The following is a 144,179-nucleotide window of genomic DNA, read 5'->3' as shown; positions in this document are numbered from 1 at the left end:
TCCTCGTGTTCTTGTACATGTCTTCCTCTGAGCCTTCCGCCTCCAGTGTCAGTGCATGTCCTCGTATTCTTGTACATCTCTGCCTCTGAGCCTCCCTTCCCCCAGTATCAGTGCATGTCCTCATGTTCTTGTACATCTCTTCCTCTGAGCCTCCCGCCCCCAGTGTCAGTGCATGTCCTCACGTTCTTGTACATCTCTTCCTCTGACCCTCCGTCCCCCCCACTGTCAGTGCATGTCCTCATATTCTTGTACATCTCTTCCTGTGAGCCTCCATCCCCCCAGAATAAGTGCACGTCCATGTGTTCTTGAACATCTCTTCCTCTGAACCTCTATCCCCCCAGTGTCAGTGCATGACCTCGTGTTCTTGTACATCTCTTTCTCTGAGCCTCCCGCCCCCAGTGTCAGTGCATGTCCTTGTCTTCTTGTACATCACTACCTCTGAGCCTCCCTCCCCCCAGTGTCAGTGCATGTCCTCGTGTTCTTCTACATCTCTTACTCTGACCCTTCCACCCCCAGTGTCAGTGCATGTCCTCGTGTTCTTGTACATCTCTTCCTCTGAGCCTCCTGCCCCCAGTGTCAGTGCATGTCCTCGTGTTCTTGTACATCTCTTCTTCTGAGCCTCCAGCAACCAGTGTCAGTGCTTGTCCTCGTGTTCTTGTACATCTATTCCTCTGAGCCTGCTCCCTCCAGTGTCAGTGCATGTCCTCGTGTTCTTGTACATCTCTTCCTCTGAGCCTCCCGTTCCCACTGTCAGTGCACTTCCTCGTGTTCTTGTACATCTCTTCCTCTGAGCCTCCCTCCCCCCAGTGTCAGTGAATGAACACGTGTTCTTGTACATCTCTTACTCTGAGCTTCCTTCCCCCTGTTATCAGTGCATATCCATGTGTTCTTGTACATCTTTTCCTCTGAGCCTACCTCCCCCCAGTGTCAGTGCATGTCCTCATGTTCATGCACATCTCTTCTTCTGAGCCTCCCTCCCCCCAGTGTCAGTGCATGTCCTCGTGTTCCTGTTCATCTCTTCCTTTAAGCCTCCCTCCCCCCAGTGTCAGTGCATGTCCTCGTGTTCTTGTACATCTCTTCCTATGAGCCTCCTCCCTCCAGTGTCATTGCATGTCCTCGTGTTCTTGTACATCTCTTCCTCTGAAGCTCCCTCCCCGAGGGTCAGTGCATGTCCTCGTTTTCTTGTTCATCTCTTCCTCTGAGCCTCCTATCTCCAGTGTCATTGCATGTCCTCGTGTTCTTGTACATCTCTTCCTCAGAGCCTCCCTCCCCCCAGTGTCAATGCATGTACTCATGTACTTGTACATCTCTTCCTATGAGCCTCCCTCCCCCAGCATCAGTGCAAGTCCATGTGTTCTTGTACATAACTTCCTCTGAGACTCCCTCCCACCTCTGTCAGTGCATGTCCTTGTGTTCTTGTACATCTCTTCCTCTGAACCTCCCTCCCCCCAGTGTCAGTGCATGTCCTCGTGTTCATGTACATCTCTTCCTCTGAGCCTCCCACCCCCAGTGTCAGTGCATGTCCTTGTGTTCTTGCACATCTCTTACTCTGAGCCTCCCTCCCCTCAGTGTCAGTGCATGTCCTCATGTTCTTGTACATCTCATCCTCTGAGCCTCCTCCCTCCAGTGTCAGTGCATGTCCTCGTGTTCTTGTACATCTCTTCCTCTGAGCCTCCCGCCCCCAGTGTCAGTGCATGTCCTCGTGTTCTTGTACATCTCTTCCTCTGAGCCTCCCTCCCCACGCTGTCAGTGCATGTCCTCATGTTCTTGTACATCTCTTCCTCTGAGCCTCCCACCCCCAGTGTCAGTGCATGTCCTCATGATCTTGTACATCTCTTCCTCTGAGCCCCCTCCCCCCACTGTCAGTGCATGTCCTCGTGTTCTTGTACTTCTCTACCTTTGAGCCTCCCTCCCCTTGCTGTCAATGGATGTCCTCGTGTTCATGTACATGTCTTCCTCTGAGCCTTCTGCCTCCAGTGTCAGGGCATGTCCTCGTGTTCTTGTACAGCTCTGCCTCTGAGCCTCCCTCCCCCAGTGTCAGTGCATGTCCTCATGTTCTTGTACATCTCTTCCTCTGAGCCTCCTGCCCCCAGTGTCAGTGCATGTCCTCATGTTTTTGTACATCTCTTTCTCTGACCCTCCGTCCCCCCCAGTGTCAGAGCATGTCCTCATGTTCTTGTATATCTCTTCCTCTGAGCCTCCCTCCCCCCAGTGTCAGTGCTTGTCCTCGTGTTCTTGTACATCTCTCCCTGTGAGCCTCCATCCCCCCAGATTAAGTGCATGTACATGTGTTCTTCTACATCTCTTACTCTGAGCCTCTATCCGCCAAGTGTCAGTGCATGACCTCATTTTCTTGTACATCTCTTTCTCTGAGCCTCCCGGCCCCAGTGTCAGTGCATGTCCTTGTCTTCTTGTATATCACTTCCTCTGAGCCTCCCTCTCCCCAGTGTCAGTACATGTCCACGTGTTCTTGTACATCTCTTACTCTGACCCTTCCACACCCAGTGTCAGTGCATGTCCTCGTGTTCTTGTACATCTCTTCCTCTGAGCCTCCTGCCCCCAGTGTCAGTGCATGTCCTCGTGTTCTTGTACATCTCTTCTTCTGAGCCTCCAGCCCCCAGTGTCAGTGCTTGTCCTCGTGTTCTTGTACATCTCTTCCTCTGAGCTTCCTTCCCTCCAGTGTCAGTGCATGTCCTCATGTCCTTGTACATCTCTTCCTCTGAGACTGCTCCCTCCAGTTTCAGTGCATGCCCTCGTGTTCTTGTACATCTCTTCCTCTGAGCCTCCCGCCCCCAGTGTCAGTGCATGTCCTCGTGTTCTTGTACATCTCTTCCTCTGAGCCTCCCTCCCTCCAGTGTCAGTGCATATCCTGGTGTTCTTGTACATCTCTTCCTCTGAGACTACCTCCCCCCAGTGTCAGTGCATGTCCTCATCTTCTTGTACATCTCTTACTCTGAGCCTCCCGCCCCCAGTGTCAGTGCATGTCCTCATGTTCATGTACATCTCTTCCTCTGAGCCTCCCTCCCCCCAGTGTCAGTGTATGTCCTCGTGTTCTTGTACATCTCTTACTCTGACCCTTCCACCCCAAGTGTCAGTGCATGTCCTCGTGTTCTTGTACATCTCTTCCTCTGAGCCTCCTGCCCCCAGTGTCAGTGCATGTCCTCGTGTTCTTGTACATCTCTTCTTCTGAGCCTCCAGCCCCCAGTGTCAGTGCTTGTCCTCGTGTTCTTGTACATCTCTTCCTCTGAGCTTCCTTCCATCCAGTGTCAGTGCATGTCCTCATGTCCTTGTACATCTCTTCCTCTGAGACTGCTCCCTCCAGTTTCAGTTCATGTCCTCGTGTTCTTGTACATCTCTTCCTCTGAGCCTCCTGCCCCCAGTGTCAGTGCATGTCCTCGTGTTCTTGTACATCTCTTCCTCTGAGCCTCCCTCCAGTGTCAGTGCATGTCCTCGTTTTCTTGTACATCTCTTCCTCTGAGACTACCTCCCCCCAGTTTCAGTGCATGTCCTCATCTTCTTGTACATCTCTTACTCTGAGCCTCCCGCCCCCAGTGTCAGTGCATGTCCTCATGTTCATGTACATCTCTTCCTCTGAGCCTCCCTCCCCCCAGTGTCAGTGTATGTCCTCGTGTTCTTGTACATCTCTTCTTCTGAGCCTCCTCCCTCCAGTGTCTTTGCATGACCTTGTATTCTTGTACATCTCTTCCTCTGAACCTCCCTCCCCCAAGGTCAGTGCATGTCCTCATGTTTTTGTATATCTCTTCCTCTGAGCCTCCTCCCCCCAGTGTCTGTGCATGTCCTCGTTTTCTTATACATCTCTTCCTCTGAGCCTCCTCACTCCAGTGTCAGTGCAATCCTCGTGTTCTTGTACATCTCTTCCTCTGAGCCTCCTCCCCCCCAGTGTCAGAGCATGTCCTTGTGTTCTTGTACATCTCTTCCTCTGAGCCTCCCTCGCCCAGGGTCAGTGCATGTCCTCGTGTTCTTTTACATCTCTTCCTCTGAGCCTCCCTCCCCCCAGTGTCAATGCATGTCCTTGTGTTCTTGTACATAACTTCCTCTGAGCCTCCCTCCCCCCTGTGTCAGTGGATGTCCTCGTGTTCTTGTACATCTCTTCCTCTGAACCTCCCTCCCTCCAGTGTCAGTGCATGTCCTCGTGTTCTTGTACATCTCTTCCTCTGAGCCTCCCTCCCCTCAGTGTCAGTGCATGTCCTCATGTTCTTGTACATCTCTTCCTCTGAGCCTCCACCCTCCAGTGTCAGTGCATGTCCTTATGGTCTTGTACATCTCTTCCTCTGAGCCTCCCGCCCCCAGTGTCAGTGCATGTCCTTGTGTTCTTGTACATCTCTTCCGCTGAGCCTCCCTCCTCACGCTGTCAGTGCATGTCCTCATGTTCTTGTACTTCTCTTCCTCTGAGCCTCCCTCCCCCAGCGTCAGTGCATGTCCTTGTGTTCTTGTACATAACTTCCTCTGAGCCTCCCTCCCCCAGGTGTCAGTGCATGTCCTCGTGTTCTTGTACATCTCTTCCTCTGAACCTCCCTCCCCCCAGTGTCAGTGCATGTCCTCGTGTTCTTGTACATCTCTTCCTCTGAGCCTCCCGCCCCCAGTGTCAGTGCATGTCCTTGTGTTCTTGTACATCTCTTACTCTGAGCCTCCCTCCCCTCAGTGCATGTCCTCGTGTTCTTGCACATCTCTTCCTTTAAGCCTCCTTCCCCCCAGTGTCAGTGCATGTCCTCGTGTTCTTGTACATCTCTTCTTCTGAGCCTCCTCCCTCCAGTGTCATTGCATGTCCTCGTGTTCTTGTACATCTCTTCCTCTGAACCTCCCTCCCTCCAGTGTCAGTGCATGACCTTGTGTACTTGTTCATCTCTTCATCTGAGCCTCCCGCCCCCAGTGTCAGTGCATGTCCTTGTGTTCTTGTACATCACTTCTTCTGAGCCTCCCTCCCCCCAGTGTCAGAGCATGTCCTCGTGTTCTTGTACATCTCTTCCTCTGAACCATCCGCCCCCAGTGTCAGTGCATGTCCTTGTGTTCTTGTATATCTCTTACTCTGAGACTCCTGCCCCCAGTGTCAGTGCATGTCCTCGTGTTCTTGTACATCTCTTATTCTGCGCCTCCCGACCCAGTGTCTGTGCATGTCCTCGTGTTCTTGTAGATCTCTTCCTCTGAGCCCCCTCCCCCCAGTGTCAGTGCATGTCCTCATGTTCTTGTACTTCTCTTCCTCTGAGCCTCATTCCCCCCGCTGTCAATGCATGTCTTCATGTTCTTGTAAATCTCTTCTTCTGAGCATACCGCCCCCAGTGTCAGTGCATGTCCTCGTGTTCTTGTACATCTCTTCCTCTGAGCCTCCCTCCCTCCAGTGTCAGTGCATGTCCTCGTGTTCTTGTACATCTCTTCCTCTGAGACTACCTCCCCCCAGTGTCAGTGCATGTCCTCATCTTCTTGTACATCTCTTACTCTGAGCCTCCCGCCCCCAGTGTCAGTGCATGTCCTCATGTTCATGTACATCTCTTCCTCTGAGCCTCCCTCCCCCCAGTGTCAGTGTATGTCCTCGTGTTCTTGTACATCTCTTCTTCTGAGCCTCCTCCCTCCAGTGTCTTTGCATGACCTTGTATTCTTGTACATCTCTTCCTCTGAACCTCCCTCCCCCAAGGTCAGTGCATGTCCTCGTGTTTTTGTAAATCTCTTCCTCTGAGCCTCCTCCCCCCAGTGTCTGTGCATGTCCTCGTTTTCTTATACATCTCTTCCTCTGAGCCTCCTCCCTCCAGTGTCAGTGCAAATCCTCGTGTTCTTGTACATCTCTTCCTCTGAACCTCCTCCCCCCCAGTGTCAGAGCATGTCCTTGTGTTCTTGTACATCTCTTCCTCTGAGCCTCCCTCCCCCAGGGTCAGTGCATGTCCTCGTGTTCTTTTACATCTCTTCCTCTGAGCCTCCCTTACCCCCAGTGTCAATGCATGTCCTCATGTACTTGTACATCTCTTCGTATGAGCCTCCCTCCCCCAGCGTCAGTGCATGTCCTTGTGTTCTTGTACATAACTTCCTCTGAGCCTCCCTCCCCCCTGTGTCAGTGCATGTCCTCGTGTTCTTGTACATCTCTTCCTCTGAACCTCCCTCCCCCCAGTGTCAGTGCATGTCCTCGTGTTCTTGTAAATCTCTTCCTCTGAGCCTCCTACCCCCAGTGTCAGTGCATGTCCTTGTGTTTTGTACATCTCTTACTCTGAGCCTCCCTCCCCTCAGTGTCAGTGCATGTCCTCATGTTCTTGTACATCTCTTCCTCTGAGCCTCCACCCTCCAGTGTCAGTGCATGTCCTCGTGGTCTTGTACATCTCTTCCTCTGAGCCTCCCGCCCCCAGTGTCAGTGCATGTCCTTGAGTTCTTGTACATCTCTTCCGCTGAGCCTCCCTCCTCACGCTGTCAGTGCATGTCCTCATGTTCTTGTACTTCTCTTCCTCTGAGCCTCCCTCCCACAGCGTCAGTGCATGTCCTTGTGTTCTTGTACATAACTTCCTCTGAGCCTCCCTCCCCCAGGTGTCAGTGCATGTCCTCGTGTTCTTGTACATCTCTTCCTCTGAGCCTCCCGCCCCCAGTGTCAGTGCATGTCCTTGTGTTCTTGTACATCTCTTACTCTGAGCCTCCCTCCCCTCAGTGCATGTCCTCGTGTTCTTGTACATCTCTTCCTTTAAGCCTCCCTCCCCCCAGTGTCAGTGCATGTCCTCGTGTTCTTGTACATCTCTTCTTCTGAGCCTCCTCCCTCCAGTGTCATTGCATGTCCTCGTGTTCTTGTACATCTCTTCCTCTGAACCTCCCTCCCTCCAGTGTCAGTGCATGACCTTGTGTACTTGTTCATCTCTTCATCTGAGCCTCCCGCCCCCAGTGTCAGTGCATGTCCTTGTGTTCTTGTACATCACTTCCTCTGAGCCTCCCTCCCCCCAGTGTCAGAGCATGTCCTCGTGTTCTTGTACATCTCTTCCTCTGAACCATCCGCCCCCAGTGTCAGTGCATGTCCTCGTGTTCTTGTACATCTCTTACTCTGAGACTCCTGCCCTCAGTGTCAGTGCATGTCCTCGTGTTCTTGTACATCTCTTATTCTGAGCCTCCCGACCCAGTGTCTGTGCATGTCCTCATGTTCTTGTAGATCTCTTCCTCTGAGCCCCCTCCCCCCAGTGTCAGTGCATGTCCTCATGTTCTTGTACTTCTCTTCCTCTGAGCCTCATTCCCCCCGCTGTCAATGCATGTCTTCGTGTTCTTGTAAATCTCTTCTTCTGAGCATACCGCGCCCAGTGTCAGTGCATGTCCTCGTGTTCTTGTACATCTCTACCTCTGAGCCTCCCGCCCCCAGTGTCAGTGCATATCCTCGTGTTCTTGTACATCTCTTCCTCTGAGCCTCCCACCCCCAGTGTCAATGCATGTCCTCATGTTCTTGTACATCTCTTCCTCTGACCCTCCGTCCCCCCAGTGTCAGCGTATGTCCTCGTGTTCTTGTACATCTCTTCCTCTGAGACTACCTCCCCCCAGTGTCAGTGCATGTCCTCATGTACTTGTACATCTCTTCCTATGAGCCTCCCTCCCCCAGGTGTCAGTGCATGTCCTCATGTTCTTGTACATCTCTTCCTCTGAGCCTCCCTCCCCCAGTGTCAGTGCATGTCCTCGTGTTCTTGTTCATCTCTCCCTCTGAGCCCCCCTCCCCCCCTGTCAGTGCATGTCATCATGTTCTTGTACATCTTTTCCTCTGAGCCTCCCTCCCACCCAGTGTCAGTGCATGTCCTCGTGTTCTTGTACATCTCTTCCTCTGAGCTTCCTTCCCCCCAGTGTCAGTGCATGTCCTCGTGTTCTTGTACATCTCTTACTCTGAGACTCCTGCCCCCAGTGTCAGTGCATGTCCTCGTGTTCTTGTACATCTCTTATTCTGAGCCTCCCGACCCAGTGTCAGTGCATGTCCTCGTGTTCTTATAGATCTCTTCCTCTGAGCCCCCTCCCCCCAGTGTCAGTGCATGTCCTCATGTTCTTGTACTTCTCTTCCTCTTAGCCTCATTCCCCCCGCTGTCAATGCATGTCTTCGTGTTCTTGTAAATCTCTTCTTCTGAGCATACCGCCCCAATGTCAGTGCATGTCCTCGTGTTCTTGTACATCTCTACCTCTGAGCCTCCCACCCCCAGTGTCAGTGCATATCCTCATGTTCTTGTACATCTCTTCCTCTGAGCCTCCCACCCCCAGTGTCAATGCATGTCCTCATGTACTTGTACATCTCTTCCTATGAGCCTCCCTCCCCCAGGTGTCAGTGCATGTCCTCATGTTCTTGTACATCTATTCCTCTGAGCCTCCCTCCCCCAGTGTCAGTGCATGTCCTCGTGTTCTTGTTCATCTCTCCCTCTGAGCCCCCCTCCCCCCCTGTCAGTGCATGTCATCATGTTCTTGTACATCTTTTCCTCTGAGCCTCCCTCCCACCCAGTGTCAGTGCATGTCCTCGTGTTCTTGTACATCTCTTCCTCTGAGCTTCCTTCCCCCCAGTGTCAGTGCATGTCCTTGTGTTCTTGTACATCTCTTACTCTGAGCCTCCCTCCCCTCAGTGTCAGTGCATGTCCTCATGTTCTTGTACATCTCTTCCTCTGAGCTTCCACCCTCCAGTGTCAGTGCATGTCCTCGTGGTCTTGTACATCTCTTCCTCTGAGCCTCCCGCCCCCAGTGTCAGTGCATGTCCTTGTGTTCTTGTACATCTCTTCCGCTGAGCCTCCCTCCTCACGCTGTCAGTGCATGTCCTCATGTTCTTGTACTTCTCTTCCTCTGAGCCTCCCTCCCCCAGCATCAGTGCATGTCCTTGTGTTCTTGTACATAACTTCCTCTGAGCCTCCCTCCCCCTTGTGTCAGTGCATGTCCTCATGTTCTTGTACATCTCTTCCTCTGAACCTCCCTCCCCCCAGTGTCAGTGCATGTCCTCATGTTCTTGTACATCTCTTCCTCTGAGCCTCCCGCCCCCAGTGTCAGTGCATGTCCTTCTGTTCTTGTACTTCTCTTACTCTGAGCCTCCCTCCACTCAGTGCATGTCCTCGTGTTCTTGTACATCTCTTACTTTAAGCCTCCCTCCCCCCAGTGTCAGTGCATGTCCTCGTGTTCTTGTACATCTCTTCTTCTGAGCCTCCTCCCTCCAGTGTCATTGCATGTCCTCGTGTTCTTGTACATCTCTTCCTCTGAACCTCCCTCCCTCCAGTGTCAGTGCATGACCTTGTGTACTTGTTCATCTCTTCATCTGAGCCTCCCGCCCCAGTGTCAGTGCATGTCCTTGTGTTCTTGTACATCACTTCCTCTGAGCCTCCCTCCCCCCAGTGTCAGAGCATGTCCTCGTGTTCTTGTACATCTCTTCCTCTGAACCATCCACCCCCAGTGTCAGTGCATGTCCTCGTGTTCTTGTACATCTCTTACTCTGAGACTCCTGCCACCAGTGTCAGTGCATGTCCTCGTGTTCTTGTAGATCTCTTCCTCTGAGCTCCCTCCCCCCAGTGTCAGTGCATGTCCTCATGTTCTTGTACTTCTCTTCCTCTGAGCCTCATTCCCCCCGCTGTCAATGCATGTCCTCGTGTTCTTGTACATCTCTTCCTCTGAGCCTCCCTCCCTCCAGTGTCAGTGCATGTCCTCATGTTCTTGTACATCTCTTCCTCTGAGACTACCTCCCCCCAGTGTCAGTGCATGTCCTCATCTTCTTGTACATCTCTTACTCTGAGCCTCCCTCCCCCAGTGTCAGTGCATGTCCTCATGTTCATGTACATCTCTTCCTCTGAGCCTCCCTCCCCCCAGTGTCTTTGCATGACCTTGTGTTCTTGTACATCTCTTCCTCTGAACCTCCCTCCCCCAAGGTCAGTGCATGTCCTAGTGTTTTTGTATATCTCTTCCTCTGAGCCTCCTCCCCCCAGTGTCTGTGCATGTCCTCGTTTTCTTATACATCTCTTCCTCTGAGCCTCCTCCCTCCAGTGTCAGTGCAAGTCCTCGTGTTCTTGTACATCTCTTCCTCTGAGCCTCCTCCCCCCCAGTGTCAGAGCATGTCCTTGTGTTCTTGTACATCTCTTCCTCTGAGCCTCCCTCCCCCAGGCTCAGTGCATGTCCTCGTGTTCTTTTACATCTCTTCCTCTGAGCCTCCCTCCCCCCAGTGTCAATGCATGTCCTCATGTACTTGTACATCTCTTCGTATGAGCCTCCCTCCCCCAGCGTCAGTGCATATCCTTGTGTTCTTGTACATAACTTCCTCTGAGCCTCCCTCCCCCCTGTGTCAGTGCATGTCCTCGTGTTCTTGTACATCTCTTCCTCTGAACCTCCCTCCCCCCAGTGTCAGTGCATGTCCTCGTGTTCTTGTACATCTCTTCCTCTGAGCCTCCTGCCCCCAGTGTCAGTACATGTCCTTGTGTTCTTGTACATCTCTTACTCTGAGCCTCCCTCCCCTCATTGTCAGTGCATGTCCTCATGTTCTTGTACATCTCTTCCTCTGAGCCTCCACCCTCCAGTGTCAGTGCATGTCCTCGTGGTCTTGTACATCTCTTCCTCTGAGCCTCCCGCCCCCAGTGTCAGTGCATGTCCTTGTGTTCTTGTACATCTCTTCCGCTGAGCCTCCCTCCTCCCGCTGTCAGTGCATGTCCTCATGTTCTTGTACTTCTCTTCCTCTGAGCCTCCCTCCCCCAGCGTCAGTGCATGTCCTTGTGTTCTTGTACATAACTTCCTCTGAGCCTCCCTCCCCCAGGTGTCAGTGCATGTCCTCGTGTTCTTGTACATCTCTTCCTCTGAACCTCCCTCCCCCAGTGTCAGTGCATATCCTCGTGTTCTTGTACATCTCTTCCTCTGAGCCTCCCACCCCCAGTGTCAATGCATGTCCTCATGTTCTTGTACATCTCTTCCTCTGACCCTCTGTCCCCCCAGTGTCAGCGCATGTCCTCGTGTTCTTGTACATCTCTTCCTCTGAGACTACCTCCCCCCAGTGTCAGTGCATGTCCTCATGTACTTGTACATCTCTTCCTATGAGCCTCCCTCCCCCAGGTGTCAGTGCATGTCCTCATGTTCTTGTACATCTCTTCCTCTGAGCCTCCCTCCCCCAGTGTCAGTGCATGTCCTCGTGTTCTTGTTCATCTCTCCCTCTGAGCCCCCCTCCCCCCCTGTCAGTGCATGTCATCATGTTCTTGTACATCTTTTCCTCTGAGCCTCCCTCCCACCCAGTGTCAGTGCATGTCCTCGTGTTCTTGTACATCTCTTCCTCTGAGCTTCCTTCCCCCCAGTGTCAGTAAATGTCCTTGTGTTCTTGTACATCTCTTACTCTGAGCCTCCCTCCCCGCAGTGTCAGTGCATGTCCTCATGTTCTTGTACATCTCTTCCTCTGAGCCTCCACCCTCCAGTGTCAGTGCATGTCCTCGTGGTCTTGTACATCTCTTCCTCTGAGCCTCCTGCCCCCAGTGTCAGTGCATGTCCTTGTGTTCTTGTACATCTCTTCCGCTGAGCCTCTCTACTCACGCTGTCAGTGCATGTCCTCATGTTCTTGTACTTCTCTTCCTCTGAGCCTCCCTCCCCCAGCGTCAGTGCATGTCCTTGTGTTCTTGTACATAACTTCCTCTGAGCCTCCCTCCCCCCTGTGTCAGTGCATGTCCTCGTGTTATTGTACATCTCTTCCTCTGAACCTCCCTCCCCCCAGTGTCAGTGCATGTCCTCGTGTTCTTGTACATCTCTTCCTCTGAGCCTCCCTCCCCCAGGGTCAGTGCATGTCCTCGTGTTCTTTTACATCTCTTCCTCTGAGCCTCCCTCCCCCCAGTGTCAATGCATGTCCTCATGTACTTGTACATCTCTTCGTATGAGCCTCCCTCCCCCAATGTCAGTGCATATCCTTGTGTTCTTGTACATAACTTCCTCTGAGCCTCCCTCCCCCCTGTGTCAGTGCATGTCCTCGTGTTCTTGTACATCTCTTCCTCTGAACCTCCCTCCCCCCAGTGTCAGTGCATGTCCTCGTGTTCTTGTACATCTCTTCCTCTGAGCCTCCTGCCCCCAGTGTCAGTGCATGTCCTCGTGTTCTTGTTCATCTCTCCCTCTGAGCCCCCCTCCCCCCCTGTCAGTGCATGTCATCATGTTCTTGTACATCTTTTCCTCTGAGCCTCCCTCCCACCCAGTGTCAGTGCATGTCCTCGTGGTCTTGTACATCTCTTCCTCTGAGCCTCCCGCCCCCAGTGTCAGTGCATGTCCTTGTGTTCTTGTACATCTCTTCCGCTGAGCCTCCCTCCTCCCGCTGTCAGTGCATGTCCTCATGTTCTTGTACTTCTCTTCCTCTGAGCCTCCACCCTCCAGTGTCAGTGCATGTCCTCGTGGTCTTGTACATCTCTTCCTCTGAGCCTCCCGCCCCCAGTGTCAGTGCATGTCCTTGTGTTCTTGTACATCTCTTCCGCTGAGCCTCCCTCCTCCCGCTGTCAGTGCATGTCCTCATGTTCTTGTACTTCTCTTCCTCTGAGCCTCCCTCCCCCAGCGTCAGTGCATGTCCTTGTGTTCTTGTACATAACTTCCTCTGAGCCTCCCTCCCCCAGGTGTCAGTGCATGTCCTCGTGTTCTTGTACATCTCTTCCTCTGAACCTCCCTCCCCCCAGTGTCAGTGCATGTCCTCGTGTTCTTGTACATCTCTTCCTCTGAGCCTCCCGCCCCCAGTGTCAGTGCATGTCCTTGTGTTCTTGTACATCTCTTACTCTGAGCCTCCCTCCCCTCAGTGCATGTCCTCGTGTTCTTGTACATCTCTTCCTTTAAGCCTCCCTCCCCCCAGTGTCAGTGCATGTCCTCGTGTTCTTGTACATCTCTTCTTCTGAGCCTCCTCCCTCCAGTGTCATTGCATGTCCTCGTGTTCTTGTACATCTCTTCCTCTGAACCTCCCTCCCTCCAGTGTCAGTGCATGACCTTGTGTACTTGTTCATCTCTTCATCTGAGCCTCCCGCCCCCAGTGTCAGTGCATGTCCTTGTGTTCTTGTACATCACTTCCTCTGAGCCTCCCTCCCCCCAGTGTCAGAGCATTTCCTCGTGTTCTTGTACATCTCTTCCTCTGAACCATCCACCCCCAGTGTCAGTGCATGTCCTCGTGTTCTTGTACATCTCTTACTCTGAGACTCCTGCCCCCAGTGTCAGTGCATGTCCTCGTGTTCTTGTACATCTCTTATTCTGAGCCTCCCGACCCAGTGTCAGTGCATGTCCTCGTGTTCTTGTAGATTTCTTCCTCTGAGCCCCCTCCCCCCAGTGTCAGTGCATGTCCTCATGTTCTTGTACTTCTCTTCCTCTGAGCCTCATTCCCCCCGCTGTCAATGCATGTCTTCGTGTTCTTGTAAATCTCTTCTTCTGAGCATACCGCCCCCAGTGTCAGTGCATGTCCTCGTGTTCTTGTACATCTCTACCTCTGAGCCTCCCGACCCCAGTGTCAGTGCATATCCTCGTGTTCTTGTACATCTCTTCCTCTGAGCCTCCCACCCCCAGTGTCAATGCATGTCCTCATGTTCTTGTACATCTCTTCCTCTGACCCTCCGTCCCCCCAGTGTCAGCGCATGTCCTCGTGTTCTTGTACATCTCTTCCTCTGAGACTACCTCCCCCCAGTGTCAGTGCATGTCCTCATGTACTTGTACATCTCTTCCTATGAGGCTCCCTCCCCCAGGTGTCAGTGCATGTCCTCATGTTCTTGTACATCTCTTCCTCTGAGCCTCCGTCCCCCAGTGTCAGTGCATGTCCTCGTGTTCTTGTTCATCTCTCCCTCTGAGCCCCCCTCCCCCCCTGTCAGTGCATGTCATCATGTTCTTGTACATCTTTTCCTCTGAGCCTCCCTCCCACCCAGTGTCAGTGCATGTCCTCGTGTTCTTGTACATCTCTTCCTCTGAGCTTCCTTCCCCCCAGTGTCAGTGCATGTCCTTGTGTTCTTGTACATCTCTTACTCTGAGCCTCCCTCCCCTCAGTGTCAGTGCATGTCCTCATGTTCTTGTACATCTCTTCCTCTGAGCCTCCACCCTCCAGTGTCAGTGCATGTCCTCGTGGTCTTGTACATCTCTTCCTCTGAGCCTCCCGCCCCCAGTGTCAGTGCATGTCCTTGTGTTCTTGTACATCTCTTCCGCTGAGCCTCCCTCCTCACGCTGTCAGTGCATGTCCTCATGTTCTTGTACTTCTCTTCCTCTGAGCCTCCCTCCCCCAGCGTCAGTGCATGTCCTTGTGTTCTTGTACATAACTTCCTCTGAGCCTCCCTCCCCCCTGTGTCAGTGCATGTCCTCGTGTTATTGTACATCTCTTCCTCTGAACCTCCCTCCCCCCAGTGTCAGTGCATGTCCTCGTGTTCTTGTACATCTCTTCCTCTGAGCCTCCCACCCCCAGTGTCAGTGCATGTCCTTCTGTTCTTGTACATCTCTTACTCTGAGCCTCCCTCCCCTCAGTGCATGTCCTCGTGTTCTTGTACATCTCTTCCTTTAAGCCTCCCTCCCCCCAGTGTCAGTGCATGTCCTCGTGTTCTTGTACATCTCTTCTTCTGAGCCTCCTCCCTCCAGTGTCATTGCATGTCCTCGTGTTCTTGTACATCTCTTCCTCTGAACCTCCCTCCCTCCAGCGTCAGTGCATGACCTTGTGTACTTGTTCATCTCTTCATCTGAGCCTCCCTCCCCCCAGTGTCAGTGTATGTCCTCGTGTTCTTGTACATCTCTTCCTCTGAGCCTCCTGCCCCCAGTGTCAGTGCATGTCCTCGTGTTCTTGTTCATCTCTCCCTCTGAGCCCCCCTCCCCCCCTGTCAGTGCATGTCATCATGTTCTTGTACATCTTTTCCTCTGAGCCTCCCTCCCACCCAGTGTCAGTGCATGTCCTCGTGGTCTTGTACATCTCTTCCTCTGAGCCTCCCGCCCCCAGTGTCAGTGCATGTCCTTGTGTTCTTGTACATCTCTTCCGCTGAGCCTCCCTCCTCCCGCTGTCAGTGCATGTCCTCATGTTCTTGTACTTCTCTTCCTCTGAGCCTCCACCCTCCAGTGTCAGTGCATGTCCTCGTGGTCTTGTACATCTCTTCCTCTGAGCCTCCCGCCCCCAGTGTCAGTGCATGTCCTTGTGTTCTTGTACATCTCTTCCGCTGAGCCTCCCTCCTCCCGCTGTCAGTGCATGTCCTCATGTTCTTGTACTTCTCTTCCTCTGAGCCTCCCTCCCCCAGCGTCAGTGCATGTCCTTGTGTTCTTGTACATAACTTCCTCTGAGCCTCCCTCCCCCAGGTGTCAGTGCATGTCCTCGTGTTCTTGTACATCTCTTCCTCTGAACCTCCCTCCCCCCAGTGTCAGTGCATGTCCTCGTGTTCTTGTACATCTCTTCCTCTGAGCCTCCCGCCCCCAGTGTCAGTGCATGTCCTTGTGTTCTTGTACATCTCTTACTCTGAGCCTCCCTCCCCTCAGTGCATGTCCTCGTGTTCTTGTACATCTCTTCCTTTAAGCCTCCCTCCCCCCAGTGTCAGTGCATGTCCTCGTGTTCTTGTACATCTCTTCTTCTGAGCCTCCTCCCTCCAGTGTCATTGCATGTCCTCGTGTTCTTGTACATCTCTTCCTCTGAACCTCCCTCCCTCCAGTGTCAGTGCATGACCTTGTGTACTTGTTCATCTCTTCATCTGAGCCTCCCGCCCCCAGTGTCAGTGCATGTCCTTGTGTTCTTGTACATCACTTCCTCTGAGCCTCCCTCCCCCCAGTGTCAGAGCATTTCCTCGTGTTCTTGTACATCTCTTCCTCTGAACCATCCACCCCCAGTGTCAGTGCATGTCCTCGTGTTCTTGTACATCTCTTACTCTGAGACTCCTGCCCCCAGTGTCAGTGCATGTCCTCGTGTTCTTGTACATCTCTTATTCTGAGCCTCCCGACCCAGTGTCAGTGCATGTCCTCGTGTTCTTGTAGATTTCTTCCTCTGAGCCCCCTCCCCCCAGTGTCAGTGCATGTCCTCATGTTCTTGTACTTCTCTTCCTCTGAGCCTCATTCCCCCCGCTGTCAATGCATGTCTTCGTGTTCTTGTAAATCTCTTCTTCTGAGCATACCGCCCCCAGTGTCAGTGCATGTCCTCGTGTTCTTGTACATCTCTACCTCTGAGCCTCCCGACCCCAGTGTCAGTGCATATCCTCGTGTTCTTGTACATCTCTTCCTCTGAGCCTCCCACCCCCAGTGTCAATGCATGTCCTCATGTTCTTGTACATCTCTTCCTCTGACCCTCCGTCCCCCCAGTGTCAGCGCATGTCCTCATGTTCTTGTACATCTCTTCCTCTGAGACTACCTCCCCCCAGTGTCAGTGCATGTCCTCATGTACTTGTATATCTCTTCCTATGAGCCTCCCTCCCCCAGGTGTCAGTGCATGTCCTCATGTTCTTGTACATCTCTTCCTCTGAGCCTCCCTCCCCCAGTGTCAGTGCATGTCCTCGTGTTCTTGTTCATCTCTCCCTCTGAGCCCCCCTCCCCCCCTGTCAGTGCATGTCATCATGTTCTTGTACATCTTTTCCTCTGAGCCTCCCTCCCACCCAGTGTCAGTGCATGTCCTCGTGTTCTTGTACATCTCTTCCTCTGAGCTTCCTTCCCCCCAGTGTCAGTGCATGTCCTTGTGTTCTTGTACATCTCTTACTCTGAGCCTCCCTCCCCTCAGTGTCAGTGCATGTCCTCATGTTCTTGTACATCTCTTCCTCTGAGCCTCCACCCTCCAGTGTCAGTGCATGTCCTCGTGGTCTTGTACATCTCTTCCTCTGAGCCTCCCACCCCCAGTGTCAGTGCATGTCCTTGTGTTCTTGTACATCTCTTCCGCTGAGCCTCCCTCCTCACGCTGTCAGTGCATGTCCTCATGTTCTTGTACTTCTCTTCCTCTGAGCCTCCCTCCCCCAGCGTCAGTGCATGTCCTTGTGTTCTTGTACATCTCTTACTCTGAGCCTCCCTCCCCTCAGTGCATGTCCTCGTGTTCTTGTACATCTCTTCCTTTAAGCCTCCCTCCCCCCAGTGTCAGTGCATGTCCTCGTGTTCTTGTACATCTCTTCTTCTGAGCCTCCTCCCTCCAGTGTCATTGCATGTCCTCGTGTTCTTGTACATCTCTTCCTCTGAACCTCCCTCCCTCCAGCGTCAGTGCATGACCTTGTGTACTTGTTCATCTCTTCATCTGAGCCTCCCTCCCCCCAGTGTCAGTGTATGTCCTCGTGTTCTTGTACATCTCTTCTTCTGAGCCTCCTCCCTCCAGTGTCTTTGCATGACCTTGTATTCTTGTACATCTCTTTCTCTGAACCTCCCTCCCCCAAGGTCAGTGCATGTCCTCGTTTTTTTCTATATCTCTTCCTCTGAGCCTCCTCCCCCCAGTGTCTGTGCATGTCCTCGTTTTCTTATACATCTCTTCCTCTGAGCCTCCTCCCTCCAGTGTCAGTGCAAGTCCTTGTGTTCTTGTACATCTCTTCCTCTGAGCCTCCTCCCCCCCAGTGTCAGAGCATGTCCTTGTGTTCTTGTACATCTCTTCCTCTGAGCCTCCCTCCCCCATGGTCAGTGCATGTCCTCGTGTTCTTTTACATCTCTTCCTCTGAGCCTCCCTCCCCCCAGTGTCAATGCATGTCCTCATGTACTTGTACATCTCTTCGTATGAGCCTCCCTCCCCCAGCGTCACTGCATGTCCTTGTGTTCTTGTACATATCTTCCTCTGAGCCTCCCTCCCCCCTGTGTCAGTGCATGTCCTCGTGTTCTTGTACATCTCTTCCTCTGAGCCTCCACCCTCCAGTGTCAGTGCATGTCCTCGTGGTCTTGTACATCTCTTCCTCTGAGCCTCCCGCCCCCAGTGTCAGTGCATGTCCTTGTGTTCTTGTACATCTCTTCCGCTGAGCCTCCCTCCTCACGCTGTCAGTGCATGTCCTCATGTTCTTGTACTTCTCTTCCTCTGAGCCTCCCTCCCCCAGCGTCAGTGCATGTCCTTGTGTTCTTGTACATAACTTCCTCTGAGCCTCCCTCCCCCCTGTGTCAGTGCATGTCCTCGTGTTCTTGTACATCTCTTCCTCTGAACCTCCCTCCCCCCAGTGTCAGTGCATGTCCTCGTGTTCTTGTACATCTCTTCCTCTGAGCCTCAAGCCCCCAGTGTCAGTGCATGTCCTTCTGTTCTTGTACATCTCTTACTCTGAGCCTCCCTCCCCTCAGTGCATGTCCTCGTGTTCTTGTACATCTCTTCCTTTAAGCCTCCCTCCCCCAGTGTCAGTGCATGTCCTCGTGTTCTTGTACATCTCTTCTTCTGAGCCTCCTCCCTCCAGTGTCATTGCATGTCCTCGTGTTCTTGTACATCTCTTCCTCTGAACCTCCCTCCCTCCAGTGTCAGTGCATTACCTTGTGTACTTGTTCATCTCTTCATCTGAGCCTCCCGCCCCCAGTGTCAGTGCATGTCCTTGTGTTCTTGTACATCACTTCCTCTGAGCCTCCCTCCCCCCAGTGTCAGAGCATGTCCTCGTGTTCTTGTACATCTCTTCCTCTGAACCATCCGCCCCCAGTGTCAGTGCATGTCCTTGTGTTCTTGTACATCTCTTAATCTGAGACTCCTGCCCCCAGTGTCAGTGCATGTCCTCGTGTTCTTGTACATCTCTTATTCTGAGCCTTCCGACCCAGTGTCAGTGCATGTCCTTGTGTTCTTGTAGATCTCTTCCTCTGAGCCCCTCCCCCCAGTGTCAGTGCATGTCCTCATGTTCTTGTACTTCTCTTCCTCTGAGCCTCATTCCCCCCGCTGTCAATGCATGTCTTCGTGTTCTTGTAAATCTCTTCTTCTGAGCATACCGCCCCCAGTGTCAGTGCATGTCCTCGTGTTCTTGTACATCTCTACCTCTGAGCCTCCCGCCCCCAGTGTCAGTGCATATCCTCGTGTTCTTGTACATCTCTTCCTCTGAGCCTCCCACCCCCAGTGTCAATGCATGTCCTCATGTTCTTGTACATCTCTTCCTCTGACCCTCCGTCCCCCCAGTGTCAGCGCATGTCCTCGTGTTCTTGTACATCTCTTCCTCTGAGACTACCTCCCCCCAGTGTCAGTGCATGTCCTCATGTACTTGTACATCTCTTCCTATGAGCCTCCCTCCCCCAGGTGTCAGTGCATGTCCTCATGTTCTTGTACATCTCTTCCTCTGAGCCTCCCTCCCCCAGTGTCAGTGCATGTCCTCGTGTTCTTGTTCATCTCTCCCTCTGAGCCCACCTCCCCCCCTGTCAGTGCATGTCATCATGTTCTTGTACATGTTTTCCTCTGAGCCTCCCTCCCACCCAGTGTCAGTGCATGTCCTCGTGTTCTTGTACATCTCTTCCTCTGAGCTTCCTTCCCCCCAGTGTCAGTGCATGTCCTCGTGTTCTTGTACATCTCTTCCTATGAGCTTCCTTCCCCCCAGTGTCAGTGCATGTCCTCGTATTCTTGTACATCTCTTCCTCTGAGCCTCCCTCCCCCCAGTCTCAGTGCATGTCCTCATGTTCTTGTACATCTCTTCCTCTGAGTTTCCTTCCCCCCCAGTGTCAGTGCATGTTCTCGTGTTCTTGCACATCTCTTCCTCTGAGCCTCCCTCCCCCAGTGTCAGTGCATGTCCTTGTGTTCTTGTACATCTCTTCCTCTGAGCCTCCCTCCCCCCAGTCTCAGTGCATGTCCTTGTGTTTTTTACATCTCTTCCTCTGAGCCTCCCTCCCCCCAGTGTCATTGAATGTCCTTGTGTTCTTGTACATCTCTTCCTATATGCCTCCCTCCCCCCAGTGTCAGTGCATGTCCTCATGTTCTTGTACATCTCTTCCTCTGAGCTTCCTTCCCCCCAGTGTCAGTGCATGTCCTCGTGTTCTTGTACATCTTTTCCTCTGAGCCTCCCGCCCCCCAGTGTCAGTGCATGTCCTTGTGTTCTTGTACATCTCTTCCTCTGAGCCTCCATCCCCCCAGTCTCAGTGCATGTCCTCGTGTTCTTGTACATCTCTTCCTCTGAGCCTCCCTCCCCCAAGTGTTAGTGCATGTCCTCGTGTTCTTGTACATCTCTTCCTCTGAGCCTCCCTCCCCCCAGTGTCAATGCATGTCCTCGTGTTCTTGTACATCTCTCCCTCTGAGCTTCATTCCCGCCAGTGTCAGTGCATGTCCTCGTGTTCTTGTACATCTCTTCCTCTGAGATTCCTTCCCCACAGTGTCAGTGCATGTCCTCGTATTCTTGTACATCTCTTCCTCTGAGCCTCCCTCCCCCCAGTGTCTGTGCATGTCCTCATGTTCTTGTACATCTCTTCCTCTGAGTTTCCTTCCCCCCCAGTGTCAGTGCATGTTCTCGTGTTCTTGCACATCTCTTCCTCTGAGCCTCCCTCCCCCAGTGTCAGTGCATGTCCTTGTGTTCTTGTACATCTCTTCCTCTGAGCCTCCCTCCCCCCAGTCTCAGTGCATGTCCTTGTGTTTTGTACATCTCTTCCTCTGAGCCTCCCTCCGCCCAGTGTCAGTGAATGTCCTTGTGTTCTTGTACATCTCTTCCTATATGCCTCCCTCCCCCCAGTGTCAGTGCATGTCCTCATGTTCTTGTACATCTCTTCCTCTGAGCTTCCTTCCCCCCAGTGTCAGTGCATGTCCTCGTGTTCTTGTACATCTTTTCCTCTGAGCCTCCCGCCCCCCAGTGTCAGTGCATGTCCTTGTGTTCTTGTACATCTCTTCCTCTGAGCCTCCATCCCCCCAGTCTCAGTGCATGTCCTCGTGTTCTTGTACATCTCTTCCTCTGAGCCTCCCTCCCCCCAGTGTTAGTGCATGTCCTCGTGTTCTTGTACATCTCTTCCTCTGAGCCTCCCTCCCCCCAGTGTCAATGCATGTCCTCGTGTTCTTGTACATCTCTCCCTCTGAGCTTCATTCCCGCCAGTGTCAGTGCATGTCCTCGTGTTCTTGTACATCTCTTCCTCTGAGATTCCTTCCCCACAGTGTCAGTGCATGTCCTCGTATTCTTGTACATCTCTTCCTCTGAGCCTCCCTCCCCCCAGTGTCTGTGCATGTCCTCATGTTCTTGTACATCTCTTCCTCTGAGCTTCCTTCCCCCCCAGTGTCAGTGCATGTTCTCGTGTTCTTGTACACCTCTTCCTCTGAGCCTCCCTCCCCCAGTGTCAGTGCATGTCCTTGTGTTCTTGTACATATCTTCCTCTGAGCCTCCCTCCCCCCAGTCTCAGTGCATGTCCTTGTGTTTTCTACATCTCTTCCTCTGAGCCTCCCTCCCCCCAGTGTCAGTGAATGTCCTCGTGTTCTTGTACATCTCTTCCTCTATGCCTCCCTCCCCCCAGTGTCAGTGCATGTCCTCATGTTCTTGTACATCTCTTCCTCTGAGCTTCCATCCCCCCAGTGTCAGTGCATGCCCTCGTGTTCTTGTACATTTTTTCCTCTGAGCCTCCCGCCCCCCAGTGTCAGTGCATGACCTTGTATTCTTGTACATCTCTTTCTCTGAACCTCCCTCCCCCAAGGTCAGTGCATGTCCTCGTTTTTTTCTATATCTCTTCCTCTGAGCCTCCTCCCCCCAGTGTCTGTGCATGTCCTCGTTTTCTTATACATCTCTTCCTCTGAGCCTCCTCCCTCCAGTGTCAGTGCAAGTCCTTGTGTTCTTGTACATCTCTTCCTCTGAGCCTCCTCCCCCCCAGTGTCAGAGCATGTCCTTGTGTTCTTGTACATCTCTTCCTCTGAGCCTCCCTCCCCCACGGTCAGTGCATGTCCTCGTGTTCTTTTACATCTCTTCCTCTGAGCCTCCCTCCCCCCATTGTCAATGCATGTCCTCATGTACTTGTACATCTCTTCGTATGAGTCTCCCTCCCCCAGCGTCACTGCATGTCCTTGTGTTCTTGTACATATCTTCCTCTGAGCCTCCCTCCCCCCTGTGTCAGTGCATGTCCTCGTGTTCTTGTACATCTCTTCCTCTGAGCCTCCACCCTCCAGTGTCAGTGCATGTCCTCGTGGTCTTGTACATCTCTTCCTCTGAGCCTCCCGCCCCCAGTGTCAGTGCATGTCCTTGTGTTCTTGTACATCTCTTCCGCTGAGCCTCCCTCCTCACGCTGTCAGTGCATGTCCTCATGTTCTTGTACTTCTCTTCCTCTGAGCCTCCCTCCCCCAGCGTCAGTGCATGTCCTTGTGTTCTTGTACATAACTTCCTCTGAGCCTCCCTCCCCCCTGTGTCAGTGCATGTCCTCGTGTTCTTGTACATCTCTTCCTCTGAACCTCCCTCCCCCCAGTGTCAGTGCATGTCCTCGTGTTCTTGTACATCTCTTCCTCTGAGCCTCAAGCCCCCAGTGTCAGTGCATGTCCTTCTGTTCTTGTACATCTCTTACTCTGAGCCTCCCTCCCCTCAGTGCATGTCCTCGTGTTCTTGTACATCTCTTCCTTTAAGCCTCCCTCCCCCAGTGTCAGTGCATGTCCTCGTGTTCTTGTACATCTCTTCTTCTGAGCCTCCTCCCTCCAGTGTCATTGCATGTCCTCGTGTTCTTGTACATCTCTTCCTCTGAACCTCCCTCCCTCCAGTGTCAGTGCATTACCTTGTGTACTTGTTCATCTCTTCATCTGAGCCTCCCGCCCCCAGTGTCAGTGCATGTCCTTGTGTTCTTGTACATCACTTCCTCTGAGCCTCCCTCCCCCCAGTGTCAGAGCATGTCCTCGTGTTCTTGTACATCTCTTCCTCTGAACCATCCGCCCCCAGTGTCAGTGCATGTCCTTGTGTTCTTGTACATCTCTTACTCTGAGACTCCTGCCCCCAGTGTCAGTGCATGTCCTCGTGTTCTTGTACATCTCTTATTCTGAGCCTTCCGACCCAGTGTCAGTGCATGTCCTCGTGTTCTTGTAGATCTCTTCCTCTGAGCCCCCTCCCCCCAGTGTCAGTGCATGTCCTCATGTTCTTGTACTTCTCTTCCTCTGAGCCTCATTCCCCCCGCTGTCAATGCATGTCTTCGTGTTCTTGTAAATCTCTTCTTCTGAGCATACCGACCCCAGTGTCAGTGCATGTCCTCGTGTTCTTGTACATCTCTTCCTCTGAGCCTCCCACCCCCAGTGTCAATGCATGTCCTCATGTTCTTGTACATCTCTTCCTCTGACCCTCCGTCCCCCCAGTGTCAGCGCATGTCCTCGTGTTCTTGTACATCTCTTCCTCTGAGACTACCTCCCCCCAGTGTCAGTGCATGTCCTCATGTACTTGTACATCTCTTCCTATGAGCCTCCCTCCCCCAGGTGTCAGTGCATGTCCTCATGTTCTTGTACATCTCTTCCTCTGAGCCTCCCTCCCCCAGTGTCAGTGCATGTCCTCGTGTTCTTGTTCATCTCTCCCTCTGAGCCCCCCTCCCCCCCTGTCAGTGCATGTCATCATGTTCTTGTACATGTTTTCCTCTGAGCCTCCCTCCCACCCAGTGTCAGTGCATGTCCTCGTGTTCTTGTACATCTCTTCCTCTGAGCTTCCTTCCCCCCAGTGTCAGTGCATGTCCTCGTGTTCTTGTACATCTCTTCCTATGAGCTTCCATCCCCCCAGTGTCAGTGCATGTCCTCGTATTCTTGTACATCTCTTCCTCTGAGCCTCCCTCCCCCCAGTCTCAGTGCATGTCCTCATGTTCTTGTACATCTCTTCCTCTGAGTTTCCTTCCCCCCCAGTGTCAGTGCATGTTCTCGTGTTCTTGCACATCTCTTCCTCTGAGCCTCCCTCCCCCAGTGTCAGTGCATGTCCTTGTGTTCTTGTACATCTCTTCCTCTGAGCCTCCCTCCCCCCAGTCTCAGTGCATGTCCTTGTGTTTTGTATATCTCTTCCTCTGAGCCTCCCTCCCCCCAGTGTCAGTGAATGTCCTTGTGTTCTTGTACATCTCTTCCTATATGCCTCCCTCCCCCCAGTGTCAGTGCATGTCCTCATGTTCTTGTACATCTCTTCCTCTGAGCTTCCTTCCCCCCAGTGTCAGTGCATGTCCTCGTGTTCTTGTACATCTTTTCCTCTGAGCCTCCCACCCCCCAGTGTCAGTGCATGTCCTTGTGTTGTTGTACATCTCTTCCTCTGAGCCTCCATCCCCCCAGTCTCAGTGCATGTCCTCATGTTCTTGTACATCTCTTCCTATGAGCCTCCCTCCCCCCAGTGTCTGTGCATGTCATCGTGTTCTTGTACATCTCTTCCTCTGAGCCTCCCTCCTCCCAGTGTCAATGCATGTCCTCGTGTTCTTGTACATCTCTCCCTCTGAGCTTCATTCCCCCCAGTGTCAGTGCAAGTCCTCGTGTTCTTGTACATCTCTTCCTCTGAGCCTTCTTCCCCCAGTGTCAGTGCATGTCCTCGTGTTCTTTTACATCTCTTCCTCTGAGCCTCCCTCCCCCCAGTGTCAGCGCCTGTCCTCGTGTTCTTGTACATCTCTTCCTCTGAGACTCCCTCCCCCCAGTGTCAGTGCATGTCCTTGTGTACTTGTACATCTCTTCCTCTGAGCTTCCTTCCCCCCAGTGTCAGTGCATGTCCTCATGTTCTTGTACATCTCTTCCTCTGAGCTTCCTTCCCCCCCAGTGTCAGTGCATGTTCTCGTATTCTTGTACATCTCTTCCTCTGAGCCTCCCTCCCCCAGTGTCAGTGCATGTCCTTGTGTTCTTGTACATCTCTTCCTCTGAGCCTCCCTCCCCCCAGTCTCAGTGCATGTCCTTGGGTTTAGTACATCTCTTCATCTGAGCCTCCATCCCCCCAGTCTCAGTGCATGTCCTCGTGTTCTTGTACATCTCTTCCTATGAGCCTCCCTCCCCCCAGTGTCAGTGCATGTCCTTGTGTACTTGTACATCTCTTCTTCTGAGCTTCCTTCCCCCCAGTGTCAGTGCATGTCCTTGTGTTCTTGTACATCTCTTCCTCTGAGCCTCCCTCCCCCCAGTCTCAGTGCATGTCCTTGGGTTTAGTACATCTCTTCCTCTGAGCCTCCATCCCCCCAGTCTCAGTGCATGTCCTCGTGTTCTTGTACATCTTTTCCTATGAGCCTCCCTCCCCCCAGTGTCAGTGCATGTCCTTGTGTACTTGTAAATCTCTTCCTCTGAGCCTCCCTCCCCCCAGTGTCTGTGCATGTCCTCATGTTCTTGTACATCTCTTCCTCTGAGCTTCCTTCCCCCCCAGTGTCAGTGCATGTTCTCGTGTTCTTGTACACCTCTTCCTCTGAGCCTCCCTCCCCCAGTGTCAGTGCATGTCCTTGTGTTCTTGTACATATCTTCCTCTGAGCCTCCCTCCCCCCAGTCTCAGTGCATGTCCTTGTGTTTTCTACATCTCTTCCTCTGAGCCTCCATCCCCCCAGTGTCAGTGAATGTCCTCGTGTTCTTGTACATCTCTTCCTCTATGCCTCCCTCCCCCCAGTGTCAGTGCATGTCCTCATGTTCTTGTACATCTCTTCCTCTGAGCTTCCATCCCCCCAGTGTCAGTGCATGCCCTCGTGTTCTTGTACATCTTTTCCTCTGAGCCTCCCGCCCCCCAGTGTCAGTGCATGTCCTTGTGTTCTTGTACATCTCTTCCTCTGAGCCTCCATCCCCCCAGTCTCAGTGCATGTCCTCATGTTCTTGTACATCTCTTCCTATGAGCCTCTATCCCCCCAGTGTCAGTGCATGTCATCGTGTTCTTGTACATCTCTTCCTCTGAGCCTCCCTCCTCCCAGTGTCAATGCATGTCCTCGTGTTCTTGTACATCTCTCCCTCTGAGCTTCATTCCCCCCAGTGTCAGTGCAAATCCTCGTGTTCTTGTACATCTCTTCCTCTGAGCCTTCTTCCCCCAGTGTCAGTGCATGTCCTCGTGTTCTTTTACATCTCTTCCTCTGAGCCTCCCTCCCCCCAGTGTCAGTGCCTGTCCTCGTGTTCTTGTACATCTCTTCCTCTGAGACTCCCTCCCCCCAGTGTCAGTGCATGTCCTTGTGTACTTGTACATCTCTTCCTCTGAGCTTCCTTCCCCCCAGTGTCAGTGCATGTCCTCATGTTCTTGTACATCTCTTCCTCTGAGCTTCCTTCCCCCCAGTGTCAGTGCATGTTCTCATATTCTTGTACATCTCTTCCTCTGAGCCTCCCTCCCCCAGTGTCAGTGCATGTCCTTGTGTTCTTGTACATCTCTTCCACTGAGCCTCCCTCCCCCCAGTGTCAGTGCATGTCCTCGTGTTCTTGTACATCTCTTCTTCTGAGCTTCCTTTCCCCAGTGTCAGTGCATGTCCTTGTGTTCTTGTACATCTCTTCCTCTGAGCCTCCTTCCCCCAGTGTTAGTGCATGTCCTCGTGTTCTTGTACATCTCTTCCTCTGAGCCTCCCTGCCGCCAGTGTCAGTGCATGTCCAAGTGTTCTTGAACATCTCTTCCTCTGAGCTTCCTTTCCCCCAGTGTCAGTACATGTCTTCGTATCCTTGTACATCTCTTCCTCTGAGCCTCCATCCCCCCAGTGTCAGTGCATGTCCTCATGTTCTTGTACATCTCCTCTTCTGAGCCTCCCTCCCCCCAGTGTCAGTGCATGTCCTCGTGTTCTTGTACATCTTTTCCTCTGAGCCTCCCTCCCCCCCAGTGTCAGTGCATGTCCTCATGTTCTTGTACATCTCTTCCTCTGATCCTCCCTCCCCCAGTGTCAGTGCTTGTCCACGTGTTCTTTTAAATCTCTTCCTCTGAGCCTCCCTCCCCCCAGTGTCAGTGCATGTCCTCGTGTTCTTGTACATCTACTCCTCTGAGCCTTCCTCCCCCCAGTGTCAGTGCATGTCCTCGTGTTCTTGTACATCTCTTCCTCTGAGCCTCCCTCCCCCCAGTGTCAGTGAATGTCCTCGTGTTCTTGTACATCTCTTCCTCTGAGCTTCCTTCCCTCCAGTGTCAGTGCATGTTCTCATGTTCTTGTACATCTCTTCCTCTGAGCCTCCCTCCCCCCAGTGTCAGTGCATGTCCTTGTGTTCTTGTACATGTCTTCCTCTGAGCCTCCCTCCCCCCAGTGTCAGTGCATGTCCTCGTGTTCTTGTACATCTACTCCTCTGAGCCTCCCTCCCCCCAGTGACAGTGCATGTCCTCGTGTTCTTGTACATCTCTTCCTCTGAGCCTCCCTCCCCCCAGTGTCAGTGCATGTCCTCGTGTTCTTATACATCTCTTCCTCTGAGCTTCCTTCCCCCCAGTGTCAGTGAATGTCCTCGTGGTTTTGTACATCTCTTCCTCTGAGCATCCCTCCCCCCAGTGTCAGAGCATGTCCTCATGTTCTTGTACAACTCTTCAACTGAGCCTCCTCCCCCAGGTGTCAGTGCATGTCCTCGTGTTCTTGTACATCTCTTCCTCTGAGCCTCCCTCCCCCAGTGTCAGTGCATGTCCCCGTGTTCTTGTTCATCTCTCCCTCTGAGCCCCCCTCCCCCCCTGTCAGTGCATGCCATCGTGTTCTTGTACATCTTTTCCTCTGAGCCTCCCTCCCACCCAGTGTCAGTGCATGTCCTCGTGTTCTTGTACATCTTTTCCTCTGAGCCTCCCTCTCCCTCATTGTCAGTGCATGTCCTCGTGTTCTTGTACATCTCTTCCTCTGATCCTCCATCCCCCAGTGTCAGTGCATGTCCACATGTTCTTGGACATCTTTTCCTCTGAGCCTCCCTCCCCCCAGTGTCAGTGCATGTCTTCGTGATCTTGTACATCTCTTCCTCTGAGCTTCCTTCCCCCCAGTGTCAGTGCATGTCCTCCTGTTCTTGTACATCTCTTCCTCTGAGCTTCCTTCCCCCCAGTGTCAGTGCATGTCCTCGTATTCTTGTACATCTCTTCCTCTGAGCCTCCCTCCCCCCAGTGTCAGTGCATGTCCTCATGTTCTTGTACATCTCTTCCTCTGAGCTTCCTTCCCCCCCAGTGTCAGTGCATGTTCTCGTGTTGTTGTACATCTCTTCCTCTGAGCCTCCCTCCCCCAGTGTCAGTTCATGTCCTTGTGTTCTTGTACATCTCTTCCTCTGAGCCTCCCTCCCCCCAGTCTCAGTGCATGTCCTTGTGTTTTGTGCATCTCTTCCTCTGAGCCTCCCTCCTCCCAGTGTCAGTGAATGTCCTTGTGTTCTTGTACTTCTCTTCCTCTAGGCCTCCCTCCCCCCAGTGTCAGTGCATGTCCTCATGTTCTTGTACATCTCTTCCTCTGAGCTTCCTTCTCCCCAGTGTCAGTGCATGTCCTCGTGTTCTTGTACATCTTTTCCTCAGAGCCTCCCGCCCCCCAGTGTCAGTGCATGTCCTTGTGTTCTTGTACATCTCTTCCTCTGAGCCTCCATCACCCCAGTCTCAGTGCATGTCCTCGTGTTCTTGTACATCTCTTCCTCTGAGCCTCCCTCCCCCCAGTGTCAGTGCATGTCCTCGTGTTCTTGTACATCTCTACCTCTGAGCCTCCCTCCCCCCAGTGTCATTGCATGTCCTCGTGTTCTTGTACATCTCTCCCTCTGAGCTTCATTCCCCCCAGTGTCAGTGCATGTCTTCATGTTCTTGTACATCTCTTCCTCTGAGCTTCCTTCCCCCCAGTGTCAGTGCATGTCCTTGTATTCTTGTACATCTCTTCCTCTGAGCCTCCCTCCCCCCAGTGTCAGTGCATGTCCTCATGTTCTTGTACATCTCTTCCTCTGAGCTTCCTTCCCCCCAGTGTCAGTGCATGTTCTCGTGTTCTTGTACATCTCTTCCTCTGAGCCTCTCTCCCCCAGTGTCAGTGCATGTCCTTGTGTTCTTGTACATATCTTCCTCTGAGCCTCCCTCCCCCCAGTCTCAGTGCATGTCTTTGTGTTTTGTACATCTCTTCCTCTGAGCCTCCCTCCCCCGAGTGTCAGTGAATGTCCTCATTTTCTTGTACATCTCTTCCTCTATGCCTCCCTCCCCCCAGTGTCAGTGCATGTCCACATGTTCTTGTACATCTCTTCCTCTGAGCTTCCTTCCCCCCAGTGTCAGTGCATGTCCTCGTGTTCTTGTACATCTTTTCCTCTGAGCCTCCCGCCCCCCAGTGTCAGTGCATGTCCTTGTGTTCTTGTACATCTCTTCCTCTGAGCCTCCATCCCCCCAGTCTCAGTGCATGTCCTCGTGTTCTTGTACATCTCTTCCTCTGAGCCTCCATCCCCCCAGTGTCAGTGCATGTCATCGTGTTCTTGTACATCTCTTCCTCTGAGCCTCCCTCCTCCCAGAGTCAATGAATGTCCTCATGTTCTAGTACATCTCTCCCTCTGAGCTTCATTCCCCCCAATGTCAGTGCATGTCCTCGTGTTCTTGTACATCTCTTCCTCTGAGCCTCCCTCCCCCCAGTGTCATTGCATGTCCTCGTGTTCTTGTACATCTCTCCCTCTGAGCTTCATTCCCCCCAGTGTCAGTGCATGTCTTCATGTTCTTGTACATCTCTTCCTCTGAGCTTCCTTCCCCCCAGTGTCAGTGCATGTCCTTGTATTCTTGTACATCTCTTCCTCTGAGCCTCCCTCCCCCCAGTGTCAGTGCATGTCCTCATGTTCTTGTACATCTCTTCCTCTGAGCTTCCTTCCCCCCAGTGTCAGTGCATGTTCTCGTGTTCTTGTACATCTCTTCCTCTGAGCCTCTCTCCCCCCAGTCTCAGTGCATGTCTTTGTGTTTTGTACATCTCTTCCTCTGAGTCTCCCTCCCCCGAGTGTCAGTGAATGTCCTCATTTTCTTGTACATCTCTTCCTCTATGCCTCCCTCCCCCCAGTGTCAGTGCATGTCCACATGTTCTTGTACATCTCTTCCTCTGAGCTTCCTTCCCCCCAGTGTCAGTGCATGTCCTCGTGTTCTTGTACATCTTTTCCTCTGAGCCTCCCGCCCCCCAGTGTCAGTGCATGTCCTTGTGTTCTTGTACATCTCTTCCTCTGAGCCTCCCTCCCCCCAGTGTCAGAGCATGTCCTCGTGTTCTTGTACATCTCTTCCTCTGAACCATCCGCCCCCAGTGTCAGTGCATGTCCTTGTGTTCTTGTACATCTCTTACTCTGAGACTCCTGCCCCCAGTGTCAGTGCATGTCCTCGTGTTCTTGTACATCTCTTATTCTGAGCCTTCCGACCCAGTGTCAGTGCATGTCCTCGTGTTCTTGTAGATCTCTTCCTCTGAGCCCCCTCCCCCCAGTGTCAGTGCATGTCCTCATGTTCTTGTACTTCTCTTCCTCTGAGCCTCTTTCCCCCCGCTGTCAATGCATGTCTTCGTGTTCTTGTAAATCTCTTCTTCTGAGCATACCGCCCCCAGTGTCAGTGCATGTCCTCGTGTTCTTGTACATCTCTACCTCTGAGCCTCCCGCCCCCAGTGTCAGTGCATATCCTCGTGTTCTTGTACATCTCTTCCTCTGAGCCTCCCACCCCCAGTGTCAATGCATGTCCTCATGTTCTTGTACATCTCTTCCTCTGACCCTCCGTCCCCCCAGTGTCAGCGCATGTCCTCGTGTTCTTGTACATCTCTTCCTCTGAGACTACCTCCCCCCAGTGTCAGTGCATGTCCTCATGTACTTGTACATCTCTTCCTATGAGCCTCCCTCCCCCAGGTGTCAGTGCATGTCCTCATGTTCTTGTACATCTCTTCCTCTGAGCCTCCCTCCCCCAGTGTCAGTGCATGTCCTCGTGTTCTTGTTCATCTCTCCCTCTGAGCCCCCCTCCCCCCCTGTCAGTGCATGTCATCATGTTCTTGTACATGTTTTCCTCTGAGCCTCCCTCCCACCCAGTGTCAGTGCATGTCCTCGTGTTCTTGTACATCTCTTCCTCTGAGCTTCCTTCCCCCCAGTGTCAGTGCATGTCCTCGTGTTCTTGTACATCTCTTCCTATGAGCTTCCTTCCCCCCAGTGTCAGTGCATGTCCTCGTATTCTTTTTCATCTCTTCCTCTGAGCCTCCCTCCCCCCAGTCTCAGTGCATGTCCTCATGTTCTTGTACATCTCTTCCTCTGAGTTTCCTTCCCCCCCAGTGTCAGTGCATGTTCTCGTGTTCTTGCACATCTCTTCCTCTGAGCCTACCTCCCCCAGTGTCAGTGCATGTCCTTGTGTTCTTGTACATCTCTTCCTCTGAGCCTCCCTCCCCCCAGTCTCAGTGCATGTCCTTTTGTTTTGTACATCTCTTCCTCTGAGCCTCCCTCCCCCCAGTGTCAGTGAATGTCCTTGTGTTCTTGTACATCTCTTCCTATATGCCTCCCTCCCCCCAGTGTCAGTGCATGTCCTCATGTTCTTGTACATCTCTTCCTCTGAGCTTCCTTCCCCCCAGTGTCAGTGCATGTCCTCGTGTTCTTGTACATCTTTTCCTCTGAGCCTCCCGCCCCCCAGTGTCAGTGTATGTCCTTGTGTTCTTGTACATCTCTTCCTCTGAGCCTCCATCCCCCCAGTCTCAGTGCATGTCCTCGTGTTCTTGTACATCTCTTCCTCTGAGCCTCCCTCCCCCCAGTGTTAGTGCATGTCCTCGTGTTCTTGTACATCTCTTCCTCTGAGCCTCCCTCCCCCCAGTGTCAATGCATGTCCTCGTGTTCTTGTACATCTCTCCCTCTGAGCTTCATTCCCGCCAGTGTCAGTGCATGTCCTCGTGTTCTTGTACATCTCTTCCTCTGAGATTCCTTCCCCACCGTGTCAGTGCATGTCCTCGTATTCTTGTACATCTCTTCCTCTGAGCCTCCCTCCCCCCAGTCTCTGTGCATGTCCTCATGTTCTTGTACATCTCTTCCTCTGAGCTTCCTTCCCCCCCAGTGTCAGTGCATGTTCTCGTGTTCTTGTACACCTCTTCCTCTGAGCCTCCCTCCCCCAGTGTCAGTGCATGTCCTTGTGTTCTTGTACATATCTTCCTCTGAGCCTCCCTCCCCCCAGTCTCAGTGCATGTCCTTGTGTTTTCTACATCTCTTCCTCTGAGCCTCCCTCCCCCCAGTGTCAGTGAATGTCCTCGTGTTCTTGTACATCTCTTCCTCTATGCCTCCCTCCCCCCAGTGTCAGTGCATGTCCTCATGTTCTTGTACATCTCTTCCTCTGAGCTTCCATCCCCCCAGTGTCAGTGCATGCCCTCGTGTTCTTGTACATCTTTACCTCTGAGCCTCCCGCCCCCCAGTGTCAGTGCATGTCCTTGTGTTCTTGTACATCTCTTCCTCTGAGCCTCCATCCCCCCAGTCTCAGTGCATGTCCTCATGTTCTTGTACATCTCTTCCTATGAGCCTTCCTCCCCCCAGTGTCTGTGCATGTCATAGTGTTCTTGTAAATCTCTTCCTCTGAGCCTCCCTCCTCCCAGTGTCAATGCATGTCCTCGTGTTCTTGTACATCTCTCCCTCTGAGCTTCATTCCCCCCAGTGTCAGTGCAAGTCCTCGTGTTCTTGTACATCTCTTCCTCTGAGCCTTCTTCCCCCAGTGTCAGTGCATGTCCTCGTGTTCTTTTACATCTCTTACTCTGAGCCTCCCTCCCCCCAGTGTCAGTGCCTGTCCTCGTGTTCTTGTACATCTCTTCCTCTGAGACTCCCTCCCCCCAGTGTCAGTGCATGTCCTTGTGTACTTGTACATCTCTTCCTCTGAGCTTCCTTCCCCCCAGTGTCAGTGCATGTCCTCATGTTCTTGTACATCTCTTCCTCTGAGCTTCCTTCCCCCCCAGTGTCAGTGCATGTTCTCGTATTCTTGTACATCTCTTCCTCTGAGCCTCCCTCCCCCAGTGTCAGTGCATGTCCTTGTGTTCTTGTACATCTCTTCCTCTGAGCCTCCCTCCCCCCAGTCTCAGTGCATGTCCTTGGGTTTAGTACATCTCTTCATCTGAGCCTCCATCCCCCCAGTCTCAGTGCATGTCCTCGTGTTCTTGTACATCTCTTCCTATGAGCCTCCCTCCCCCCAGTGTCAGTGCATGTCCTTGTGTACTTGTACATCTCTTCCTCTGAGCCTCTCTCCCCCCAGTGTCTGTGCATGTCCTCATGTTCTTGTACATCTCTTCCTCTGAGCTTCCTTCCCCCCCAGTGTCAGTGCATGTTCTCGTGTTCTTGTACACCTCTTCCTCTGAGCCTCCCTCCCCCAGTGTCAGTGCTTGTCCTTGTGTTCTTGTACATATCTTCCTCTGAGCCTCCCTCCCCCCAGTCTCAGTGCATGTCCTTGTGTTTTCTACATCTCTTCCTCTGAGCCTCCCTCCCCCCAGTGTCAGTGAATGTCCTCGTGTTCTTGTACATCTCTTCCTCTATGCCTCCCTCCCCCCAGTGTCAGTGCATGTCCTCATGTTCTTGTACATCTCTTCCTCTGAGCTTCCATCCCCCCAGTGTCAGTGCATGCCCTCGTGTTCTTGTACATCTTTTCCTCTGAGCCTCCCGCCCCCCAGTGTCAGTGCATGTCCTTGTGTTCTTGTACATCTCTTCCTCTGAGCCTCCATCCCCCCAGTCTCAGTCCATGTCATCATGTTCTTGTACATCTCTTCCTATGAGCCTCTATCCCCCCAGTGTCAGTGCATGTCATCGTGTTCTTGTACATCTCTTCCTCTGAGCCTCCCTCCTCCCAGTGTCAATGCATGTCCTCGTGTTCTTGTACATCTCTCCCTCTGAGCTTCATTCCCCCCAGTGTCAGTGCAAGTCCTTGTGTTCTTGTACATCTCTTCCTCTGAGCCTTCTTCCCCCAGTGTCAGTGCATGTCCTCGTGTTCTTTTACATCTCTTCCTCTGAGCCTCCCTCCCCCCAGTGTCAGTGCCTGTCCTCATGTTCTTGTACATCTCTTCCTCTGAGACTCCCTCCCCCCAGTGTCAGTGCATGTCCTTGTGTACTTGTACATCTCTTCCTCTGAGCTTCCTTCCCCCCAGTGTCAGTGCATGTCCTCATGTTCTTGTACATCTCTTCCTCTGAGCTTCCTTCCCCCCCAGTGTCAGTGCATGTTCTCATATTCTTGTACATCTCTTCCTCTGAGCCTCCCTCCCCCAGTGTCAGTGCATGTCCTTGTGTTCTTGTACATCTCTTCCTCTGAGCCTCCCTCCCCCCAGTCTCAGTGCATGTCCTTGGGTTTAGTACATCTCTTCCTCTGAGCCTCCATCCCCCCAGTCTCAGTGCATGTCCTCGTGTTCTTGTACATCTCTTCCTATGAGCCTCCCTCCCCCCAGTGTCAGTGCATGTCCTTGTGTACTTGTACATCTCTTCTTCTGAGCTTCCTTCCCCCCAGTGTCAGTGCATGTCATCGTGTTCTTGTACATCTCTTCTTCTGAGCTTCCTTTCCCCAGTGTCAGTGCATGTCCTTGTGTTCTTGTACATCTCTTCCTCTGAGCCTCCTTCCCCCAGTGTTAGTGCATGTCCTCGTGTTCTTGTACATCTCTTCCTCTGAGCCTCCCTGCCGCCAGTGTCAGTGCATGTCCAAGTGTTCTTGAACATCTCTTCCTCTGAGCTTCCTTTCCCCCAGTGTCAGTACATGTCTTCGTATCCTTGTACATCTCTTCCTCTGAGCCTCCATCCCCCCAGTGTCAGTGCATGTACTCATGTTCTTGTACATCTCCTCTTCTGAGCCTCCCTCCCCCCAGTGTCAGTGCATGTCCTCGTGTTCTTGTACATCTTTTCCTCTGAGCCTCCCTCCCCCCCAGTGTCAGTGCATGTCCTCGTGTTCTTGTACATCTCTTCCTCTGATCCTCCCTCCCCCAGTGTCAGTGCTTGTCCACGTGTTCTTTTAAATCTCTTCCTCTGAGCCTCCCTCCCCCCAGTGTCAGTGCATGTCCTCGTGTTCTTGTACACCTACTCCTCTGAGCCTTCCTCCCCCCAGTGTCAGTGCATGTCCTCGTGTTCTTGTACATCTCTTCCTCTGAGCCTCCCTCCCCCCAGTGTCAGTGAATGTCCTCGTGTTCTTGTACATCTCTTCCTCTGAGCTTCCTTCCCCCCAGTGTCAGTGCATGTTCTCATGTTCTTGTACATCTCTTCCTCTGAGCCTCCCTCCCCCCAGTGTCAGTGCATGTCCTTGTGTTCTTGTACATGTCTTCCTCTGAGCCTCCCTCCCCCCAGTGTCAGTGCATGTCCTCGTGTTCTTGTACATCTACTCCTCTGAGCCTCCCTCCCCCCAGTGACAGTGCATGTCCTCGTGTTCTTGTACATCTCTTCCTCTGAGCCTCCCTCCCCCTAGTGTCAGTGCATGTCCTCGTGTTCTTGTACATCTCTTCCTCTGAGCTTCCTTCCCCCCAGTGTCAGTGAATGTCCTCGTGGTTTTGTACATCTCTTCCTCTGAGCATCCCTCCCCCCAGTGTCAGAGCATGTCCTCATGTTCTTGTACAACTCTTCAACTGAGCCTCCTCCCCCAGGTGTCAGTGCATGTCCTCGTGTTCTTGTACATCTCTTCCTCTGAGCCTCCCTCCCCCAGTGTCAGTGCATGTCCCCGTGTTCTTGTTCATCTCTCCCTCTGAGCCCCCCTCCCCCCCTGTCAGTGCATGCCATCGTGTTCTTGTACATCTTTTCCTCTGAGCCTCCCTCCCACCCAGTGTCAGTGCATGTCCTCGTGTTCTTGTACATCTTTTCCTCTGAGCCTCCCTCTCCCCCATTGTCAGTGCATGTCTTCATGTTCTTGTACATCTCTTCCTCTGATCCTCCATCCCCCAGTGTCAGTGCATGTCCACATGTTCTTGGACATCTTTTCCTCTGAGCCTCCCTCCCCCCAGTGTCAGTGCATGTCTTCGTGATCTTGTACATCTCTTCCTCTGAGCTTCCTTCCCCCCAGTGTCAGTGCATGTCCTCCTGTTCTTGTACATCTCTTCCTCTGAGCTTCCTTCCCCCCAGTGTCAGTGCATGTCCTCGTATTCTTGTACATCTCTTCCTCTGAGCCTCCCTCCCCCCAGTGTCAGTGCATGTCCTCATGTTCTTGTACATCTCTTCCTCTGAGCTTCCTTCCCCCCCAGTGTCAGTGCATGTTCTCGTGTTTTTGTACATCTCTTCCTCTGAGCCTCCCTCCCCCAGTGTCAGTTCATGTCCTTGTGTTCTTGTACATCTCTTCCTCTGAGCCTCCCTCCCCCCAGTCTCAGTGCATGTCCTTGTGTTTTGTGCATCTCTTCCTCTGAGCCTCCCTCCTCCCAGTGTCAGTGAATGTCCTTGTGTTCTTGTACTTCTCTTCCTCTAGGCCTCCCTCCCCCCAGTGTCAGTGCATGTCCTCATGTTCTTGTACATCTCTTCCTCTGAGCTTCCTTCTCCCCAGTGTCAGTGCATGTCCTCGTGTTCTTGTACATCTTTTCCTCAGAGCCTCCCGCCCCCCAGTGTCAGTGCATGTCCTTGTGTTCTTGTACATCTCTTCCTCTGAGCCTCCATCACCCCAGTCTCAGTGCATGTCCTCGTGTTCTTGTACATCTCTTCCTCTGAGCCTCCCTCCCCCCAGTGTCAGTGCATGTCCTCGTGTTCTTGTACATCTCTTCCTCTGAGCCTCCCTCCCCCCAGTGTCATTGCATGTCCTCGTGTTCTTGTACATCTCTCCCTCTGAGCTTCATTCCCCCCAGTGTCAGTGCATGTCTTCATGTTCTTGTACATCTCTTCCTCTGAGCTTCCTTCCCCCCAGTGTCAGTGCATGTCCTTGTATTCTTGTACATCTCTTCCTCTGAGCCTCCCTCCCCCCAGTGTCAGTGCATGTCCTCATGTTCTTGTACATCTCTTCCTCTGAGCTTCCTTCCCCCCAGTGTCAGTGCATGTTCTCGTGTTCTTGTACATCTCTTCCTCTGAGCCTCTCTCCCCCAGTGTCAGTGCATGTCCTTGTGTTCTTGTACATATCTTCCTCTGAGCCTCCCTCCCCCCAGTCTCAGTGCATGTCTTTGTGTTTTGTACATCTCTTCCTCTGAGCCTCCCTCCCCCGAGTGTCAGTGAATGTCCTCATTTTCTTGTACATCTCTTCCTCTATGCCTCCCTCCCCCCAGTGTCAGTGCATGTCCACATGTTCTTGTACATCTCTTCCTCTGAGCTTCCTTCCCCCCAGTGTCAGTGCATGTCCTCGTGTTCTTGTACATCTTTTCCTCTGAGCCTCCCGCCCCCCAGTGTCAGTGCATGTCCTTGTGTTCTTGTACATCTCTTCCTCTGAGCCTCCATCCCCCCAGTCTCAGTGCATGTCCTCGTGTTCTTGTACATCTCTTCCTCTGAGCCACCATCCCCCCAGTGTCAGTGCATGTCATCGTGTTCTTGTACATCTCTTCCTCTGAGCCTCCCTCCTCCCAGAGTCAATGAATGTCCTCATGTTCTAGTACATCTCTCCCTCTTTGCTTCATTCCCCCCAGTGTCAGTGCATGTCCTCGTGTTCTTGTACATCTCTTCCTCTGAGCCTCCCTCCCCCCAGTGTCATTGCATGTCCTCGTGTTCTTGTACATCTCTCCCTCTGAGCTTCATTCCCCCCAGTGTCAGTGCATGTCTTCATGTTCTTGTACATCTCTTCCTCTGAGCTTCCTTCCCCCCAGTGTCAGTGCATGTCCTTGTATTCTTGTACATCTCTTCCTCTGAGCCTCCCTCCCCCCAGTGTCAGTGCATGTCCTCATGTTCTTGTACATCTCTTCCTCTGAGCTTCCTTCCCCCCAGTGTCAGTGCATGTTCTCGTGTTCTTGTACATCTCTTCCTCTGAGCCTCTCTCCCCCAGTGTCAGTGCATGTCCTTGTGTTCTTGTACATATCTTCCTCTGAGCCTCCCTCCCCCCAGTCTCAGTGCATGTCTTTGTGTTTTGTACATCTCTTCCTCTGAGTCTCCCTCCCCCGAGTGTCAGTGAATGTCCTCATTTTCTTGTACATCTCTTCCTCTATGCCTCCCTCCCCCCAGTGTCAGTGCATGTCCACATGTTCTTGTACATCTCTTCCTCTGAGCTTCCTTCCCCCCAGTGTCAGTGCATGTCCTCGTGTTCTTGTACATCTTTTCCTCTGAGCCTCCCGCCCCCCAGTGTCAGTGCATGTCCTTGTGTTCTTGTACATCTCTTCCTCTGAGCCTCCATCCCCCCAGTCTCAGTGCATGTCCTCGTGTTCTTGTACATCTCTTCCTCTGAGCCTCCATCCCCCCAGTGTCAGTGCATGTCATCGTGTTCTTGTACATCTCTTCCTCTGAGCCTCCCTCCTCCCAGAGTCAATGAATGTCCTCATGTTCTAGTACATCTCTCCCTCTGAGCTTCATTCCCCCCAGTGTCAGTGCATGTCCTCGTGTTCTTGTACATCTCTTCCTCTGAGCCTTCTTCCCCCATTGTCAGGGCATGTCCGCGTGTTCTTTTACATCTCTTCCTCTGAGCCTCCCTCCCCCCAGTGTCATTGCATGTCCTCGTTTTCTTGTACATATCTTCCTCTGAGCCTCCCTCCCCCCAGTGTCAGTGCATGTCCTTGTGTACTTGTACATCTCTTCCTCTGAGCTTCCTTTCCCCAGTGTCAGTGCATGTCCTCATGTTCTTGTACATCTCTTCCTCTGAGCTTCCTTCCCCCCCAGTGTCAGTGCATGTTCTCATGTTCTTGTACATCTCTTCCTCTGAGCCTCCCTCCCCGTGTCAGTGCATGTCCTTGTGTTCTTGTACATCTCTTCCTCTGAGCCTCCCTCCCCCCAGTCTCAGTGCATGTCCTTGTGTTTTGTACATCTCTTCCTCTGAGCCTCCCTCCCCCCAGTGTCAGTGAATGTCCTCGTGTTCTTGTACATCTCTTCCTCTATTCCTCCCTCCCCCCAGTGTCAGTGCATGTCCTCATGTTCTTGTACATCTTTTCCTCTGAGCCTCCCGCCCCCCAGTGTCAGTGCATGTCCTCGTGTTCTTGTACATCTCTTCCTCTGAGCTTCCTTCCCCCAGTGTCAGTGCATGTCCTCGTCTTCTTGTACATCTTTTCCTCTGAGCCTCCCGCCCCCCAGTGTCAGTGCATGTCCTTGTGTTCTTGTACATCTCTTCCTCTGAGCCTCCATCCCCCCAGTCTCAGTGCATGTCCTCGTGTTCTTGTTCATCTCTTCCTCTGAGCCTCCCTCCCCCCAGTGTCAGTGCATGTCCTCGTGTTCTTGTACATCTCTTCCTCTGAGCCTCCCTCCCCCCAGTGTCAATGCATGTCCTCGTGTTCTTGTACATCTCTCCCTCTGAGCTTCATTCCCCCCAGTGTCAGTGCATGTCCTTGTGTTCTTGTACATCTCTTCCTCTCAGCCTTCTTCCCCCAGTGTCAGTGCATGTCCTCGTGTTATGTTACATCTCTTCCTCTGAGCCTCCCTCCCCCCAGTGTCAGTGCATGTCCTCGTTTTCTTGAACATCTCTTCCTCTGAGCCTCCCTCCCCCCAGTGTCAGTGCATGTCCTTGGGTACTTGTACATCTCTTCCTCTGAGCTTCCTTCCCCCCAGTGTCAGTGCATGTCATCGTGTTCTTGTACATCTCTTCTTCTGAGCTTCCTTTCCCCAGTGTCAGTGCATGTCCTTGTGTTCTTGTACATCTCTTCCTCTGAGCCTCCATCCCCCCAGTGTCAGTGCATGTCCTTGTGTTCTTGTACATCTCTTCCTCTGAGCCTCCCTCCCCCCAGTGTCAGTGCATGTCCTCATGTTCTTGTACATCTCTCCCTCTGAGCTTCATTCCCCCCAGTGTCAGTGCATGTCCTTGTGTTCTTGTACATCTCTTCCTCTGAGCCTCCTTCCCCCAGTGTCAGTGCATATCCTCGTGTTCTTGTACATCTCTTCCTCTGAGCCTCCCTCCCCCCAGTGTCAGTGCATGTCCTCGTGTTCTTGTACATCTCTTCCTCTGAGCCTCCCTCCCCCCAGTGTCAGTGCATGTCCTCGTGTTCTTGTACATCTCTTCCTCTGAGCCTCCCTCCCCCCAGTGTCAGTGCATGTCCTCGTGTTCTTGTACAACTTTTCCTCTGAGCCTCCCTCCCCCCAGTGTCAGTGCATGTCCTCGTGTTCTTGTACATCTTTTCCTCTGAGCCTCCCTCCCCCCAGTGTCAGTGCATGTCCTCGTGTTCTTGTACATCTTTTCCTCTGAGCCTCCCTCCCCCAGTGTCAGTGCATGTCCTCGTGTTCTTGTACAACTTTTCCTCCTCGCCTCCCACCCCCAGTGTCATTGCATGACCTCATGTTCTTGTACATCTCTTCCTTTGAAGAATGCTTCCCTACTGTCCCTTTGTTAAAACCCTTCATGTATTTGAACATTTCTATCATGTCCCCCCTTTCCCTTCTCTGCTCCAAACTATACATTTTAGTCTTTCTAGGTAAGTTCTGTGCTGTAGGCCATGCACCATTTTAGTTGCCCTTCTTTGTACCGTCTCTAATGTGTTTATATCCTTCTGGAGATATGGCCTCCAGAACTGAACACAGTATTCTAGATGAGGCCGTACCAAGGACCTATACAGTGGCATTATCACTTCTTTTTTCCTGCTACTGATTCCTCTCCCTATGCACCAAGCATCTGACTGGCCTTCCTCATTGCTTTGGTGCATTGCTTGCCTGCCTTCAAGTTTTCTGAAATGGTGACTCCTAAATCCCTTTCCTCATCTGTATTTTCTATTAAAGTGTCCTTGATACTATATTTAGCCTTTAGGTTATTGGGACCAAAGTGCATGATTTTGCATTTTTTGACATTAAACTGTAGTTGTCATGTTCTTGCCCATTCCTCTAGTCTACCCAGTTTCTCAGTCATTTGTTTTACCCCTCCTGCTGTGTCTACCATGTTGCATACTTTTGTGTCTTCTGCAAAAAGGCATACTTTCCCTTTAATATTATTTGCAATATCACCAACATAGATATTAAAAAGTAGTGGCCCAAGTACAGATCCCTGGGGTACTCCACCGGTTACCTTTCCCTCCTGTGAATACTCTCCATTTACTACAACGCTCTGTTGCCTATCCTGCAACCAAAATCTTATCCTTTCAACAGTCATAGAATCCAATCCCAAGCTTTCCAGTTTATTTATCATTCTGCGATGCAGGACCGTGTCATAAGTCTTACTAAAGTCTAGATAAGCTACATCTACGGCCCCCCCTTGATCTATTACTTTGGTCACTCAGTTGTTTGGCATGATCTCCCCTGAGTAAATCCATACTGTTTGGGATCCTGTAAATTGTTGGATTTGAGATATTCCACCACTTTCTTTTAGTGTTTCTAAAATTGTTCCCACTACTGATGTAAGGCTTACTGGTCTGTAGACACTGATCTGTAATTACTGGTCTGTAGTTACTGGTCTGTAGTCACTGGTCTGTAGTTACTGGTCTATAGTCACTGATCTGTAATTACTGGTCTGTACTGTAGTCACTGGTCTGTAGTCACTGGTCTGTAGTTACTGGTCTGTAGTCACTGGTCTGTAGTCACTGGTCTGTAGTTACTGGTCTGTAGTCACTGGTCTGTAGTCACTGGTCTGTAGTTACTGGTCTGTAATCACTGGTCTGTAGTCACTGGTCTGTAGTCACTGGTCTGTAGTCACTGGTCTGTAGTTACTGGTCTGTAAGTTACTGGTCTGTAGTTACTGGTCTGTAGTTACTGGTCTGTAAGTTACTGGCCTGTAGTTACTGGTCTGTAGTTACTGGTCTGTAGTCACTGGTCTGTAGTCACTGGTCTGTAGTCACTGGTCTGTAGTTACTGGTCTGTAAGTTACTGACCTGTAGTTACTGGCCTGTAGTCACTGGTCTGTAAGTTACTGGTCTGTAGTTACTGGTCTGTAGTTACTGGTCTGTAGTCACTGGTCTGTAGTCACTGGTCTGTAGTCACTGGTCTGTAGTTACTGGTCTGTAGTTACTGGCTTCTTCTTTGCTGCCAGTTTTGTAAAGTGATATTACATTTGCTCTTTTCCAGTACTCTGGAATCACTCCTGATACTAGCGACTGGTTGAATACTTCTGTAAATGGCGTTACCAGGACCCCTTTAAGCTCTTTTAGTATCCTTGGATGTATCCCATCTGGCTCATTGATTTATCCACTTTTAGTTTATAGAGTTCAGTTAGGACCCTCTCCTCTGTAAATGACATTTTATGTACCTCATTTGTATGAATACCTCTGCAACGTAACTGTGGCCCCTTCCCCTCTTATTCTATAGTAAATATTGAACAAAAATAATAATTTAGATGACCTGCTATTTCTTTGTCGCCCTCGATTATACACTCACTCTCTCTGTCCTAAGTCTTATTATTCCTCCATGTGACTTCCTCCTTTCACTTATATACTTAAAACAAGTTTTGCTCCCTTTATCTACTGACTGGGCCATTTTCTCCTCAGCTTCTGTCTCTGCAGCCTAATCACCTTCTTAGCCTCCTTCCTTCTGGCAAGATAAGCCTCTTTGTTGTTATTATTTTGAGTCTGCTTATATTTCCTAAAAGCCATCCTTTTTAATTTCACACTAGTTGATACCTGTTTTGTAAACCACAATGGCTTCCTTTCCCTGGTGCTTTTCCTAACCCTTTTAATACAAAGGTCTGTAGCCTATACCACACTATATAGCCTACATACTATACCACACTATATAGTCCCCATACTATAGCACTATATAGCCTCCATACTATATCACATTATATAGTCCCATACTATAGTACTATATAGTCCCCATACTATAAAACACTATACTGTCCCCATACTATACCACACTATATAGCCTCCATACTATACCACACTATACCAACCTCATACTATAACACACTATATAGTCCCCATACTATACCACACTCTATAGCCTCCATACTATACCACACTATACTGTCCCCATTATATACCACACTATATAGCCTCCATACTATACCACACTATATACCCCCCATACTATAGTACTATATAGCCCACTTACTACTGTATACCACACTATACCATCCCCATACTATAGTACTATATAGTACCCATACTGTACCACACTATACAGTCCCATACTATAACACACTATATAGTCCCCATGCTATACCACACTATACAGTCACCATACCATAGCACTATATAGTCCCCATACTATACCACACTATATTGTCCCAATATTATTATTATTATCATTTATTTATATGGCACCACAAGTGTTCCACAGCGCCGTACAAAGTACATGAACAAATAAGTAACCAGTGACTTACAATACAAAGCAGGACATGTATAATAAACATTGCTATATTAGCGACCTTTACACCCACATAAGCAGCCAAGTGTTCGTTTCCCTAGTGGGGAGTAAGAGATAAATTAAATTACAGTAGGGAGAAGCACAAGAGGGTAGAGGGCCCTGCTTGAAAGAGCTTACATTCTTTAAGGGAGGGGCAGACGAACAGGAGTGACACAGATGGGGTAGGCGGGGAGGAAGGAAGATGTAGCAGCAAGTTAGGATGAGAGCTGGAAGGCTTTAATGATGTAGTGGGGTCTTAAGAGCTTGTTTGAAAAATTGTAGAGAGGTGCAGAGTCTTATGGTGGAGAGGGAGGGAGTTCCAAAGGTGGGGAGCAGTGTGGGCAAAATCTTGGAGGCGGGAGTGGGGGGAAGTAATCAATTGGCATGAAAGGTGGCATGTATTAAGTGAACGAAGAGGGCGGACAGAAGAGTGAAGGGAGATGAGATCAGAGATGTAAATGGGAGAGGAATGGGTGAGGGCTTTGTAAATGAGTGCGAGAACCTTGAATTGGGTTCTGAAAGGGAAAGGGAGCCAGTGGAGGGCTTGTAAGAGAGGGGAGGCAGATGTAGAGCATTTGGAGAGGAAGATGAGCCGAGAAGCAGCATTGAGCACAGACTGGAGAGGAAAGAGATGGGATTTGGTGAGGCCAGATAGGAGGAGGTTACAGTAGTCCAATCTGGAGATTACCAGTGAATGTATGAGGGTTTTGGTGGCATCCTTGGTGAGAAAGGATCTGATCTTGGAAATATTCTTGAGACGGAAACGACAGGACTGCAAGAGGTTCTGAATATGTGGTTTGAAGGAGAGGGAAGAGTCCAGGATGACTCCAAGACAACGCACTTTGGAACTAGATGAGACAGTTATGCCATCTATTGATAAAGAAATAGTGGGACATGATGTTATGTGGGAGGGTGGGAAGATGATCAGCTCGGTCTTAGACATATTAAGTTTAAGAAATCGCTGGGACATCCAGGAAGAGATAGCAGAGAGACAGTTAGAGATACGAGTCAGTAGAGAGGGGGAAATATCAGGTGAGGAAAGGTAGATCTGAGTATCATCAGCATAGAAATGATAATGGAGGTCAAAAGAGCAGATGAGTTTACCTAGAGAAGACCTATAGAGAGAGAATAGGAGCGGTCCTAGAACAGAACCTTGGGGAACACCTATTGTAAGAGGCTGTAGTGGGGAGGAGTTGTCATGAGAGGAAACAGAGAAGGAGTGGTCAGAGAGGTAAGAGGCCAGCCAGGAGAGACCAGTGTCATGTAGACCAAGGGAGTGAAGTATATGCAGCAGTAGAGGGTGGTCCACAGTGTCAAAAGCAGCAGAGAGGTCAAGGAGAATGAGCAGGGAGTAGTGGCCCTTGGATTTGGCAGCAAGGAGGTCATTGCTGACTTTTGTGAGGGCAGTTTCAGTGGAGTGGAGAGAACGGAAGCCAGGCTGAAAAGGGTCAAGAAGGGAGTGGGAGGAAAGAAATGTGGTGAGGCGGTTGTAACAAATACATTCAAGGAATTTGGAGGCAAAAGGGAGGAGAGAGATAGGTCGGTAGTTAGAGAGAATGTTAGGATCAAAGTTAGGTTTTTTAAAAATGGGGCGACAAGGGCATGCTTGAATGCAGAAGGAACAGTGCCAGAAGAGAGGGAGAGATTAAGGTGGGCAAGATGGGAGCAGGCAGAAGAAGAAAGGCAGCGGAGGAGGCGGGAGGGGATAGGGTCGAGGGGAGAGGTGGAAGGGGGGGAGGACTGGATAAGGGCCTTAACTTCCTCTCCAATCACAGGGGAGAAGGATGTCAGAGTCGGTAAAATGGATGGGGATGGGAGATCCAGGAAAGGAGGAGATGGAAAGCTGGGGGACTGGTTGGATATGATGTCTTGGGGACTGGTTGGATATGATGTCTTGACGTATGGAATCAATTTTAGATGTAAAATAGGTAGCAAAGTCAGTGGCAGATAGCAAGGAGGGGAGACGAGGAGGGGGTGGGCAGAGGAGGGAGTTGAAGGTGGAAAAGAGATGCTGGGGATTTGAGGACTGTGGGCCTGATTCAGACCCGGTCGCTCTGACAGAGCGCTTGTTCTGAATCAGGGCAGGGTTTTTTTTTTAGAACGGCCTCCTGGCTGCTTGCATAGCTGTGGGTGACCACCCACAGCTACAGCAAGCAGCCATGATGATGGCTGAGATGGTCAAGACCATCGCGACCATCAGGCTTGCGACGTGACTCTTGTGGTAGGGTCTCATGGCCGCAAGCCCCAGAGAGATTTCGGCTCTAACAGAGCCGGAATCTCTCCACTGACATCACTCATATTGTTAGTGGGGCCGCCCCCAAACGGCAAGCGTTCTCATGGGAGCGCCTCCATTTGGACAGCTACTCCCCCGGCCCGCCCACCAAAGGGGGCGAGCTATCACTCAACATCGACAGCTCACCACCTTTGTTGCAAGACCCGGAGCGACGGAGTGCCCGTCGCTATCTGGGTCTCGCGCATGCGCATGACGGAGCCAGCTCCATCATGCGCATGCGCTCTGGGCCACCAACGACCTATGTCTATGACTGTCTAGAGAGGGAAAGGGCAGCACTGTAGGATGACAGCATGAATTTGAAATGGAGAAAATCTGCCTGAGAGCGTGATCTACTCCACTGTCGCTCGGCGGTTCGTAAATTTTTTTGCAGTTATCTGGTGCATTTGGAATGCCAGGGTTGAGGTGTGGATTTGCAAGGGTGAGTAGTGATCGCCAGAGCAACAAAGTCAAGAGCAGAAGGGAGGCATTGTATAGGGAAGCAGGGAAGCAGCTTGTTCAGCGCAAGAGAAAGAGAGGATAGGGGAGAGAAGCGAGTCAAGTAGGGAAGAAAAGAAAGCAGTGTCGATAGCTTCAATGTTCTGCTTAGTGATGGTGGCTCTCGGAGGTAGAGGAGGGGAAGGAGAGAGGGATAGATTAAAAGAGATAAGGTGATGTCAGAGAGGGGGGAATGGGGAATTGGAGTAGGCAGAAATATCACAACGGTGAGTGAATACCATATCAAGCAAATGCCCATTTGCATGGGAGAGTGAGGAGGTCCATTGGGAGAGGCCAAATGAGGAAGTGAGGAGAAGTAGTTTGGAGGCAGCAAATTCTGTGGGGATATCAATTGGAATATTGAAGTCACCTAGGATAATAGAGGGAAGGTCTGAGGAGAGAAAGTGAGTCAGCAGGAAGCAAAGTTGTCAAGGAACTTGGATGAAGGGCTGGGAGGACAGTAGATGACAGCTACTTTGAGGTGTACTGGTTGGAAGAGGCGTATAGCATGAACATCAAATGTGGAGAATGTAAGGGATTGTTCTGAGGGTATAAGTTGGTATGAGTAACCAGGGGATAGAAGGACCCCAACACCACTACCATGGTGACCCCCAGGCCTGGCGGTGTGGGAGACGGTGAGGCCCCCATAGAAGAGAGCTGCAGTAGAAGTGGTGTCAGAGGGTGAAATCCAGCGTCCATCATTTTGTGACATGGTAAATACACAGGAGATCTCTCAAGCAGTGGTTTTAGCATGCAATAGTGTTACACTGTTTAATTAATGCAAATAGCATTTTAATATGTGAGACAATTGTCTTTATTAACTTGATTTATAATTATATAATAAAAATTTCTATATATATATTTTTAGCTTACGGAGCCATGACTGTTCTCTGTATGTATGTGGATTCTGCTTTCTCACATTAAGAGCATTAAGGGCTATATTAGCGCAGTCTGAAGTTAATTCATATTTTATCTGTTTATGGGTATTCACAAATCCCAGTGTGTAAGACCTGCTGCTTTAAATTAATCAGGAATAATTTTTTCATTTATAGAATCTAAATTGTTTTTTGATAAGCACCACGATCATTGGTTTGTTGTGAGGTACAAAAGGTCGACAGGGTCAAAAGTACGACATGAAATGGTCGACAATTTTTTATTGTTTTTATAATCTTCACCCTAACCCTAACCCTCTCCTTGGTGCCTAACCCTAACCATATGGGTAAATGCCAAATATTGTCTCTCTATAGCTGGGACCATCTTGCACAGTCAGGCGCTTGTACATCAGCGGAAGAGCTTTTACCAGCATTAGCAGAAAGTCACAGATGTTACTGACAATGGCAAAAGACACTAAAGTGGAGGCAGCATTGTGCGACTGTATCAGACCATATATCGGGATAGTTTCCCATGTAACAGAGCCACAACAACACAATGGTAACAATAAGCATCACATTGGAACAGAGTCATACTCATTAGTGTCCAGGGACGCTCTGCACCAGTCCTGAACAGGGCGAGCACCTGACCACCAAGCTTCCAATGTATTGTTCTATCAGGTCTTTGCACACGTTGTGCATTGCTCAGGGCCCATGAATAATGACCACCAGTAGCCAGATATCAGCAGGAGCGTAATCGTTCACACCACTACAGAAGGACTCCTGGATTTCTGGGTTTGGCCTATCCAGGGCTTGGTTTATGTGGATCACTAACAGTTTGGGTGTAGATACCCCAATTTGCAAATCAGGAATTTGGGGGTGACATAATTTCTTAGAAGTACATTAGGTACATTACACAGTTTGTTATACAGGTCATGGAGACACATTGGACCTCAGTGAACACATAGAAGCCATCCATCTCTTTTCGGAGTTGAAAGTTGACTTTATTTATGGAACGTGCTGATTGCTCAGCAAGTTACTCAAGGTCCTGGAGTAACGAGAGTTTAATCTTATTGTGAAACAGAGATTAGCAGTATACTAAGATTGGAAATAAGACTATTGTGATGCTACAGCGGTAATCAGGGTCATCTCTCTGTATTCCGGATGTCACAGGATCCAAGTCCCCGAGAACATCCGACATTTTCTTTTAGTCACATTTTCATTTCGCTGTAGGGTCAGAAAGGGTTTAAATTAGTTCATATGAAGTAAAGACCCGACCCGAGACTGTCTTTTGTTAAACCTGACATCTCACTGCTGACCACCAGGGGGTGCTGACCACAGCTGTGACAGAGTGCTCGCTAGGCCTAACACATAAATCCGGCTACGATCTCATTCAGATGCCGCTATTCCATTACTATAAAATAATTCTCACTGAGGCTCAGTAAGATCTTTAGAGAGGGAGACTCTTTACTATGTCACGGGGCTAATTTAGCTAAGGACGCATTAACTATCGCAGTGGCCAGCACTAATATGGTAATGTGGCAGGAGGCCTCACGCCTCCTGCATGTCTTACTGATCTGAGCTGCATCCTTGGATGCAACATCGGATAATCTATTTGACCATCGGCCAGCTCAGTAACCCATAGGGTCACACAGGTCGGCCGTCATAGATGTTCTAAAGAGGCCGATGTAGCTCCTGCTCTCTCCACTCCCCCCTAACGGCAGTGACAGCCCTGATTCCTAGTTATAAGCCAAGAATTCCACAACCGAATGGAGAGGAGATTATAGGCCTGACTCCATGGTGGCACCATATTGCAGCAGCGGCTGCATCTTCATGCTAAGGCCACGCAACATGGCATTCATACAGAGACGCCAACCGGCGCCATACCTCATCTGTCACTGTGTATATTAACATGCATCATCGGTCACAGCGTGACACAATGCACCAGCGCTACATAGGCGCAGAATCTCCATCTGGACATGGCTGCTGGTGTCAGAGCAACTGCGGCAAAAGGCGCAGTCGCTGACCATGACACGTCCGCGTCTATCTAGCCACACCCTGCTACCACCTAGAAGAATCCACTGAAATAGCCTCTGTGTTCAGATTCGTTCTGCGTCTCACAGCAGTCACCATGATGATGCATGCGCAGACTGAAAAAATCGTCCGCTTGCGTGCGGCCCGGACACTGCGCACACCCCTCTATCAGGCCCTGAGTGTGACCAGAGTCTTCTCTTCTTTGTTTGCTATGAGAGAAATGGACCATGGGCCGATTCAGACGCGGTCGCAAGGCAGCGTTCGCACGCAGCCGGTTGATAGTCGCAATCTGCACACACGTATAAAACACAGTGCGCGTGCACGAACCAGGTGCTGCAATCAGGAAGTGATCGCAGCGAGTACACAGAGGCTCCGCAAGCATGAGTGACAGAACGTGCCATTTGTGGGTGGTGACAGGGGCTGGTCGATGGTAATGGGGGTGTGGTGGTGAGAACGCAGGCGTGTCTGTGCATTTTAACGCCGTTTCAGGGGCGTGCATAATTAAGACGCATCGTCAACGTACATGTCATATGTCATATGGTTCGCAGTGCTTGCGGTAGGGAAAGGTCAACCACAAGTGCTGAGTATGGGTCCGATATTGGCCGAAGGTACCGATGATTTAATACACTTCCTGGAGATGACATATATTACTAAGGGAAAATGGGCGTCTCGTGTCAGGCTGGTGGGCGTCTAGTTACATACCGCGATCGCACGGCAAGATATAGTGGGCGTGTTGTCTTGCTAGAGATTACAGGATTTGCGTACTTTGCCTGCTGACAGCTGTGTATGAATGCAGCTTAGCGTCCGGGTCTGAATCGGGCCCCATGTTCCTCCCCATTCTGATAATGTGGGTCACTGCTGCCCTGGCATGGTCAGACAGGATCGCTACGCTGTGTATTAGGGAATTAGGAATGTTGAAGACAAAGGGTATATGTATTAGTCATCGATTTCTAAACCCGATTATGATCATTTCTCATCGCACCATATAGCGGCAATAAGAAATGATGGGTCGCCCCAATGTATCACTACCGAAAGGAGCCCGTCCCCAGGATGCCATCACTTCACATCTGCGGGAACCTGGCGTGCTGCTGGCATTGCCCACAGGCATATTCTCTGACAGAAAGCGCCCTACCTGCCTGGCACCCCTGTGAGAGTGTTATAGGGCGGGATGCAGCAATGTGAGAACCGCGGTCACACCCCAGAAAATCCTGTTTTCTGGGGTCTGACCACATTTCTCATATGTACCAAGCTCTGGATGCGAATCTATGGGAATCTGGCCCTGATTCAGAGCCGGACGCTCAGACAGAGCGCTCACTCTGAATCACGGCTTTTTTTTCTTTTTTTGTTGCGGCCTCTTGGACGCTGGCATAGCTGTGGGTTACCACCCACAGCTTATGCGACCATCCATGATGATGGTCAAGACCATCACGACCCTCGGGCTTGCGACGAGACCCTTGCTGTAGGGTCTCGTCTGACGCAAGCCCAGGAGTGATTTTGGCTCTATCAGAGCCAAAATCACTCCCACTGACATCACTAGTGATGTCAGTGGGGCCGGCCCCAGACGGTAGGCATTCCCATGGGAATGCCTCTGTCTTGGCAGCAACGCCCCCGGCATGCCCACCAAAGGGGGCGTGCTGTCACTCACCATCGACAGCACGCCCCCTTTGGAGCGAGATCCATAACGACGTCGCGCGCATGCGCACTTGCTCAACATCGACCCGCTTGCGAGCGGGTCTGAATTAGGCCCTCTATTCAGAGAGTGATGTGAGCGGGATCCATTAAGCCCCCGCGGCATGCGCAGAGGGACGGCAGAGGGACTTCTGGGTCATAGATCGGTCCTGTGCAATTTTATTTATACAGAACGGTGTAATTAATATCGACATGCATGTAAAGAGTGGCGAGATGCATCGCGTCCCGGATGCTATACATCGTGCACGCCGCCTTAGGTCTCGAATGTCCTTTACACAAGGAGAAAAAAGACCCAGAAATGTTTTTGTCACCTCAGAATGTGAGATGGGAACGTTCTCAGCAAACACTTTCCCTTTATAAGAATTATTTCCTCAGATAGAAGAACATGGAAAGTGGAGACTGACACCGGCCTTTTATTGCGCTTCCCGGCGTCCATTTTCACATTAGATAAGGACAAATACTGCGAGACTGCCACAAAAACCCTCACTGCTCCCTCCATTGCCCCTCCCCAAAAGATAATCTGTTTGAGGAAGCGCGTGCACGCCTGACCGCAGGCACACGTGTGACCGTGTACATGACCTGTAGGGCACACATGTGACCGTGTACATGACCTGTAGGGCACACGTGTGACCGTGTACATGACCCGTGGGGCAGGCGCTCATGCTGGTTTCATGTTCAGGGGAGTGAAAAGGTTCCTCTGATCCTACCTGCAGTGACAGTCGGGGGGTTTGCTACCTGAGCCCAACAGCTGCTGCTGAGCCACCCGATTTTCCTCTATAAAAGAGCTCCCGGCTGTGCACAGGGCATCCCAATGATAGGCCAGGTAGGTGGGGGGCACCCAACTAATTCTGCAATCTATGCCCCTTACTTCAAAGCTCGATCTAATATACTATCCTGCAAAACGGCTCCAGGGATCTGAAAGGAGTCGGTAAATAACTGACATAACTCTTCCTGCCCCTCCTGCATTACCTGGGAAGACTGGGGTCACACACTTCTGCCCCTCTCCAGAAACGCAGCATATCTCCTTCTCATTACAGTCTGAGTCCCGGCTGCACTGGACGGACGGACACTGCGCAGGCTTCCCATCATTCTTGGGGCAAACGCCTCCCGGTTCTGCAGCGAGAGATAAAAAATAGACAGGCAGTATGCGCTGTGACATTGTATATATCATTAAGGAGAAATTTCTTGACCGGTTCTTGCTCAGCACATAAGGCTCCATTTATTAATGAGTTTTATCACCAAAACGAGTGATAAATGTCACTGCGTATGATAAATGGTGCTCCAGCCAATCAGCTCCCACTGTCACTTTTCTAACAGATGACAGTTGGGAGCTGATTGGCTGGAGCACCATTTATCATACACAGTGACAGATGGGAGCTGATTCACTGGAACACCATTATCATACACAATGACAGTTGGGAGCTGATTGGCTGGAGCACCATTTATCATACACAGTGACAGTTGGGAGCTGATTGGCTGGAGCACCATTTATCATACACATCACAGTTGGGAGCAGATTGGCTGGAGCACCATTTATCATACACAGTAACAGTTGGGAGGTGATCGGCTGGAGCACCATTATCATACACAGTGACAGTTGGGAGGTGATTGGCTGGAGCACCATTTATCATACACAGTGACAGTTGGGAGCTGATTGGCTGGAGCACCATTTATCATACACAGTGACAGTTGGGAGCTGATTGGCTAGAGCACCATTTATCATACACAGTGACAGTTTGGAGCTGATTGGCTGGAGCACCATTTATCATACACAATGACAGTTGGGAGCTGATTGGCTGGAGCACCATTTATCATACACTGTGACAGATGGGAGCTGATTGGCTGGAGCACCATTTATCATACACAGTGACAGATGGGAGCTGATTGGACAGAGCATCATGTATCATACGCAGTGACAGATGAGAGCAGATTGGCTGGAGCACCATTTATCATACACAGTGACAGATGGGAGCTGATTGGCTGGAGCACCATTTATCATACACAGTGACAGTTGGGAGCTGATTGGCTGGAGCAGCATTTATCATACGCAGTGACAGTTGGGAGCTGATTGGCTGGAGCACCATTTATCATACACAGTGACAGTTGGGAGCTGATTGGCTGGAGCACCATTTATCATACACAGTGACAGTTTGGAGCTGATTGGCTGGAGCACCATTTATCATACACAATGACAGTTGGGAGCTGATTGGCTGGAGCACCATGTATCATACACAGTGACAGTTGGGAGCTGATTGGCTGGAGCACCATTTATCATACACAGTGACAGATGGGAGCTGATTGGCTGGAGCACCATTTATCATACACAGTAACAGTTTGGAGCTGATTGGCTGGAGCACCATTTATCATATACAGTGACAGATGGGAGCTGATTGGCTGGAGCACCATTTATCATACACAGTGACAGTTGGGAGCTGATTGGCTGGAGCACCATTTATCATACACAGTGACAGTTGGGAGCTGATTGGCTGGAGCACCATTTATCATACACAGTGACAGATGGGAGCTGATTGGCTGGAGCACCATTTATCATACACAGTGACAGTTGGGAGCTGATTGGCTGGAGGCCATTTATCATACACAGTGACAGTTTGGAGCTGATTGGCTGGAGCACCATTATCATACACAATGACAGTTGGGAGCAGATTGGATGGAGCACCATTTATCATACACAGTAACAGTAGGGAGGTGATTGGCTGGAGCACCATTATCATACACAGTGACAGTTGTGAGCTGATTGGCTGGAGCACCATTACCATACACAGTGACAGTTAGGAGCTGATTGGCTGGAGCACCATTATCATACACAGTGACAGTTAGGAGCTGATTGGCTGGAGCACCATTTATCATACACAGTGACATTTGGGAGCTGATTGGCTGGAGCACCATTTATCATACACAGTGACAGTTGGGAGCTGATTGGCTGGAGCACCATTATCATACACAGTGACATTTGGGAGCTGATTGGCTGGAGCACCATTATCATACACAGTGACAGCTGGGAGCTGATTGGCTGGAGCACCATTTTTCAAACACAGTGACATTTGGGAGCTGATTGGCTGGAGCACCATTATCATACACAGTGACAGTTGGGAGATGATTGGCTGGAGCACCATTTATCATACACAGTGACAGTTTGGAGCTGATTGGCTGGAGCACCATTTATCATACACAGTGACAGTTTGGAGCTGATTGGCTGGAGGACCATTTATCATACACAATGACAGTTGGGAGCTGATTGGCTGGAGCACCATTTATCATACACTGTGACAGATGGGAGCTGATTGGCTGGAGCACCATTTATCATACACAGTGACAGATGGGAGCTGATTGGACAGAGCATCATGTATCATACGCAGTGACAGGTGGGAGGTGATTGGCTGGAGCACCATTTATCATACACAGTGACAGATGGGAGCTGATTGGCTGGAGCACCATTTATCATACACAGTGACAGTTGGGAGCTGATTGGCTGGAGCACCATTTATCATACACAGTGACAGTTTGGAGCTGATTGGCTGGAGCACCATTTATCATACACAGTGACAGTTTGGAGCTGATTGGCTGGAGGACCATTTATCATACACAATGACAGTTGGAGCTGATTGGCTGGAGCACCATTTATCATACACTGTGACAGATGGGAGCTGATTGGCTGGAGCACCATTTATCATACACAGTGACAGATGGGAGCTGATTGGACAGAGCATCATGTATCATACGCAGTGACAGGTGGGAGGTGATTGGCTGGAGCACCATTTATCATATGCAGTGACAGTTGGGAGCTGATTGGCTGGAGCACCATTTATCATACACAGTGACAGTTAGGAGCTGATTGGCTGGAGCACCATTTATCATACACAGTGACAGTTTGGAGCTGATTGGCTGGAGCACCGTTTATCATACACAATGACAGTTGGGAGCTGATTGGCTGGAGCACCATGTATCATACACAGTGACAGTTGGGAGCTGATTGGCTGGAGCACCATTTATCATACACAGTGACAGTTGGGAGCTGATTGCCTGGAGCACCATTTATCATACACAGTGACAGTTTGGAGCTGATTGGCTGGAGCACCATTTATCATACACAGTGACAGATGGGAGCTGATTGGCTGGAGCACCATTTATCATACACAGTGACAGTTGGGAGCTGATTGGCTGGAGCACCATTTATCATACACAATGACAGCTGGAGCTGATTGGCTGGAGCACCATTTATCATACACAGTGACAGTTGGGAGCTGATTGGCTGGAGCACCATTTATCATACACAGTGACAGTTGGGAGGTGATTGGCTGGAGCACCATATATCATACACAGTGACAGTTGGGAGCTGATTGGCTGGAGCACCATTATCATACACAGTGACAGTTGGGAGCTGATTGGCTGGAGCACCATTTATCATACACAGTGACAATTGGGAGCTGATTGGCTGGAGCACAATTTATCATACACAGTGACAGTTCGGAGCTGATTGGCTGGAGCACCATTTATCATACACAGTGACAGATGGGAGCTGATTGGCTGGAGCACCATTTATCATACACAGTGACAGTTGGGAGCTGATTGGCTGGAGCACCATTTATCATACACTGTGACAGATGGGAGCTGATTGGCTGGAGCACCATTTATCATACACAGTGACAGATGGGAGCTGATTGGACAGAGCATCATGTATCATACACAGTGACAGGTGAGAGCTGATTGGCTGGAGCACCATTTATCATACACAGTGACAGATGGGAGCTGATTGGCTGGAGCACCATTTATCATACACAGTGACAGTTGGGAGCTGATTGGCTGGAGCACCATTATCATACACAGTGACAGTTGGGAGCTGATTGGTTGGAGCATCAGTTATCATACACAGTGACAGATGGGAGCTGATTGGCTGGAGCACCATTTATCATACACAGTGACAGTTGGGAGCTGATTGGCTGTAGCACCATTTATCATACACAGTGACAGTTGGGAGCTGATTGGCTGGAGCACCATTATCATACACAGTGACAGTTGGGAGCTGATTGGCTGGAGCACCATTTATCATACACAGTGACAGTTGGGAGCTGATTGGTAGGAGCACCATTATCATACACAGTGACAGTTGGGAGCTGATTGGCTGGAGCACCATTTATCATACACAGTGACAGATTGGAGCTGATTGGCTGGAGCACCATTTATCATACACAGTGACAGATGGGAGCTGATTGGCTGGAACACCATTATCATACACAATGACAGTTGGGAGCTGATTGGCTGGAGCACCATTTATCATACGCAGTGACAGGTGAGAGCTGATTGGCTGGAGCTCCATTTATCATACACAGTGACAGATGGGAGCTGATTGGCTGGAGCACCATTTATCATACACAGTGACAGCTGGGAGCTGATTGGCTGGAGCATCATTTATCATACACAGTATCAGTTGGGAGCTGATTGGCTGGAGCACCATTTATCATACACAGTGAAATGTATCACTCAGTTTGGTGATAAAACTCATTAGTAAATGGGGCCTATATCCCATGGACTGTTACGTCTGAGGGACATTGATGAGAAGTATCTCAGATACCTGAGGAAGGCTTCTGGCAGGTCTTCCCACATATATCACAGCATTTCATCGGGTCGAGGCAGTCACTGTCGTTCTTACACTCGTATGTAAGTTTTTCACACTTGCTTATCATAGGGGGACAGCGGCCAGGTCTTACTGTAGAGGGGGAGAGAGAGAGGACAGAGAGTAATGTACAGTGACCGCTCTGCAGGCCACATACAGTGCCACGCACTAGACACGGAGGGGGCCCTACCTTCCACAGGGTCCACACATTGCCAGCCGCAGTTCTGGCAGCAACATTTCTTGCCTCTGGGACACTGTCTGACGATGTCACATTGGGCAGGTACAGGCCTGGCAAATGCACAGATGGACGGATCAAACGCAGGGCACACATAGTTCACGTCTAGAAGAGAATGGGAAAAAGTTGTTTACGTAATAAAAGATTGCTGTGGTTGTTGTAGTTATTGGAAATAATAAATACAGTGTATAACTGGGTAAATAGTGAAGCCAGGACTGTGCAGGCGAGAGTGGGACATTCAGAGACAAGGGGTGAGAGGTGGCGTTACCCCATCATATAAAGGGGTCTTCACTGCAAGTACAGTAAATGGATTCATGCTTTGGACCCCCCTTGTCTCTCAACTGAAATAAAACGACACAAGTGATTCAATCCAAATAATTCAGAATACATAAACAGATTGTTGGTCCAGGGGGCCGATAGATAATAGGAACATCCAGAGAAGAGGGGTTGGAAATCCGGATAGCCTGTACCGCTGATGAAGTGAAGGAGAATGATTGGACATTTGGTGGGATTTGGTAGAACTGTGAATGTGCCAAGTTTGGAAAGGAATAATCTAACCCTCACCCGCTGTACTGCCTCTGGGGCTGGGGGTGTGGGTGAGGTGGGGATTCCCACAGCCTGGGATCTCTATCACAACCATTGATGGCCGCGATGGTTACTCCTTTGGTCAGACGGCGGAGGCTGAAGCTGGCTGCAGCCTGGCCGGGTCCTGGTTACAGAGGCCAGGAATTGTGAGGACTGGGCCATATGAGTAATTGGGTCAGACCCCCCCCCAAAAACGGCATTTTCAGGGGTTTGACCACATATCTAACATTGATGCATCCCGCCACAGATGTACTGTGATTAACACAATACATTGTGGGGCTTATTCAGAGATGGACGCTAATGCCGCCACAACTGCAAATTAGTACGCAGCGACTGCAACTGCGGCTTTGTATGGACACAATCAGGACGCATGCGCATCAGCAGAAAATCGCACCACGACATCCGCCATCGGCCGGGAGTCACCTCTGTATCAGCCCCTACGGGCAGGAAGTGACCCATATCGCTGCTGATCACATGCACGGTCAGTAACGCCGGAAGCATGTACATCTACTGTAAGCAAAGGGCAACGATCCCGGTAAGAGCTGTCCTTCGCGGTGTTGGGTTTATATCGGGAACAAGCTCTGGAAAGTTTCTGGAGCTGGGTGCATCCAGTGATTGCGGTCCTGCCCCGTATGTGACATCCCGCCCTGTATGTGACATCCTACCCTGTATGTGACATCCCGCGCTGTATGTGACATCCTATTCTGTATGTGACATCCTGCCCCGTATGTGACATCCCGCCCTGTATGTGACATCCTATCCTGTATGTGTCATCCTGCCCTGTATGTGACATCCTGCCCTGTATGTGACATCCTATCCTGTATGTGACATCCTGCCTCATATGTGACATCCCGCCCCGTATGTGACATCCTAGCCTGTATGTGACATCCTGCCCTGTATGTGACATCCTATTCTGTATGTGTCATCCTGCCCTGTATGTGACATCCTGCCCTGTATGTGACATCCTATCCAGTATGTGACATCCTGCCCCATATGTGACATCCCGCCCCGTATGTGACATCCTACCCTGTATGTGACATCCCGCCCTGTATGTGAAATCCCGCCCTGTATGTGACATCCTATCCTGTATGTGACATCCTGCCCTGTATGTGACATCCTATCCTGTATGTGACAGCCTGCCCTGTATGTGACATCCTATTCTGTATGTGTCATCCTGCCCTGTATGTGACATCCTATTCTGTATGTGTCATCCTGCCCTGTATGTGACATCCTGCCCTGTATGTGACATCCTGCCCCGTATGTGACATCCCTCCCCGTATGTGACATCCTACCCTGTATGTGACATCGTGCCCTGTATGTGACATCCTATCCTGTATGTGACAGCCTGCCCTGTATGTGACATACTATTCTGTATGTGTCATCCTGCCCTGTATGTGACATCCTGCCCTGTATGTGACATCCTATCCAGTATGTGACATCCTGCCCCGTATGTGACATCCCTCCCCGTATGTGACATCCCGCCCTGTATGTGACATCCTATTCTGTATGTGACATCCTGCCCTGTATGTGACATCCTGCCCTGTATGTGACATCCTATCCTGTATGTGACATCCCGCCCTGTATGTGACATCCCACCCTGCATGTGACATCCTACCCTGTATGTGACATCCTATCCTGCCCTGTATGTGACATCCTGCCCTGTATGTGACATGCTATCCTGTATGTGACATCTTATCCTGTATGTGACATCTTGCCCTGTATGTGTCATTCTGCCCTGTATGTGACATCCTGCCCTGTATGTGACATCCCGCCCTGTATGTGACATCCCACCCTTCATGTGACATCCTACCCTGTATGTGTCATCCTGCCCTGTATGTGACATCCTGCCCTGTATGTGACATCCTATCCTGTATGTGTCATCCTGCCCCGTATGTGACATCCCTCCCCGTATGTGACATCCTACCCTGTATGTGACATCCCGCCCTGTATGTGACATCCTATTCTGTATGTGACATCCTGCCCTGTATGTGACATCCTGCCCTGTATGTGACATCCTATCCTGTATGTGACAGCCTGCCCTGTATGTGACATCCTATCCTGTATGTGACATCCCGCCCTGTATGTGACATCCCGCCCTGTATGTGACATCCCACCCTGCATGTGACATCCTACCCTGTATGTGACATCCTATCCTGCCCTGTATGTGACATCCTGCCCTGTATGTGACATGCTATCCTGTAAGTGACATCTTGCCCTATATGTGTCATTCTGCCCTGTATGTGACATCCTGCCCTGTATGTGACATCCCGCCCTGTATGTGACATCCCACCCTTCATGTGACATTCTACCCTGTATGTGACATCCTATCCTGTATGTGACATCCCGCACTGTATGTGACATCCCGCCCTGTATGTGACATCCTGCCCTGTATGTGACATCCTATCCTGTATGTGACATACCGCCCCGTATGTGACATCCTGCCCTGCATGTGACATCTCACCCTGTTTGTGACATCCAACCCTGTTTGTGACATCCCGCCCTATATGTGACATCCTACCCTGTATGTGACATCCTACCCTATATGTGACATCCCATCCTGTATGTGACATCCCACCCTGTATGTGACATCCCGCCCTGTATGTGACATCCCGCCCTATATGTGACATCCCACCCTCTATGTGACATCCTACCCTATATGTGACATCCCATCCTGTATGTGACATCCCACCCTGTATGTGACATCCCACCCTGTATGTGACATCCTACCCTGTATGTGACATCCCATCCTGTATGTGACATCCCGCCCTGTATGTGACATCCCGCCCTGCTTTTGACATCCTATCCTGTATGTGACATTCCGCCCTGTATGTGACATCCCGCCCTGTATGTGACATCCCGCCCTGCATGTGACATCCCGCCCTGCATGTGACATCCTATTCTGTATGTGACATCCCGCCCTGCATGTGACATCCTATCCTGTATGTGACATCCCGCACTGTATTTGACATCCTATCCTGTATGTGACATCCCACCCGGCATGTGACATCCTACCCTGTATGTGACATCCCGCACTGTATTTGACATCCTATTCTGTATGTGACATCTCGCCCCGTATGTGACATCCTGCCCTGTATGTGACATCCCAACCTGTATGTGACATCCTTCCCTGTATGTTACATCCCGCCCTATATGTGACATCCCACCCTGTATGTGACATCCCATCCTGTATGTGACATCCTACCCTGTATGTGACATCCTGCCCTGTATGTGACATCCCAACCTGTATGTGACATCCCGCCCTGCATGTGACATCCTATCCTGTATGTGACATCCTTCCCTGTATGTGACATCCTATCCTGCCCTGTATGTGACACCCTCACTGTATGTGACATCCTACCCTGTATGTGACATCCTATCCTGTATGTGACATCCTGCCCTGTATGTGACATCCTACCCTGTTTGTGACATCCTATCCAGTATGTGACATCCTGCCCTGTATGTGACATCCTGCACTGTTTGTGACATCCTATCCTGTATGTGACATCCCGCACTGCATGTGACATCCCGCCCTGCATGTGACATCCTATCCTGTATGTGACATCCTACCCTGTATGTGATATCCCACACTGCATGTGACATCCTATCCTGTATGTGACATCCTACCCTGTATGTGATATCCCGCACTGCATGTGACCTCCCGCCCTCCATGTGACATCCTATCCTGTATGTGACATCCCGCCCTGTATGTGACATCTAGCCCTGCATGTGACGTCCTATCCTGTATGTGACATCCCGCCCTGCATGTGACATTTTATTCTGTATGTGACATCCCGCCCTGCATGTGACATCCTGCCCTGCATGTGACATCCTATCCTGTATGTGAAATCCCGCCCTGTATGTGACATCCCGCCCTGCATGTGACATCCTATTCTGTATGTGACATCCTGCCCTGCATGTGACATCCCGCCCTGCATGTGACATCCTATCCTGTATGTGACATCCCGCCCTGTATGTGACATCCTGCCCTGCATGTGACATCCTATTCTGTATGTGACATCCCGCCCTGTATGTGACATCCCGCCCTGCATGTGACATCCTATCCTGTATGTGACATCCTGCCCTGTATGTGACATCCCGCCCTGTATGTGACATCCCATCCTGTATGTGACATCCCGCCCTGTATGTGACATCCCGCCCTGCATGTGACATCCTATCCTGTATGTGACATCCTGCCCTGTATGTGACATCCTATCCTGTATGTGACATCCCATCCTGTATGTGACATCCTGCCCTGTATGTGACATCCTATCCTGTATGTGACATCCTGCCCTGTATGTGACATCCCGCCCTGTATGTGACATCCCATCCTGTATGTGACATCCTGCCCTGTATGTGACATCCCGTCCTGTATGTGACATCCCGTCCTGTATGTGACACAGTGCGCGTGCACGAACCTGGTGCTGCAAACGGGAAGCGATCCCAGCGAGTACACAGAAGCTCCGCAACCATGAGTGACAGAACGTGCCGTTTGTGGGTGGTGACAGGGGGAGGTCGATGGTAACGGGGGTGTGGTGGTGTGAACGCAGGCATGTCTGTACATTTTAATGCGGTTTAGGAGCGTGCATAATTAAGACGCATCGTCAACGTACACGTCATATGGCTGAAATAAAAACAGCAGTGCTTGCAGTAGGGAAAGGTCAACCACAAGTGCTGAGTATGGGTCCGATGTTGGCCGATGGTACCGATGGTTTAATACACTTCCTGGAGATGACGTATATTACTAAGGGAAAGTGGGCATCTCGTGTCAGGCTGGTGGGAGTCTAGTTACATGCCGCGATCGCACGGCAAGGCATAGTGGGTGTGCTGTCTTGCTAGCGATTACAGGATTTGCGTACTTTGCCTGCTGACAGCTGTGTAAGAATGCAGCTTAGCGTCCGGGTTTGAATCGGGCCCCATGTTCCTCCAAATTCTGATAACGTGGGTCACTGCTGCCCTGGCATGGTCAGACAGGATCGCTACGCTGTGTATTAGGGAATGAGGAATGTTGACGATAAAGGGTATATGTATTAAGCATCGATTTCTAAACCCGATTATGATCATTTCTCATCGCCCCATATAGCGGTAATAAGAAATGATGGGTCGCCCCAATGTATCACTACCGAAAGGAGCCCGTCCCCAGGATGCCATCACCTCACATCTGCGGGAACCTGGCGTGCTGCTGGCATTGCCCACAGGCATATCCTCTTACAGAAAGCGCCCTACCTGCCTGGCACCCCTGTGAGAGTGTTATAGGGCGGGATGCAGCAATGTGAGAACCGCGGTCACACCCCAGAAAATCCTGTTTTCTTGGGTCTGACCACATTTCTCATATGTACCAAGCTCTGGATGCGAATCTATGGGATTCTGGCCCTGATTCAGAGCCGGACGCTCAGACAGAGCGCTCACTCTGAATCAGGGCCGGGCTATTTTTTTTTTTTAGAACGGCCTCCTGACCGCTCGCGCTACTGTGGGTGAGCCGGCTCCGTCGAGCGCATGCGCTCTGGGCCACCATCGACCCAGTTGCGAGCGCTCAGCGCTTGCGACCGGGTCTGAATCAGGCCCACTATTCAGAGAGTGATGTGAGCGGGATCCATTAAGCCCCCGCGGCATGCGCAGAGGGACTTCTGGGTCATAGATCGGTCCTGTGCGATTTTATTTATACAGAACGGTGTAAGTAACATTGACATGCATGTAAAGAGTGGCGAGATGCATCGCGTCCCGGATGCTATACATCGTGCACGCCCCCTTTGGTCTCGAATGTCCTTTACACAAGGAGAAAAAAAGACCCAGAAATGTTTTTGTCACCTCAGAATGTGAGATGGGAACGTTCTCAGCAAACACTTTCCCTTTATAAGAATTATTTCCTCAGATAGAAGAACATGAAAAGCGGAGACTGACACCGGCCTTTTATTGCGCTTCCCGGCGTCCATTTTCACATTAGATAAGGACAAATGCAGCGAGACTGCCACAAAAACCCTCACTGCTCCCTCCATTGCCCCTCCCCAAAAGATAATCCGTTTGAGGAAGCGTGTGCACGCCTGACCGCAGGCACACGTGTGACCGTGTACATGACCTGTAGGGCACACATGTGACCGTGTACATGACCTGTAGGGCACACGTGTGACCGTGTACATGACCCGTGGGGCAGGCGCTCATGCTGGTTTCATGTTCAGGGGAGTGAAAAGGTTCCTCTGATCCTACCTGCAGTGACAGTCGGGGGGTTTGCTACCTGAGCCCAACAGCTGCTGCTGAGCCACCCGATTTTCCTCTATAAAAGAGCTCCCGGCTGTGCACAGGGCATCCCAATGATAGGCCGCTGTGTGATCACCTTGGACAGGTACGTAACTCCCAACATGACCCTCTCCAGGAGGGACACAATGCTCTGGTCCTGGACTTCCCTGGTAAGAGGTGGGGCTGCAGCACAGTCCAAAATTCAAATAGGGGAGTCACCCCAACTGTCACTTCACACGCTGCCAACATCACTGGCAGTTTGTTTGACTCCCCTATTTGAATTTTGGACTGTACTGGAGCCTCCACCAATCATACATTACCAGGGAAGTCCAGGACCAGAGCACTGTTCCCTCCTGGAGAGGGTCATGTTGGGAGTTATGCAGGTAAGTGGGGGGCACCCAACTAATTCTGCAATCTATGCCCCTTACTTCAAAGCTCAATCTAATATACTACCCTGCAAGACGGCTCCAGGGATCTGAAAGGAGTCGGTAGATAACTGACATAACTCTTCCTGCCCCCCCTGCATTACCTGGGAAGACTGGGGTCACACACTGCTGCCCCTCTCCTGAAACGCAGCATATCTCATTCACATTACAGTCTGAGTCCCGGCTGCACTGGATGGACGGACACTGCACAGGCTCTTTCCCATCATCCTTGGGGCAAACGCCGCCCGGTTCTGTAGCGAGAGATAAAAAATAGACACTAGCACTATGCACTACGACATTGTATATATCATTAAGGAGAAATTTCCTGTCACCAAAACGAGTGATAAATGTCACTGCGGATGATAAATGGTGCTCCAACCAATCAGCTCCCAACTGTCACTTTTCTAACAGATGACAGTTGGGAGCAGATTGGCTGGAGCACCATTTATCATACACAGTGACAGCAGGAGCTGATTGGCTGGGGCACCATTATCATACACAGTGACAGTTGGGAGCTGATTGGCAGGAGCACCATTTATCATACATAGTGACAGTTGGGAGCTGATTGGCTGGAGCACCATTTATCATACATAGTGACAGTTGGGAGCTGATTGGCTGGAGCATCATTTATCATACACAGTGACAGATGGGAGCTGATTGGCTGGAGCACCATGTATCATACACAGTGACAGTTGGGAGCTGATTGGCTGGAGCACCATTTATCATACACAGTGACAGTTGGGAGGTGATTGGCTGGAGCACCATATATCATACACAGTGACAGTTGGGAGCTGATTGGCTGGAGCACCATTTATCATACACAGTGACAGTTGGGAGCTGATTGGCTGGAGCACCATTTATCATACACAGTAACAGTTAGGAGCTGATTGGCTGGAGCACCATTTATCATAGACAGTGACAGATGGGAGCTGATTGGCTAGAGCACCATTTATCATACACAGTGACAGTTGGGAGCTGATTGGCTGGAGCCCCATTTATCATACACAGTGACAGTTGGGAGCTGATTGGCTGGAGCACCATTTATCATACACATTGACATTTGGGAACTGATTGGCTGGAGCACCATTTATCATACACAGTGACAGTTGGGAGCTGATTGGCTGGAGCACCATTTATCATACACAATGACATTTGGGAACTGATTGGCTGGAGCACCATTTATCATACACAGTGACAGTTGGGAGCTGATTGGTTGGAGCACCATTTATCATACACAGTAACAGTTGGGAGCTGATTGGCTGGAGCACCATTTATCATAGACAGTGACAGATGGGAGCTGATTGGCTAGAGCACCATTTATCATACACAGTGACAGTTGGGAGCTGATTGGCTGGAGCCCCATTTATCATACACAGTGACAGTTGGGAGCTGATTGGCTGGAGCACCATTTATCATACACAGTGACAGTTAGGAGCTGATTGGCTGGAGCAGCATTTATCATACACAGTGACAGTTAGGAGCTGATTGGCTGGAGCACCATTATCATACACAGTGACAGTTGGGAGCTGATTGGCTGGAGCACCATTATCATACACAGCGACATTTATCACTCAGTTTGGTGATAAAACTCGTTAGAAAATGGGGACCTATGTCCCTTGGACTGTTACGTCTGACGGACATTGATGAGAAGTATCTCAGATACCTTGGAAAGGCTTCTGGCAGGTCTTCCCACAGATATCACAGCATTTCATCGGGTCGAGGCAGTCAATGTCGCTCTTACAATCGTATGTAAGTTTTTCACACTTGATTTTTATAGGGGGACAGCGGCCAGGTCTTACTGCAGAGGGGGAGAGAGAGAGGACAGAGAGTAATGTACAGTGACCGCTCTGCAGGCCACATACAGTGCCACGCACCAGACACGGAGGGGGCCCTACCTTCCACAGGCTCCACACATTGCCAGCCGCAGTTCTGGCAGCAACATTTCATGCCGGCGCGACACTGTGTGTCGTTGTCACACTGGGCAGGTATAGGCCTGGCAACTGGACAGTTGGACGGATCAAACGCAGGGCACACATAGCTCACGTCTAGAAGAGAATGGGAAAAAGTCGTTTAGGTAATAAAAGATTGCTGTGGTTGTTGTAGTTATGGGAAATAATAAATACAATGTATAACTGGGTAAATGGTGAAGCCAGGACTGTGCAGGTGAGAGTGGGACATTCAGAGACAAGGGGTGAGAGGTGGCGTTACCCCATCATATAAAGGGGTCGTCACTGCAAGTACAGTAAATGGATTCATGCTTTGGACACCTTGTCTCTCAACTGAAATAAAACGACACAAGTGATTCAATCCAACTAATTCAGAATACATAAACAGATTGTTGGTCCAGGGGGCCGATAGATTATAGGAACATCCAGAGAAGAGGGGTTGGAAATCCGGATAGCCTGTACCGCTGATGAAGTGAAGGAGAATGATTGGACATTTGGTGGGATATGGTAGAACTGTGAATCTGCCGAGTTGGGAAAGGAATAATCTAACTCTCACCCGCTGTACTGCCTCTGGGGCTGGGGGTGTGGGTGAGGTGGAGTTTACTATGTTAGAGGGTTGGTAGGGGGTAGATTTGGTGAGAGGATGTAGTTTTCAGACCAGCGGACGGGGAAGCCCGACATGGGACTTAAGATAGGAGTTGGAAATAAATACAGACGGCCATCTTAATCCCAATGCTAGAATCCAGAAGAGGACGCCAGCCGAATTAGGTAAATCCAGGGCGCCCTTAGTGAGAGCCACAGGGGGCGGTGGTGGTGATAGGTTTAGCCAGTGTAGTGGAGTTAGGGTTAAGTTTTGGGGGGGGGGTTAGTGTTAGACACCCATAAAGGGGAATGTTGGGGTTAGGCACCACTGGGGGGGGTTAGTGTGCGGGATGGTGAGGGTTAGGCTACAAGAAGGGAGGGTTAGGGGGAGAAGGGGGAAGGGTAAGTATACTTACCTGACCCCTGTCGGGATATCTCGGGATGCCGCTGTCGGTATAGTATTAGGAGGCATCCCGTCAGCCAGCATTACATCACCGGCTACTGGAAGCAGGAGGAGGTAGCGAAGATGGGAGGATGTATCTAGAACAGCTCTTTGCTGCATTGTGGTATTAGACAAGAAGTGAGAGGGGACTGTATGTGACATCCCACCCTGTATGTGACATCCCACCCTGCATGTGACATCCCCACCCTGTATGTGACATCCCGCCCTGTATGTGACATCCCCACCCTGTATGTGACATCCCGCCCTGTATGTGACATCCTGCCCTGTATGTGACATCCTATCCTGCATGTGACATCCCATCCTGTATGTGACATCCCGCCCTGTATGTGACATCCTATCCTGCATGTGACATCCCGCCCTGCATGTGACATCCCGCCCTGTATGTGACATCCTATCCTGCATGTGACATCCCACCCTGTATGTGACATCCTGCGTGTGACATCCCGCCCTGTATGTGACATCCCCACCCTGCATGTGACATCCCACCCCATGTATGTGACATCCTATCCTATATGTGACATCCAATCCTACGTGACATCCCGCCTAGTGTGACATCCCGCCCTGCATGTGACATCCCCACCCTGCATGACATCCCGTCCTGCGTGTGACATCCCGCCCTGCATGTGACATCCCCACCCTGCATGACATCCCGCCCTGTATGTGACATCCCGCCCTGCATGTGACATCCCGCCCTGCATGTGACATCCTATCCTGCGTGTGACATCCCGCCCTGTATGTGACATCCCACCCCCTGCATGTGACATCCCACCCCCTGCATGTGACATCCCCACTCTGTATGTGACATCCCGCCCCCTGCATGTGACATCCCGCCCTGTATGTGACATCCCGCCCCCTGCATGTTTCATCCCCACCCTGTATGTGACATCCCGTCCTGCATGTGACATCCCGCCCCCTGCATGTGACATCACACCCTTTATGTGACATCCCGCCCCCTGCATGAGACATCCCCACCCTGTATGTGACATCCCACCCTGCATGTGACAAGTCCCCACCCTGTATGTGACATCCTATCCTGCATGTGACATCCCGTCCTGTATGTGACATCTCACTGGCATTTATTATATCGCCTACCATAAATAAAATGTAGAAATAACGATTTTATAATGAAGTAACAATAAAAGTGACATTTTAATCAGTGTAATTTATAAACAGCACAACACCTACAGTTCTGATAATAAGCAAATGGTCAGAGAGCGCCCCCTACAGGAATACTTGGGGGACAATTAATCCATAGACATACTCAATGCTATCTGGGCGCGATGTTAACGCCCATGATCGCATTGCAATATGTAAAAATAGTGCCCGGATTTATGATATCGCACATGCAGGGACAGGACGGCATTACAGGTCTCTTCTCTCCTATCTCGGGACTCCTGCACATGCAGGGACAGGACGGCATTACAGGTCTCTTCTCTCCTATCTCGGGAGTCCTGCACATACAAGGCGGCATTGCTGGGGAGGGCTCCTCTGGAATCCTCTCCTGGGGCGGGATGCATGACGTATAGCATTCCGGACGCGATGGATCCCGCCACCCTTCGCATGCCTGCTGGCACTAGAATCGCCTGTGCCCATGAAGAACACTGCATAGGACATCTCTCTCAGTAAGAGCGGCTCTTTGCCTTGGAAGGACTTCTGGGTCTATGACGTCCTTCTGCTCATGCACAGAAACACACACACCGAGGGGGGTGCTGGGAGGGATCTGATTGGATTCTTCTAACAGCCCTCTGCCAATAGAAGCCCATAGGCTTATACAGGATAACGCCATCAGGAGATGGCATTACCCACCGCAACCAAGCCCCAGAGGGCATCACACTCCAAGGCTTGGTGCATATGAGAAATTAGATCAAGCCCACATTTTCGGGGTTTGCTTGTATTATTCAATTTGCTGCATCCCACCCCTGGTCATTTTGTTGCCCATAGGCTAAAGCAGGACAAGGCCATCGTCGGATAGCGTAATCGGCGGGTACCAAACTCTGGGCAAATCTGACAGCATTGCGTGATCCATCCCCCATAAAACCTTTGGGGATTGCGGCAGCTGCTGTACTGTACCTGTGTGTCCTGTATATAACCACATTACCTGCTGTACTGTACTTGTGTGACCTGTATATAACCACATTACCTGATGTACGGTACCTGTGTGACCTGTATATAACCACATTACCTGCTGTACTGTACCTTTGTGACCTGTATATAACCACATTAGCTGCGGCACTGTACCTGTATATAACCACATTACCTGCTGTACTGTACCTGTGTGACCTGTATATAACCACATTACCTGATGTACTGTACCTGTGTGACCTGTATATAACCACATTACCTGATGTACTGTACCTGTGTGACCTGTATATAACCACATTACCTGATGTACTGTACCTGTGTGACCTGTATATAACCACATTACCTGATGTACTGTACCTGTGTTACCTGTATATAACCACATTACCTGCTGTACTGTACCTGTGTGACCTGTATATAACCACATTACCTGATGTACTGTACCTGTGTGACCTGTATATAACCACATCACCTGCTGTACTGTACCTGTATATTTACCACATCACCTGCTGTACTGTACCTGTATATAACCACATTACCTGCTGTACTGTACCTGTGTGACCTGTATATAACCACATTACCTGCTGTACTGTACCTGTGTGACCTGTATATAACCACATTACCTGCTGTACTGTACCTGTGTGAGCTGTATATAACCACATTACCTGATGTACTGTACCTGTGTGACCTGTATATAACCACATTACCTGCTGTACTGTACCTGTGTGAGCTGTATATAACCACATTACCTGATGTACTGTACCTGTGTGACCTGTATATAACCACATTACCTGCTGTACTGTACCTGTATATAACCACATCACCTGCTGTACTGTACCTGTGTGAGCTGTATATAACCACATTACCTGATGTACTGTACCTGTGTGACCTGTATATAACCACATTACCTGCTGTACTGTACCTGTGTGACCTGTATATAACCACATTACCTGCTGTACTGTACCTGTGTGACCTGTATATAACCACATTACCTGCTGTACTGTACCTGTGTGACCTGTATATAACCACATTACCTGCTGTACTGTACCTGTGTGACCTGTATATAACCACATTACCTGCTGTACTGTACCTGTGTGACCTGTATATAACCACATTACCTGCTGTACAGTACCTGTGTGACCTGTATATAACCACATTACCTGCTGTACTGTACCTGTGTGACCTGTATATAACCACATTACCTGCTGTACTGTACCTGTGTGACCTGTATATAACCACATTACCTGCTGTACTGTACCTGTGTTACCTGTATATAACCACATTACCTGCTGTACTGTACCTGTATATAACCACATTACCTGCTGTACTGTACCTGTGTGACCTGTATATAACCACATTACCTGCTGTACTGTACCTGTGTTACCTGTATATAACCACATTACCTGCTGTACTGTACCTGTATATAACCACATTACCTGCTGTACTGTACCTGTATATAACCACATTACCTGCTGTACTGTACCTGTGTGACCTGTATATAACCACATTACCTGCTGTACTGTACCTGTGTTACCTGTATATAACCACATTACCTGCTGTACTGTACCTGTATATAACCAGATCACCCGCTGTCACTAACCTGCAGCCAGCACTGAGCACAGGGAGATGAGGAGGACGATGGGGCCAGCAGCTCCAGTCATGTCTGGTTCAGATGATGAGTGTAAGGTGCTCGGCACATGGACATTTATACCCAGAGCACAAGATTAAACATAATGTACAGATGCACCCACATCACTCCCAGTCCATGCTGGGGAAATCCCGTCTTACGGAAGGAATAAAATCGCTGCCAGAGAGCTTTAGGCCATTGCCGAGCAAATATTAGACAATAAGATGCTGACATCTTTATTAGGATAATTGTAGTAGCAGCATAAGATGAGGTGTACATGGGGAGAGGTTACACCTTAGCTGCACATTTAGGGGCTGATACAGAGTTTGTATTTGCACCCGAGTTACATGTACAGAACTAAGGGGCTGAACGCAGATTCCCTATTATCAGCAATCTGCGTGTGCGCAGGACCCTCCGTCAGTGTGAAGAATGAGTCCTGCACTATCGCACGCAGCCCCTACTAATTGACAGGCAGAAGAATTTAAGGGGCAATATCCGCCCCATTTTCCGGGAGGAGCAAAGCCAGAGACTGCGTCAACGGAATCAGTTTCCTGGCCTCACAAGCTTCCAGCCTGAGTAAGCTGAGGCCGAATCTTGCTGAAATTGCATATTTGCAAGGACGGAAAATAAAAGCTGCCTGCGTGCTGCCTGTGTGCTGCCTCTGAACTGCCTACGTTCTGCCTGTGAACTGCCTGCGTGCTGCCTGTGAACTGCCTGCGTGCTGCCAGTGAACTGCCTGCATACTGCCTGTGTGCTGCCTATGTGCTGCCTCTGAACTGCCTACTTGCTGCCTGTGAACTGCCTGCGTGCTGCCTGTGAACTGCCTGCGTGCTGCCTGTGTGCTGCCTATGTGCTGCCAGTGAACTGCCTGCATACTGCCTGCGTGCTGCCTATGTGCTGCCTGCATACTGCCTGTGTGCTGCCTATGTGCTGCCAGTGAACTGCCTGCATGCTGCCTGTGTGCTGCCTGCGAACTGCCTGCATGCTGCCTGCATGTTGCCTGTGTGCTGCCTGTGTGCTGCCTGCAAACTGCCTGCATGCTGCCTGCATGTTGCCTGTGTGCTGCCTGCGAACTGCCTGCGTGCAGCTTTGCAATTTCATCCAGTGCTGAATCAGCCCCTAAATGCGTATTAAGTGTTATGCGCATCTTTGTGGCTGCACCACTCACACCCGTATGCTTGGCTTCACAGCCGCCATCATTACCCATGCACACCAGCCCTGTCCTTGCTGCCAGACACAGGTGCACTTACATATCCGCACAATGCGGCAAAGCCTGTAATTCTGCTGTCACCACCTCTGTGAACACAGGGCCTTATTCAGCAAGGATTGTAAGTGCGATTGCGCATGCAGATGGCCGGTTGTTGCGTTATCCACTGCGATTGGGACTGCGATCACAGCGAGTACACAGACCCATTGCAAAATGATTGACAGGAAGTGCCATTTGTGGGAGGTGACGGTGGGGCTGGTTGGTGGAATGCCGGCGTGTCAGTGCATATGAACGCCATTGCAGGGGCATGCATAAATTATCCACTTAGATGCCATACTCAGCCTGAGCACTCACTGCGTACCGGAAGGTTATCAATTCCTGAGTAAGGTCCGACCTTGTGCCTGTGTGCGGGAGGCTCCGATAGTACTCACTGTTACCGATGGTTTCGCTGACTTGCATTATTACGGATGTGTGTATGTAAGGTGGGCGTCCTTATGTCATGCTGTGATGACATAGCGATTGCAGAGATTAGCCTATGATCACAGAGAGGGCTGCGTGTGTAATCGCAGCCATCTTTGCTGAATCAGGCCCACAGTACACACGTATATGCCGGTTTATCACTCAGTTACGCATCCTCCACCACAAGTGTAGATGTGATTGAGTTGTGCATAACTCCGGATCTCTCAGCGTATTCGCCGACTTGGAGAATGAGCTGCGCAAAAGCACCCAAGATTCTTCCACAAATCCCAGTTACATTAAACTCTGCATAAGCTGCTTCATGTCAGTGTGCCCGATTCAGGGATGGACGGATCTGCAGAGCTGCACACAAGCGGCTGAGCAAATCCATCCACTTTACATGCAACTGCAGAATAAGATCGTAGGGATGGGTCCTACGCAGATGCCGACCCTTCAACAGCGGAGATGTGCGCTCATCCTCAGGTGATTGTACATCTCTGAATCAGCCCCCGTATCTGTAGGATGATTCCAGAATAATGTGTATATGATTGTACTGCAATACTATTCTCTGATACTCATCTATGCTCTGATACTATACTATATTCTGATACTCTATTATACTATACTCTGATACTCTATTATACTATACTCTGATACTCTAATATACTATAGTCTGATACTCTAATACTATACTAGACTCTGATACCCTACTATACACTGATACTCTACTGTACTATACTCTGATACTCTACTATACTATACACTGATACTCTACTGTACTATACTCTGATACTCTACTTTACTATACTCTAACACTGTACTCTGATATTCATCTGTACTCTACTATACTATATTGTGATACTCATTTATACTCTGATACTCTACTGTACTGTACACTGATACTCTACTATATTCTGATATTCACCTATACTATACACTGATACTATACTCTGATATTCTACTATACTCATACTCTACTGTACTCTGACTCACCTATACTATATGCTGATACTATACTCTGATACTCTACTGTACTATAATCTGATACACTACTGTACTATACTCTGATACTCTACTATACTCTATACTATTCTCTGATATTCTACTATACTCTGATACTCATCTATACTATACTCTGATACTATACTATTCTCTGATACTATACTATACTTTGCTGTAATATACTCTGATACTATACTATACTCTGATACTCTACTATACACTGATACTCTTACTGTACTATACTATACTCTGATACTCTACTGTACTCTGATACTATACTCTGATACTATACTATATTCTGATACTCTACTGTACTATACACTGATACTCTACTATACTCTGATACTATACTAAACTCTGATACTCTACTGTACTCTTATACTCATCTATACTATACACTTATACTCTACTATACACTGATACTATACTATACTCTGATACTCTACTATACTCTGATACTATACTATATTCTGATACTCCACTGTAATATACTCTGATACTCTTCTATACTCTGATACTCTACTATACTCAGATATTCTACTGTACTATACACTGATACTCTACTATACTATACTCTGATACTATATTATACTCGGATATTCTACTATACTCTGATACTATACTATATTCTGATACTCTACTGTACTATACTCTGATACTATACTCTACTGTAATATATATATTCTGATCCTCTACTGTACTCTGATACTCTACTATAGTCTAACACTATAATATACTCTGATACTCATCTATACTCTGATACTCTACTTTACACTACTATACTCTGATACTCCACTATACTATACTATACACTAATACTCTAATACTATAGCATACTCTGATACTCATCTATACTCTACTATATACTGTGTGACACAGTTGGGTTAGGGGTCCCTCTCTGGGGGTAGATGGACTCCCTCTTTACACAAAGCAGCCATAGAAACAGGAGACAAGTCTGGAAATCTTGTACAAACTGGTCGGCGCCAGTCTTTATTGTGCCACACACAAAAGTATAAACAAAAGCATAAACATAAATCCTAGGCCGGCTGGGCACTAACTACACAGCAGATTTCTTTGCTATAACAATGGTAGGGCCTCTTGCCCTTACTATCAACAAAACACATGCACAGTACTTACAGGGTTTTAGCCAAGTGTCTCTGAACAGGCTAGACTGCCAGCTCCCCCAGGTATGAGACACTCAGCCACAAACAAACCCAGCTTAAATCAGCCAGTTCCAGGTGGAAGCCCTAATGAGGCGGCTACCAAGCTGAAAGGCTCAAGACCTGGAGTGGCCTGTGGATGGAGCCCCTCCTCTCCTCACATTCACACCCTCAGGACCCATTCTGGCTTTTTGCAGAACCCGACACTACTAGTCTGCTTTCCTAACAGACTTCTCCTGGAGGTTTTAAAAGACATAAGACAGGAATCTGGGACAAATATAGAAGCCATTCCACACTTCTCCAGTGCTTCTATCACATATCCCCCCCTGTGTTTTGACCTGTGGGGTGGAACAACTGCAGCCCCCAGACAATGGACACATGACAAAGCGTCTGCATTGGCCAGCTGGCTTCCTGGCCTATGTTCTACCATGAACTTAAAGGTCTGTAATGCTAAGAACCACCTCGTTATTCTCGCATTACTGTCTTTGTTCTCTGACATCCACTTCAAAGGGGCATGGTCAGTGATCAATCTGAACTTCCTTCCCACCAAATAGTACCTGAGAGTTTCTAAGGCCCATTTTATGGCCAATGCTTCCTTCTCAACTGTAGCATAGTTTCTCTCATGTACATTTCATTTCCTGCTTAGGTAAAAAATAGGGTGTTCCTCACCATCCTTCCTCTGGGACAGGACCGCTCCTATACCTACTTCTGATATATCTGTTTGCACCACAAACTCCCTGTCAAAATCAGGAGTCACCAGTTCGGGTTGGGTACACAACTCTGCTTTTAAGGCCTGAAAAGCCTTCACTGCTTCAGGACTCCGTTCCACCATGACTTTTTGTTTGCCCTTGGTAAGGTCAGTCAGTGGGACTGCAATGGTGGCAAAATTGGGTATAAACCTCCTACAATACCCAGTAATCCCTAAGAAGGCTGTCACCTGCTTCTTATTCAAGGGTCTTGGCCAGTTTTGTATTGCTTCAATTTTATTAAGCTGTGGCTTTATCTAACCTCTGCCAATGGTGTACCCCAAATACTTTACTTCTTCCATCCCTAGACAACACTTTTTTGGGTTGGCTGTCAAACATGCCCTATAAATGGAGTCCAACACTGCAAGTGAGCCTGCCAATCAGGGCCATGAATGACTACATCATCCAGATAAGCAGCAGCATACTGTCTATGGGGCCTAGAATTCTATCCATCATTCTTTGAAAGGTAGCAGGTGCCCTATGTATCCCAAGGGCAACATCTTGTATTGAAACAACCCTTCTGGTGCTGAAAAAGCTGTTTTTTCTTTGGCATTCTCAGTTAACGGGACTTGCCAACACCCTTTGGTGAAGTCAAGTGTGGTTAAATACCTGTACCTAGCCTTTCAATTAAATCATCCACCCTTGGCATTGGGTAGGCATCGAATTTTGACACACTGTTCAATTTCTGGAAGTCATTGCAGAAACGCACACTCCCATCAGGCTTTGGAATAAGCACAATGGGGCTTGACCACTCACTATGCAATTCTTCAATGACACCCAATTCTAACATTTTTTAAATTTCTTTAGACACTGACTCCCTTTGGGCTTCTGGTAACCTATAGGGCTTTAGGTTAACCTTAACCCCTGGGTCAGTGATTATGTCATGTTTAATGACAGTGGTTTTCCCTGGTATGTCTGAAAACAAGACCCTATTTCTGATAATAAATTCTTTAACTTTCTGCTGTTGAACTGCCGACAGGGTTTGTGCTACTGTCACTTCGGGAACCAAGGACCCTGGTTTTACTGGATGGTCTCGGACGACTGACAGTGCTGCTCTATCCTTCCATGGTTTTATAAGATTTACATGGTATATCTGTTATGGCTTTCTTTTCCCCGGCTGGTAAACTTTGTAATTAACTTCCCCTACTTTTCTAGAATTTCAAAGGGTCCTTGTCACTTAGCTAAAAGTTTACATTTTACTGTGGGAACCAACACCAACACTCTGTCCCCAGGAGCAAAGTTGTGTAAGCGAGCATTGCGGATGTACACCCTCTGCTGTGCCTGTTGGGCCTGTTCCAAGTGGTCTCTCACTATCGGCACCACAGCAGCAATTCTTTCCTGCATTTGGAAAACATGCTCAATAACTGTTTTATACGGACTGAACTGCCCCTCCCATGTCTCTTTGGCAATGTCCAGTAACCCCCTTGGATGTCTCCTGTACAATAAATCAAAAGGGGAAAACCCTGTGAAGGATTTGGGAACCTCTATTATGGCCAACAGCAAATAAGGTAACAAGTAATCCCAATCTCTACAATCTTTGTCCACTACTTTTCTTAGCATGTGCTTTAAAGTTTTATTAAACCTCTCCACTAACCCATCGGTCTGGGGATGGTACACAGAGGTTCTTAATTGATCAATTTTAAACAGGCAGCACAACTCTTTCATGATTTTTGACATAAATGGGGTACCTTGGTCAGTCAGGATTTCCTTAGGTATTCCCAACCTGCTAAAGACATGGACTAATTCCCTAGCAATGGTCTTTGTTGACATATTTCGCAATGGTATTGCTTCCGGGTACCGGGTAGCATAATTCATTATCACTAGAATATATTGACAGCCCCGGGCAGACTTCATTAATGATCCAACCAAGTCCATAGCTATTCTTTTGAAGGGAACCTCAATAATAGGCAACGGGACAAGTGGACTTTTAAAATGCGGCCTCGGAGCATGATATTGACATTCAGGACAGGATGCACAATAGTCAGACACCTCTTTATGGACCCCAGGCCAGAAAGACCTCTGCAAGATCCGCTCAGTGGTATTTTCTACCCATAAGGTGACCTGCCATTATATGACTATGAGCCAGGTCTAACATTGTTCTTCTGTATGTCTTGGGAACTATTAATTGTTCCACAATGTCTTCCCCTTTTTTAGTCACTTGATACGACAACAGACTATCAGGGTCTATGGGTTTGCCATCAATTACTTTTACATTCTCCCTGGCTTTTACTAGAGTAGGGTCATTCAACTGCTCCATGGCAAAGACCTCTCTCCTGACCTCCAGATCAGGCAGGTGATCCATGAGCTCAACAACCCCACCTCAGTGGGAGGCACACAACCTGGTAATCCACCATCACTCTCAGGTTTGCCAACCATGCTAGAAAAAGGGAACATCACAGACTCTGAAGAAAATCCCCCTTCTACTGCATCAGTAACCCTCTCAAATGGGTCGGGGTTGTTTACTGCTGGAACAAATTGGCTTTCCCACAACTTCCAGAGGTGGGCAAAGTCTCTTTCCAATATCGCATCATACATTAAGCCATGTACCAAACCAACAGAGACTATCGCGGAACCACATGGTGTCTCTATCTTCACTTCTGCAGTAATATAATACCTAGTATCCCCATGTATGCAGGTCACACCAACAGTTTTCCCCTTACGCTTCAAGGGGTTCACCAATTCAGCTTTCATAAGTGTAACCAGGCTACCAGAATCTAACAGAGCCTCTACTTGGTTGCCCTCTACAGTGAGTACACACATGTGCTTATCTGTCTCAGCCTGCCGGTCAGCAGTACAGGATGGCTGTGCAAAGAAAGACATCCTGTGGCTAATATGAGCAGTATCACATTGCATAGGTTCAGAGGTGAGTGAACAATTAGCCGCAATATGGCCAAAACCACCACATCGGAAACACTGAATCACATTCTAACCTAGTCTTTTACGGGGTAGGAACCTTCCTGGCCTGGCTGGCCTGTCTTCAGGTTCCTTACCCTCAGTCTTAGGTACATTCCATCGCCCAGCACCCTTCTCCCCTCGAACAGTCTTATCAGTCTCGATGGGAGTTTGTCGGTGCGTCATTGGGGCTCGGTGGGGCAGACTCAACTGCTCCTGAGCTGCCACGTACCTCTCCACCAGTTTGACTAACTGGTCTGCAGATTTAGGGTCTGCATGGCTCACCCACTTGCGCAGAGACGCAGGTAGCAATCGTAGATACTGGTCCATCACAACTCTTTCCACAATCTGTGGTCCTGTTAGCATCTCGGGCTGCAGCCATTTTGTGGTAAGATGGACGAGGTCATGCATCTGTGAGCATAGAGGCTTTTCCATTTGGAACTCCCAGCGGTTGACTTGTTGGGCGTGAACGAATAGGGTGACTCCTAAACGAGTTAGGATCTCCCGTTTCAATTTCTCATAGTCTTTGGCATCAGCTAGGCACAAGTTGTAGTAGGCCTTTTGTGGCTCTCCACACAGGAAAGATGCCACCAGACTTGCCCATTGTTCCTTGGGCCAACTCTCCATCTCTGCTGTTCTCTCAAATGTGGTGAGATACGCCTCCACATCATCACCCGAAGTCATCTTTTGTAGGAAGTGACTGGTGTGTATGGAGCGAGCGGACACGGGAGGACCAGTGGTAGCATCACCATACTGGGCTACTAGGTGTTGTACCATCTCCTTTAAGGCCTGGCTGTTTTCTGCTAAGGCCTGGTGGGTTCCCTCAATGGTAACCTGTTGCTGCCTCTGGGCTGCCTCCTTTTAATACAAATATTTTGCTGCTATCATTTGTATATATTTTAGGAATAACAAATAATAAAAGTTATGTTTTAAATGGAATAATCAACCCATAGAATAAAATATTGTGTGTTAGCTCAAGGGTAAGTGCACTGAAGAAGAAACCCCTACTTTTTCTTTTTTCTTTCTAATTAGACAAATGAATGCCCCAGATAATACCAGATCCAGGGCAGTAGCAGAACTGTTGAGCAATGAACAAATGAGGCATGAGGTGGCAGGTGCCTCAAATGCATCAAGTGTCAATAATGATGTAACATCTAATAAAAATGTGAATGTGCTTGATAAATTAAAACAGCCTGTACCATACAAGCAGCCTGTACCCCAAAATGAATACAAGAAGAAGTTAAAATTGCGCACTGGACTATAACATAATGAGCGGGGGTGGCTGCACTTACAGAGAAGGGTGTCCGACCTTCTGATTGGATTTAGTGGTTCGAGATTGGTAACTGCACTCTAAAAGCCCCCTGGTGTTAAGTATGCTGGAAATAGATCCAAATGAAAAGCAATAATCAATAGTGTAGATATAATTATTGAGGAATTGTGTTAGACCATAAATGAAGTGCTGAGAAATGATAGGTCAAAAACAGATGAAATGTCTAAGAATTTTACTTGCACACAATAGTATGAGTTAAAATGTGTACTTGTTATGAATACCACTTTATCTATATACCCAAAATATCGCTATTTAGCACTACAAGTAAGAAACAATTGCTTTCCAATCCAATTGTGGTTCCAAAACACAAATTGTTATATTGCAATAAAAAAAGAAAGTTACACGCTTAGATCTAACACAATTAGCGCAAAAAGTAAGTAAATACAAAGGTACAAACCAATACATATGCTAGCGCTCTGGAATCCAGTACTCAGCCATCAATCCTGAAGCCTGCAGTCACCTAGTAAGGGAGAATGACTCCCTTACAGTTCACAGAGCCCTAGCCTATATACCACACAGATCACATATACAACAATAGAGACGAGCTGGCATGATTCCATTGGTTCTTGCTCCTTGTCATTCTGTTCATTGGTTAGTTCATATGGTGTCATCAGAGCTATGGATTAGCTTTCCAACTGCTTCTTTGTGTAGGTTTCCCTCCAAAGAACTAATAAAAAAATCACTACATACAGAGATACATTCTAACCTATAATTCATATCTTGCAAACGTCTGCTGCGATCTCCTTGCCGATAGAACCGAAGATCTGCAAATAAACAGGGGTTTAGAATGGTACCAAACATGACATGTCTACTAGCTTCTATACCTTAAATATCATATACATACATTTCACAACATAATTATTTGCTAATAAAACCTCTAATATCACGTTTAATGTGAAGGAACCTTTTTATAAGTTATTGTATTTGTATGTGTGAGAATATTGTGTACTTTCACTAGTTTGCATTGCGCGTATGTGTGGGTTCATGTGCACTTCAAAGGTGTGTGCGTATGAGTATGCATGTAAGTCTATGTGCGTGTGTTATGTAATTCAGTGTATGTGTGATGGATTAATATATGTTATCCATTTCTGACATATTTTAATATTTAGACATTGCCTGAACCAATTTCTAAGTTGTAAATAAAGGTTTATTTCTAAGCAGGGGGAGACCCCCAGCTGTCTGCTGTTGCCACCTAATCTGATAGCTAATTCAAAGGTTTTCCTCTGCCTATTCAAAGTCTAAATGCCGGTTCCTTTGAACCAAAACAGTACCGAACAAAAAGGCATACAATTGTTAACGATTTGCGGGCCTCTGACAATGATTCCCAACCTTGCATTCAGACAGTGCTACATGTTTAATTATTGGTCATAGGCATATTGTATTAGCATGCGGAGTCTCTCAAAACACTCACAGACATACATATCAAGACCTATCTTCCAACTAAACCTCATAGTAATATAAACATATATTTGTGCATATCGGAATTGCGCTGACACAGAGTAGTATCCAAGCAATTCGTCATCAGATCATGGATGACTAAATCATCAATTAACAATTGCAAGCGATCATATCCAATTATCTGACTTTGACAGCATTTACACAGTACATTTGAACAATTGAAATAAAGGCATAATGATATTAAATATCAATGTCAATGGTGGAATAATATGGCATCGGTCAGGGTTGGAGTCAATTGGGGGAAAAGGATGATGATTAATGTGTGTGAGCACACTAACTCAGTAATGTGCAGGGCAATCAGTTATTGTGGGTGAGTGACCAGGGATTAGAGGAGCGCAAAAGCTCTGTCAATATGTCTGTTGCTGACTGCGGCGTCCCGCTAGTCAGTGTTCAGTTCCTGGTAATGGGTATCTGTAGCCGGTGGTGCCCAGGATAGGATGTTCTCAGGGTAAGAAGTACGGGGTCAGGGGATGGCAGGGACAGGGGGTCTCACGGCTGATCAGTCCTGTCTCCAGTGCAACACAGCAATGCCCGCCCGATTGGACAGATGGGTGCCGCTGGTGCACATGGGCAGGCTGTTAGCCTGAGGAGTTGTAGCAGTGGTGGCTCTTGGAACCAGAGACCGCACTCCTCCTACGGTGTAGAGACTTACCTCCCTGTGTGATCTCGACGGAGTCCCTCTCTTGCCCCTAGCCGGCCTATGTTGCTGGAGTCTTCTCGATCATTGTTGTCACTTCCGGGTCTCGTGATCCATCTGCGGCTGGAGGCTGGGTGAATGCTGTAGTCGGTGCAGTAATCTAATTCTTTCTGGTCACTCTCCAATGGCAGAGTATGATGGGGGATAGTCTGTAAGCTGCAATGCATTTCGACCCTCTTGGGGTCTTCTTCAAGGCAGAATGGCATGGGAATACTCTGTGTTGGGAGGCCGTTTGTACTGGGATAAAATCCCCGCCTCCTTCCTGATAGCATGTCATTTGATTGGTGGTTGATCTTAGTATATGCTGACTGGCTTAAAGCTTGTCAGTCATACACATGAGTTGTTATGCTGGATTGTAAGTGCATCCAGAAATCATGTGGGGAAACATGTTCCAAGCACGGTCTAATACCAAATAAAATTAAAAATAAAATTAAAAATAAAAATAACAATAAAAATAAAATAAAATTAATAAAAAAATTAAAAAATAAATAAAAAATGCTTCTAATGTTAACTGCTAATTGCAGAATGCAGAGTCATGGTAGAAATTGTGGAATTAAGTACTGCATGCATGCAGAAACTATATGCAAAACAATTAATGGAACCATACATTATTGTGCTAGATGGTGGGTTTACTAAAAGACATATAAAGTCAACATTGCACTTGGGAGCTTCTGTTTGGTTATTGGTCAAACCATTTAGAATACTGTTTGGTGAATTGGTGCATATATTTAGGGGAAATGATCTATTGTAGTGGATTGCTCAGACCTGTAGGGTTGAATATCAAATAAGTTACCATGTAGTGTATAATCCGGGGTATGTAGTAAATGTTAGTAGTATGGCCCAAATGGTTCCCATAAAAGCTGAAAATGATAGGATCAATGATATAACTAGTCACAAATGATAGATCTAATTTCATTGTCCCGAATGAGACCCTGTGGGTAAAGGGACCCCATATTGATCATGATATGTAGTTCTTCTCTGTCGATCTGCTTGATATAATCACCACCTCTCCAGTTAGGATTAACTGATTTCAGAGTGGTGAAGTCCAGGGTTGTGGGATCAGACCCATGGTAGATTTTGAAATGCATGGAGATAGGATGTTCCTCACAGCCTTTCCTAATGTTACGCATATGTTCACTTATCCTGATTTTAAGTGGGCATATGGTTCTCCCTATATAATGTTGTTGACAGGGACATTGTAGAAAATAAATCACACCTTTGTTGTTGCACGTCAAGTTTTCTCGTATCTTGAATATCTTGTTATTTGTTGTGGATTGTACTGATTTTTTTGGGATGGTACTTCTCTTACTGGTGATGGTGCAGGCCTGGCAATTACCGCAATAATAGAACCCTCCCCCATTTCCTCCTGATGTCTTATGTTTCCATATGTCAGTGAGTGTGTTTTGTTTGGATGCTTTCGGTGCTAAATGGTTCTTCACTAATTTAGTTCTCAGATCTGGAGCCTTTCGGAAAACTATCTGAGGTTTGGAGGGTAGGGAAGTACCTAAAATGTCATCCCCTAAAAGTATTGGCCAGTGTTTGTTCACTATTTTCTTAATTTCCTGTGCATGACTGTTATACTGGGTTACAAAGAATATCTTATTGTCGGTGTCTACGTTTGAATCTTTGTTTTTATATTCTAAGAGTGGACCTCTATCTGATTCTTTTGTGGCTTGGAAAGCTGCTTGCACTGTACTGGCATTGTATTTTATATTTATTAATTGTGTTTTGGGTATGTTACCTTGTGTTTCATAGTCGTGCAGTCTGGAGCAGTTGCGTCTTATTCTCTTAAATTGTCCTGTCGGTATCCCATCTAACCAGCTAGGGCGATGCCTGCTCGTGGCCAAAATAAAACTGTTTACATCTACTTGCGATATATGTTGGTATGAATTTGATTCTTGTCAATGAAGATGTTTAAATCAAGAAATTCTACACTGGTCTTGTTGTAATTGGTTGTAAAAGATAAATTGTAGTTATTGTTGTAAATGTATTGGATAAAGGCTAGGAGGGATGCCTCTTCCCCTTTCCAGACAAAGAAAATGTCATCTATATATCATGTCCAGAAGACGAGGTTTGCGCCAAAGTCAGATGGAATTATCTTCCCAAAGACTCATGAGGAGGTTCGCATAGCTCAGCGCAAACCTCGTCCACATCACTGTGTCAGTTGTTTGTAGGTAGAACTGGTCTTCAAACCAAAGGTAGTTGTGTGATAAGATGAAGGCAATGCTTTTGAGAATAAAGTCGGATTGTACTGTGGTCATTGTGGGATCCTGATCTAGAAAGTATTTTATGCTATCTAAACCTTGGTTGTGTTTGATAACTGAGTAAAGGGACGTGACGACGCTGGTTACCAGCCAGAGGTCCTGATCCCATACTATTTGTGTTAATTTATTGAGTATACTTGTAGTGTCTTGAAGATATGATTTCTGTTGTTTAACATATGGTTGTAAGTAGATATCTAGATACTGGGAAATATTCAAAGTGAGTGAATTTATTCCTGATACTATGGGTCGACCTGGTGGATTGATGTGGTCTTTATGGATTTTAGGGAGATGGTAATAAACTGGGATGATGGGGTGTGCAGTGTTCGGGAAATTGTTTTCTTTGGTAGTGAGTATGCCTTCTTGTAAACCCTTTTGTAACAAGGTATGTAATTCCTGTTGGTATTGTCTAATTGGGTACCCCAAAATAGTCTGACCCCCCCCGGAATAGCGGGCAAGCCTCTCGGCTGGTGCAACCCGCCTACATCCCAACCCCACCCCCCACATAAGGAATGCTGATGGTGACCCTGTATTCCTACTTAGAAAAATGGCAGTGAAAGTGTCAAAGAGAAGTTAAAACAAGTATTTATGGTGCATAAATAGGTGTAAACAGCAGCCAAATGTGCACTTACTCCTGCACAAAAACAGGACTACAAAGAATAGAGAAGTGGAAATGAAAGGGCGCTATACCTTTAAAATTGTGATTACGCATACTATCAGCCAATTGAGGCATTCTGAGCATGCATATGTATCGCAGTGCGCAAACCAGCCACAGTGGTCGGGACTGCGATCGCAAGGACTAAGCAGACCCATCACAGAGTGATTGACAGGAAGTACCATTTGGGGGAGTTCATGGGGGGTGGTCAGTGAAGCGCAGGCATGCCTTGCAGGGGCATGCATAAATTATCCACTGTAATGCCATAAGCAGCTTGGGATTTCACTGTGTGTGATGAGGTTAGTAATTCCTGAGTAAGGTCAGAGCCTGTGTAAGTGTGTGTGAGGCTGTGATGGTACTCCATGTTACTGATGGTTTCTCAGTCTTGTGTAGTCACTGTGTGTGATGAGGTTAGTAATTCCTGAGTAAGGTCAGAGCCTGTGTAAGTGTGTGTGAGGCTGTGATGGTACTCCATGTTACTGATGGTTTCTCAGTCTTGTGTAGTCACTGTGTGTGATAAGGTTAGTAATTCCTGAGTAAGGTCAGAGCCTGTGTAAGTGTGTGTGAGGCTGTGATGGTACTCCTTGTTATCGATGGTTTCTCAGTCTTGTGTAGTCACTGCGTGTGATGAGGTTAGTAATTCCTGAGTAAGGTCAGAGCCTGTGTAAGTGTGTGTGAGGCTGTGATGGTACTCCATGTTACTGATGGTTTCTCAGTCTTGTGTAATCACTGCATGTGATGAGGTTAGTAATTCCTGAGTAAGGTCAGAGCCTGTGTAAGTGTGTGTGAGGATGTGATGGTACTCCATGTTACTGATGGTTTCTCAGTCTTGTGTAGTCACTGTGTGTGATGAGGCTAGTAATTCCTGAATAAGGTCAAAGCCTGTGTAAGTGTGTATGAGGCTGTGATGGTACTCCATGTTACTGATGGTTTCTCAGTCTTGTGTAGTCACTGTGTGTGATAAGGTTAGTAATTCCTGAGTAAGGTCAGAGCCTGTGTAAGTGTGTGTGAGGCTGTGATGGTACTCCTTGTTATCAATGGTTTCTCAGTCTTGTGTAGTCACTGCGTGTGATGAGGTTAGTAATTCCTGAGTAAGGTCAGAGCCTGTGTAAGTGTGTGTGAGGCTGTGATGGTACTCCATGTTACCGATGGTATCTCAGTCTTGTGTAATCACTGCGTGTGATGAGGTTAGTAATTCCTGAGTAAGGTCAGAGACTGTGTAAGTGTGTGTGTGAGGCTGCAATGATTCTCCATGTTACCGATGGTTTCACAGTCTTGCTAAGTATTACAGATGTGAGAAAAGTAATGCGAGCGTCCTTATGTTGTGCTGCAAGGTTATAGTGATTGTAATGAATTAGCATACTATCACTGCCGCAATCACAGTACTGAATCATGCTCCATATGTGTTCTTCTGGAAAGAACGAAATGAGACAGATGTTCTTCTGACGTATTTCACTCTCCGGAACAAATTCACCTCCACGATGTTTACATATGGAAATAAAAAATGAAAAGCCGACAATGTGTACAATGCTTATTGTGATCGGCAAACAACTATCTCTAGAGAATTATCCTCCAGTGTGTATGTACAAAATCTGATGTACTATGCTCACTTCAATGAAGTTCACGCACATGCATATAAAGGTTGGTGTGAGGAGTGGGCCCACCCCAGAAAGACAGGTAAACTGACGTACCCTACTCACTTAGGATTCGCTTTAGTGAAAAAACACATAACTATTTCTTTTAGTGGAGATTTTTCAATGATATATTCATCATCAGTTACAATTATTCATCTCCACAGTTAAAATTCCGAAGACATTTTATTGTTCATTAATTCATAAAATAAAATCTAAAAGCCCACAAACAGTCCACAAAAACACTCTTAATTGAGGCAAAATAATAGATGTGAGGAGTAGCTCAATGTAAAAGTCCGGATCTGATACAGAGCAATGAAATACCTCAGAAGGCAGAGTAGTGTGGCTGCAGGGTCTTCAGTGAGTTAAATCCCTAGGTCCCAACGCGTTTCAATACTTTGATCTTTCTCGAGGTACCTTGTTCAGGAGAGTGAAATACACCAGAAGGACATCAGCCTCATTCAGGACCTCATTCAGTCTCTTGCTAGATGTGATCGCTCGCCCCCGGCGTATGCAAATTTGTCAAAGTGACGCCACGGGAAGCGATCGCTCGCCAAGGCATAAGCATGCCCACCATATCTTAGCACACATCATCTCCAGGAAGTGTATTAAAACATTGGTACATCGAGCACAATCAGAAGCGATCGCAGTGCTTGTGGTTGCCTTACCCTACTGCAAGCACTGCAAGGACTTCAGCGTAAAAACAGGCATGTGACGTGTACTATGATGCTGCGTTTTAATTATGCACACTTCTAAAACGGCATTGAAACACTAATGCACACCTGCATTCGTACCTCCACACCCCCGTTATTAGTCTCCTGCCCATTACCACCCACAAACGGCCTCTCCTGTCACTCATTTCACTGGGCTGTCTTTGCTGGGTGAGCGAGTGGCCTGCGATCGCACAGAGTAGTTCGCACACGCGCAGAATGAAGCGTGCGCATGTGCATACACAAACCAACGGGCCGCTTGCGAGCGCACAGCGCTAGCGAAAGACTCTGAATGAGGTCCTCAGTTCTTTCCAGAAGAAACACATATGGTTTTATGTTGTTGTAACATTTATGTATGTAAACATTTCCCCTGAGTTTTAAAGATACAGATGTGTCCTCATACACCTTTCCTTTTTTTTCTTCATTTGACACAAGATGCCGTCACAGCTAAGATGCACCACAATGAGTAGCAATTAGATAGATCCCAATTTCTTTTTTCCTGCAAAAGTATTCATATAAAAGTATAGGATTAAAGTAACAAATTTTAAGAAAAATCACAAGGCGTGGATAATACACAGATTCAAAAGACATGGCAAATTTGGCCACGCGGCTCGATTTTTAGAAAAGGTGTATATGGACACATTTGTATATCGTCCTTTGATTTCCACTTCTCTATTTATTGTCAAAGAGAAGTGTTGCTTTGGTTCAAGGAGAAAAAGATAAAGGGAAGAGGAGAAAGTGGTGAGGAGGTGTAGGAAGCTTTGGAATGGGACCTGGTGGTTTATGAATTAGTAGTGGAGAAGGTGGAAATCATCCGGTAGAAATGATGGTACAGTAGTACAGGAAACGCACAATTTGGCAGAGGTGGTATCAAAAGACTTTTCAGGTTCAGTAATAGAGCCAAGTGGAGCACCTGTCTGTGAGGTTGAGGGGTTTTTGGACCTTACAAAATGGTCAGAACATAAGCTGGGCCTTCTCAAACTGTAGATGACCTGTCTCAGGAAGAGGCTTACAAAACTGATGGCACATTGGGTGTCATTGAGGGAAAGGCGGCTTTTCCTAAAGTTGGAGTTATTTGGGGTCCTAGTTCCTCGAATAAGGGGTCTGGGAAATTTGGCTTTTTTATTTTTGCAGGAGACTAGAATAAGTCACGAGGTGAAGCGTGAGTGTAGGCGTGGGCCTTCTTCCTCATCAGAAGGGTATATAGGTGCAACTGGGCTCAGAGTTCCCTCTGAAGGTGGTGGTTTATGCAGATGATGTCACTGTAGTCCTGTCAATAGTGGCAGAGGCACGTGAAGTGGAAGATCTAATCTGTGAATACTTGGAAGCTTTGTGCTCCAGAGTAAACTGTGAAAAGTGTGGCTTTCTGGATGGGGAGGAAGGTGAAGATTTTTGCCTACCGGATAGCCTTCCCAGGCCAGTTCACAGATAAATATTTTAGGCTTCTGTTTTAACCATGGCGACTATGCCACTCTAAATTGTTGACTTGTGCAAAACCCATCTGATCAGCTATGCGTGCGTCTTCTCTGTTGATGATGTAACTTCTGGGTAACTGAATACATGTAGTCAAGAGGGGCATCACATATATATCGCGGATAGATAGGAGGTTTCAGTATGGTCAACCATTATTTTTTTTGTAACACTTGTTGTTTCAAGTTCAGGAGCCTACTGTTAGACTCCCTATAATTGGTAAGTGGTTTTGGGTATCTCTTTACCTCAGGCTTTGGTTAGAGGAAGGTCCAATAAACAGTACCCAATTCAGTGTGGGAATCTTCTATTCTATGTTATCCACTGCTTGAAAGTGACAAAGCATTGGGGGCTAAAGTGTGTGTGTGTGTGTTAGTCAAAAGCCTTTCTAGGAAGGAGTTGGTAGAGAGGATTTTTGGACCCAATTTCATGTACCAGTATCATTAAGGGATTGCCCATGCGATGTTGCTTGAGTAGGGTCGGCTTTGATTCATTCAGAGAGAATACCATTGAAGTTCAGAGATATTGCTTTGCCTTTTTTCCATGGGAAGCTTTACGTTAACGGGAACATGAGGTAGAGAAATGAAAGTAATCATGGTTGTCCACAGGAGGAATGTCTAGGGGAGGGTGTAGAGGATGGACCATTTCTTGATCAAGAGACCCTTTAATGTAAAAATGTATAAAAGAGTTTCAAGAGCTTTACGTATCCTGTGCCTTTCGGGGCTTAGTTACCCTGAGTGGGCTTATGGAGCATTCAAAAGATATGATAGATTTAATTTGACCATTATTTATTTAGTCAGTTTAGCGGTTAGATATCACACATGGAATGCACGGTGTCAGGTTTCCATAAGAAATAAGGTCCTTCCCTGTGAAGTGGTGGTGGATTTGATTCTGCAAGAGGTAGAAGGATCATGGTTCTGGATAAGAAAATGGATGCTGTCAGGTGGTCTCACTGTGGAACCACTTGAAACCCCCTTGAGTGGATGGTGGAAGTCCTCTCTAAGTCTAGCTTTAGGTTCTTTTTTATTCCTATTCACAACCCCATAGATTTTGAGTAATTTTGTTTGATGGAATAGGTTTGCATACTTCTAAATAGCTTTGCTCAGTTTTTCTTAAACATAAGTGTGTAGGGTTAGGTGGTGTGTTAGTAAGGGTGGTGGTTGGTTTCAGTAGTTGGTTAGGTTGTTATAGTTTATGAATATCTAGATTTTATAAATTTTGTTCAATATATGTAAATTTGTAGTTCTGTATGTCATGTTTTTAATTTCATATTATGTATTATTTATTTATTTATATACTGTATATATTGTAAATTGTGTTGAAAGTTTTAAATAAATGAAACACTTCCTGATATACTCTGTGCTGCTGGGGGCACTGCTCCTCTGACTATATAACTCTCAGTCTGTGATGTCCTGCTGCCTCCATTCCCCTCCTCACATCATGTCACTGCCGTTGTCACATGCAGCCCTGTCCTTACTAACTCATCACCCCTGATATCCTCTGTGCTGCTGGGGACCCTGCTCCTCCCACAATATAACTTTCAGCTTGGCGTCAGCGGTGAGGGTTAGTCTGTAGGTGACAGGCATTATTTTATTCTTGCCCTAGCAATATGGGTCAGGGTCGGCAAACCTCTGAAAATAATCCTACTAGTGACTGGGACAGGACGAGGTAAAGAGGAAACAAATTATCCATCATTGGGACACAATGTTCTCTGCTGAATACATTGTTCAATATTTGTGATTACTGAGGGAGCGGTTATACACCCATCATAGGCAGGAAGTCAGAATTACCCAACTCACAGAAAACACATTTCCCAATATCTAAATCTCTTCCAAGAGGAAGACACTGTCAGAAAGGAAAGTAAACAAAACAAGTTGGGTGGCTTCACCACCTTGTCAGGAGCCTCACACTTATCATCTCCTGATATACTCTGTGCTGCTGGTGATCCTGCTCCTTTCACTATATAACTCTCAGACTGCTGCTTCCATTCCCCTCCTCACATCATGTCCTCACTCACATTGCTCATCTCCTGATATACTCTGTGTTGCTAGGACACACTGATCTTTCCACTATATAACTCTCATTCTGTGGCTTCCTGCTACCCCCACATTCCCCTTCTTACATAGTCACTGCCCCTTTCACTTGCAACCCTGTTCTCACTGCCTCAATTCCTCACCTCATATCATGTTGTGCTGGCTGGAGAGACAGAAGGGGAGCTGGCTGGAGAAATAGAAGGGGTGCTGGCTGGAGAGACAGAAGGGGTGCTGGCTGGAGAGACATAAAGGGGGTTGCAGAGACAGAAAGGGGGACTTAGAGAAATAGATGAGGGCTTGCTAAAGAGACAGAAGGGGAGCTGGCTGGAGAGACAGAAGGGGTGCTGACTGGAGAGACAGAAGGGGTGATGGCTGGAGAGACATAAAGGGGGTTGCCGAGACAGAAAGGGGGACTTAGAGAAATAGATGAGGGCTTGCTAAAGAGACAGAAGGGGAGCTGGCTGGAGAAATAGAAGGGGTGCTGGCTGGAGAGACAGAAGGGGGATTGGCCTGGGAGACAGAAGGGGGGTGGCTGCAGAGACAGAAGGGGAACTGGCTGGAGAGATAGAAATGGGCTGCCTAAGGAGACAGAAGGGGCTGGCTAGGGAGACAGAAGTGGAGCTGGCTGGAGACAGAACGGGTGCTGGCTGGGAAGACAAAATGGTGCTGGCTAGGAAGCCAGAAGGTAGACTGGATGGAGAATCAGAAGGGTCTGGTTGGGGAGACAAATGGGGTCTGGGTGGAGTGACACAGTGGGGCTGGATTTGCAGAAACACACAGGGGGCTGCCTATTTTGTTAGTCCCGGGTCCAACAATTTCTGACGGCAGCCTTGTCTCTGTCACATGCAGCCATCTTAACCGACACATTTCGTGGTATACTCTGTGCTGCTGTGGATCCTACTCCTCCCACTATATAACTCTCTTCTGGATTCCCCTATTAGTAGCAGGTTATACTCAGGGGTTTGTAGGTTAACTGGGTCAGCAAAAAAACTACATCCACCTGAAAAGTCCAAAGGGGAATTCTTACTAAAGCTGCAACAATCACAAAAGAAAATGGCACTGCAATTTTCCACCATTTATAGAAACAGTAAGCAATGGCTGACAATACTGCATAGAAAATTACCTGTGTACCTGTTCATTGTTTTTTTAATAAAAAATATAGAAGTGTAAATTTGTAGAAGTCCTGAGCAGCTCATTCCCCTTCTAGGCAGGAGTGTAGATAAGACTTTGTGGGCCCCACAGCAACATTGTGAAGGGGTCCCCTATAGCTTCTAAAGACAACTCACAAGAGCGAGTGTGCCTAGTACTGCCCAGGGGGCGTCCTTAATGCCACCAAGCACTTTAAATTTTTCTCTTTAAATTATGATTTTCACAAGAGCACTGGCCTTTATTATCACTGGACAATGAGGGAAAGCTCAGCTCACCTTCCGTCCGTTGTCTGTTCATCTGTTCTCTACACCTCTTTGCTAAATCAAATCCAAAGTTCTCCATCCAAGGTGCCTCAATGGCAGGGAGGTGTGACGCAGGCAGGGTATTGGCAGACACTAGAATCAGGATAAGGTAAAACACAGAGTTCTGTAACAGGTACAGTTTATCTGGATTGTCCAGGGGCAGCCAGGAGCATTTGTAGCTGGACGTTGTGGTGTGCCTACTCACTGTACTGCTTAGATGCAGTGGTGGCAGCAGGATATATGAATATATTGTGTGGTGGTGGCACATTGACATATAGAGTCTCATGGTGCCTCCCACTCTACGGGACACTCGGGGCCATGTCCGAAGCTGCAGACAGAGAGGAACTTGGAAAATATGGTGGGAAGTTGCGCATGCGCAGGTTTCATGTCCGCTAACTGCTGATATGGGTGAACGGCAGCTGTTCTGTCACTGTGGTGTAAGGTAAGCACTAGATGCCAGGGTTGGGTCTCAGACCATGTAGCAGCCGAACTCCCTGCACATATGGTAGCTACACCTTTGCTTATAGGATGTAGTAGGGGCATATTAAGAGAGGAGACCAGTGTGCATTCCTTGTCCGGGGCCCCCTCCTGGGGGACATTGGCAGCAGGCACAGTGGCACTGTTGGCTGCAGGGGCTATGGGCCCATGCCCTGCACAACAGCGAGCCACTGGCTGCTGTTGTGCAGGGGCCCATAGCCACCAGCTGCATCCCAGCTAGATCCGCCACTGCGCAGGTCGCCAGGAAAATGGCACGGCAACCCTTTTCCCGGTGATTGCCTACTGCACATGACGCAGTTCCATATGTTGATGGGCAGGGCTGAGATGCCCGACGCTGGACCTCGGAGAGATAAGTATTGGAAAATATGGATGCAGGTTGCACCGCACACCTGCACCCATTAGATACACCCCTGGGAGGTAGTGATACAATTTGTGTGTGTGTGTGTGTGTGTGTGTGTGTCACGGAGAGCAGAGGGTCCCTATCATCTTATATTAGCCAGCTCTAGGTTTTAATCAGCCCGGGAAGGTTGATTCATAGAGGGGAGACCCCCAGAATGGATTCCAACCAGCTGTAGCAATGCAGGGCTCCCCTCCTATGTACACCAAGGGCTAGTGCATATATACATGTCTGATTCAGAGCTGTACATTATTGCCGCTGCAGCTGCAAATTTGTACATAGCTGCGATGAGAAAATATGCAAATGCCACAGGCGCCGGGAGATGTACTGAGACGTCCACCTGCTTAAAATGTCGTAGTATCTGCAAAGAGGCAACATCACTCACAGAGCATTCCAAACACAGGCAGGGGCTCTGGAAGGAACATGTCCCTGCGATGTGCCAGGAGTGAATCTATGGGGATTGTGGCTGCGGGCAGGAATGGAGGGATCTCAGCAGGTATTGGAGATATCTGCTGCAGACACTCTGTCACACATTCGGGGGATGCTAAATATTTGCAGTTAACTCCTGGTAACTGGTGTATTTGGGGAATAAGCTGCAAATATTTATTGATAAATAAAATAGGCCCCTGTGCGGCTGTCCTCACTCACATGACCTGAAATAGCTTCTACACATTTTGAAAACCAGAGATCTAAGAAACAGGAGATGAAGAACATAAAATGACCATCCTATTACATACATTGCCATCTCCAGATAGCTGCAGCTTTACAGCACTGGGTACCACCAGCGTCTCAGGTCGGCCCAGCTCCATGTGCACTTCTACAAGCTGCATCTCCCAAAATATTAATAAAGATGAGAGTTATGGTAAGAACTTACCTTGGTTAACTTGCTTTCTTCAAAGTCTATAGGGTCTACAGGGAGACCTTGGGGTGTAGGTTGGATCTGGAACCCGAGCACCATGCAGTTAAAGCTTTTGCTCCCAGGATGCACTTGTCCATACTCCCCATACCCCATCCCCCGAAGCCACCTCAGTTGGTAAGCAGCCAAAGGCTGGGTGCCCTGTGGACCCTATGGACTTTGAAGAAAGAGTTAACCAAGGTAAGTTCTTACCATAACTTATTTTCTTCTTCAGGGTCCATAAGCTCCACAGGGAGACCTTGGGCATATCCAAAAGCAGTCCTTTTAAGGGTGGGGACACTCCTGCACTGAGAGGAGAATCTGGCACCCACAGGAAGCATCCTAAGAGGCGAAGGATTCAAAAGGTCTGACTGGAAGACCATGTGACCGCCTTAGAAAGCTGAACAGCCGAGGCGCCACGGTGAGCTCATAGACCGAGTAGAATGAGCCTTAACAGAAGCCGGAACTGGCAGGCCTGCCTTTAAGCCATCTGGCCAATGTTTGTTAATTGGCTGGCCATCCTTTCTTGTGAAATCCAGAGAGCACAAATAAGGAGTTTGATTTCTGAAGGGAACTGGTCCTGTCCACATAAATCCGGAGAGCACGGACCACATCCAATGAGGATTCATCTGCCGAGAGGTCAGGTGACTGAAAGGCTGGTACAATAATTTCCTGATTACTATGAAAATAATAAACCACATTAGGAAGAAACTCAGGGAGAGTGTGAAGCACAGCCCTGTCCAGGAGAAATATCAGAAAGGGGGAGCGATAGGAGAGCACCCACAATTCTGACACCTGGCAGAAAGCAATAGCCAGGAGAGAAAGTCTTAGCTGTTAAACACTTGAGATCCACCAAATCTAGTGGTTCAAATGGAGGACCGGAAGAACCACCAAATCTCAAGGACCACTGGAGGGACAAAAGGAGGTTGAATCCGTAGACACCCCGTGTAGAAAGGTGTGGATATCTGGGAGCGGTACTATCCTTTGTTGGAACCACACTGACAGTGTGGAGACATGTCACTTTAACAAGGCCAGGCGAAGGCAGAGGTCATTCCTGCTTAAAGGAATGTCAGAATCTTGGAAATATGAAACACCTGAGGGTCATAATCCTGAGAGCGACGCCACTGGAAAAATGTATGCCACACCCTGTGGTATATCCTGGCCGAAGCAGGTTTGCGTGCTTGGAGCATCGTGCTGACTGAGCTAGAGCATCCCTTGGACCTTAGGAACGATGTCTCAAGAGCCACGCTGTCACAGACGATCCAGGTCGGGGTAAAGGGTTGTCCGGGTTGTCTGAGACAAGAGGTCTGGACGTTGAGGCAGCAGGAACGGAGTGTCGATGGAGAGATTCCGAAGATCTGAGTACCAATGATGTCTGGGACAGCTGAAGCCACCAGGACTGTGCCTCAGTCTTGCTTGAACTTCCGAAGAACCCGAGGAAGCAGGGATACTGGAGGTAAGAGGTACGCAAACTGGAAAAGCATCCACCAAGCTTGGTTCGGCATCCCTTGTTCTGGACACATACACTGGTAACTTGTGATTGTGTTGGGAGGCCATGAGGTCCACCTCCAGGAGACCCCATTTGTCCACTAGGAGTTGAAACACCTCTTGGTGAAGAGACCATTCCCCTGGATGCACGTCATGACGGATGAGAAAGTCTGCTTCCCAATTGAGAACTCCTGGAATGAACACTGCCAAAATTGCCACGAGCTGGCACTCCGCCCACGTCAGAATGCGTGCCACTTCTGTCACTGCTGCCCAACTTAGAGTGCCTCCTTGATGGTTGATGTAAGTCTCTGTGGTGACGTTGTCGGACTGAACCTGAAGAATAGGACTTGCCATCCTGAGGACCCTATACACGGCCCGTAGTTCCATATGTTGATGGGCAGGGCTGCTTCAACTGCTGTCCAACGGCCCTGAAATGAGTGTGGACCGGTCACTGTGCCCCAGCCCCGGAGACTAGCATCCATCGTGAGAAGTACCCAGTCCGGGATCCAAAAGGGGCAACAGTTGGCGAGATGAGGTGTCAGTAGCCACCAAGACAGAGACAGGCGCACATCCAGAGAGTGCTCCATCATCTGAGCCTTGATCTGTTGGGATAAGCCATTCCATCTGGAGAGGATCAGCCCCTGCAGGGGCCTTGAATGAAACTGAGCATATTCCACCATATCAAATGTGGACACCATGGACCCTAGAACCTGCATCGCCGAATATACTGACACCAGATGACTGTGGAGGAATCTGCACACTCACAGTTGCAGGAACGAGATCTTCTGCTGGTGAGAATCCAGAAAGGCTCCCAAATGAACCATCCTTTGTGAGAGATAGCTGTATTTTAATAAATTGTGTATCTTAAGTATATGTGCTCTGTATGTACTTTATCATTGACTAGGCCCAAAAACTACCAGTAGCCATGATTTGGTTTTAACCGTATTTGATTATATGCACTGACAGCACTAAGCACTTTCGTCACTTTAAGGGGCTCTGATCTGATTACACGGTTCACAATTTATCTACATCTAAGTGGTTAACCACCTTTTGCAATTTATTGGATTGAGCTGACACATAATGGCCTACAAAAATTCACTGACCTACTAAAAAAATATATATATTATATATACAGTATATAATATTTAAATTATTTTTAGGAAAATCAGGAGGTGCTACACTGGACCTAACGCTAAGATTAGCTGTCAGACCCCACTCACAACGTGTGCAACTCACTGGTTCAACAATATGGTACCATGCAGCACGCAACCATATGTGACAGACTTCAGAAATACTGTAATCTATATACAGTGCATCAGGAAAGTATTCACAACGCTTAATTTTTTTCACATTTTGTTATGTTACAGCCTTATTCCAAAATGGAATAAATTAATTTTTGTCCTCAAAATTCTACACACAATACCCCATAATGACAATGTGTAAAAAGTTTTTCTTTTGAGATTTTAGCAATTTAAAAAAAAAAAAAAAAACACTAAGAAATCACATGTACGTATGTATTCACAGCCTTTGCCATGAAACTCAAAATTGAGCTCAGGTGCATCCTGTTTCCACTGATCATCCTTGAGATGTTCATACAGCTTAATTGGAGTTCACCTGTGGTAAATTCAGTTGATTGGACATTATTTTGAAAGGCATACACCTGTCTATATAAGGTCCAACACTTGACAGTGCATATCAGAGCACAAACCAAGCATGAAGTCCAAGGAATTGTCTGTAGACCTCCGAGACAGGATGGTTAGTCCAGGTACAGAGTTACTTGCTCTATCTCACTCTATTCCCAAATCGGAATCAGACCCAAAGTGCGTAGGCTGCATCAGCAGACACATCAGAAAACTTCCAAGAGCTGAATGTGTCCAGCAGAGAGGTGGGAAGAGGCTGGGGTGAGATGAGAGGTCAGGAACGGGAGCAGGCAGGAGGGGAGAGGGGTGAGATGAGAGGTCAGGAACGGGAACAGTCAGGAGGGGAGAGGGCTGAGATGAGAGGTCAGGAACGGGAGCAGTCAGGAGGGGAGAGGGCTGAGATGAGAGGTCAGGAACGGGAGCAGTCAGGAGGGGAGAGGGCGGAGATGAGAGGTCAGGAACGGTAGCAGTCAGGAGGGGAGAGGGCTGAGATGAGAGGTCAGGAACAGGAGCAGTCAGGAGGGGAGAGGGCAGAGATGAGAGGTCAGGAACGGGAGCAGTCAGGAGGGGAGAGGGGTGAGATGAGAGGTCAGGAACGGGAGCAGTCAGGAGGGGAGAGGGCAGAGATGAGAGGTCAGGAACAGGAGCAGTCAGGAGGGGAGAGGGATGAGATGAGAGGTCAGGAGCAGTCAGGAGGGGAGAGGGGTGAGATGAGAGAGGTCAAGAGGGGAGAGGGGTGAGATGAGAGGTCAGGAACAGGAGCAGTCAGGAGGGGAGAGGGGTGAGATGAAAGGTCAGGAGCAGTCAGGAGAGGAGAGGGGTGAGATGAAAGGTCAGGAGCAGTCAGGAGGGGAGAGGGCGGAGATGAGAGGTCAGGAGCAGTCAGGAGGGGAGAGGGCGGAGAGGTCAGGAGCAGTCAGGAGGGGAGAGGGGTGAGATGAGAGGTCAGGAGGGGAGAGGGGTGAGATGAGAGGTCAGGAGCAGTCAGAAGGGGAGAGGGGCGGAGATGAGAGGTCAGGAACAGGAGCAGTCAGGAGGGGAGAGGGGTGAGATGAGAGGTCAGGAGCAGTCAGGAGGGTAGAGGGTGGAGAGGTCAGGAGCAGTCAGGAGGGGAGAGGGGTGAGATGAGAGGTCAGGAGCAGTCAGGAGGGGAGAGGGATGAGATGAAAGGTCAGGAACGGAAGCAGTCAGAGCTGTGAAATTGTATCTTGAACAACAAGGCCCAGCATGCCTGGCAGGTCAATCACACGGTAAAGTCACTGGCCACATCCATGGACTCGTCAGCAGGATAGTCTCCCCACCACTCCCTTTCCCTAAGTTAGTCTGTTTGTCATGTCACATTCATGAGCTACAATAAAATGTATTTATATTTTACTGGAATCTCATTGTCAACATCTTATTAAGCTTATAAGTAGCAAATAAACACACAAACCTCACAAGGGGACTGTGCGCGGGTTATATTACTCCATTTAGTAAGTCTATGAAATGTAATTATAAACCAACTACACTACACACAGTAAGGTGAGCGCTGTATAGTCCATTTCTGAGAATGCAGGTGGTGATCCCTTCAATACAGCAGCTCCCGGACCATCGCCCCAATAAGTTACCCACAGTGCAACGCATCTCCATTATACCTTTGATAACCTGAGCACCCTGCGGGAGGATAATCTCGGGGGCGCGTACCGGTTGCACCACAGACAATGGCCGCCTCCGTTGACCATTGGCCCATGGTTATGAATGTCATTAGACATTATAAAGCAGAACCCAATTTCTGCACAAGCTGATTAGCCCCATGCAGCGAGCACAATACAGAAACCGGGGCTCTTCATGGCGCAGCACGGCCCCCTACAGAGGACATGTCAATGTGAGGGAGGTTTTCATCAAGAATAAGTATCCATCCCCGCCCCCCCTCATCCCAATTACACCCAGTTATCATGGCGCTCCCCTGCTGCCTCTCCACAGTGTGTGTGGGGGGGACCCGACATTTTAAAGTCATAAGACCCCCCCCCTCGCAGTGACAGGTCCTCACTATGAACCATGAGTCAGCAACCGAGCTCGATAAGAAACACTTGCAGAACACCCCCGTTACTCAGCTGGGCAGTCACCGGCGTTTATGGCGCTTTATTTACCAACAAGGCATTTTTGAGGTAATTTTTTAATAACTTTCTTTACATGGTGGGGAAAATAAGGCAGGTACACCCACTGTAACGATTATTTTCAGGTATTTAGTACCCCCCCCTGGACTTACACCCTTTGTGTATTTCGCTCATTTATTTGGATACCAAATATGTACAATAATGGCTAACCTGACGTCGGCTCTTTATTTGGTGCATTCGGAGGATAATACGAGGGGGACAATGAACAGTAACAGTGTTTAGCAGCCTGGAACACCCGAGTCGGTCTAAATCTCTGGATGCAAGTGAAGGCAAGGAAGGTCCTGGGTCTCAGGAGGGGTGGTTACTCGGGCTGTTGTCCCATAGCGTGGAGCCCCCCGGAAAAGTGGGCAGGGAGTGCTCGCCGTTCACAGAATGGGGCAGGTTTAATACTGACTGAGTATGAACTTCCAACTAATCTCCTGGGGAGTTACAGCGACAATGAACATTATTGCATTATATAAGGTCACACAGGGAAGCTGGAGATTGTGCTTGGGAATCTACAGAAGTCTGGTGTTACTAGACTACACCTCCCTACGTTACAGGGGTTCAGCCCCAGCCCACCGATTCTTGGTCCCCATAATAGTATTTTATTATTTATAATCCCCTATAGGCTCCGGATGATTTCTACAAAGATCCAGAGCACTCAGCCTGCGCTGTCTGGTTTCCAGCTACTCTATGTACTAAACCACAGGGGGCACGTCTGATAGATTCAAGGGGTACCTAAAGCTTTAAAAGAAAAAACAAAAAAACAACATTAAGGTCAACAAAAACAGACAACGAAATGGACCTTTGTAAAGTATTGAATGAAAGGGACGTGGGCTGGTGATCAGGGAGTATCTCGTATAACAGGGAGACACTATCATGAGTTATCTGTGCCGGTGTTTCGGGGGACTCCATGTAGGCTGGCAGCAGACACTACACCTCACTTCACCAGCAGAAGCCAACAAATTACATAAACAAGATATAAAAAAAAAATGGTGCTAACACTTACTATATATCATATAAAGAAATAAAAATACTTTATCTAAATATGACTTAAATCTCAAAGAAATACTTATGCTGGCCATACACGCTACAATTATCGGGGCAATCCGCCTGATATCGGCGGATCACCCCGATAATTGTAGCGTGTGTGCGGGCGACCGAGGGTTAAATATTGCTCGGTCGGGCATGCAGGATTGTCCAGCATGCCCGTCCGATGCGATATTTACCCGGTAAACTGTCGGCCGCATCGGGCAGTGTATGCCCATTGTTTCAACAAATTTTTGTTACTACAAAAGAAAAAGAAAAAAACGCTGCTGAAGAAATCCATGGTTAAGTAAAGAAACGCGTTAGCCTTTAACTTCAATCTACACAAAGCATTCACGGATTTGCTGCTACATGTTGAACGAGCACTAGCGTCATCATGTTGGAGGTTCATCTACGTGGGCCGTGGGGTGGAGGTATCAGAGTTTCTGGAGTGTAGGGCCGGCACAAAAATGTATGTTTTATTAAAGTTATACTTTCACGGTGTATGTTTGTTTATTTACAGATTTCTTTAGTTGTGGAACTACAAGTGCCAGCAGGCCCGTAATGCCACGCATGCTGGTATTTGTGGTTCTCCAAATACCAGCATGCAGGGGAGGCTTGCTGGTACTTGTGGTTCTACAACCAAAGACAATATGGAAACTTTAATTTTACACTTTACACTATCAACCCGGCACCCACCGCCCTAGGGTGCCGGGGATAGCCCCGGGCTATCAGTCTAGGCCTGGGGTGCCCTGGAGAGGGGGACCCCTTTATTGGGGGGGTCCTCAACTCCCCAGGGATCCCCAGCCTGGACTGACTAGCGGTCAGGAATAATGCTTTGGCTGGGGAAACCGGTTAAAGGTTTTCCCTGGCTCTGGCATTATCCCCCCGCTAGAAAGAGTTCGGTGCTGGTTCTGGAATTTTCAGGGGACCCCTACTCATTTTGTCCCCTGATTTTCCAGAACCAGGACCAGTTCAACAAAGCTCTGTGCTGGTTCTTAATATACAGGGGCCCCCTACACATTTTGGCCCCTGTATTTTTTGAACCAGAACAGGCTTTATAAAGCCCGGGGCTGGTTATGCTTTTGGGGAGGGGGTGCACGTCATTTTTTTTTAATTTTAAAACATTTATCATAAGTACACACAGAAACATGTACATATCTCATGGATCTGTGCATGTTTCTGTGTTAATCTGACCTGCTTAGGATGTACTCGCTAGCCTGAAGCAGGTCTATTATTTGGGGACTTTTGGTAATCTTTTTTTTGCGAGTCTGAAACAGACACTCTATTACATTGGACGAATTGATTGTTTTCAATGTGAAAACATCTGGATGCGAGTTTGAGAATGGAGATTTTTAGTAACTCTGAAAAATGCGAGTTTTAGTGAACAGACCCCTATTACATTGGAGAGATGTGAAAAATTGTGAGTTTAGCACCAAACTCGCAATTTACCAAAACAGACACCCTATTACATTTGGCCCATAGTCTCCGTATTATTACCACACTATGTAGTCTCCATACTATAGCACTATACAGTCTCCGTACTATAACCACACTATGTAGTCTACGTACTATAGCACTATATAGTCTCCGTACTATAACCACACTATGTAGTCCCCATTCTATAGCACTATATAGTCTCCGTACTATAACCACACTATGTAGTCTCCGTACTATAACCACACTATGTAGTCTCCGTACTATAGCACTAAATAGTCTCCGTACTATAACCACACTATGTAGTCTCCATACTATAGCAATATATAGTCTCCGTACTATAATCACACTATATAGTCCCCATATTAAAGCACTATATAGTCTACGTACTATAACCACACTATATAGTCAACTTACTATAGCACTATATAGTCTCCGTACTATAACCACACTATATAGTCTCCATACTATAGCACTATATAGTCTACGTACTAAAACTACACTATGTAGTCTCCATACTATAGCATTATATAGTCTCCATATTATTACCACACTATGTAGTCTCCATACTATAGCACTATATGGTCCCAATATTATAGCACTATGTAGTCTCCGTACTATAACCACACTATATATTCTCCATACTATAGCACTATGTAGTCTCCATACTATAGCACTATATGGTCCCAATATTATAGCACTATATAGTCTCCGTACTATAACTACAATATGTAGTCTCCATACTATAGCACTATATAGTCTCCGTACTATAACCACACTATGTAGTCTCCATACTATAGCACTATATAGTCTCCGTACTATAACCACACTATGTAGTCTACGTACTATAGCACTATATAGTCTCCGTACTATAACCACACTATGTAGTCTCCGTACTATAACCACACTATTTAGTCTCCATACTATAGCACTATATAGTTTCCGTACTATAATCACACTATATAGTCCCCATATTATAGCACTATATAGTCTCCATACTATAACCACACTATATAGTCAACTTACTATAGCACTATATAGTCTCCGTACTATAACCACATTATACAGTCTCCATACTATAGCACTATATAGTCTACGTACTATAACTACACTATGTAGTCTCCATACTATAGCATTATATAGTCTCCATATTATTACCACACTATGTAGTCTCCATACTATAGCACTATATGGTCCCAATATTATAGCACTATGTAGTCTCCATACTATAACCACACTATATATTCTCCATACTATAGCACTATGTAGTCTCCATTCTATAGCACTATATGGTCCCAATATTATAGCACTATATAGTCTCAGTACTATAACTACAATATGTAGTCTCCATACTATAGCACTATATAGTCTCCATACTATAACCACACTATGTAGTCTCCATACTATAGCACTATATAGTCTCCATACTATAACCACACTATGTAGTCTCTATACTATAGCACTATATAGTCTCTGTACAATAGCACTTTATAGTCTCCGAACTATTACCAAACTATGTAGTCTCCATACTATAGCACTATATAGTCTCCGTACTATAACCACACTATGTAGTCTCCATACTATAGCACTATATAGTCTCCATACTATAGCATTATATAGTCTCCGTACTATAACCACACTATGTAGTCTCCATACTATAACCACACTATGTAGTCTCCGTACTATAACCACACTATGTAGTCTCCATACTATAGCACTATATAGTCTCCGTACTATAACCACACTATATAGTCTCCGTACTATCACCACACTATATAGTCTCCGTACTATCACCACACTATATAGTCTCCGTACTATAACCACACTATGTAGTCTCCATACTATAGCACTATGTAGTCTCCGTACTATAACCACACTATGTAGTCTCCGTACTATAACCACACTATGTAGTCTCCATACTATAGCACTATGTAGTCTCCGTACTATAACCACACTAGGTAGTCTCCATACTATAGTACTATGTAGTCTCCGTACTATAACCACACTATGTAGTCTCCATACTATAGCACTATGTAGTCTCCGTACTATAACCACACTAGGTAGTCTCCATATTATAGCACTATATAGTCTCCGTACTATAACCACACTATATAGTCTCCATACTATAGCACTATGTATTCTCCGTACTATAACCACACTATATATTCTCCATACTATAGCACTATGTAGTCTCCATACTATAGCACTATATGGTCCCAATATTATAGCACTATATAGTCTCCGTACTATAACTACAATATGTAGTCTCCATACTATAGCACTATATAGTCTCCGTACTATAACCACACTATGTAGTCTCCATACTATAGCACTATATAGTCTCCGTACTATAACCACACTATGTAGTCTACGTACTATAGCACTATATAGTCTCCGTACTATAACCACACTATGTAGTCTCCGTACTATAGCACTATATAGTCTCCGTACTATAACCACACTATGTAGTCCCCATTCTATAGCACTATATAGTCTCCGTACTATAACCACACTATGTAGTCTCATACTATAACCACACTAAGTAGTCTCCGGACTATAACCACACTATTTAGTCTCCATACTATAGCACTATATAGTTTCTGTACTATAATCACACTATATAGTCCCCATATTATAGCACTATATAGTCTCCATACTATAACCACACTATATAGTCAACTTACTATAGCACTATATAGTCTCCGTACTATAACCACATTATACAGTCTCCATACTATAGCACTATATAGTCTACGTACTATAACTACACTATGTAGTCTCCATACTATAGCATTATATAGTCTCCATATTATTACCACACTATGTAGTCTCCATACTATAGCACTATATGGTCCCAATATTATAGCACTATGTAGTCTCCATACTATAACCACACTATATATTCTCCATACTATAGCACTATGTAGTCTCCATTCTATAGCACTATATGGTCCCAATATTATAGCACTATATAGTCTCAGTACTATAACTACAATATGTAGTCTCCATACTATAGCACTATATAGTCTCCATACTATAACCACACTATGTAGTCTCCATACTATAGCACTATATAGTCTCCATACTATAACCACACTATGTAGTCTCTATACTATAGCACTATATAGTCTCTGTACAATAGCACTTTATAGTCTCCGAACTATTACCAAACTATGTAGTCTCCATACTATAGCACTATATAGTCTCCGTACTATAACCACACTATGTAGTCTCCATACTATAGCACTATATAGTCTCCATACTATAGCATTATATAGTCTCCGTACTATAACCACACTATGTAGTCTCCATACTATAACCACACTATGTAGTCTCCGTACTATAACCACACTATGTAGTCTCCATACTATAGCACTATATAGTCTCCGTACTATCACCACACTATATAGTCTCCGTACTATCACCACACTATATAGTCTCCGTACTATCACCACACTATATAGTCTCCGTACTATAACCACACTATGTAGTCTCCGTACTATAACCACACTATGTGGTCTCCGTACTATAACCACACTATGTAGTCTCCATACTATAGCACTATGTAGTCTCCGTACTATAACCACACTATGTAGTCTCCATACTATAGTACTATGTAGTCTCCGTACTATAACCACACTATGTAGTCTCCATACTATAGCACTATGTAGTCTCCGTACTATAACCACACTAGGTAGTCTCCATATTATAGCACTATATAGTCTCCGTACTATAACCACACTATATAGTCTCCATACTATAGCACTATGTAGTCTCCGTACTATAACCACACTATGTAGTCTTCATACTATAGCACTATATAGTCTCCGTACTATAACCACACTATGTAGTCTCCATACTATAGCACTATGTAGTCTCAGTACTATAACCACACTATGTAGTCTCCATACTATAGCACTATGTAGTTTCCGTACTATAACCACACTATGTAGTCTCCATACTATAGCACTATGTAGTCTCCGTACTATATCCACACTATGTAGTCTCCATATTATAGCACTATATAGTCTCCATACTATAACCACACTAGGTAGTCTCCATATTATAGCACTATATTGTCTCCGTACTTTAACCACACTATGTAGTCTCCATACTATAGCACTATATAGTCTCCGTACTATAAATACACTATGTAGTCTCCATACTATAGCACTATGTAGTCTCCATACTATAACCACACTATGTAGTCTCCATACTATAACCACAGTTACAGTATGCAGTGAGTTCAATCCTTAATTATCACAGGAGATATTTTTCTCTTGATGATTGGACCCCTTAATCCCCCACATACAGTAGAAGGCCATAGTCTGACAGAGAATCGGCACCTAGCATGGGGCAGGTGGAAATTTCAGTGACCAATATTTGTGTCTGAACACGCACAAAGTTGTCACTCCAGTACTAGCACAGTGGGTGCAGTATAAGAGACAGGGGTCTATTTACTAAGCTGTGTTAGGAGACAAAGTGAAATGAGAAAAGGTACCAGCCAATCAGCTCCTAATGACAGTTGGGAGCTGATTGGCTGGCACCTTATCACTTTTCACTCTGTCTCCTAACACTGCTTAGTAAATAGACCCCATAGACAGTAATTAGATAGACACCAGATGTTAGACAAACAAAAAGTTTGACAGGGACAAAAGTACGACATTAAATGGTCGACAATTTTTTTTTTGTTATTTAGCCCTAATCTTCATCCTAACCCTAACCCTCCTTCCTGATGCCTAACCCTAACCATCTGGGTAAGTGCCTAACTGTAACCATGGGGGTAAGTGCCTAACTCTAACCATGGGGGTAAGTGCCTAACCCTAACAATCTGGGTAAGTGCCTAACTCTAACCATGGGGTTAAGTGCCTAACTCTAACCATCTGGGTAAGTGCCTAACTCTAACCATGAGGGTAAGTGCCTAACTCTAAACGTGGGGGTAAGTGCCTAACTCTAACCGTGGGGGTAAGTGCCTAACTCTAACCGTGAGGGAAAGTGCCTAACTTTAACCGTGAGGGAAAGTGCCTAACTCTAACCATGAGGGAAAGTGCCTAACTAACCGTGAGGGTAAGTGCCCAACTCTAAAAGTGAGGGTAAGTGCCTAACTCTAACCGTGAGGATAAGTGCCTAACTCTAACCATGAGGGTAAGTGCCTAACTCTAACCGTGAGGGTAAGTGCCTAACTCTAACCGTGGGGGTAAGTGCCTAACTCTAACCGTAGGGGTAAGTGCCTAACTCTAACCGTGAGGGTAAGTGCCTAACTCTAACCATGAGGGTAAGTGCCTAACTCTAACCGTGAGGGTGAGTGCCTAACTCTAACCGTGAGGGTAAGTGCCTAACTCTAACCATGAGGGTAAGTGCCTAACTCTAACCGTGAGGGTAAGTGCCTAACTCTAACCGTGGGGGTAAGTGCCTAACTAACCGTGAGGGTAAGTGCCTAACTCTAACCATGACGGTAAGTGCCTAACTCTAACCGTGAGGGTAAGTGCCAAACTCTAACCGTGAGAGTAAGTGCATAACTCTAACCCTCCTTCCTGATGCTTAACTCTAACCCTAAACTTAATCCTAAAAAAAAAAAAAAATTGTCACCTATTTTCGTTTTGAACTTTTGACCCTGTTGATCTTTTGCACCTTTCCAACTTTTACATGTCTATCTTTAGTGTGTCTGACTGTTGCCCCTGTCGAACTATTGACTGTCTAACATTTGGTGTCTATCTAATTACTGTCTATCTATAGTTAGGACCATCTTGCACAGTCAGGCGCTTGTACACCAGGGGAAGAGCTTTTACCAGCATTAGCAGAAAGTCACAGATGATGAAGTAGTAGCAGCATTGTGCGACTGTATCAGTCCATATGTCCGGGATAGTTTCCCATGTAACAGAGCCACAACAACACAATGGTAACAATAAGCATCACATTGGAACAGAGTCATACTCATTAGTCTCCAGGGACACTCTGCACCAGTCCTGAACAGGGCGAGCACCTGACCACCAAGCTTCCAATGTATTGTTCTATCAGGTCTTTGCACACGTTGTGCATTGCTCAGGGCCCATGAATAATGACCACCCAGTGCCCACCAGTAGCCAGATATCAGCAGGAGCGTAAACGTACACACCACCACAGAAGGACTCCTGGATTTCTGGGTTTGGCCTATCCAGGGCTTGGTTTATGTGGATCACTAACAGTTTGGGTGTAGATACCCCAATTTGCAAATCAGGAATTTGGGGTGACATCATTTCTTAGAAGTACATTAGGTACATTACACAGATTGTTATACAGGTCATGGAGACACATTGGACCTCAGGGAACACATAGAAGCCATCCACCTCTTTACGGATTTGAAAGTTGACTTTATTTATGGAACATGTGCTGATTGCTCAGCAAGTTACTCAAGGTCCTGGAGAAACGAGAGTTTAATCTTATTGTGAAACAGAGATTAGCAGTATACTAAGATTGGAAATAAGACTATTGTGATGCTACAGCGGTAATCAGGGTCATCTCTCTGTATTCCGGATGTCACAGGATCCAAGTCCCCGAGAACATCCGACATTTTCTTTTAGTCACATTTTCATTTCGCTGTAGGGTCAGAAAGGGTTTAAATTAGTTCATATGAAGTAAAGACCCCCCCCCACCCACCCGAGACTGCCTGTGTTATACCTGACATCTCATTGCTGACCACCAGGGGGCGCTGACGACAGCTGTGACAGAGTGCTCGCTAGGCCTAACACATGAATCCGGCTACAATCTCATTTAGATGCCGCTATTCCATTCCTATAAAAATAATTCTCACTGAGGCTCAGTAAGATCTTTAGAGAGGGAGACTCTTTACTACGTCATGGGGCTAATTTAGCTAAGGACGCATTAACTATCGCAGCGGCCAGCACTAATATGGTAATGTGGCAGGAGGCCTCCCACCTCCTGCATGTCTTACTGATCCGAGCTGCGTCCTTGGATGCAGCATCGGATAATCTATTTGACCATCGGCCAGCTGAGTGACCCATAGGGTCACACAGGCAGGCCGTCATAGATGTTCTAAAGAGGCCGACGTAGATCCTGCTTTCTCCACTCCACCCTAACGGCAGTGACAGCCCTGATTCCTAGTTATAAGCCAAAAATTCCACAACCGAATGGAGAGGAGATTATAGGTCTGACTCCGTGGTGGCACCATATTGCAGCAGCGGCTGCGTCTTCATGCTAAGGCCACGCCCCATGGCATTCATACAGAGACGCCAACCGGCACCATACCTAATCCGTCACTGTGTATATTAACATGCATCATCGGTCACAGCGTGAAACAATGCACCAGCGCTACATAGGCGCAGAATCTCCATCTATACATGGCTGCTGGTGTCAGAGCAAAAGGCGCAGTCGCTGGCCGTGACATGTCCGCGTCTATCTAGCCACACCCTGCTACCACCTAGAAGAATCCACTGAAATGGCCTCTGTGTTCAGATTCGTTCTGCGTCTCACAACAGTCACCATGATGACGCATGCGCAGACTGAAAAAATCGTCCACTTGCGTGCGGCACGGACACTGCGCACACCCCTCTATCAGGCCCTGAGTGTGACCAGAGTCATCCCTTCTTTGTTTGCTATGAGAGATATGGACCATGGGGCCAATTCAGACGCGGTCGCAAGGCTGCGTTCGCACGCACCCGGTTGCTAGTCGCAATCTGCCCACACGTATAAGACACAGTGCGCGTGAATGAACCAGGCGCTGCAATCAGAAAGTGATCGCAGCGAGTACACAGATGCTCCGCAAGCATGAGTGACAGAACGTGCCGTTTGTGGGTGGTGACAGGGGCTGGTCGATGGTAACGGGGGTGTGGTGGTGCGAACACAGGCGTGTCTGTGCATTTTAACGCCGTTTCAGGGGCGTGCATAATTAAGACGCATCGTCAACATACATGTCATATGGCTGAAATACAGACAGCAGCATTCGCAGTGCTTGCGGTAGGGAAAGGTCAACCACAAGTGCTGCGTATGTGTCCGATGTTGGCCGAAGGTACCGATGGTTTAATACACTTCCTGGAGATGACGTATGTTACTAAGGGAAAGTGGGCGTCTCGTGTCAGGCTGGTGGGCGTCTAGTTACATACCGCGATCGCACGGCAAGATATAGTGGGCGTGTTGTCTTGCTAGCGATCACAGAATTTGCGTACTTTGCCTGCTGACAGCTGTGTATGAACGCAGCTTAGCGTCCGGGTCTGAATCGGGCCCCATGTTCCTTCCCATTCTGATAACGTGGGTCACTGCTGACCTGGCATGGTCAGACATCATCTCTACGCTGTGTATTAGGGAATTAGGAATGTTGACGATAAAGGGCATATGTATTAATCATCGATTTCTAAACCCGATTATGATCATTTCTCATCGCCCCATATAGCGGCAATAAGAAATGTTGGGTAGCCCCAATGTATCACTACCGAAAGGAGCCCGTCCCCAGGATGCCATCACCTCACATCTGCGGGAACCTGGCATGCTGCTGGCATTGCCCACAGGCATATCCTCTTACAGAAAGCGCCCTACCTGCCTGGCACCCCTGTGAGAGTGTTATAGGGCGGGATGCAGCAATGTGAGAACCGCGGTCACACCCCAGAAAATACTGTTTTCTGGGGTTTGACCACATTTCTCATATGTACCAAGCTCTGGATGTGAATCTATGGGATTCTGGGCCTGATTCAGAGCCGGACGCTCAGACAGAGCGCTCACTCTGAATCACGGCTTTTTTTTCTTTTTTTGTTGCGGCCTCCTGGACGCTCGCATAGCTGTGGGTTACCACCCACAGCTTATGCGAGCGTCCATGATGATGGTCGCGATGGTCAAGACCATCGCGACCATCGGGCTTGCGACGAGATCCTTGCTGTAGGGTCTCGTCTGCCGCAAGCCCAGGAGAGATTTTGGCTCTATCAGAGCCAAAATCACTCCCACTGACATCACTAGCGATGTCAGTGGGGCCGACCCCAGACGGTAGGCATTCCCATGGGAACGCCTCTGTCTGGGCAGCAACGCCCCTGGCACGCCCACCAAAGGGGGCGTGCTGTCACTCACCGTCGACAGCACGCCCCCTTTGGAGCGAGACCCATAACGACGGCTTGGCAGCCTCCGTCGTGCGCATGCGCACTTGCCCAACATCGACCCGCTTGCGAGCGCTCGCGAGCAGGTCTGAATTAGGCCCTCTATTCAGAGAGTGATGTGAGCGGGATCCATTAAGCCCCCACGGCATGTGCAGAGGGACGGCAGAGGGCCTTCTGGGTCATAGATCGGTCTTGTGCGATTTTATTTATACAGAATGGTGTAATTAACATCGACATGCATGTAAAGAGTGGCGAGATGCATCGCGTCCCGGATGCTATACATCGTGCATGCCGCCTTTGGTCTCGAATGTCCTTAACACAAGGAGAAAAAAGACCCAGAAATGTTTTTGTAATCTCAGAATGTGAGATGGGAACGTTCTCAGCAAACACTTTCCCTTTATAAGAATTATCTCCTCAGATAGAAGAACATGGAAAGCGGAGACTGACACCGGCCTTTTATTGCGCTTCCCGGTGTCCATTTTCACATTAGATAAGGACAAATGCTGCGAAACTGCCACAAAAACCCTCACTGCACCCTCCATTGCCCCTCCCCAAAAGATAATCTGTTTGAGGAAGCGCGTGCACGCCAGACCGCAGGCACACGTGTGACCGTGTACATGACCCGTAGGGCACACGTGTGACCGTGTACATGACTCATGGGGCAGGCGCTCATGCTGGTTTCATGTTCAGGGGAGTGAAAAGGTTCCTCTGATCCTACCTGCAGTGACAGTCGGGGGGTTTGCTACCTGAGCCCAACAGCTGCTGCTGAGCCTCCCGACTTTCCTCTATAAAAGAGCTCCCGGCTGTGCACAGGGCATCCCAATGATAGGCCGCTGTGTGATCACCTTGTACAGGTACGTGGGGGGCACCCAACCAATTCTGCAATCTATGCCCCTTACTTCAAAGCTCAATCTAATATACTATCCTGCAAAATGGCTCCAGGGATCTGAAAGGACTCGGTAAATAACTGACATAACTCTTCCTGCCCCCCCTGCATTACCTGGGAAGACTGGGGTCACACACTGCTGCCCCTCTCCAGAAACGCAGCATATCTCATTCACATAACAGTCTGAGTCCCGGCTGCACTGGACGGACTGACACTGCGCAGGCTTCCCATCATTCTTGGGGCAAACGCCGCCCGGTTCTGCAGTGAGAGATAAAAAATAGACAGGCACTATGCGCTGTGACATTGTATATATCATTAAGGAGAAATTTCTTGTCCAGTTCTTGTTCAGCACATAAGGCTCCATTTATTAATGAGTTTTATCACCAAAACGAGTGATAAATGTCACTGCGTATGATAAATGGTGCTCCAGCCAATCAGCTCCCACTGTCACTTTTCTAACAGATGACAGTTGGTAGCTGATTGGTTGGAGCACCATTTATCATACACAGTGACAGTTGGGAGCTGATTGGCTGGAGCACTATTATCATACACAGTGACAGTTGGGAGCTGATTGGCTGGAGCACCATTTATCATACACAGTGACAGTTGGGAGCTGATTGGCTGGAGCACCATTTAGCATACACAGTGACAGTTGGGAGCTGATTGGCTGGAGCACCATTATCATACACAGTGACAGATGGGAGCTGATTGGCTGGAGCACCATTTATCATTCACAGTGACAGTTGGCAGCTGATTGGCTGGAGCACCATTTATCATACACAGTGACAGTTGGGAGCTGATTGGCTGGAGCACCATTTATCATACACAGTGACAGTTGGGAGCTGATTGGTTAGAGCATCATTTATCATACACAGTGACAGTTGGGAGCTGATTGGTTGGAGCACCATTTATCATACACAGTGACAGTTGGGGGCTGATCGGTTGGAGCACCATTTATCATACACAGTGACAGTTGGGAGCTGATTGGTTGGAGCACCATTTCTCATACACAGTGACAGTTGGGGGCTGATTGGTTGGAGCATCATTTATCATACACAGTGACAGTTGGGAGCTGATTGGCTGGAGCACCATTTATCATACACAGGGACAGCTGGGAGCTGATTGGCTGGAGAACCATTATCATACACAGTGACATTTATCACTCAGTTTGGTGATAAAACTCGGTAGTAAATGAGGACCTATGTCCCTTCGATTGTTACGTCTGACGGATATTGTTGAGAAGTATCTCAGATACCTCGGAAAGGCTTCTGGCAGGTCTTCCCACAGATATCACAGCAAATCTTCTGGTCGAGGCAGTCACTGTCGCTCTTACACTCGTATGGAAGTTTTTCACACTTGATTTTTATAGGGGGACAGCGGCCAGGCCTTACTGCAGAGGGGGAGAGGACAGAGAGTAATGTACAGTGACCGCTCATACAGTGCCACGCACTAGACACGGAGGGGGCCCTACCTTCCAAAGGGTCCACACATTCCCAGCCGCAGTTCTGGCAGCAACATTTCTTGCCGGCGCGACACTGTGTGTCGTTGTGACACTGGGCAGGTATAGGCCTGGCAAATGCACAGATGGACGGATCAAACGCAGGGCACACATAGTTCACGTCTAGAAGAGAATGGGAAAAAGTCGTTTATGTAATAAAAGATTGCTGTGGTTGCTGTAGTTATGGGAAATAATAAATACAATGTATAACTGGGTAAATAGTGAAGCCAGGACTGTGCAGGTGAGAGTGGGACATTCAGAGACAAGGGGTGAGAGATGGCGTTACCCCATCATATAAAGGGGTCTTCACAAGCACAGTAAATGGATTCATGCTTTGGACACCTCTCTCTGAATGACCCCCCTTGTCTCTCAACTGAAATAAAACGACAGAAGTGATTCAATCCAACTAATTCAGAATACATAAACAAATTGTTGGTCCGGGGGGCCGATAGATAATAGGAACATCCAGAGAAGAGGGGTTGGAAATCCGGATAGCCTGTACCGCTGATGAAGTGAAGGAGAATGATTGGACATTTGGTGGGAATTGGTAGAACTGTGAAAGTGCCGAGTTGGGAAAGGAATAATCTAACCCTCACCCGCTGTACTGCCTCTGGGGCTGGGGGTGTGGGTGAGGTGGAGTTTACTATGTTAGAGGGTTGGTAGGGGGTAGATTTGGTGAGAGGATGTAGTTTTCAGACCAGCGGACGGGGAAGCCCGACATGGGACTTAAGATAGGAGTTGGAAATAAATACAGACGGCCATCTTAATACCAATGCTAGAATCCAGAAGAGGACGCCAGCCGAATTAGGTAAATCCGGGGTGCCCTTAGTGAAAGCCGCAGGGGGCGGTATTGGTGGTAGGTTTAGCCAGCATAGCAGAGTTAGGGTTAAGTTTTGGGGGGAGGTTAGGGTTAGGCACCCATAGAGGGGAATGTTGGGGTTAGGCACCACTGGGGGGGTTAGTGTGCGGGGTGGGGATGGTTAGGGTTAGGCAGCCATAGAGGGGAATTTTGGGGTTAGGCACCACTGAGGGGGTTAGTGTGCAGGGTGGGGATGGTTAGGGTTAGGCACCCATAGAGGGGAATGTTGGGGTTAGGCACCACTGGGGGGGGTTAGTGTGCGGGGTGGGGATTGTTAGGGTTAGGCACCCATAGAGGGGAATGTTGGGGTTAGGCACCACTGGGGGGGTTAGTGTGTGGGGTGGGGATGGTCAGGGTTAGGCACCACTGGGGGGGTTAGTGTGCGGGGTGGGGATGGTTAGGGTTAGGCACCACTGGGGGGGGTTAATGTGCGGGGTGGGGATGGTTAGGGTTAGGCACCACTGGGGGGGCTAGTGTGTGGGGTGGGGATGATTAGGGTTAGGCACCACTGGGGGGGTTAGTGTGCGGGGTGGGGATGGTTAGGGTTAGGCACCATGAGGGGGGGTTAGTGTGCGGGGGGGGAGGGTTAGGGTTAGGCTACAAGAAAGGAGGGTTAGGGGGAGAAGGGGGAAGGGGAAGTATACTTACCTGACCCCTGTGGGGATATTAACCTTCGGGATGCCACTGTCGGTATAGTATTAGGAGGCATCCCATCAGCCAGCATTATGTCACCGGCTACTGGAAGCAGGAGGAGGTAGAGAAGATGGGAGGATGTAGCTAGAACAGCTCTTTGCTGCCTTGTGGTATAAGACAAGAAGTGACAGGGGACTGTATGTGACATCCCGCCCTGTATGTGACATCCCGCCTCCTGCATGTGACATCCTCACCCTGTATGTGACATCCCGCCCCCTGCATGTGACATCCCCACCCTGTATGTGACATCCCGCCCTGTATGTGACATCCCGCCCTGTATGTGACATCCCGCCCCCTGCATGTGACATCCCGCCCCCTGCTTGTGACATCCCGCCCCCTGCATGTGACATCCCCACCCTGTATGTGACATCCTGTCCTGTATGTGACATCCCCACCCTGTATGACATCCTGCCCTGTATGTGACATCCCACCCTGTATGTGACATCCCACCCTGTATGTGACATCCCTCCCTGTATGTGACATCCCGCCCCCTGCATGTGACATCCCCACCCTGTATGTGACATCCTGCCCTGTATGTGACATCCCATCCTGTATGTGACATCCCACCCCCTGCATGTGACATCCCCACCCTGTATGTGACATCCCGCCCTGTATGTGACATCCCATCCTGTATGTGACATCCCGCCCTGTATGTGACATCCTATCCTGCATGTGACATCCTGTCCTGCATGTGACATCCTGCCCTGTATGTGACATCCCGCCCTGTATGTGACATCCCGTCCTGTATGTGACATCCCACCCTGTATGTGACATCCCGCCCCCTGCATGTGACATCCCCACCCTGTATGTGACATCCCGCCCTGTATGTGACATCCCCACCCTGTATGTGACATCCCCGCCCTGTATGTGACATCCCTCCCTGTATGTGACATCCCGCCCCCTGCATGTGACTTCCCCACCCTGTATGTGACATCCTGCCCTGTATGTGACATCCCATCCTGTATGTGACATCCCGCCCTGTATGTGACATCCTATCCTGCGTGTGACATCCTGTCCTGCGTGTGACATCCCGCCCTGCGTGTGACATCCCGCCCTGTGTGTGACATCCCGTCCTGTATGTGACATCCCACCACCTGCATGTGACAGCCCACCCTGTATGTGACATCCCGCCCTGTATGTGACATCCCGCCCTGTATGTGACATCCCGTCCTGTATGTGACATCCCACCCCCTGCATGTGACATCCCACCCCCTGCATGTGACATCCCCACCCTGTATGTGACATCCCATCCTGTATGTGACATCCCATCCTGTATGTGACATCCTGCCCTGTATGTGACATCCTATCCTGTATGTGACATCCTGTCCTGTATGTGACATCCCGCCCTGCATGTGACATCCCCACCCTGCATGTGACATCCTATCCTGTATGTGACATCCCGGCCTGTATGTGACATCCTATCCTGTATGTGACATCCTACCCTGTATGTGACATCCCGGCCTGTATGTGACATCCCGTCCTGTATGTGACATCCCGTCCTGTATGTAAAATCCTCCCTGTATGTGACATCCTATACTGTATGTGACATCCCGTCCTGTATGTGACATCCCGTCCCCTGCATGTGACATCCCGCCCCCTGTATGTGACATCCTATCCTGCATGTGACATCCCCACCCTGCATGTGACATCCCGCCCCCTGTATGTGACATCCGGCCCCCTGCATGTGACATCTCACTGGCATTTATTATATCACCTGCCATAAGGAAAATGTAGAAATAACGATTTTATAATGAAGTAACAATAAAAGTGACATTTTAATCAGTGTAATTTATAAATAGCAACAACACCTACAGTTCTGATAATAAGCAAATGGTCAGAGAGCGCCCCCTACAGGAATACTTGGGGGACAATTAATCCATAGACATACTCAATGCCATCTGGGCGCGATATTAACGCCCATGATCGCATCGCATTATGTAAAAATAGCGCCCGGATGTATGATATCGCACATGCAGGGACAGGACGGCATTACAGGTCTCTTCTCTCTCGGGACTCCTGCACATGCAGGGACAGGACGGCATTACAGGTCTCTTCTCTCCTATCTCGGGACTCCTGCACATGCGAGTTCTACAGACCACACATACAAGGCGGCATTGCTGCATGACGTATAGCATTCCGGACGCGATGGATCCCGCCACCCTCCGCATGCCTGCTGGCACTAGAAACGCCCGTGCCCATGAAGAACACTGCATAGGACATCTCTCAGTAAGAGCGGCCCTTTACCTTGGAAGGACCTCTGGGTCTATGACGTCCTTCTGCTCATGCACAGAAACACACACACCGAGGGGGGTGCTGGGAGGGATCTGCCAATAGAAGCCCATAGGCTTATACAGGAGAACGCCATCAGGAGATGGCATTACCCACCGCAACCAAGCCCCAGAGGGCATCACACTAGAAAGGCTTGGTGCATATGAGAAATTAGGTCAAACCAGAATTTTGGGGGACTGTATATAACCACATTACCTGCTGTACTGTACCTGTGCCTGTGTGACCTGTATATAACCACATTACCTGCTGTACTGTACCTGTGTGACCTGTATATAACCACATTACCTGCTGTACTGTACCTGTGTGACCTGTATATAACCACATTACCTGCTGTACTGTACTTGTGTGACCTGTATATAACCACATTACCTGCTGTACTGTACCTGTGTGACCTGTATATAACCACATTACCTGCTGTACTGTACCTGTGTGACCTGTATATAACCACATTACCTGCTGTACTGTACCTGTGTGACCTGTATATAACCACATTACCTGCTGTACTGTACCTGTGTGACCTGTATATAACCACATTACCTGCTGTACTGTACCTGTGTGACCTGTGTATAACCACTTTACCTGCTGTACTTTACCTGTGTGACCTGTATATAACCACATTACCTGCTGTACTGTACCTGTGTGACCTGTATATAACCACATTACCTGCTGTACTGTACCTGTATATAACCACATTACCTGCTGTACTGTACCTGTGTGACCTGTATATAACCACATTACCTGCTGTACTGTACCTGTGTGACCTGTATATAACCACATTACCTGCTGTACTGTACCTGTGTGACCTGTATATAACCACATTACCTGATGTACTGTACCTGTGTGACCTGTATATAACCACATTACCTGCTGTACTGTACCTGTGTGACCTGTATATAACCACATTACCTGCTGTGCTGTACCTGTATATAACCAGATCACCTGCTGTACTGTACCTGTATATAACCAGATCACCTGCTGTGCTGTACCTGTATATAACCAGATCACCTGCTGTACTGTACCTGTATATAACCAGATCACCTGCTGTACTGTACCTGTATATAACCAGATCACCTGCTGTGCTGTACCTGTATATAACCAGATCACCTGCTGTACTGTACCTGTATATAACCAGATCACCTGCTGTACTGTACCTGTATATAACCAGATCACCTGCTGTGCTGTACCTGTATATAACCAGATCACCTGCTGTGCTGTACCTGTATATAACCAGATCACCTGCTGTACTGTACCTGTATATAACCAGATCACCTGCTGTCACTAACCTGCAGCCAGCACTGATGAGATGAGGAGGACGATGGGGCCAGCAGCTCCAGTCATGTCTGGTTCAGATGATGAGTGTAAGGTGCTCGGCACATGGACATTTATACCCAGAGCACAAGATTAAACACTATGGCCCTCATTCAGAGCCACTCGCAAGTGGGCGTACGTAAAAAAATATTTAAATTCAAGCACTCGCTCGTTTTTTCGTACGCAGCTAAAAATCCTCCCCAAACTCTACCGACCCCTCCTCTAACTAACGAGCATGCCAAATAGCGAGCGTACATCCCCGAAATGGCTTGAAGGGAACGCACGCAAAAGTACAAATCGGAAGTGGGCCTGTCAGATTCCGATTACCTGCTCGTTTATTCTGCCTACCTCCCTCAATCGTATCATGCCAATCAATGTATCAATTAGCTTAATTGTTTTTTTTCTTTCAACACAATGCAATAAACTTTAATCTTGTCCGTGTTTGTATTTGCTCGCAGAATACGTACGGCTTAACATTCGCTTTTATTGTTCAAAATACATGTTAGCCCCAATTAAACAATTGTTCTATTTGTTTGGATCCCCGCAAATTTTCTGTGGTTCATTTCTTTATTTTAATTTGCTTACGCATGTCACTGCATCAAGCCTATCATAACTCTCAAGAGATTTGTGGCCCTGTCGAACACATGACTCATACACTAACCAATAGAATTTGTCCTGTTAATTTCCCAAATACATTAGCCAATCAAATTTTTTTTTGGTGCTTTATTAAAAATAATTTTCTAAAAATACACCATTGCCATCATGAGATCCGCCGCATTCACCAGGCGCGAAGTGCTGGTGCTCACGGAGGTGATGGACAGGCGGATCACCAGTCAGCCTCCACCCATCACAAATAGCAGAAAGCGTTCTGCATATGCGGAGGTACGTCGCCGCCTGCGCTCCTTCAGCTCACGCCGACATATTGGCCAGCTGGAGCGCAGGTGGTCGGACCTGCACCGGCGGATGCCCCGCTTGCTGGCATGCTTTCGCATGCAGATCGAGGAAAGTAAGTTTTATGGACTGTGGTTTTCAAGTTTATCTTGTGGGCCCTAACTGCGTGTGCATGTTTTCATGTCTGTCCTATTTATTCATTGCAGTCATATCTGCATGTGCATGTTTTCATGTCTGTCCTATTTATTCATTGTAGTCATATATGCATGTGCATGTTTTCATGTCTGTCCTATTTAGTCATTGTAGTCATATCTGCATGTGCATGTTTTCATGTCTGTCCTATTTAGTCATTGTACTCATATCTGCATGTGCATGTTTTCATGTCTGTCCTATTTAGTCATTGTAGTCATATCTGCATGTGCATGTTTTCATGTCTGTCCTATTTAGTCATTGTACTCATATCTGCATGTGCATGTTTTCATGTCTGTCCTATTTAGTCATTGTAGTCATATCTGCATGTGCATGTTTTCATGTCTGTCCTATTTATCATTGTAGTCATATCTGCATGTGCATGATATTTTTTTTGTTTTTGGATGCCTGTTGAAACTAACCACAATATTTTTTACATCTTTTAGGGGCACAGCAAAGACTACGGCGTCATCGGCAGACAAGACGCCGGTCCCGGCCCCTCTCTCCAACCCCCAATTCCTCAATTACACCCTCCTCCCCAGACCCTGTGGCCGAGATTTCGGGTCTACTTCCCCTCCAGCCCAATTCCCCCTCTCCTCCAACCGCCCCTCCTCCAAATACCCCCTCCAAGGATTCTGCCAACACCCTGCCCTTAGGTTTGGGGAATGTAGCCACCTCCGAGGTGGTCGAGGGAGTGGCTTCTCGCTCTGGCGTTTTGCAGAACGGTATGTTTTTTTTTTTTTTTTGGGGCACCACAATCTGTTTGTATGTAATCATGTGTCGTCCCTATTTTTGTGGGCTTTCTGTCGCCTTTGGGGATTTTTGGGGGTTGTCTTTACCTGTTCCTGCTGATTTCACCATACACATATCACACCTGTATGCATTTTTTTTGGGCCCTTGTATTTTTGGCCTACGACATTTTGGGGTTCTGGGTTTTATCCGTGTAATGTTGTTTTTTGGCACAAGCTTGTACGTTTTGTTTTGCTTGTTTTGTGTTGTTTTTGAATGTTGCTTCATTATTGATGTATTAATCCCCAAACTTTTGTCACCCACAGAGGAACAGAGGCGTTGGGCAGAAATCTGTCAGTGTGTGGCCCATATGCGGGAGCAAGTCACCGGGCTTCTGCAGGGCCTTGACCATCTGGCGGGCCTCCTTAGGAATTAGTTTTTTTTTTTTTTTTTTTACAAATTGTTTACAAATAAATCAGTTTTAATTCACGCTCTGTCTCATGCATTTTTAGTAAATCCAAAATTCTTTACACTGACATAAGTAGACTCTTCAAGCAAGGATTGCCAATTAATCTCACTACAGATTGTGTGTTGTATTTTGAAAGCAAACAGGCACAAGAAACACCTCACAGTACCAATGTCATTTTCCTTTTTTGGGGTGGACAACATGATAGTTTACAACATTTTACAGGTTCCTATTTGGTGGGCAATCTGCTTAGGCCGATCTTACGAAGCCAACTGATTGTACAGGATTCCTTGGTGTATTGGTTAGTACCCCGAAAACATATTACATTTTAGCTCCACTTGCTTCATTACTGGGTTACCCCTTAGGTAAATTTAACGTTAGTGAGTTTGGTTACACTTGCTTCTAACGTGACAAAAAAGGAAACAAATTACACTCTCCAAATATTTATTCACAACAGAAATCAAAAAACAAAATGGTCACTCAAAAACAAAACACACAGTGATAATCAGAAATACACCACATACCAAAAACAGGAAACAAACACACAACAAATCAAGAACTGGTTGACGAAGGTCCATGCCCACATGATTTCAAAAATATGGCGTTGCAATATGGGTGTCATAATATATTCCAGAAGTTTCCACATAAAGGTTTTTGAAGGGTAGCAGGAAGTAGTCATCGTGGGAGTGCCAAAGATTATGCAAACAAACAGAAGATGGGGCAAAAATTAATATCAAAAATGATGAACGCAAACAAACCGTAACACATTGGGTATAAACACTGTTGTTTGGTCAATAATTACCTAAAATATTGGGCCACCACATCATCGCGTATGGCCCCCCCACATACTGACCTCCGACCAACCTCGGGGGGGCCATCCTCAGGTAAGGCATCCTCTGGCTGCATTGGGACACCACTCCTTATGGCGATGTTGTGAAATATCCCACACAGGACCACAATTTTCGAAACCATATCCGGCAAATACATGAGCTCGCCACCAGAGCAGTGGAGGCATCTGAATCGGCCTTTTAAAAGGCCGATACAGCGCTCCACCACTTGCCTGGTGGCTGTAAGTGCGGTATTAAACTCACTTTGTGGGCCTGGTGTGGGAGCCAAATAAGGAGTGAGCAGCCAGGGCATGCAAGGGTAGCCACTGTCTCCTGTGAAAAAGAATAGACAACATCAGGATCACTGTGTATCAAGCTTAACATTGTTATGTACTAAAGGTCTCCACTTACCCAGAAGCCACACATCACCAGCTTGTAGGTTGGTTAATTTGTGCCATATCCCTGATTGCCGGATGACGAAGGAGTCGTGTGCACTTCCTGGTAATTTTGCATTCAGGGACAGGATCTGGAGGGAGGCATCACATACCACCATTACATTCAGGGAGTGATAGTGTTTACGGTTGCGAAATATTGCCTCCAGCCGTGCTGGAGGCTGAAGTGGTATGTGAGTACCATCCACAACCCCTATGATGTGTGGGAAGCCAACTATTTGGTAAAAATTGGCCTTGGCCACACTAAGGGCACCCATATCCAAAGGCATTTTAATAAAATGATGGAGGTGCTTGAAAAGTGCCTCCATCACTGCCCTCAGGATCCTGTAAAAGGAGGATTGTGAGATGCCCGCCACTATTCCCACCGTTGTTTGAAACGATCCTGAGGCACAGAAATGTAACACCGCCATAAATTGCGTAAGTGGTGGTATCGCTGTTGGACTGTCAATTTGCCGCTCAAGATCACTCTCTATTAATGAGAGAGTGTCTATGATGATTTTGGGAGGAAGACGGTAGCGTCTTAAAACCTCATCATCGGGCATTCCAAAAAGGGTGACACGTGTTCGAAATATCTGGGGCCTTGCACGCCTACGATGCCTACGCCTGGGACGAGATTGAGGTTGGTCGGCTTCCGGGAGCATGGCCAGAACAATCCGCCCCAGATCAACCTGAAATGGCAAGATTGGAATGTAAGGCTTTGGACCCACCCCAAAGGAAAATTAAAACAACTTAGCTTGATGATACCATCCATTGCTGCTTACATGCCGGGGTATTGTCATGATACGTCCAAACTGAAAATATTCCCAATATTAATTTTAAAAAGTTTAGTCTGTGCATTTATGTTTCTAAATTTGGTGCAAGACAAAACATAAAATAGACGAAACACACATTTGGGCAACGAGCAAAACGACATTGCACAGAGTACGTCAAATTGGGGTCAAATGTCAGCCAAAAATGCTAAAGGGAAACCACAAACAATTTTACAGGATGAATAAGCATTTAAAAATGTGCTAATTAGTTCGCAAATACAAGTCACTCTACAAACAGAGAAAAATGCGCTAATTAGTTCGCAAATACAAGTCACTCTACAAACAGAGAAAAATGCGCTAATTAGTTCGCAAATACAAGTCACTCTACAAACAGAGAAAAATGCGCTAATTAGTTCGCAAATACAAGTCACTCTACAAACAGAGAAAAATGCGCTAATTAGTTCGCAAATACAAGTCACTCTACAAACAGAGAAAAATGCGCTAATTAGTTCGCAAATACAAGTTAAAAAATGGACTTACCAAGAGCAAATATATAAGATTCCCAAACAAAAGGTCTTTGGGGCCGAAAGAAATCATGGTTAAAAAAATTAAGAACAATAACAAACAGAAGGAGACACCAATTGAACCAAAGTTAGACTTCACAAAACTTACCAAATCAAGAAACGAGGCCAAAAAAATATCCAAAAAAAAAGCGACCGGAAAAAAAAACGCAACTCTAGCAAACAAAATAAACTCCAAACACCAACTCCTTAATCCGCAAACAAGAAACTCCAACCAACGTAACCTCCAACAATCCAAAAACGCCACCTCGACTCGAGACACACCAAGCCATAAATAGTGTTTCGTTTCCCGCAAAAATTAAGGAGGGATCATAGGAACGCACAATCAATGATGCGGCCGCAAAATAAGGACGCATGTATAAATACGTCACGAAACACCATTTAAATTCTGGTGTATTTCTTGTTTGGAGCTCAGACATGGCTACAGACCAGGGAAACAATGGACAAGAGTCAGCCGGTAAGTCTTTCATGCATTTTGTCTCAATGATTAATTTGAAACATAATATTGGGCAAGTTGTGAAGTTGAGAAATCTGCATATTTACCCAAATAGGTGAGGAGGATGACATGGAAGAGGCTGCTGGGCCCAGTATTCCGGCCAAAGCTGCCAAAAAGAAAAAGCAGCCACATTTCACAAGAAAGGAGATGGAGGTTTTGATTCAGAAGTGTGTGGACATCCTGCCACAGGCAGACAGGAATATGAGTACAAGCCAGAAATGGAGAATGTGGGAAGAGGTAGCCGTTGCTGTCAATAGGGTGGGTGATTATGTCCGTCTAGCCCGGGATGTCAAACAGCGGTAAGTAAACACTTGCCCCCCTATAAACAAACCCCATTTTAAACAAAAGGATAATGGTTCCATTTTTATCCAACAGATGGGGCGACTTCAAATATCGCCTAAAGCAAAAACTGGCGGACAGGGCTAGGCATGCAAGGGGGACAGGTGGGGGTCCCACCCCTGTGTCATTGGAGTTGACGGATTTAGAAGAGCTGGCACAGGGGTGTGTGCAGCCAGTGGAGGTGTTTGGCGTGTCCAACATGGATACGGACATGCCAGACTTTGCGGCTCCTCATGTTGTCCCAGGTAAATCTTGTGATGTCACCAACTCTGAAATGTTATTGTGCCAATATGTAGATTCTAATGTGAGTCTTTTCTCATTTTTCCAAACAGAGACACAGGCGGATGAGTCTGCTCCAGAGGGGAGCCTTGGCCGCAGAATTTCTGCTGGCTCTGCAGGGGAGGAACCAGTACATCCGGCTGAGGACCCTGCTGAAGCCAGTCCAGGGCAATCCCCCTCGCAGGCAGTGGCCCTCCTCACAGAACTCAATATCAAATCGGATTCCCATACGGAGATTCTGCAGAGGATGGACGCCAGTCTGATACGGGTGGCTGAGGCCCTGGAGCAAAATGCTGCAGCCAACGTGACCATTGGTCAGGCCCTGGCGGAAAATACCAGGGCCAACATCCGCATCGCCAATGCCCTGGAGCAGCTCGTTCGCCAGCACATGGTGGAGCCGACCTCCCTTCCTGCCGGAACATCAGGATCCTCCACCTCTGGCACAACATCAGCCAATCCTCCAAATGTGCCTAGCCCTGTGCCTAGTCCAGAGGCCACAACATCTGCCTCTGGACAGGCCAGCCCGATGACATCCCGGACCCGGTCTGGCGCTCTCCCTCCCCAAGCCAAACGGGTGAAAAAACGGTGACAGCAATGGCGACTTTTCCCACACTCCTTCTGTGCATCGCTCATATTCCTTTCTGGTCAAAACTTCTCTCTACTTTCTTGTGAATTGTTTTTAATTTTGTGTTCTCCATTTCATAAATCTTTTATGTTGGCCCAATTATTGAAACTTTGGAAATGAACCCTGCAAAAAATATTTGCCACAAATCGGTTATTTATTTTAGTTTTTGTTTGAGCAATAAAAAAAAAATAAAAAACTGACATTGTATTCTCACATTATTGTCAAAATGGATTACATTTAATCCTGGGCCAAAAGGCAAAAACCACATTTTACATGCCAAAAAAAAAAAGGGCTCTTTAAGGAACGTTTAAAATTTAAAATAACGATGCAAATTCAACAGGCCAAAAGAAAAAGGCAAAAACAAAAAAAACATGATGACATTATTGTTACAATAGGCCCTAACAAACAAATTGAGCCCAAAAGAAACACCCACAAATGTAAGCTAATTGATTGTGTAATCCTGACATTAGCAGCTATGATTTCCACCTGCGTACGCTTTTGTGCTAACACAAAAAACTGCTTTCAAAACACATACCAAGCCGGTTTTCAATCCAACACTAATTGCTGTTATGACCACCCGCGATTAATCGCTGCAACATCGTGGAGTGTCGGGATGGAGGAGAAAGCCATCGCCAATGTGGTCGACTAATCCAGACCCTAAGCTGTGCGAGCATTTTGAAGGGAAAGAGGATAATCCAGTGACGTATGAGTCGGTCCGTACACATTTTACTCTCGCATCTGCTAATGTATGTACGCCCCAAAAACGCCTCGCCACGCCTGCGTTTTTCCATCTCCACCCCCGTCAACACCCAAAAACGCCCTGTTCTGTCAATCACATTTGACATGTCACTTCCTGTACGCTATTTGACGAATGAGACAAAAAAAGCTCGCAATCTGCCGTACGCACATGCGCAGTGTTACACCGACGCATGCGCGGTTACTCAACATCGGAACGCAACGAGCGTACTGCTGTTTGCGTACGGCTCTGAATGAGGGCCAATGTACAGATGCACCCACATCACTCCCAGTCCATGCTGGGGAAATCCCGTCTTACGGAAGGAATAAAATCGCTGCCAGAGAGCTTTAGGCCATTGCCGAGCAAATATTAGACAATAAGATGCTGACATCTTTATTAGGATAATTGTAGTAGCAGCATAAGATGAGGTGTACATGGGGAGAGGTTACACCTTAGCTGCACATTTAGGGGCTGATACAGAGTTTGTATTTGCTCCCGAGTTACATGTACAGAACTAAGGGGCTGAACGCAGATTCCCTATTATCAGCAATCTGCGTGTGCGCAGGACCCTCCGTCAGTGTGAAGAATGAGTCCTGCACTATCGCACGCAGCCCCTTCTAATTGACAGGCAAAAGAATTTAAGGGGCAATATCCGCCCCATTTTCCGGGAGGAGCAAAGCCAGAGACTGCGTCAACGGAATCAGTTTCCTGGCCTCACAAGCCTCCAGCCTGAGTAAGCTGAGGCCGAATCTTGCTGAAATTGCATATTGCAAGGACGGAAAATAAAAGCTGCCTCTGAACTGACTACGTGCTGCCTGTGAACTGCCTGCATGTTGCCTGTGTGCTGCCAGTGAACTGCCTGCGTGCTGCCTGTGTGCTGCCAGTGAACTGCCTGTGTGCTGCCAGTGAACTGCCTGCGTGTTGCCTGTGTGCTGCCAGTGAACTGCCAGTGAACTGCCTGCGTGCTGCCAGTGAACTGCCTGTGTGCTGCCACTGAACTGCCTGTGTGCTGCCTGCGTGCAGCTTTGCAATTTCGTCCAGTGCTGAATCAGCCCCTAAATGCGTATTAAGTGTTATGCGCATCTTTGTGGCTGCACCACTCACACCCGTATGCTTGGCTTCACAGCCGCCATCATTACCCATGCACACCAGCCCTGTCCTTGCTGCCAGACACAGGTGCACTTACATATCCGCACAAAGCGGCAAAGCCTGTAATTCTGCTGTCACCACCTCTGTGATTCGGCAAGGATTGTAAGTGCGATTGCGCATGCAGATGGCCGATTGTTGCGTTATCCACATCGATTGGGACTGCGATCACAGATAGTACGCAGACCCATTGCAAAATGATTGACTGGAAGTGCCATTTGTGGGAGGTGACGGTGGGGCTGGTTGGTGAAATGCCGGCGTGTCAGTGCGTATGAACGCCATTGCAGGGGCGTGCATAAATTATCCACTTAGATGCCATACTCAGCCAGAGCACTCACTGCGTACCAGAAGGTTATCAATTCCTGAGTAAGGTCCGACCTTGTGCCTGTGTGCGGGAGGCTCCGATAGTACTCACTGTTACCGATGGTTTCGCTGACTTGCATTATTACGGATGTGTGTATGTAAGGTGGGCGTCCTTATGTCATGCTGTGATGACATAGCAATTGCAGAGATTAGCCTATGATCACAGAGAGGGCTGCGTGTGTAATCGCAGCCATCTTTGCTGAATCAGGCCCACAGTACACACGTATATGCCGGTTTATCACTCAGTTACGCATCCTCCACCACAAGTGTAGATGTGATTGAGTTGTGCATCACTCCGTCTCTCAGCGTATTCGCCGACTTGGAGAATGAGCTGCGCAAAAGCACCCAAGATTCTTCCACAAATCCCAGTTACATTAAACTCTGCATAAGCTGCTTCATGTCAGTGTGCCCGATTCAGGGATGGACGGATTTGCAGAGCTGCACACAAGCGGCTGAGCAAATCCATCCACTTTACATGCAACTGCAGAATAAGATCGCAGGGATGGGTCCTACGCAGATGCCGACCCTTCAACAGCGGAGATGTGCGCTCATCCTCAGGTGATTGTACATCTCTGAATCAGCCCCCGTATCTGTAGGATGATTCCAGAATAATGTGTATATGATTGTACTGCAATACTATACTCTGATACTCATCTATGCTCTGATACTATACTATACTCTGATACTCTATTATACTATACTCTGATACTCTAATATACTATAGTCTGATACTCTAATACTATACTAGACTCTGATACCCTACTATACACTGATACTCTACTGTACTATACTCTGATACTCTACTATACACTGATACTCTACTGTACTATACTCTGATACTCTACTTTACTATACTCTAACACTGTACTCTGATATTCATCTGTACTCTACTATACTATATTGTGATACTCATTTGTACTCTGATACTCTACTGTACTGTACACTGATACTCTACTATATTCTGATACTCATCTATACTATACTCTGATATTCTACTATACTCATACTCTACTATACTCTGATACTATACTATATTCTCATACTCTATTATACTATACTCTGATACTCTAATATACTATAGTCTGATACTCTACTATACTCTAATACTATATTCTGATACTCTATTATACTATACTCTGATACTCTAATATACTATAGTCTGATACTCTACTATACTCTGATACTATATTCTGATACTCTATTATACTATACTCTGATACTCTATTATACTATACTCTGATACTATACTATATTCTGATGGTATACTGTAATATACTCTGATACTCTAATATACTATGCTCTGATACTCATCTATGCTCTGATACTATACTATATTCTGATACTCTATTATACTATAGTCTGATACTCTAATACTATACTAGACTCTGATACCCTACTATACACTGATACTCTACTGTACTATACTCTGATACTCTACTATACTATACACTGATACTCTACTGTACTATACTCTGATACTCTAATATACTATACTCTAACACTATACTCTGATATTCAACTATACTCTACTATACTATATTCTGATACTCATCTATACTCTGATACTCTACTGTACTGTACACTGATACTCTACTATATTCTGATATTCACCTATACTATACACTGATACTCATCTATACTGTACACTGATACTATACTATACTCTGATACTCTTCTATACTATACTCTGATATTCTACTATACTCTTATACTCTACTGTACTCTGACTCATCTATACTATACACTAATACTATACTATACTCTGATACTCTACTGTACTAAAATCTGATACACTACTGTACTCTACTATACTCTATACTATTCTCTGATATTCTACTATACTATACTCTGATGCTCTACTATACTCTGATACTCTACTGTACTATACTCTGATACTATACTATTCTCTGAGACTATACTTTACTGTACTCTGATACTATACTATACTCTGATACTCTACTGTACTGTACTCTGATACTATACTATACTCTGATACTCTACTGTACTGTACTCTGATACTATACTATACTCTGATACTCTACTGTACTGTACTCTGATACTATACTATACTCTGATACTCTACTGTACTGTACTCTGATACTATACTATACAATTCTCTGATACTATACTATATTCTGATATTCTACTGTACTATACTAAACTCTGATACTCTTCTATACTCTTATACTCATCTATACTATACACTTATACTGTACTATACACTGATACTATACTATACTCTGATACTCTACTATACTATACTCTGATACTATACTATATTCTGATACTCCACTGTAAAATACTCTGATACTATACTCTATTGTACTATACTCTGATACTCTTCTATACTCTGATACTCTACTATACTCAGATATTCTACTGTACTATACACTGATACTCTACAATACTCTGATACTATACTGTAATATATATACTCTGATCCTCTACTGTACTGTACTCTGATACTCTACTATAGTCTAACACTATACTCTGATACTCTACTATACACTACTATACTCTGATACTCATCTATACTATGAAACTCCACTACACTATACACTAATACTCTATATACTCTGATACTATAGCATACTCTGATACTCATCTATACTCTACTATACACTGTGTGACACAGTTGGGAAAGGGGTCCCCTCTCTTGGGGTAGATGGACTCCCTCTTTACACAAAGCAGCCGTAGAAACAGGAGACAAGTCTGGAAATCTTGTACAAACTGGTCGGCGCCAGCCTTTATTGTGCCACACACAAAAGTATAAACAAAAGCATAAACATAAATCCTAGCCCGGCTGGGCACTAACTACACAGCAGATTTCTTTGCTATAACAATGGTAGGGCCTCTTGCCCTTACTATCAACAAAACACATGCACAGTACTTACAGGGTTTTAACCAAATGTCTCTGAACAGGCTAGACTGCCAGCTCCCCCAGGTATGAGACACTCAGCCACAAACAAACCCAGCTTAAATCAGCAGTTCCAGGTGGAAGCCCTAATGAGGCGGCTACCAAGCTGAAAGGCCCAAGACCTGGAGTGGCCTGTGGATGGAACCCTCCCTCTCCTCACATTCACACCCTCAGGACCCATTCCGGCTTTTTACAGAAGCCGACACTACTAGTCTGCTTTCCTAACAGACTTCTCCTGGAGGTTTTAAAAGACATAAGACAGGAATCTGGGACAAATATAGAAGCCATTCCACACTTCTCCAGTGCTTCTATCACATATCCCCCCCTGTGTTTCGACCTGTGGGGTAGAACAACTGCAGCCCCCAGACAATGGACACATGACAAAGCGTCTGCATTGGCCAGCTGGCTTCCTGGCCTATGTATTACCGTGAACTTAAAGGTCTGTAATGCTAAGAACCACCTCGTTATTCTCACATTACTGTCTTTGGTCTCTGACATCCACTTCAAAGGGTCATGGTCAGTGATCAATCTGAACTTCCTTACCACCAAATAGTACATGAGAGTTTCTAAGGCCCATTTTATGGCCAATGCTTCCTTCTCAACTGTAGCATAGTTTCTCTCATGTACATTTCATTTCCTGCTTAGGTAAAAAATAGGGTGTTCCTCACCGTCCTTCCTCTGGGACAGGACCGCTCCTATACCTACTTCTGATGTATCAGTTTGCACCACAAACTCCCTGTCAAAATCAGAAGTCACCAGAATGGGTTGGGTACACAATGCTGCTTTTAAGGCCTGAAAAGCCTACTCTGCTTTAGGACTCCGTTCCACCATGACTTTCTGTTTGCCCTTGGTAAGGTCAGTCAGTGGGACTGCAATGATGGCAAAATTGGGTATAAACCTCCTACAATACCCAGTAATCCCTAAGAAGGCTGTCACCTGCTTCTTATTCAAGGGTCTTGGCCAGTTTTGTATTGCTTCAATTTTATTAAGCTGTGGCTTTATCTAACCTCTGCCAATGGTGTACCCCAGATACTTTACTTCTTCCATCCCTAGACAACACTTTTTTGGGTTGGCTGTCATACATGCCCTATAAATGGAGTCCAACACTGCAAGTGAGCCTGCCAATCAGGGCTATGAATGACTACATCATCCAGATAAGCAGCAGCATACTGTCTATGGGGCCTAGAATTCTATCCATCATTCTTTGAAAGGTAGCAGGTGCCCCATGTATCCCAAGGGCAACATCTTGTATTGAAGCAACCCTTCTGGTGCTGAAAAAGCTGTTTTTTCTTTGGCATTCTCAGTTAACGGGACTTGCCAACACCCTTTGGTGAAGTCAAGTGTGGTTAAATACCTGGCTGTTGCTAGCCTTTCAATTAAATCATCCACCCTAAGCATTGGGTAGGCATCAAATTTTGACACACTGTTCAATTTCTAGAAGTTATTGCAGAAACGCACACTCCCATCAGGCTTTGGAATAAGCACAATGGGGCTTGACCACTCACTATGCAATTCTTCCATGACACCCAATTCTAACATTTTTTAAATTTCTTTAGACACTGACTCCCTTTGGGCTTCTGGTAACCTATAGGGCTTTAGGTTAACCTTAACCCCTGGGTCAGTGATTATGTCATGTTTAATGACCGTGGTTTTCCCTGGTAGGTCTGAAAGCAAGACCCTATTTCTGATAATAAATTCTTTAACTTTCTGCTGTTGAACGGCCGACAGGGTTTTTGCTACTGTCACTTCGGGAACCAAGGACCCTGGTTTTACTGGATGGTCTCGGACGACTGACAGAGCTGCTCTATCCTTCCAGGGTTTTATAAGATTTACATGGTATATCTGTTATGGCTTTCTTTTCCACGGCTGGTAAACTTTGTAATTAACTTCCCCTACTTTTCTAGAATTTCAAAGGGTCCTTGTCACTTAGCTAAAAGTTTACATTCTACTGTGGGAACCAACACCAACACTCTGTCCCCAGGAGCAAAGTTGTGTAAGCGAGCATTGCGGTTGTACACCCTCTGCTGTGCCTGTTGGGCCTGTTCCAAGTGCTCTCTCACTATCGGCACCACAGCAGCAATTCTTTCTTGCATTTGGGAAACATGCTCAATAACTGTTTTATACGGACTGGACTGCCCCTCCCATGTCTCTTTGGCAATGTCCAGTAACCCCCTTGGATGTCTCCTGTACAATAAATCAAAAGGGGAAAACCCTGTGGAGGATTGGGGAACCTCTCTTATGGCCAACAGCAAATAAGGTAACAAGTAATCCCAATCTCTACAATCTTTGTCCACTACTTTTCTTAGCATGTGCTTTAAAGTTTTATTAAACCTCTCCACTAACCCATCGGTCTGGGGATGGTACACAGAGGTTCTTAATTGATCAATTTTAAACAGGCGGCACAACTCTTTCATGATTTTTGACATAAATGGGGTACCTTGGTCAGTCAGGATTTCCTTAGGTATTCCCAACCTGCTAAAGACATGGACTAATTCCCTAGCAATGGTCTTTGTTGACATATTTCGCAATGGTATTGCTTCCGGGTACCGGGAAGCATAATTCATTATCACTAGAATATATTGACAGCCCCGGGCAGACTTCATTAATGGTCCAACCAAGTCCATAGCTATTCTTTCGAAGGGAACCTCAATAATAGGCAACGGGACAAGTGGACTTTTAAAATGCGGCCTCGGAGCATGATATTGACATTCAGGACAGGACACACAATAGTCAGACACCTCTTTATGGACCCCAGGCCAGAAAGACCTCTGCAAGATCTGCTCAGTGGTATTTTCTACCCATAAGGTGACCTGCCATTATATGACTATGAGCCAGGTCGAACATTGTTCTTCTGTATGCCTTGGGAACTATTAATTGTTCCACAATGTCTTCCCCTTTTTTAGTCACTTGATACGACAACAGACTATCAGGGTCTATGGGTTTGCCATCAATTACTTTTACATTCTCCCTGGCATTTACTAGAGTAGGGTCATTCAACTGCTCCATGGCAAAGACCTCTCTCCTGACCTCCAGATCAGGCAGGTGATCCATGAGCTCAACAACTCCCCACCTCAGTGGGAGGCACACAACCTGGTAATCCACCATCACTCTCAGGTTTGCCAACCATGCTAGAAAAAGGGAACATCACAGACTCTGAAGAAAATCCCCCTTCTACTGCATCAGTAACCATCTCAAATGGGTCTGGGTTGTTTACTGCTGGAACAAATTGGCTTTCCCACAACTTCCAGAGGTGGGCAAAGTCTCTTTCCAATATCGCATCATACATTAAGCCATGTACCAAACCAACAGAGACTATCGCGGAACCACATGGTGTCTCTATCTTCACTTCTGCAGTAATATAATACCTAGTATCCCCATGTATGCAGGTCACACCAACAGTTTTCTCCTTATGCTTCAAGGGGTTCACCAATTCAGCTTTCATAAGTGTAACCAGGCTACCAGAATCTATCAGAGCCTCTACTTGGTTGCCCTCTACAGTGAGTACACACATGTGCTTATCTGTCTCAGCCTGCCGGTCAGCAGTACAGGATGGCTGTGCAAAGAAAGACATCCTGTGGCTAATATGAGCAGTATCACATTGCATAGGTTCAGAGGTGAGTGAACAATTAGCCGCAATATGGCCGAAACCACCACAACGGAAACACTGAATCACATTATAACCTAGTCTTTTACGGGGTAGGAACCTTCCTGGCCTGGCTGGCCTGTCTCCAGGTTCCTTACCCTCAGTCTTAGGTACATTCCATCGCCCAGCACCCTTCTCCCCTCGAACAGTCTTATCAGTCTCGATGGAAGTTTGCCGGTGCGTCATTGGGGCTCGGTGGGGCAGGCTCAACTGCTCCTGAGCTGCCACGTACCTCTCCACCAGTTTGACTAACTGGTCTGCAGATTTAGGGTCTGCATGGCTCACCCACTTGCGCAGAGATGCAGGTAGCAATCATAGATACTGGTCCATCACAACTCTTTCCACAATCTGTGGTCCTGTTAGCATCTCGGGCTGCAGCCATTTTGTGGTAAGATGGACGAGGTCATGCATCTGTGAGCGTAGAGGCTTTTCCATTTGGAACTCCCAGCGGTTGACTTGTTGGGCGTGAACGAATAGGGTGACTCCTAAACGAGTTAGGATCTCCCATTTCAATTTCTCATTGTCTTTGGCATCAGCTAGGCACAAGTTGTAGTAGGCCTTTTGTGGCTCTCCAGACAGGAAAGATGCCACCAGACTTGCCCATTGTTCCTTGGGCCAACTCTCCCTCTCTGCTGTTCTCTCAAATGTGGTGAGATACGCCTCCACATCATCACCAGAAGTCATCTTTTGTAGGAAGTGACTGGTGTGTATGGAGCGAGCGGACACGGGAGGACCAGTGGTAGCATCACCAGACTGGGCTACTAGGTGTTGTACCATCTCCTTTAAGGCCTGGCTGTTTTCCGCTAAGGCCTGGTGGGTTCCCTCAATGGTAACCTGTTGCTGCCTCTGGGCTGCCTCCTTTTAATACAAATATTTTGTTGCTATCATTTGTATATATTTTAGGAATAACAAATAATAAAAGTTATGTTTTAAATGGAATAATCAACCCATAGAATAAAATATTGTGTGTTAGCTCAAGGGTAAGTGCACTGAAGAAGAAACCCCTACTTTTTCTTTTTTTTCTAATTAGACAAATGAATGCCCCAGATAATACCAGATCCAGGGCAGTAGCAGAACTGCTGAGCAATGAACAAATGAGGCGTGAGGTGGCAGGTGCCTCAAATGCATCAAGTGTCAATAATGATGTAACATCTAATAAAAATGTGAATGTGCTTGATAAAGTAAAACTACAGCCTGTACCCATACAAGCAGCCTGTACGCCGAAATTAATACAAGAAGAAGTTAAAATTGCGCACTGGACCATAACATAATGAGCGGGGGTGGCTGCACTTACAGAGAAGGGTGTCCGACCTTCTGATTGGATTAAGTGGTTCGAGATTGGTAACTGCGCTCTAAAACCCCCCTGGTGTTAAGTATGCTGGAAATAGATCCAAATGAAAAGCAATAATCAATAGAGTAGATATAATTATTGAGGAATTGTGTTAGACCATAAATGAAGTGCTGAGAAATGATAGGTCAAAAACAGATGAAATGTCTAAGAATTTTACTTGAACACAATAGTATGAGTTAAAATGTGTACTTGTTATGAATACCCCTTTATCTATATACCCAAAATATCGCTATTTAGCACTACAAGTAAGAAATAATTGCTTTCCAATCCAATTGTGGTTCCAAAACACAAATTGTTATATTGCAATAAAAAAAGAAAGTTACACGCTTAGATCTAACACAATTAGCGCAAAAAGCAAGTAAATACAAAGGTACAAACCGATACATATGCTAGCGCTCTGGAATCCAGTACTCAGCCATCAATCCTGAAGCCTGCAGTCACCTAGTAAGGGAGAATGACTCCCTTACAGTTCACAGAGCCCTAGCCTATATACCACACAGATCACATATACAACAATAGAGACGAGCTGGCATGATTCCATTGGTTCTTGCTCCTTGTCATTCTGTTCATTGGTTAGTTCATATGGTGTCATCATAGCTATGGATTAGCTTTCCAACTGCTTCTTTGTGTAGGTTTCCCTTCGAAGAACTAATAAAAAAAACCACTACAACCAAAGATACATTTTAACCTATAATTCATATCTTGCAAACGTCTGCTGCGATCTCCTTGCCGATAGAACCGAAGATCTGCAAATAAACAGGGGTTTAGAATGGTACCAAACATGACATGTCTACTAGCTTCTATACCTTAAATATCATATACATACATTTCACATTTCACAACATGTGCACTTCAAAGGTGTGTGCGTATGAGTATGCATGTAAGTCTATGTGCGTGTGTTATGTAATTCAGTGTATGTGTGATGGATTAATATGTTATCCATTTCTGACATATTTTAATATTTAGACATTGCCTGAACCAATTTCTAAGTTGTAAATAAAGGTTTATTTCTAAGCAGGGGGAGACCCCCAGCTGTCTGCTGTTGCCACCTCATCTGATAGCTAATTCAAAGGTTTTCCTCTGCCTATTCAAAGTCTAAATGCCGGTTCCTTTGAACCAAAACAGTACCGAACAAAAAGGCATACAATTGTTAACGATTTGCGGGCCTCTGACAATGATTCCCAACCTTGCATTCAGACTGTGCTACATGTTTAATTATTGGTCATAGGCATATTGTATTAGCATGCGGAGTCTCTCAAAACACTCACAGACATACATATCAAGACCTATCTTCCAACTAAACCTCATAGTAATATAAAATATGAGATATGGTAAGAACTTACCCTTGTTATCTCTATTTCTACGAAGTCCATAGGGTTCCACAGGATACCTTGGGGTATAGGTGTGACGTCAGTTGCAGGGCACCAAAGAGTTAAGCTTTCAGCCTCCCAGGATGCACTAGGTCCCCCTCCTATACCCCGCCCCCGGGCCAAGGCACCTCAGTTAGTTACCAAGCCATAGGCCAGAGGAGGAGAAGAAAGAGAGAGAACAAAGATCTGGACACATACAAGAATCACATTCTCACCAGAGGGAGACGGAAAACCGGTGACCAGAGCAAAGCCCATCTGCAGCACAGGTGCGACAGGGCGGGAGTCCTGTGGAACCCTATGGACTTTGTAGAAATAGAGATAACAAGGGTAAGTTCTTACCATATCTCATATTTTCTACTTCAGGGTCCATAGGGTATCCACAGGATACCTTGGGGATGTCCCAAAGCAGTATCCTTTAAGGGTGGGGACGCTCCTGTGCAGAAAGGAGAATCCGCCGCCCAAAGGAAGCATCCTGAGAGGCGAAGGTGTCAAACCTGTAATACCTCACGCAGGTATGGACAGAAGACCACGTAGCAGCCTTGCAGATCTGAACTGCCGAGGCACCACGTCGAGCTGCCCACGAAGGACCCACAGACCTAGTGGAATGAGCCTTCAGAGAAGGAGGGACCGGTAGGCCTTCATGAAGATAAGCTTCAGAAATAGCCATACGGATCCAGGCTGCCAAAGTTTGCTTTGAAGCAGGCCAACCCTTTTTACGGAAGCAATAGAGGACAAACAAAGCGTCCGACTTCCTAAACGAAGAAGTGCGGTCAACATAAGTCCTTAAGGCCCACACAACATCCAAAGAGGCCTCACCCACGGAAAGACCCGGTGAGTTAAAGGCCGGAACAACTATTTCCTCGTTAACATGAAACTGGGAAACAACTTTGGGAAGAAACTCGGGCCGAGTGCGGAGCACTGCCCTGTTCCCATGAAAAACCAAGAAAGGGGGTCTACAAGAAAGAGCCACTAACTCAGAAACACGTCTGGCCGAAGCAATGGCCAGAAGGAAAACAGTCTTAGCTGTTAGCCATTTAATATCCACTGAGCCAAGTGGTTCAAACGGCGGTCCTTGGAGAGCCCTCAGGACCACAGCCAAATCCCAAGGCGCCACAGGTGGAACAAAGGGCAGCTGAATACGGAGAACACCTTGCATAAAGGTGCGCACATCCGGGATTGTAGCAATCCTACGGTGAAACCAGACAGATAGGGCCGAAACCTGTACCTTCAAAGAAGCAAGGCGAAGCCCATGATCTAGTCCCGCTTGCAGGAAGGCGAGAATCCGAGACAGATGAAACTCCCGCGGTGCATAACCTCTCGGTCGACACCACTGGAAGAACGTATGCCACACGCGATGGTATATCCTCGCGGAAGACGGTTTCCGAGCTCGTAACATGGTACGCACCACAGAGCTGGAAAACCCCCGGGACCTCAGCATGGCCGTCTCAACAGCCACGCCGTCAAAGACAGCCGAGTCAGGTCCGGGTGAAGGCAAGGACCCTGAGACAGAAGGTCCGGTCGTAGCGGCAACCGCAGAGGACTGTCCACGGACAGACCTTGAAGGTCTGAGAACCAGTGCCGTCTGGACCACGCGGGAGCTATCAACAGGAGCGTCCCTCCTTCCTGTTTGAATTTCCGGATTACCTGTGGAAGAAGGGAGACCGGAGGGAACAGGTATGCGAACCGGAACGTCCACCGGATGGACAGAGCATCCACCAGAGACGCCCCTTCGTCTCTTGTGCGAGACCCGTACACCGGCAACTTGTTGTTGTGCCGGGACGACATGAGGTCGATTTCTGGAAGACCCCACCTGTCCACCAGTAGTTGAAAAACATCCGGGTGCAGGGACCTTTCCCCTGGATGAACGTCCTGGCGACTTAGAAAGTCCGCCTCCCAATTTAGCACTCCCGGGATGAAGACCGCTGATATGGACGGAAGATTGCGCTCCGCCCAAACCAGGATCCGAGAGACCTCTACGAGAGCCGCCCGACTGCGAGTTCCTCCTTGCCTGTTTATGTAGGCCACGGTGGTAGCGTTGTCCGACTGGACCTGCACCAGGTGACCCTGGAGAAACCGCTGTGCCTGCAGGAGAGCATTGAAGACCGCACAGAGTTCCAAGATATTTATTGGAAGCTCCGCTTCTGTCGGCGTCCACCTGCCCTGGAACAAGTGTGGACCCGAAACTGCTCCCCAGCCCCGAAGACTGGCGTCCGTTGTCAACAGGACCCAATTTGGAACCCAGAACGGACGTCCCTTGTTGAGGTGGGTCGTCTTTAACCACCACGAAATGGACAGGCGAACCTCCGGGGTGAGCACAATCGTCTGGAACTTCAGAGACTGAGGCAGCCCGCTCCACTTGGACAGGATCAGGTGCTGCAGAGGTCTGGAGTGAAACTGGGCGTATTCCACCATGTCGAACACCGACACCATGGAGCCCAGTAACCTCATCGCCGAGTGTAAGGACACCCGGCGGCTGTGCAGACAACTGCGCACCCTTGACTGTAAAGCAGAGATCTTGTCCTCCGTCACGAAGATCCTTTGCTGTCCCGAGTCCAATAAGGCTCCAAGATGCAGAATCCTCCGAGACAGGATTAGAGTGGACTTCTGCCAGTTGATTAGCCAGCCGTGCCGTTGCAGCAGTGCAATGGTCAGGTCCAAGTGGTGTAACAGGAGCTCTGGAGATCCTGCCACCAATAACAGGTCGTCCAAGTACGGCAACATGCGGACTCCTTGCAGCCGCAGAGAAGCCGCCATGACCACCATCACCTTGGTGAAAACACGTGGTGCTGTCGCCAGGCCAAAAGGTAACGCCCGAAACTGGAAGTGGTCGCTGCGGATTGCAAACCGAAGGAACTCTTGATGGCGCAAAAGAATAGGGACATGCAGGTAAGCGTCCTGTATGTCCAATGACACCATGTAGTCCCCAGGTTCCAGCGCCAGAATGATGGACCGTAGGGTCTCCATCCGAAACTTCGGGACCCGCAAAGACTTGTTGAGTGCTTTGAGGTTGAGAATCGGACGATATGACCCATTGGGTTTCTGTACCAAAAATAGATTTGAATAGAAACCCTGGCCCCTCTGGGAGAATGGAACAGGCACTATAACTCCAGCCTGGAGCATAGTGTGCAATACCTTCCGCAGCTCCGTAGCCTTGTTCCGGTCTGATGGTAGACCCGTGGTGAAGAATCGAGCCGGGGGTCTGTGCCGGAAGGAGAGGGCATACCCGTGGGAGACCACCTCCAGAACCCAAGTGTCTGTCGTAGTGAACGACCAACACCGGGAGAACTGCAGCAGGCGGCCTCCCACCCTGGGATCCCCCAAAGGGAGGCCCGGACCGTCAGGCCGCAGGCTTGTCATCTGGCTTGGGGGCCGGACGTCTGGTACTCCATGCCTGTTTCCGGGGCTTGACCAATTTCTTAGGGCCAGCCTGTCGAGGAAACGACTGTGGTTTCGGCCTGCCCTGGGCCCTAGATGACCGAAAGGACGATGGTCCAGAACCAGAAGGAGCAGTGGCCGACGGGAGACAAGCAGATTTGGCTGCCGCCAGCGTGGCCACAATCTTATCCAGATCCGGACCGAAGAGAACTTCTCCGGTAAACGGCAACGCTTCCAGACCTTTCTTGGAATCTGCGTCCGCCTTCCATGATCGCAGCCACAAGGTGCGACGAGCAGCTACCGCTGCTGAAGAAATTCTAGACACCAGAGTACTAATGTCTAGAGCCGCCTCGTTGATGTAGGTGGCTGAATCACGGAGATTGCCAATCAACTCCGCCTGTTCGGCCGGACAGTCGGATTCAAAAGAAGCCTCTAATGAATCCGCCCAGCGCTCCATCGCTCTGGCAACCCAGCAAATGGCCATAGCCGGCCGTGCTGCCCCCCCTGCAAGGGAATAAGCGGACTTCAGGCAGATTTCTACCTTGCGGTCCGTAGCATCCTTAAGGGAGGACATGGATGGCATCGGCAATATGGCACTACGGACAAGACGGGTCACGTGAGAATCCACCTGTGGAGGGGATTCCCACTTAGCAAAATAATTATCCGCGAACGGATAAGCCACCGCCAGGCATCTCTGCGGCTGGAATCTTTTGCCAGGTTGTTTCCACACCTCCTCTAAATGGTCCACCAACTGACCCGAAAGAGGAAAGACTGTGGCATCACCCTTCACATCTTTGAAAAAGGCATACTTAGATTTAGCCGCTGGGGGAACTTCGTCCTCAATCTCCAAGGCTGTGCGGACCGCCCGAATAAGTCCAGGAATATATACTTTGGACTTAGCATCAGCATCCTTAGTATGGAGAGGTTCCTGATCGTAAGGATCAAGAATCTCCCCATCATCAGACGTCCCTTCGTCATCCTCATAAGGAGCGGACAGAGACGCCACCGGCCTTTTATGAGGCCGCATCACAGACTCCCCTTGCAACACATCCGACAAGTGCTGTACAGAACTCGTCAGGGAGTTAACCCACGCTGGCTCCTGAGAACCCGGGAGCGGGGAAATAGGGAGACTGTGGGGTACCACCAATTGTCGTGGGAACCCCTGCATGGGTGACGACACCACAGACTGCTGGGACAAACCCATCGCAGTAAAGGCGGGCTGCGGAGCTAACTGGCCCACTAAAGCTGTTAACGCCTGAGTGAAACAAGCCCAGGGCGGCTCCTGTACCGGTGCTGTAACCATAATAGGCCGCGCCATGGACAAACACTGCCGGCAAAGGCCCTCCGCGCTACCCTCCCCCTCCGCTAACGGTACTTTGCACATGGTACACTGTAGCCGGAGGGGAAAATCACTTTCAGACATGATGGCACCACGTATGTGACCTCTCTCACCAATTAAGTATTAAATAGGCGAGAGACCACCCTGCAGCACCGCACTGCAAGGGCTTTAGCAGAAAGAACAGGGACAGTAATAACGCTGACAGTTTTGAGAAGATAAAGTTACAGGCAGCAGCGCTAGCACAGTCACATACAATGCAGAGAAATAACAATTCCTGCACTAACAGCGCTGATCACTCAACTACACAGACACAGGGCCTGGTAGGACACAGCGCTGAATACACAGACCTGAGCCACAGCGGAGGAGAGGTATGCGGGGGGACCCAGACCACGATGCTTCCTTCCAGGCGTCCAGCAGCGTTCACCATGCGTTGCAGAGAAGATGGCCGCCGAGGTGCAGAGAGAAGCTGGCCTGGGGGAGGAGCACTGACACAGGACCAGTCAGCACAGTGCAGAGGGCTGTGTGCAGCGGGGGAGGCACCGGCTGTGAGACAGGGAAGGCGCGCTCCCCTGGCATGCATTTAACCCCTGGGACGCCGCAGCGCTACCGCTCTGCTGCGGTCCGCTGTCCCAGGGGGTAGTGGAAAGCGCAGGTTCAGTACCTGGCTCCACGCTGCAGCCAGTCCCCAGGAAGCCCCCTGCCTGGGGACTTAGGACCATGTGACCAGCGGGGACCCACCGCGGGACCCCGCTGCTTACCTTTGTCCCCCTTGGATCCGGCCATGGTCCAGAACATGTGGGGTCACCGCTAGCTGTGACCCCAGATGCTCACCAGCATCCCCGGATCGGTACCGGCGTTCTGGTACCGGCGGGGGTGTAGGGAAGACAGCATGGACGTCAGGACTGACTGTCCATGCTGTACATCCAGATGTGCAGCCACAGCTGCACTGAAGAAAGCTTCAGGGGTTCTTCAAGCCCCCACTCCGACAGGTGCACCCGACGCCGGCCGGGCACCAAACTAAACTGAGGTGCCTTGGCCCGGGGGCGGGGTATAGGAGGGGGACCTAGTGCATCCTGGGAGGCTGAAAGCTTAACTCTTTGGTGCCCTGCGACTCACATCACACCTATACCCCAAGGTATCCTGTGGATACCCTATGGACCCTGAAGTAGAAACATATATTTGTGCATATCGGAATTGCGCTGACACAGAGTAGTATCCAAGCAATTCGTCATCAGATCATGGATGACTAAATCATCAGTTAACAATTGCAAGCGATCATATCCAATTATCTGACTTCGACAGAATTTACAAAGTACATTTGAACAATTGAAATAAAGGCATAATGATATTAAATATCAATGTCAATGGTGGAATAATATGGCATCGGTCAGCGTTGGAGTCAATTGGGGGAAAAGGATGATGATTAATGTGTGTGAGCACACTAACTCAGTAATGTGCAGGGCAATCAGTAATTGTGGGAGAGTGACCAGGGATTGGAGGAGCGCAAAAGCTCTATCAATATGTCCGTTGCTGACTGCGGCGTCCCGCTAGTCAGTGTTCAGTTCCTGGTAATGGGTATCTGTAGCCGATGGTGCCCAGGGTAGGATGTTCCTGGGGTAAGAAGTACGTGGTTAGGGGATGGCAGGGACAGGGGGTCTCACGGCTGATCAGTCCTGTCTCCAGTGCAACACAGCAATGCCCGCCCAATTGGACAGATGGGTGCCGCTGGTGCACGTGGGCGTTCTGTGTTAGCCTGAGGTGTAGCAGTGGTGGCTCTTGGAACCAGAGACCGCACTCCTCCTACGGTGTAGAGACTTACCTCCCTGTGTGATCTCGACTGAGTCCCGCTCTTGCCCCTAGCCGGCCTATGTTGCTGGAGTCTTCTCGATCGTTGTTGTCACTTCCGGGTCTCGTGATCCATCAGCGGCTGGAGGCTGGGTGAATGCTGTAGTCGGTGCAGTAATCTAATTCTTTCTGGTCACTCTCCAATGGCAGAGTATGATGGGGGATAGTCTGTAAGCTGCAACGCATTTTGACCCTCTTGGGGTCTTCTTCTAGGCAGAATGGCATGGGAATACTGTGTTGGGAGGCCGTTTGTACTGGGATAAAATCCCCGCCTCCTTCCTGATAGCATGTCATTTAATTGGTGGTTGATCTTAGTATATGCTAACTGGCTTAAAGCTTGTCAGTCATACACATGAGTTGTTATGCTGGATTGTAAGTGCATCCAGAAATCATGTGGGGAAACATGTTCCAAACACGGTCTAATACCAAATAAAATTAAAAATAACAATAAAAATAAAATTAATAAAAAAATAAATAAAAAATGCTTCTAATGTTAACTGCTAATTGCAGAATGCAGAGTCATGGTAGAAATTGTGGAATTAAGTACTGCATGCATGCAGAAACTATATGTAAAACAATTAATGGAACCATACATTATTGTGCTAGATGGTGGGTTTACTAAAAGACATATAAAGTCAACATTGCACTTGGGAGCTTCTGCTTGGCTATTGGTCAAACCATTTAGAATACTGTTTGGTGAATTGGTGCATATATTTAGGGGAAATGATCTATTGTAGTGGATTGCTCACACCTGTAGGGTTGAATATCAAATAAGTTACCATGTAGTGTATAATCCGGGGTATGTAGTAAATGTTAGTAGTATGGCCCAAATGGTTCCCTTAAAAGCTGAAAATGATAGGATCAATGATATAACTAGTCACAAATGATAGATCTAATTTCACTGTCCCAATTGAGAACCTGTGGGTAAAGGGACCCCATATTGATCATGATATGTAGTTCTCTGTCGATCTGTTTGATATAATCACCACCTCTCCAGTTAGGATTAACTGATTTAAGAGTGGTGAAGTCCAGGGTTGTGGGATCTGACCCATGGTAGATTTTGAAATGCATGGATATAGGATGTTCCTCACAGCCTTTCCTAATGTTACGCATATGTTCACTTATCCTGATTTAAAGTGGGCATATGGTTCTCCCTATATAATGTTGTTGAAAGGGACATTGTAGAAAATAAATCACACCTTTGTTGTTGCACGTCAAGTTTTCTCGTATCTTGAATATCTTGTTATTTGTTGTGGATTGTACTGATTTTTTTGGGATGGTACTTCTCTTACTGGTGATGGTGCAGGCCTGGCAATTACCGCAATAATAGAACCCTCCCCCATTTCCTCCTGATGTCTTATGTTTCCATATGTCAGTGAGTGTGTTTTGTTTGGATGCTTTCGGTGCTAAATGGTTCTTCACTAATTTAGTTCTCAGATCTGGAGCCTTTCGGAAAACTATCTGAGGTTTGGAGAGTAGGGAAGAACCTAAAATGTCGTCCCCTAAAAGTATTGGCCAGTGTTTGTTCACTATTTTCTTAATTTCCTGTGCTTGACTGTTATACTGGGTTACAAAGAGTATCTTATTGTCGGTGTCTACGTTTGAATCTTTGTTTTTATATTCTAAGAGTGGACCTCTATCTGATTCTTTTGTGGCTTGGAAAGCTGCTTGCACTGTACTGGCATTGTATTTTATATTTATTAATTGTGTTTTGGGTATGTTACCTTGTGTTTCATAGTCGTGCAGTCTGGAGCAGTTGCGTCTTATTCTCTTAAATTGTCCTGTCGGTATCCCATCTAACCAGCTAGGGTGATGCCTGCGCGTGGCCAAAATAAAACTGTTTACATCTACTTGCAATATATGTTGGTATGAATTTGATTCTTGTCAATGAAGATGTTTAAATCAAGAAATTCTACACTGGTCTTGTTGTAAAAGATAAATTGTAGTTATTGTTGTAAATGTATTGGATAAAGGCTAGGAGGGTTGTCTCTTCCCCTTTCCAGACTAAGAAAATGTCATCTATATCATGTCCAGAGGATGAGGTTTGCGCCAAAGCCATGGTTAGACAAGATGGAATTATCTTCCCAAAGACTCATGAGGAGGTTCGCATAGCTTAGCGCAAACCTCATCCACATCACTGTCAGTTGTTTGTAGGTAGAACTGGTCTTCAAACCAAAGGTAGTTGTGTGATAAGATGAAGGCAATGCTTTTGAGAAT

At 48.0% G+C, this 144,179-nt stretch overlaps 1 protein-coding gene across 1 annotated transcript; it reads right to left on the bottom strand.

The window, feature by feature from the left end:
- Positions 1-47,577: 47,577 nt before the first annotated feature.
- On the bottom strand, positions 47,578-117,284 carry LOC148523422 (uncharacterized). Its single transcript, XM_088473297.1, has 12 exons — positions 117,230-117,284; positions 112,079-112,228; positions 111,863-111,997; positions 110,722-110,865; positions 91,099-91,218; positions 65,170-65,317; positions 64,936-65,090; positions 63,377-63,523; positions 55,987-56,136; positions 55,755-55,889; positions 51,134-51,277; positions 47,578-47,668 (listed from the first exon to the last, which is right to left on the bottom strand). Exons 1-12 carry the CDS (start codon positions 117,282-117,284, stop codon positions 47,661-47,663), a joined length of 1,491 nt encoding a protein of 496 aa, XP_088329423.1. The 3' UTR covers positions 47,578-47,660.
- Between the last annotated feature and the right edge of the window lie 26,895 nt (positions 117,285-144,179).

The sequence above is a fragment of the Taudactylus pleione genome, unplaced genomic scaffold (genome assembly GCF_031769625.1).
Source record: "Taudactylus pleione unplaced genomic scaffold, aTauple2 ptg000134l, whole genome shotgun sequence".
NCBI classification, from domain to species: Eukaryota; Metazoa; Chordata; class Amphibia; order Anura; family Myobatrachidae; genus Taudactylus; species Taudactylus pleione.
This window is presented reverse-complemented; position numbering and strand designations above follow the sequence as displayed.

What these genes read in the sequence shown, in the direction of transcription:
- LOC148523422 (XM_088473297.1), bottom strand. Translation starts at nt 117,284, where the DNA reads ATGACTGGAGCTGCTGGCCCCATCGTCCTCCTCATCTCATCAGTGCTG. An exon ending in CAATGTGTGGAGCCTGTGGA is followed by an intron (nt 65,091 to 65,169) that starts AGGTAGGGCCCC and finishes ACTCTCTGTCCT; the next exon opens with CTCTCTCTCCCCCTCTGCAG. An exon ending in CTGCCAGAAGCCTTTCCAAG is followed by an intron (nt 63,524 to 64,935) that starts GTATCTGAGATA and finishes CTCTCGCTACAG; the next exon opens with AACCGGGCGGCGTTTGCCCC.